The sequence below is a fragment of the Dermochelys coriacea genome, chromosome 13, assembly GCF_009764565.3.
Source record: "Dermochelys coriacea isolate rDerCor1 chromosome 13, rDerCor1.pri.v4, whole genome shotgun sequence".
NCBI lineage: Eukaryota > Metazoa > Chordata > Testudines > Dermochelyidae > Dermochelys > Dermochelys coriacea.
In genome coordinates this window covers 1451837-1595427 of record NC_050080.1, presented here as the reverse complement: position 1 = coordinate 1595427, position 143591 = coordinate 1451837, and the positions used below count along the sequence as shown (strand labels likewise).

The following is a 143591-nucleotide window of genomic DNA, read 5'->3' as shown; positions in this document are numbered from 1 at the left end:
TGGGCCACATGTAACCCTCTTACATGTGTAGTTTGGGGTTTGCCACGCAGCTTGCAGGCATTTCAATCTTGTGACTCTTCCTTTTAATTCCATTTAACTAGTTTCCTCATTTTTGTGTAGTTCCCCTTTTGGAAGTGAAATGCTACTGTGATAGGTTTCTTTGGTATTTTCTTCCCTACAAGAATGCTAAATTTAATTACGGTATGGTCAGTATTACCAAACGGTTCAGCTATATTCACTTCTTGGACCAGATCCTGTGTGCTACTTAGGAGCCAGTCAAGAATTGCCTTTCCTCTTGTGGGTTCCAGGACTATCTGCTCCAAGAAGCAGCCATGAATGGTGTCTAGAAATTTTATGTCTACCTCCCACCCTGAGGTGACATGTTCCCCGTCAATATGCGTATAAGTGGCACCCCCCATTATTACTGAGTTTTCCGTAGCTGTCTAATCTCCCATGGCATTTCACAGTCACCGATTAGGATTCCTAGGTTCCTGAAGATGGAGCAGGCAGGGAATATATGTATCCGACCATTGCAGCCCCATGCCCAATGGATTCCATTACATTCATCCTTAAAACAGTGCCGTTATGGATGCAACCTCTGATTCATATGCCTATGGAAATGCTTTAGAACTGATAAAGAACAAATGTAAAAGTGCTTAAACCATGATAGGAATGGACCTGAGAGGGGACCTGACTGAGCAAAGACGCCGTCTATCAGGGAACCTCAGCTCTTCTCAGATTCCCCAGAGGCTGCAGATTCTTTCCTTCAGCCCTGCCAGGGCTTAGCACATTTTCATGAAAGCTAAAGTCAAACCCTTTCACTTGGGCTTTGCTCAGCATCTCCAGAACCCTCCCCCCGCCTCTTCCCATAGAAATCTGAATCAAGCTCAATGTCTCAGTCCTTATCTTCAAGACGCTCCATGGCCTGGGCCCAGGTATTTAAAACAGCCTAAAGCTTCGGGATAAAGACAGTGGTCAACAGCTCTGCTCCTCTGACACTGTGGAATGCTCCACAGTAAGTGTAAGGCTTGTCTGTGCAGGAGACAGTGCTTCCTCAGGGCCTAGCCCCAGACTGTGGAACAAACTCCCCCAGGAACTAAGGACCATCACAAACCTCATCATCTCCCACTCCAAGTGCAAGGGGCATTTCTTTGACCAGCCTTCTCGCAAATAAATACACAGCAATATGGATATGAAACAAACCAACCCTACCAAACCAGATACTGCACTTTATGCACTTCTCCCCCCAGGGAGAGAATGAGAGAACAAACACCTGACACAGGTGCAGTGATGTTGCTTAATGAAGATGCTCAGATACTAGGGTGATGAGCGCAGCATAAGACTGCAACTGCCACTTACTAAATCACCAACACCATCTCCTCCTGGCTTTCATTTGCCAGAAGCTGGGAGTGGACAACAGGGGATGGATCACGTGATGACTACCTGTTCTGTTCATTCCCTCTGGGGCACCTGGCATTGGCCACTGTCAGAAGACAGGACACTGAGCTAGATAGACCACTGATCTGACCAAGTATGACTATTCTTATGTTTTGAAGATTTCCAGGCCAAGTATTGACACTAACTGAAACCTGAGGAAACATGGCTGCCTTTAAAGCTGCCTTTCCCCTGTTACCCATTGGAACAGCTGTTTCTTTTTGCTGAACAGTGCTCAAGTTATTCAGTCGCTGTGGTTTTCCAGAGACACTCTACATGTTGATTTGCAAAGTGGGAGTTGACATTTTTCTGACCCTACTCACTCAACATATTTAATGGCACCTGCACGTAATATGAAATAATCTAAGGAAACAGAGTGACTTTTAACTGAGGGTGGATAACTTAGACAAATGACTAATGTACTACTGCCTCTTCTCATGGGCTTGCTATCCTGTCTGCATTGGAGGCTGAGTCAGGATCTACTGCTACAACGGAGTTAGTGTAGAGGGGAGCTGTTTGTCTAGTGTACACGCATCCAATATTTGACCTGACAGTACAGTGATTTGGAAGGGCCAGGAATGTGCATGCCTTGAAGAGGTGCCAGATTCAAAGACGGGTGTGAGAGGAAAACACAATTGTATGCTATCCACCTTGAGCAAATTCCTAGCACCCAGCAGCACAAATGCCTCCTAAAAGCCCTGGGCTTGCTAAGCAAAGTAAAAATAAGCAGGATGTGGTTTGCTTTCCATGCCTGTGGGCCTTTCCAGTGAATGGCAGACACCACTATAGCATGCAGCAAAAGCCTGGATGAAGAGGACACTAACATGAAGATTTTCTTCTTTCCTGAGATACTTTGATCACATTCACTTCCCCCAATATTCCTTACTTTCTTCCCACAGCCGAGGACTTTTCAGAGTCCCTTGGGAACTCTTCCCAAACTCAATTTTTTACCAGTGTTGGAACATAAGGCTGTCAAAACTTTCATTAGGTACTCAAAAAACTCAAGGAACATGGGCAAAGCCTCAGATGCCGCAAAACTGACATAGCTGGCTTTACACTCAATGCCTGGTGTCCTGTGGGTGAATTTAGTGCCCATAAATGTCCCTAAAAACTCAAGTTTATGCCAAAATTAAAAGGCTCCCCTACTAGGCATGAGAGAGTAGCTCAGAGTCCCACCCATGCAGTCCCTAGGTTGCCAATCCGCTTCATTTGTCTGAATCAGTGACAGCGGTTGATGGAGTGTGGACATGGACTGACGCTAGTAAACTCATTTCATAAAGGCCACCAGTTGGCATCCAAACAGGAAGGAGGGCCCAGTGGTTAAGGCACTAGCATAGGAATTGGGAGCTAGGGGCTCAAGTCCCAGCCCTGCCACAGCCTTCCTGTGCAACCGGGGACAAGTCACTTGATCTCTCTGGGGCTCAGTTCCCCCTCTGTACAATGGTGATAATAGCTCTGTCACGCCTCACACAGGTGTGCAAGGACAAATCTAGTCACGACTGTGAGGTGCTCAGATACGGCAATGATGATGGCCATAGACGGCCAGAGGGTAGAGACTGTTGGGCATTGCTGACTGAGGCGATGTTTGACCCAATAATCGAAATAAAGATGAAATTCACTGTAGTCAGTGAATCATCCTCACCACCATCCAGTCCTCCTAATTTGTTTTCCTTTAAGCAGATGCACAAATACACACACATTATGGGGTAATGAATAGTTTGGGTTTCTGAGCAACATGAAAGCAGAGTGAGAAAAATCCGTTTGATGTGTTTTAGATTTGCTTTGCTGAGATGCTCATTACTGGTCTATTTGCTGTACATTACAAAAAGCACATCCCGAGCACAGCATCTCAACACTATGAGCATGAGTAAAGTTCAGTGACAGGGAGCAGGATTGAAATGCCATGGCAGTAAGGATTGCCTGTCATGCTCTGCAGCAGACAGGGCCAACTCCTGCCTTATGACTCTGGTACAGGGGTAATCAATTATTTTTTATCAAGGTACACATTTCTTGGTCAAAGTATAGTCAAGGTCCAGACTCCAGAGAATAATACAGAAATTAAATAATAATAAAAAGATGTTGTAGTCTGTTCAAAAGCTCCTGGTGGTCCAGATTTGGCCTGTGGTCCACCTATTGACTACCCCGCTCTGATATTTCTTATATTCCCCTTGAGGCAAAACAGCAAAGTCAACAGGACTTTGCCTGAGAACAGACATGAAGTATGTGGGCTGCACTGATGCAACAACCATAGTGAGCTGCATTCTCAATCTGATTTGAAGAGACATTTTCAAAAATGTGCCTAAAAACCTGGGGGGTGCCCCACACCCTGGCAGGTGCAAAAGCCTGCATTGGTGTGTGCTCAAATCAGCATGTACAAGAGAAGCTGGCCGCTTTCAGACACAAATACTTTATGAACTGGTTCCACTTGCACATTTGGGGCATATTTTTGGAGAGGCTTTGAAAAGTTGGCCTGATGTTACAATATGTGCAAGATTGAAGATCACGCAGGTGTGGATTCTCTTACCTAGGAGGGTAACTAAAAAAAGCTCAGCAACCAAGGAAAGTACAGAGTGGAGACAAAATGCGAGCCCTAGCGAAAAGATAAAGTGCAATGTGAGACATTTCAAACCTCTAGTAAATCCCATCAACACTGTATAGGCACGTGCTCAAACTCTGAGGCAGTTGACCATCCAAAAATAGGATTTAATTATCAGTCTGGTCTCTAATCCCAACTGCATCCCAGAAAACAGCTCCCGCAATGGCCCTATGCTACCACCATGCCCTTGGAGACGCCTGCCATATTTGCTAATCTTTCTGCACTTCAGGATGGTTTGTTCCTGTGCCCTTAATAAGGCTTCTTTAAAATACCGCCAGCTCTCCTTGCTCCCTCAGGACATCCTGTATTGTCATTTCATGTGCACTAAACAAGCTCTGCAGCCTAAGGGCTCCTGTATCATTTTTATTTCATAGAATATCAGGGTTGGAAAGGACCTCAGGAGGTATCTAGTCCAACCCCCTTCTCAAAGCAGGACCAATCCCCAATTTTTCCCCAGACCCCTAAATGGCCCCCTCAAGGATTGAACTCACAACCCTGGGTTTAGCAGGCTCAAACCACTGAGCTATCCCTTCGTACATTGAGAGATGGGAAGATAAGGCAAATATTCTTGAGGCAGCTGATTTACATTACACAGGATGAAAAGTGCAGACCATATGCCATGTGTTCCTCCTCGGGTCCATCGGCAGTGCAGCTCAAGACATGGCTCCCCCACTTGATTCACCAGGATGCTGGAACTAACCACATCAGGTCCTAACCACAAGGCTTCCACTCAGCCAGGATTTATTGCACATTTAACTTTGTTCCCTGCCTCCCCTCCTCTGGGTTATGATGAATGGCCTGGCTCTTCCCAGCCACAGCTGGAACATTAAATCAATGCTAGGCTCTGCTTGCCTGCTTCATTTCATGCGCTGGGAGATATTTTGTTTCCAGAGACCCCAGCCGGCTCTCTGCCATACAAGACAGAGCAGGGGCCGTATCTCTAGGACAATCAACTGCAAAGAATTTGTGAATACGAAAAACTCAACTGGCTGAGCCCTAAATCCATCAGAGTCCATTTCCCAGTGGCTGCTCCTCCCTCCATTGCATGTGCCAGAACGTGGTCTTGACCACTAGAGCAAGGATTTCTTTCTGCAGAAAAAGAGAACAGGATAAAGTCATGGAGGTTAAGTCCATTAACGGCTATTAGCCAGGATGGGTAAGGAAAGGTGTCCCTAGCCTCTGTTTGTCAGAAGGTGGAGATGGATGGCAGGAGAGAGATCACTTGATCATTACCTGTTAGGTTCACGCCCTCTGGGACACCTGGCATTGGCCATTGTTGGTAGACAGGCTACTGGGCTGGATGGACCTTTGGTCTCACCCAGTATGGCCATTCTTATGTTTGCAGAATCGCACACACGGACATGAAAACAACCCAGTTCCTTGTGTGTTACCAAATCAGTCAGTCATTTTGTTCTCTCTCTGCTGGAGCGCTTTCCTCCTATCATCAATGGAGAGCATGCCCAGCCTCCGTCCACCTGGTGCCTAGCAGAGTAGCCATTTAGTGGGGAGAGACTGGATGCCAGTGCTGCAGCCAGATCAATTCATGGGCCACAGGGGCTGCAAAGTCATTTTTCAGTTTTGCAGTGACAATGCAATTAGCTGTCGGCACCAATGTAAAAAAGGCCAGGGCACTGACTCAGCACAACTTTTGTGAGAGGGGGGTTCTTCCACCACTGGAGAATGAGGAAAATAGTCCCTCTATTGCATAGCTTCTGCAGGAGGCCCATGGCTATCTGCCATTCTGCTTAGAAAGGGGCCTATCAGCCAAGCGCACAGAGGAGCTGGTGGAAGTTACAGCAGAACTAGATGGCATTTTGGTCGGTTTCCATTGCAGGGCAGTTCAGACATTATGGACGATAGCAAAAGTGTCAAATGTCAAAACCTCTCAACTAAAAACATGGGACACATTTTTCATGAACATCTTCCAGTTCCAGTGGCATGAAGCAGGCCCCTTCCCGCCGGGCTCCCATGAACCGCTTCCCAGTGCTGGGATTGCCCAAATGAGAGGGAGACAACAATACATAAAATATGGTTATCTGGTCCCAGGCGGCTTGTGAGCAAAATGCCCCAAAGCGCTGATTGGTTATGAATGGTCCTGGACCCATGTTCATGGAGGGCCAGATCTGGAGAGGATTCAGAAAGGGGTGTAAAATTCCCATCAGTGAGGGAGTCCAACCATCTCATTTCATGGACGGATTCTGGAGCTGCCACTTGTGATTGACATTCAGCACCAAAGCGCAGAAGCGGCAACGCCTCCCATCCTGGGGAATCACCGAATGTTTAACCTTCACCCCCTCCTGGCGAGGACTCAACTCTGCGGGGCGTTCCCTCCCTTCCCCAAGAGCTCAGCACCATACATTGGTCACAAGCTCCCCTCCCCCCCCACAGATTTGCCCACTACTTGCAAATGGTTTTCCTGAGGTACCAAAGGCTGCCAATTCCCACAGTCAAAGGCCACAGCAACTGGCCCAAAGGATTCTGGGTTGTGGCTTGGGGGGTGGGGGGGAGAATGTGGGGTCCAGTCTGAAAAGGGCACAGCCCCAGCACTTCATTCTGCTGACCCATTCTCCCAGTTAGCCTGTGGGGTGGTGGGTGGAGGAGGGTCTGACGTGAGGCATACAAGGTGTCCGCCATGGTCTTCCTGAGGAGAGCACATCTCCTCCCAGTGTGCTGACAGGAAGGGGGTTTCCAAGAACTCTGCCTTTCCCTTTAATGGCCTGTGAAGATAAGGGGTGACCCAATCTCCAGGCCAGCTAACTAAAAGAGTACGTCCCACCCACCCAGGTGTGTGACGATCCTCCTCAGGCACTGCACACAGAGCCCCCCTTTCAGAGGATGACATTAGAAATTCCCTTCCCTGAAACGGGGGAAGGAATTTCACAGTAGTGACCAGCTAGAGGCGTTATTTAACTGCAGTGTCCCTGCATTGGCCTTTTCTGTACGTGTCCCTTATTCGTATATTTTTAGCGTGTGTGGGGGGCAGTGAGCTATTCAAGACCTGCTTGTGCCACAGATCCATGCTCAAAGTTGGGAAAAAAAAAAGTCAATTTAGTTTTTCCTGGAAACAGTGGGGTTTTTCCAGTTCTTGCTAAGGTTGCTCCATCCACTCAGATGAGGGGGTGTGTGCTGTGTCTGCCTCTATAAAGGGAGAAAAAAAAAACTAGTGAGGGTGGGAGGAGATAAACCATCAGCTCTTTTTTCATAGCTGCAGGCACTCCAAGCAGAGTAAGAGGGATTCCAGGGCTGGACACCATGGCTGAAGGTAAAGCTGCAGAATGGCACATTGCTACAGGCTGCATTTCAGCAAAACTTGACAACTTTTTTATATTCTTCTAAATCAGGAAGGTTTTGCTTGGTTACAGGAAACTTTGCAGCATGTACATGGAAGCGGGGGGGGGGTCACGGTATGTCTCTGTGTGCGTGAGTTCTACTTTGAAAGTCGAGGAGCATTACAGTTGGTTCCTTTAGCTCAGGCTGGAACACTAAGTAAGCTTCTTTATCTCAGCTGCACTTGTTTGTATTTCTGGAACGTATTGAAACTGAATGGCAAACCCTTGACTCACGTGCAGAATAATCAGACACACAGAAGATTAAAATAGAAGATAGTTCTGATCAGGAGGAAACTATTTTGAGTTAATTTTTTTTCTTTACCATAGCTCCCAGTAATTTGCTATTGTTGTAACACCGATGCTGTAAAGAGTGAAATGTTAAAATACTGTTTTAAATTGCAAGCTCCCTTTCAGCAGGACTCGGCAGAAAGCTGCTCTAAAAATATTTGTTCTAAGTCTCACCCTATTTTTAAAGAGAGTTATCTAAATAAAGCCATAAACAAACCCTTTTAAGCCTTTAGAAATCCCTCTGACACATAGCTGGCTTTTCTGTGCAGTCTTTCACTCGGGAAAGAATACTTTCTTCTCTAGAAAAAAGAGCGAAGAGTCCTTGTGGCACTTTAGAGACTAACAAATTTATTTGGGCATAAGCTTTTGTGAGCTAGAACCCACTTCATCAGATGCATGGAGTGGAAAACACAGGAGCAGGTATAAAAGATGGAAGTGTGAGGTCAGTCTAATGAGAATTCAATTAAGAGTAGGATACCAAGGGAGGAAAAATAACTTTCGTAGTGGTAATAAGAGTGGCCCATTTCAAACAGTGGACAAGAAGGTGTGAGTAACAGTAGGGGGAAATTAGGTTTAGGTTTTGTAATGACCCAACCACTCCCACTCTTCATTCAGGCCTAATCTGATGGTGTCCACTTTGCAAATTAATTCCAGTTCTGCAGTTTCACTTTGGAGTCTGTTTTTGAAGGTTTTTTGTTGAAGAATTGCCACTTTTAGGTCTGTTATTGAGTGACCAGGGAGACTGAAGTGTTCTCCTACTGGTTTTTGAATGTTATAATTCCTGATGTCAGATCTGTGTCCATTTATTCTTTTGCGTAGAGACTATCCAGTTTGGCCAATGTACATGGCAGAGGGGCATTGCTGGCACATGTTGGCATATATCACATTGGTAAATGTGCAGGTGAACAAGCCCCTGATGGTGTGGGTCCTATGATGGTGTACCTTGAATAGATATGTCAACAGAGTTGGCACCGGGGTTTGTTGCAGGGTTTGGTTCTGGGGTTGGTGTTTTTGTTGTGTGGTATATAGTTGCTGGTGAGTATTTGCTTTAGGTTGGGGGGCTGTCTGTAAGCGAGGACTGGCCTGTCTCCCAAGGTGCGTGAGAGTGAGGGATGGTCCTTCAGGATAGGTTGTAGATCCTTGAAGATGCGCTCGAGAGGTTTTAGTTGGGGGCTGAAGGTGACGGCTAGTGGCGTTCTGTTACTTTCTTTGTTGGGCCTGTCTTGTAGGTGACTTCTGGGTACCTTTCTGGCTATGTCAATCTGTTTCTTCATTTCACCAGGTGGGTATTGTAGTTTTAAGAACGCTTGATAGAGATCCTGTAGGTGTTTGTCTCTGTCTGAGGGATCGGAGCAAATGTGGTTGTATCTTAGAGCTTGGCTGTAGACGATGGATTGTGTGATGTGGTCTGGATGAAAGCTGGAGGCATGTAGGTAAGTTTAGGGGTAGGTAGATTTCCGGTATAGGGTGTTGTTTACGTGGCCGTCGCTTATTAGCACTTCTCTAGATCTTTCACAGTGGAGAGAGGTAAATAGAGGCATCCCCCAAGGATCTGTACTGAGACCAGTGCTGTTTAACCTACCCAAAAATGATCTGGAAAAGGGGGTAAACAGTGAGGTGGCAAAGTTTGCAGATGATACAAATTTATTCAAGATAGTGAAGCCCAAAGCTGACTGTGAAGAGTTACAAAGGAATCTCACTAAACTGGGTGACTGGGCAACAAAATGGCAGATGAAATTCAATGTGGATAAGTGTAAAGCAATACACATCGGAAAACATAATCCCAACTATACATACAAAACAATGGAGTCTAAATTAGCTGTTACCACTCAAGAAAGATCTTGGAGTCATTGTACATAGTTCACTGATCAATGTGCAGTGGCAGACAAAAAAGCGAACAGAATGTTAGGAACCATTGAGAAAGGGACAGAAGAAAACATCATATTATAGTACACCCCACCTTGAATACTGAGTGCCATTCTGGCCACTCCATCTCAACAAAGATATAGTAGAATTGGAAAAAGTGCAGGGAAGGGCAACAAAAATGGTTAGGGGTACGGAACAGCTTCCATACACGGGGAGATTAAAACACTGGGACTGTTCAGTTTTGAAAAGAGATAACTGAGGGGGGATAGAGGTCGATAAAATCATGACTAGTGAGGAGAAAGTAGATAGGAAGTGTTATTTACCCCTTTGCGTAAGACAAGAACCAGGGGTCACCCAATGAAACTAATAAGCAGCAGGTTTAAAACTAATATAAGGAAGTACTTTTTTACGCAACAGACAGTCAACCTGTGGAACTCACTGCCAGGGGATGTTGCGAAGGCCAAAAGTATAACTGGGCTCAAGAAAGTTCATGGAGGATAGGTCCATCAATGGCTATTAATGAAGATGGCCAGGGATGTAGCCCCATGTTCTGGGTGTCCCTAAACCTCGACAGCCAGAAGCTGGGATTGGACAACAGGGGATGGATCACTTGATAATTGTTCTGTTCATTCCCTCTGAAGCACTTGGCATCAGCCACTGTTGGGAGACAGGATACTGGGCTAGATGGACCATTTGTCTGACCCAGTGTGGCCGTTCTGATGAAATAATATTTCCCATGTCAGATTCTGATCAGTGTGTAGCCCTCTTTGTTCAGTCTATGGTCAGTGAGCCAAGGCAATATAGTCTCAGCATTATATGGCCTCATAGCCCATCCTAAAGCAAGTGACTGTGTCCTATGGCTGAGTGTGGAGGTGCAGATAGGCAGCTGAGAGACATGCCAAATCCACAACAGTGACAAAAACAGACAGGGAAGTTAATTCAGTTCAGCCACCTGGGATCTCAGTGACAAGACCAGGTTTTATTAAATCAAGTTCCAAGACGAAATCAAAATGAATGAAAGAGGAGGTGCAAGCAATGGCATTGCAATGACTGCATCCTAGAGAAAACAGGGTCCCTCTGCTGGCTGCCAGAACTCACGGTGACGCTGAGTCTTCATAGCACCCCTCTGACTGCTCATCACTATAGGGCGGCAGTAGGACTTTGAGAGGAGTCGGAAGACCCTTATCCTTCATTTCCCGTCAGGGTGATAAAAAGCAGGATCCCTTACAACAGAGATTGAACCAAATTATATGCACACGTAAATGGGGAAAACTCCACTGAGGTCGATGCATGGTGCTCACTGCCATCGCCAGGGAATGTTGCTTCTGGCATTTCTCTTCCATGAGGTCCCTCACTTGGGCCTTTGGTTTGGGCTGTTCCTAGGAGAAGATGGAACTAAAGTTTTCCATGAGCTCCTCTTCCTCTGTCTTTGATCTCACAGGGCCCTCCCATGGTGTGTCCAACTTCCAAGCACTCCCACATCTTTCAAAATAGAAACAAACACTGACATCTCTCTCTGCGTCTCCTGCTGCTAGATGCCAGGAAGAGCTTAGTTTAGAGCTGGTTTGTGTATGTTTAAAGTGCAAGTATGTCTAGGGGAAGCAAGGGTGAAAAGGGGAGTTACATGTTTTGTTGTAAGAAGACAAGGAGTACTTGTGACACCTTAGAGACTAACAAATTTATTTGAGCATCTGATGAAGTGAGCTGTAGCTCATGAAAGCTTATGCTCAAATAAATTTGTTAGTCTCTAAGGTGCCACAAGCACTCCTTTTCTTTTTGCGAATACAGACTAACATGACTGCTACTCTGAAACATATTTTGTTGTGAATGCAGCAAGGCCTGTGGCCATTCTTATCTCTCGCAGGAGTGAGCACCAGAGTCTAGGTCTGACTCTCCAATGCACAAAGCAAAGACAACTCAAAAAACCAGAAGAGAAAAACCCTTCTAATCTCTTTCATGGCAGCTGTCCTAGGGGGTAGTTATAACAATAGGAAAGAGAAGTCTGGCAGACAGAAATGTGACAATTAAACTGGTGTCCCTGTTACATTAAACGATTTTAAAACACAGGAAAAATGGAAATGGAACGTTAAGATATTTCATTCCACTCGTGGCCTTGTGAACATTTTAATACCTGCAGTGACTAGCATGCAGACTTCCAGGAAGAGCTCTGCAAACATCCTACTATATGTTTTCATCAATTTAATAACTAAGGAATAAACTAGTTGTTACTGATCAAAGAGGCCAACAGAATACAAGAAGTTTGGAGTTACCAGCTCGGGCTGGTTTTTTGAGCCAAAAATCATTTTTTAGAATTCCTCTCTCAAACACACTTTTTCTGACTTGGCCCAAATTTTCTGGCAGAGTCTAGCTTGATATAAGATCATACACATGTAATTGGGTACAGTTTTTGCTAAATCAGGGGTGAGATGTGTAAAATGGAAGCCTCCCATCTCTCTTCAGTTTGTTATATGTTGGTCACACCCCTGCAGCTCGGCAGCCCAATGGAATCATTTTGATTATGGGTAAACTATGCTTTCTCCATAACTCCATCTATCTAGATCTCTTAGGTCTTACCGCAATAGACCCTCACCAGTGAAAGCAATTATTTCTCTCTCACACATCCTTCCCTTCTGGCAAGCAACAGGGCTGACTTTGTGGTGAGGTTTTGAGGGCATATCCATAAGCACAAACGTGAGGGCACTATTGCAAGAAAGCCCTTCGCTCTGGATGCGGCAAGGTCAGTGGTCTTCCTTTTTTCACCTAGCATCATTCCTATAGCAAAGGGTTTCTGCAACTCCCTCCCTTCCTCCTTCTGGCCAACATTCAGCCCCTTCCCTAGGGCAGTGGCTCTCAACCCTTCCAGACTACTGTACCCCTTTCAGGAGGCTGATTTGTCTTGCGCACCCCCAGGTTTCACCTCACTTAAATGACTTGCTAACAAAATCAGACACAAGAATACAAAGGGGTCACCACGCACTAGTAGTGAAAAATGGCTAACTTTCTCATTGTTACCACAGAATTATAAAATAAATCAATTGGAATATAAATACCGGTACTGTACTTACATTTCAGTGTATAGTGTAGAGAGCTTGTGACAAGATAGCCGATGTTAGTATGGTTTCAGAGTAGCAGCCGTGTTAGTCTGTATTCGCAAACAGAAAAGGAGTACTTGTGGCACCTTAGAGACTATCCTATCCTTGCAACAAAGCCCGTTGCCAACTCTGTCCACATATCTATTCAGGGGATACCATCATAGGGCCTAATCACATCAGCCACACTATCAGAGGCTCGTTCACCTGCGCATCTACCAATGTGATATATGCCATCATGTGCCAGCAATGCCCCTCTGCCATGTACATTGGCCAAACTGGACAGTCTCTACGTAAAAGAATGAATGGACACAAATCAGACGTCAAGAATTATAACATTCAAAAACCAGTTGGAGAACACTTCAATCTCTCTGGTCACTCGATCACAGACCTAAGAGTGGCTATACTTCAACAAAAAAGCTTCAAAAACAGACTCCAACGAGAGACTGCTGAATTGGAATTAATTTGCAAACTGGATACAATTAACTTAGGCTTGAATAGAGACTGGGAATGGATGAGTCATTACACAAAGTAAAACTATTTCCCCATGGTATTTCTCCCTCCCACCCCACCCCCCACTGTTCCTCTGATATTCTTGTTAACTGCTGGAATTAGCCTACCTGCTTGTCACCATGGAAGGTTTTCCTCCTTCCCCCCCCTGCTGTTGGTGATGGCTTATCTTAAGTGATCACTCTCCTTACAGTGTGTATGATAAACCCATTGTTTCATGTTCTCTGTGTGTGTGTATAAATCTCTCCTCTGTTTTTTCCACCAAATGCATCCGATGAAGTGAGCTGTAGCTCACGAAAGCTTATGCTCTAATAAATTTGTTAGTCTCTAAGGTGCCACAAGTACTCCTTTGATGTTAGTATGGTGAGTCCTGAGCTTTTTTTTGGCAGGGGGCTAAGACGCCACCATGCTCCTGCTCTTGGGCCACCAAGGTCCCCACTAATGGCCCGGGAAGGTGGTAGAGGAGGGAAGGAGTCAGGGTTTGCTCCTCACTGAGCCCCAGACCCTCTCAACCCCTGCGGGTTCTTATCCTCTTCCCCCTTGGGTGGGGAGCCTTCAGTCCTTAGACACTGGGGCAGAGTCTCCCTTACTTCGGTTCTCTGGTCTTTCAAATCTCACAGCATACCTCCAAGCTCCAATCCTCTCTCCTTCCTCCTCCTTCTCTGAATACCTGAAGCAGGGGGTTTTATTAGGTTCCTGTCAGGGCCTTAATTGACTACAGGTGCTTCAATTAACCTATAGCAGTGGTTCCCAAACTCGGGTTCGTGAACCCCTGGGGATTCGCAGAATGTTACAGGGAGTTTGCCAGAAAATTTTCATTAATGGCGACCAGAGGACCCCGGGCGTTGGCGGCAGCAGGTGGGACCCAGTTGCAGGGCAGACAGGCCGAGCCCCAGGGAGAGTGGGGCCAGGCAGTTGGGGCTGGCAGCCCGAGCCCTGCCCCCATCAGCGGGGGAGCCGGCAGCCCGAACCCCAGTGCTCTGCGTGCGGCTGGCAGCCCAAGCCCCAGGGACAGTGGGGCTGGGCAGTTGGGGCTGGCAGCCTGAGGCCCCGGCGGTCAGCGGGACCTGCAGCCCAAGCTCAGTGGAGCTCAGTTGACTGGGGCGGTCAACAGGGTCCAGCAGCAGGAGCCTCACGGAGTGCAGAGGAAATTTCATAGAATCATAGAAGATCAGGGTTGGAAGGGACCTCAGGAGGTCATCTAGTCCAACCCCCTGCTCAAAGCAGGACCAATCCCCAATTTTTGCCCCGGATCCCTAAATGGCCCCCTCAAGGATTGAACTCACAACCCTGAGATTAGCAGGCCAATGCTCAAACCACTGAGCTATCCCTCCCACCAACTAACTTAAATCCCTGGAAATATTCATTTTCAGGAGGGGGTTCACGAGATTTCACAACTTAGTGAAAGGGGTTGGCGGGCTGTTAAAGTCTGGGAACCATTGACCTATAGCAACCCTCCCTAGTCCACAGGGAACCATGCCTTAATTAGCCTAGGGATTATATATTTCCCCTCTCCCACTGCTCCCTGGCCCTCCTGTATCACAAGCTGTATAAACAAGTCATTGTCTGTATGAAATTTTAGTTTGTTCTGACTTCGCTAGTGCTGTATCTGTAGCCTGTTGTAAAACTAGGCAAATCTCTAGATGAGGGGATGTACCCTCTGGAGGAGCTCTGTGTGCGTCCCCCCTGGGGTAGGCATACCCCCGGTTGAGAACCACGGCTCTAGGTGACGGATGACTGAGAGAGGATGGGACCGAAGCAGCAGTGAGCTGAGCAGCCCCAGCCCTGTCAGCACTTGCTCCATAAATTAGGCCCTCGTTTTCCAGCTCAAGTACTCTGGCACTGAACTTGCTATGTGTTCTCCTACATTAAATACTTTCACCTATTCTGGCAACTAATCTGCCTGACTGCAATGCATTCACGGGTCGCTAGCCTTGAACAATGATGAATGATATCACATTGCCCCAGGAAACCATGCTGAAACAACGGGTAATGGTGCTGTCTGATTATCACCGGCTGCCTACACAGGCCCTGCTTACATCAGTGTCTCTCTGCCCTACTGCCACAAGAGCATGCCCTGCAGAATGCCTCAGGCCACCCCATCAGACATCCCTTTTCTCAGCACGTTTATGGTCAGTCTCTCCGATTTGTCAAGGCATGGGAAATAGGAAACTTCCTGTCAGCCTGACGGAGGGCACAGGGAACATTTAAAGCCAAGCATTCCCTGAGCTCAGAAATGCTTCTCTCTCTTGGAAGGGAACAACCAAAACAACTTGGCAGCAGAAGCCTGAAGCCAAACTCCTCCAGAGGTAGGAAGGATAAGCGCTGGCCTTCTCTGCTGCTGCCCCTCTGCAAGCCTCTCCTGCCCTTAAATCCTGATGGACCTAGCGCCGCTCTGAGACACACCTTAGGCCTGGCCTCAGGCCTCGCCGCCGTTGTATCATTAAGAACAGACGCCTAGTGCAAGGGGTCTGGCACAGAACTGAGCATGGGAAGCTCTACCGCTGACTAGCTGCGTGACATTAGGCACAATGTTTTCTCTCTGTGCGCCTCAGTTTCCTCCCTGGTGGAACGGGGAACTTAATGTGCATCAGCTCTGTAAAGCTCTTTGAGATCGACGCACAAAGAGTGCTGTATAAGTTCTATGGGTGCAATCAAACTGGGGCTGCCTTCAGCATTCAGAGCCACAGCGACTGTAAACAGTGTCACACTTGTCTGTATCTTGGGAGAAGGGAGAGTGGGGAGGAGATTAGCAAACACATCCCCTGGCCCCAGTGATGATCCAAGAGAGATTTTAGCCCAGAGACAGCCAGGATGCTGCTTCTCTCTCCCACACAAGCAGGTTGCTTAAATTATTAATTAGTTTCAGTTTGCTCCTGGGAGCTTTGGCCATGGTGAAAGAACAGTGGTGGAGGAACAGGTTAAGGACTGTCATAAATATAAAGGGAAGGGTAACCACCTTTCTGTATACAGAACTATAAAATCCCTCCAGGCCAGAAGCAAAACCCCTTCACCTGTAAAAAGTTAAGAAGCTAAGATAACCTCGCTGGCACCTGACCAAAATGACCAATGAGGAGACAAGATACTTTCAAAGCTGCAGGGGTGGGGGGGAACAAAGGGTCTGTCTGTCTGTGTGATGCTTTTGCCGGGACCATGTCAGGAATGCTCTCCAGAACTCCTGTAAATAGTTAGTAAGCAATCTAGCTAGAAATGCGTTAGATTTTCTTTTGTTTAATGGCTGGTAAAATAGCTGTGCTGAATGGAATGTATATTCCTGTTTTTGTGTCTTTTTGTAACTTAAGGTTTTGCCTAGAGGGATTCTCTATGTTTTGAATCTGATTACCCTGTAAGGTATTTACCATCCTGATTTTATAGAGATGATTCTTTTACTTTTTCTTTAATTAAAATTCTTCTTTTAAGAACCTGATTATTTTCATTGTTCTTAAGATCCAAGGGTTTGGGTCTTGGTTCACCTATGCAAATTGGTAGGATTTTTATCAAGCCTTCCCCAAGAAAGGGGGTGTAGGGCTTGGGGGGATATTTTGGGGGAAGACGTCTCCAAGTGGGCTCTTTCCCTGTTCTTTGTTTAACATGCTTGGTGGTGGCAGCATAGGGTTCAAGGACAAGGCAAAGTTTGTACCTCGAGGAAGTTTTTAACCTAAGCTGGTAAGAATAAGCTAGGAGGTCTTTCATGCATGTCCCCACATCTGTACCCTAGAGTTCAGAGTGGGGAAGGAACCTTGACAAGGACTATTTAGAAAAGCTGGACATGCATAAGTCCATGGGGCTGTATCTAATGCATCCAAGGGTGCTGAGGGAGTTGGCGGATGTGATTGCAGAGCCATTGGCCACTATCTTTCAAAATTCGTAGCGATCGGGAGAGGTCCCGGACGATTGGAAAAAGGCAAATATAGCGTCCAGATTTTAAAAAGGGAAGAAAGAGAACCCGGGGAACTACAGACCAGTCAGCCTCACTTCAGTTCCCGGCAAAATCATGGAGCAGGTCCTCAAGGAATCCATTTTGAAGCACTTGGAGGAGAGGAAGGTGATTGGAACAGTCAACATGGATTCACCAGGGGCAAGTCATGCCTGACCAAACTGATTGCCTACTATGATGAGATAACTGGCTCTGTGGATATGAGGAAAGCGGTGGATGTGATATATCTTGACTTTAGCAAAGTTTTTGCTACAGTCTCCCACGGTATTCTTGCCACAAGTTAAAGAAGTATGGACTGGATGAATGGACTATAAGATGGATAGAAAGCTGGTTAGATTGTCAGGCTCAACAGGTAATGATCAACGGCTCGATGTCTAGTTGGCAGCCAGTATCAAGCGGAGTGCCCCAGGGGTCAGTCCTGGGGCCGGTTTTGTTCAACATCTTTATTAATGATCTGGATGATGGGATTAATTGAACCCTCAGCAAGTTTGACACTAAACTGCGGGGGGAGGTAGATATGCTGGAGGGTAAGGATAGGGTCCAAAGTGACTTAGACAAATCGGAGGATTGGGACAAAAGAAATCTGATGAGGTTCAACAAGGACAAGTGCAGAGTCCTGCACTTAGGACGGAAGAATCCCATGCACTGCTACAGGCTGGGGACTGACTGGCTAAGCAGCAGTTCTGCAGAAAAGGACCTGGGGATTACAGTGGACGAGAAGCTGGATATGAGTCAGCAGTGTGCCCTTGTTGCCAAGAAGGCCAATGGCATTTTGGGATGTATTAGTGGGAACATTGCCAGCAGATTGAGGGAAGTGATTATTCCCCTCTATTTGGCATTGGTGAGGCCACACCTGGAGTATTGAGTCCAGTTTTGGTCCCCCCACTACAGAAGGGATATGGACAAATTGGAGAGAGTCCAGCAGAGGGCAATGGAAATTATCAGGGGGCTGGGACACATGACTTATGAGGAGAAGCGGAGGGAACCGAAGTTATTTAGTCTGCAGAAGAGAAGAGTGGGGGCGGGGAGAATTTGATAGCAGACTTCAGCTACCTGAAGGGGGGTTCCAAAGAGGATGGAGCGAGGCTGTTCTCAATGGTGGCAGATGACAGAACAAGAAGCAATGGTCTCAAGTTGCAGTGGGGGAGGTTTAGGTTGGACATTAGGGAACACTATTTCACTAGAGGGTGGTGAAGCACTGGAATGGGTTCTCTAGGGAGGTGGTGGAATCTTCATTCTTAGAGGTGTTTAAGGCCCGGCTTGACAAAGCCCTGGCTGGGATGATTTAGTTGGTGTTGATCCTGCTTTGAGCAGGGGGTTGGACTAGATACCTCCTGAGGTCCCTTCCAACCCTGATAATTCTATGATTCATGGTGGGAAGCTATTTTCCTAACCACTGAGGCAATCGACCCTGGTTAGGCAGGCACCCTAAAAGGACAGAGAACCCAGGACTTCAGACAGGTTTTACTGAAGCCATTTCCATGCTAGAATGCAGAGGAGAGGTGTGCATGCTGTGTGTGCATGTATGTACGTTGTGTGTGTGCACAGATTCACAGATTCCAAGGCCAGAACAGATCATTGTGATCACCTAGTCTCACTTCCCGCACAGAACAGGCCATAGAACTTCCCCAAAATAATTCTTAGAGCAGGTCTTTTAGAAAAATGTCCAAAATGGTCAGTGATAGAGAATCCACCGTGACTTGGTAAGTTGTTCCAATGGTAAATTACCCTCACTGTCAAACACGTACACCTTATTTCCAGTCTGAATGTATCTAGCTTCAACTTTGTTCCCCATGTAGGTACTTACAGAAAATAATCAAGCCACCCCTTAACTTTCTCTATGGTAACCTAAATAGGTTGAGCTCCTTGAGTCTATCATTATACAGCTTGTTTTCTATTCATTCTCGTGGCTCTTCTCTGAATCCTCTCCAATTTATCAGCCTCCTTCTTGAATTATGGGCACCAGAACTGGACACAGGATTCCAGCAGCAGTCACACATGTGCCAAATACAGAGGAAAAATAACCTCTCTGCTCCTACTCGAGATTTCCCTGTTCATGCATCCCAGGATTGCATTGGCTCTTTTGGCCACAGCTTCCCACTGGGAGCACATGTTCATCTGATTATCCACCACGATCCCCAAATCTTTTTCAGAGTAACTGCTTCCCAGGATAGAGTCCTCCCATCCTGCATTCTTTGTTCCCAGATGTGTCTATTCACATTTAGCCATATTAAAACATATATAGTTTGCTTTCACCCAGTTTACCAAACAATTTAGATCGCTCTGAATCTGTGATCTGTCCTCTTCATTATTTACCACTCCTCCATTTTTTGTGTCATCTGCAAACTTTAGCAAGGATGATTTTATGGTTTTTTCCAGGTCATTGATAAAAAGATTAAAAATAGTGTATGGCCAAGAACTGATCCCTGTGAGACCCCACTGGAAACACTCCTTGATGAAGTTTCCCCATTTACAAGCTACTTTTTGAGACCTATCAGTTAGCCAGTTTTTAATCCATTTCATTGTGTGCCATGTTAATTTTATATCATTCTAGTTTTTTAATCAAAATATCATGTGGTACCAAATAAAATGCCTTACATAAGTCTATGTGTATTACATCAACCTTTATCAACTAAACTTGTACTGACTATTAGTAGATGACTATTCATGAGTATGGGGTGTGGTGAGGGGAGAAGGGGGCTAGATCCAGCCCTGTGTTACACCGACATACACCAAGATAAAGATTCCCATCTAGTGAATCCCCTGGGGCTCAGTGTTCCCTGCTCATGCATGGAGATGCAACCTGCATTCCCTAAATGCAGCAGAACAATAACCTGGCCGTGTGTGCATGCACATGAGAAACACATGGTAGTGAAGCCAAATGCATGAGCTCTGTAGGAGTAAAACTGATCTCTTCTCAGTTGGAGCATCAGAGTTTGGTGCCCAGCCTCTGATCACTAAATGGTCATCACACATATTGAATCTATTTCCCTAAATTAAGTATCCTCACACCTTCTTGTCAAGTGTCTAAATGGGCCATCTTGATTGTCACTACAAAAGTTTTTCTCCTGCTGATAATAGCACATCTTAACTAATTAGCCTCTTACAGTTTGTATGGCAACTTCCACCTTCTCTGTTTGTGTATATATATCATATATATATCTTCGTACTATATGTTCCATTCTATGCATCCGATGAAGTAGGTTGTAGCCCACGAAAGCTTATGCTCTAATAAATTTGTTAGTCTCTAAGGTGCCACAAGTACTCCTGTTCTTTTTAAATGGATTCAAAGGAAGAGAGGGTGGAGTCTGGGTCAGTTTGTGCTGTGTCTTTGCTGCCTTCCTGAAAGAGAGCTTTAGATGCTGTTGGTTTTGCAGATCTGGTGCTTGAATCATGCAACCTGGAGTGTGAGAGCAACAATCAGAACCACATGACGGCTGACATGGGCAACCAGCAGCTTGTTGTGAGGAGGGGACAGTCTTTCACCATCACGCTGCTCTTCACTGGAAGGGGTTATGAGGAAGGAGTGGATAAACTTGCTCTCAACGTAGAGACAGGTAAGTCCAGAGCTTTTCACTAAACTCAGCTGTGGTCAGCTTGGAGAGGAGCCACCTCCATCCCCTCATTCAGAGACACACACAATATCCACCCGTATCACATCACCTCGGAGATGAGCCGTCCTACCCTTCATGTCAGAGACAGACCTATTCACCCACCCTCCCATCAGAGAGAGGCCATGCCCAGCTAAGCCACCTCAGCACTGTCACATCCAGGAGGGGCACTTTCTACCCCAGTCATCACGGAGAGAGCCATCCCTGCCCCAGCCCATTCAAAAAAGCACTTTCCAAACTTGTCACTCGTATACAGATTCCCCCTCTCCCTCCATCATTTTATAGGCAAGTAGTCCTCAATTTCCACCCCCCATCACCCCACCTCCCCACCCCTCACCACAGTAAAAGGCTAACCCCGCCCCATTCACCAGCAAACAGTCCCTCCAGGGTCTGTCACCATCCAGATAAGTTTCAGAGTAGCAGCCGTGTTAGTCTGTATTCTCAAAAAGAAAAGGAGTACTTGTGGCACCTTAGAGACTAACAAATTTATTAGAGCATAAGCTTTCGTGAGCTACAGCTCACTTCATCGGATGCATTTGGTGGAAAAAACCCATCCGATGAAGTGAGCTGTAGCTCACGAAAGCTTATGCTCTAATAAATTTGTTAGTCTCTAAGGTGCCACAAGTACTCCTTTTCTTTTTTCATCCAGATAAGCAAGCACTACCACATGAATGGCCCTCACATTTTTGTTCAAGAAAACTAAGTGCTTTCCCCATGGCTTATCTTTGCTTGTTTTTACAACTCACAAAATGAATCTAAAAGCCCTTGGTCCAAACTTTTTTTTATTTGTTATACATTGTGGGATCTGAGAGGACGGCTTCCTCTTCCTGTCAGGAGCCTGTTATCTCAGTCATGTTATTTCCAACATTAAAGTAAAATTTCCCTGGCACTGATCCTGATGTCATAGGTGGTTTTTCCTCACAGTCCCGGACAGAAAGATATAAAAACAAAGGCTCCACAATATAATAATAATTGAAAGAAAGCCCCAGCACTTGTGAATGTTATTTGCTTGAGTGTAACACTAACTCCCCATAGCCAACAATGTTCATTATTGCCACATTCCACACGTCTTAAGTGTTTGGGCATGAAGACAAGTCAATCAGTCCGTGCGAAGGATTATTTCAGACGAGCTGACAGGGTTGCGCTTTGCCCAGCTATTACCTTGGAAAGTCTGAGTTGGAATCCATAACATCGGTAGGCTCCTAATGCAGCATTCCAAAAATCCAAGCAGTCACTTTCACACCTGGGATTTGCATTACCATAACTAGAAAAACAAACTACTATTAGGAATAATAAGAGGTACTTTAGGCAGAAGGTTTCAGAAGCCAAATAAGAGTTTCATCCACAAGCTATTTTTATGGTACTCTAAGGTTTCAGCTCAAGGAATTCAGAATAAAATAATAAGGATAGCAAGTATAAAATAAAGTCATATTCCTTAGTGGCATGGACCCTCTGTACATGCACATAGTACCTTCCACTTGAGAATCTTAAGTACCTACTAAATATTAATTAACTGAGCATCATGTCACCACCATGACAAAAGGTAGTAAAATTATCCCCATTTTACAGATAGGAAACTGAGGCACAGAAGGGAGCTTAAGTGAGAGTCCACAGTCACACAGAGAGTCTGTGGTAGAATCAGGAATGTAGCACAAAACTCCCAATTCCTGCTTCCACCCTCCATAGACTAACGGCTTGTTTGCACTCGGAAGCTGTAACTGTTTAATATAAATCAGTTTAGTTAATTCCTACAACTTGTACGTGTGGACTCTCATAAAATGATTTAAAACTGATTCTATGCCTTTAGCTTGCACCTGTACATTTACCAGTGCAAGCTAAACTGATATAAGCCAGGTTCAAATTGATACAAGTGTGTCCGCACACAAAACTGTACCATTTTAACCAAATCCGTATAAAAATCACACTTTTAATTAAACTGGTCTAACTTTGTGTGTGGGTCAAGGCTGATTCTGTGCAAAGATCCCAATTCCCTTCTAGTGAATGGGTAAGGAGATACCCTCTGCTCAGGGTCAAGGTACAGCTATTCTCCATCTTGGGAGAAATCAGACATGCAGGAACAATAGTAGTGGACCCAGCCCAGAAAGATGTGGGTTTGGTTCTGAGGCTTTGGCTATGAACCGTCCCAAAGTCTGGGCACGTTTTTTCTCTTGGGGTTGGGCCAATGTCTGGGGAATTTCCATCTTTCAATTGCTAAGTAAAATTAGACCTCCAAAGAGAGGGATGTCACCAAGAGAGGCCAGGTGTGCTGGTGCAGTAGTGTTGGGTGGGTCAAGGTTAGCCAGACCAAACTCCTTTCCCAGCACAGTAGAGCATGAGCCCCAGGTCTGTCCAGGGACAGAACACCGTATGGAAGCCCAGCAAAGGAACCGCCTGGCAGAAGTTTTATTTATCTCGGTCCTGCCCAGGTGACCATATAACCCAGTAAGAAAGACCCAGCCCCACTGTCAGTGCTTGGGATGGGCCAACTCCACTACTCATCCCGCTACCCACACTAGATCATACTTCCACCAGCTGTGTACGCCACTAATCCAGTCCTGCAGGGGCTATCGGGGGAGAACGCAGCTAAGATGCTGCTGTGACGGGTTAGATCAGAGAAACCCCCCTGGGACTGCCACCTGATGTGCTGGGACTACCTCTGAGTGCATTTTCCCTGCCATCTTGGGACTTCAGTGCCCTGCCTGGTTGTGTGCTATGACATGCTAGCCTGCTACAAACACAGACCCAGGTCTGAACCACGTCCCCCAAAAGCTGCAGGTTTAACTGAAAACAGCTTAAGAAATGCTCCTGTCTCCAGCACCCAGATGCCCAGTTTCCAATGGGATCCAAACTCCAAATAAATCCATTTTACTCTGTATAAAGCTTATACAGGGTAAACTCATAGATCGTTCGCCCTCTATAACACTGATAGAGAGGTTTCAGAGTAGCAGCCGTGTTAGTCTGTATTCGCAAAAAGAAAAGGAGGACTTGTGGCACCTTAGAGACTAACAAATTTCTTTGAGCATAAGCTTTCGTGAACTACAGCTCAACTTCATATGCATCCTATGAAGTGAGCTTTAGCTCACGAAAGCTTATGCTCAAATAAATTTGTTAGTCTCTAAGGTGCCACAAGTACTCCTTTTCTTTTTACTGATAGAGAGGTATGCACAGCTGTTTGCCCCCCCCCAGGTATTAATACTTACTCTGGGTTAATTAATAAGTAAAAAGCAATTTTATTAAATACAAAAAGTAGGATTTAAGGGGTTCCAAGTAATAACAGACAGAACAAAGTGAACTACCAAGCAAAATAAAATAAAACACGCAAGTCTAAGCCTAATACAGTAAGAAAACTGAATACAGATAAAATCTCACCCTCAGAGATGTTTCAATAAGCTTTTTTCCCAGACTGGACACCTTCCTAGTCTGGGCCCAATCCTTTCCCCTGGTACAGCTCTTGTTCCAGCTCAGGTGGTAGCTAGGGGATTTCTCATGAATGCAACCCCCTCTGTTTTGTTCCACCTGCTTATATAGCTTTTGCACAAGGCAGGAATCCTTTATCCCTCTCTGGGTTCCCACCCCTCCTTCTAAATGGAAAAGCACCAGGTTAAAGATGGATTCCAGTTCAGGTGACATGATCACATGTCACTGTAAGACTTCATTACCCACTTGCCAGCCCACAGGTGTACAGGAAGACTTACAAGTAAACAGAGCCATTCACAACAATTGTCCTGGTTAACGGGAGCCATCAAGATTCCAAGCCACCATTTATGGCCCACACTTTGCATAATTACAATAGGCCCTCAGAGTTATATTTCATATTTCTAGTTTCAGATACAAGAATACAAATAGGATGACCACACTCAATAGATTATAAGCTTTGTAATGATACCTTACAAGAGACCTTTTGCATGAAGCATATTCTAGTTACATTATATTCACATGCTCGCAGAACAAAGTTAGGATGGAACGGAACTTCCCACCACACAAGAACGGAACTTCCCGCCACCCCCACAGCATTTCAGGGGCTGGAGGACTCCTTTAGCTGTCCGTGGTTATAGCAGCCTGCATGGATTTGGGGGCTTTAATTCCTGCCTGAATATTCCCACCCAGGTTTATCTCAAACACTGCCCCACCTTCAGTGTCACACTAGGGTTATTTATTCAAGATCTGGGCTGCTCCAGGCCTGGGTGGGTGAGGGAGAGAAAGATACTTAGATCTTGGCTCCCCGTGTTATCTCTGAAAATCAGGCAGCTGTTTCCCGCCAAGGACAACCAAAGAGGGCTGGGGAGGGGAACAAAACAAGGAAGCTTGCAGGCGGGCCAACACCCACCTTCCTTAGCAATACAGTATCAAGGAAGAAAAGGTCCCAATCTCCCCAAGTATGTACATGGAATTTCTCAGGGAGTTAGTCACAATGGGTACATCCATACAGCACAAAAAGTCTCAGAGCCCGGGTTAAATGACTTGGACTCGCAAGACTTGTGCTGCAGGGCTATAAATAGCCATGTAGACGTTCAGACTCAGGCTGGATCCTGGGCTCTGAGACCCACCCCCCTTGCCGAGTTTCAGAGCCCAGGCTCCAGTCTGTGCCTGAAATGCTACGCTGCCATTTTTAGCCCAGCAGGACGAGCCCAAGCCAGGTGACCTAGTCCCTAGACTCACGAGACTCACAGGGTATTTCTGACTTGCGGATGCAACCTGTGTGCCTTCCCTGACTCCCAGTCCCTCCCACCTCCAAGCAGAGAGCCATCCTCCTGCAGCCCAGAAGAGCTGCCAAGGGCAGGGGGGATGAGACAGCTCCCTGCAATGCAGCACAGATTCTATTAATAGTTTCAGCCACTTTATGTCTTTCCAATCCTTTGTACTGACAAACTTTTACCCGGAGGGACACCAGTTGGCCCATGGGATTGGGAATGAGCTCTGGGGCCTTCTGCTCCAGCTTCATATCTGCCCCAGAGGAGGAGGCATTACCACGTGCTGGCCTGGCTGGTTTGGTGAGACTCCATCCAGTCACTTGTGTCCACATCACAACGCCGTTGCGCTGTCTAGCATACGAGATTTGACTTGTCGGCAGCTTCCGAAGAGAGGCTGAACTCTCCAGGCACATAAGCTACCCTCTCCTGCACAGCAGGTCCCACCAGGACAGTGCAGAGGGACTTTGGTTGGAGGAATTGGGAAAATCTGCCCTACAACTGGCTAAAGTGTGACACTTCTGAGAATAAATCATGCCTTTGCTCCAGCCTGGTCTTGTCTCAAGCAGTTTTACCAGCCTCCTGCAGGTCCTCTTCCATGGTGGAGGGTTCTAAACAGGATGTCCTGTGCCAGGGCCTAGGACAGGAGAGCTCATGACTGACACTCAAAATCATGAATCATAGAGTTGGCCGGGAATTTATTTTTCCCAATGAGAAGTTGCAACAAAAACATTAAAACTTGGTTTTGTTTAAAATTCTCATAGACGTTTTTCAGATTTGCAACAAAAAAACTAAAACTAGAGATGTGGGGAGAGGAGGGAAAGGGAAAAGGGGTTGGCAACAAAAGCCAGAATGTTTTCAGTGAAAATGGAAATCTTTTCATGAACATTTCCATTCTGTCAACAACAACAAAAAAACCTTTTGGTCAGAAAAAAAAAGCTTCAACAAAAAATGTCAATCATCTTGAATGAAAATGTAATGAATAAAAATGACCAGACTTTTTGTGTTACCCCATCTTGGAATACAAGAACCAGGCATTCCCATGGGTGGATGCCTAGAGGACACATGACCCATTTTATGTGTCTGACGAGTTAGATCCCAGAGCTCAGATGCAAAACTAGGGCGAGATCTACACCTGTAAGTAATGGCATTTCCCTAGGGGGGGAAACCCTAAATGCTCCAGAGAAGTCATTGAATCTAGAGCCTCCAAAAGGAAGGGCTCGCTAGCAAGCCAATATTAGCCCTGGAGTTAGGCACAGATGGTGGAATCCTGGCTCCTCTGAGGTCATTGGGAGTTCTGCCCTTGGCTTGGAGAGAAGGAAGAATCCCCAGGGAGTTTGTCTTCCTGCTGCATTTGGGAACAGATCCTTGGGGGAGGGTTTTTGTTTTTTGAGACACATCCTGAAACTCCAGGTGAGGAAGGTTAGTGTCCCTGCATTTGCTGGATTTCATTTAAGGGAGAGCAGCCCTGGACAGAACGTTTCTGAGCAGCGCTGGAGGAGGGGAGTTTGTGGTCTGTGACTTTCAGAGCAGTGTCCTAGCTACACCCACTGGGCCTCATCAAAATCAAACAGCCGATCAGTGTAGAACAAATAAGAAACCCTACCCCAGTCAGCTTGTGCAATCCAAGGATACAGAAGGCCACTGAGTCAGGTTCAGGGGCTAGACGCAATCGTGATGGTGACTATGGGTTATGGGTGGATGGGCCGCACCTCTGTGTCCCATCAAACCAGGGCTGTGACTAACATAGCTTTTAAGGGTGCCCCCACGGAGCAGGGGAAAGAGTGCAGGTTTGTTTCAGCCCTGGATAGAAAAAGGCACCAGCTGCAAAGTTTGGATCCTGATGTACAGTTCCAGGGTGTTTGGAGCTGGGGCTTTGGTGCAGGCCTGTCTCAGAGTTCCAGATAATCAACCATCAGGCTTCAGGGCACAAACTGACATTCTGCAGGGGCCAGGAGGGAATTTCCCCCTCCCCCCCAAATTGCCCATCTGGTCTCTACTCGCTCCCTGCAGCCACACAGGCAATACACACCTGCTGTGTGCCGTCAGTAAATGTATGCGGAAAGACATGTTTCCTGTCAGAGTGACCCAGGCCATTCTGGACACAGATGCAGCAACCACTGACGTGCTGCTCGCTGCCTTCACCCCAAGTGATCCCAAAGGGTGTTCCAAGCGACAGTGTGTCCATAGAGCACAACTGAATGCAGTTACCTCTGGGGTGGAGGGTGGCAGGCAACTGAAATTTTGGCCACAGAGACGAACATGTCTACTCTTGCAGAAAAGTGCTAGAGGTTCTTTAAAATCTGCACAGAGCAGGTAAGGGCTCAGCGGTTGGGGGCCTAAACTGCACGGACCTCAATTTACCTGCCTGGCTAGCAGGACAGAGCTGTCTCTACCTTGCCAGCTTCAAACCTAGGGTTCCAGGCAGTCCATGTAGTCCAAACCTGAGCCTTTGCCACCAAGTCATCCCCACACTGAGTTCTTGCTAATAGCCCTGTCCTGCAAAGAAGGGGTGTTATTTCAGTGCAAACAGACAGTGTCTATTTTTAAGCAGAGATGTTTGGACAGTTCCAGGTGGGTACCTTGTGTGGACAGATCCAGTAACAGCCCTATGTCCCCACCCCACTGCTCTTCACAACACTGAATGAGCATCTCTGTGCAGAGGAAGCAGAGCTTTCCCCTGGCTCTTTTCCGGAATGGTTTGGGGGCAGAGGAGAGCAAGGGAAGGAAGCAGTTTCCCGCCGCCTGTCTGGGGAGGGGGATTCCTTGGGAACATGAGTAAGGAGCAGGGCTGAAAAGGGAAACTGCTCAGCCAACTGCATCTGAAGAAGCCAGGTCAGCTCTCCCCGGGCCTCGCAGATGGAGCGAGGAGGAGAAAGTGTGTCACTCTCATTAGTTCATGTGTATTTCTGGTCATGAAGTTCTACTCCCCAACAAGGGCAGGGCGCTGGAGCGGTGGAGTGTGGGCCCAGGACCAGCATAACACAGAGTTCCCAGTGTGGGAGGGAAGCCTGCACACAGAACATCACTTGAAATGAAATCTGCCAGTCACTGCAGCTGCCTGGACACAGGGCGCAGTCACAGGGGAGGGCCAGGTCCGAGCTGTTCTCTCTGTTTCTGGGAGGAGCAGTGTTTGGCTCCAGGACGGCTCCTTGTACTAGGAGTAACACTCCGAGCAGCATGAAAGGACAGCTGTGTGCACACTGCTGCGTGCTGTTCCGAGGGAGCACTGATGTCACTGCTAGACGCTGGAAGTGAAGAGTGCTAGGTGGGGCCCAGGCTCCGTGAAAGGGACACGGGCTCTCATCTCACGGGGGTGTATTGTACGCCCAGGAACCCGCCTGCGGTTCCAGAGTGGCTGGCTTTGGAATGAGAGATTGGATGGGCTTGGCCGCGAGTGGAAACACAGTGTAACAGGGGCTTAGTGATACTCAGCTGTGGTGTGTTGCTATAGGATGTTTGGCTGTAGCTGGCAGAGATGCTTTCACACAGTCCTGGATCTGGATGCTGCACCTGGCACTTACTGCAGACCCAGAAGTGGTTATTTGGGGAGCTGTTAGTTTGAGCTTACAAGGCCCCCAACTACATGGACAGACTGGGGTGCCCCAGTCTGAACACTGGGCTCCCCAGGCTGTGTCCCTTAGAGTCTCCATTGGTGTGTCCACAGAAGGGTGGGGTGGGGGGCATGAACCAACCGGTCCCCCATACACCACGCAGGAGCAGAAGCAGGCTGAATCACAGCCAAAGGGGTGTACAGACCAGGGCAAGGCTGATGGGGAGCGACTGGAAAGGCCCCTAGGCCCCCAGCTGCAGGCACCATTAGCGTGCAGTTACTACTTCACATGCAGCCAGTGTAAAGCACACAGGGCACCAAATAGCTTGGAAACTCCAGTCCCATGCATCTCCTGGGGCCTGAATGTTAACCATGGCTACGGGCCCCTGCCTGCCAGTGTCTCATAAGACATCCCCCCATTATAGCAGGCAGGCAATCAGGACATCACATACCAATCCAGCCAGCAGAGCAATGGGGTCCCCATTGTCTGCCTGCCACACTGGCAAGTCCCTCACGTGCATCAGCCACCGATGAAAGAATCAGGAGAATTCAGTCCCCCCGTGAATCGCCCATCGAGTGGCTCCTCTGTCCTGGGGGCAGAGAATCATCTGCAGGAGGTGCAGCCCCCTGCACACAGCACGCCAGCCACTTAGCTGCCCTCCGCATGCTGGTCTGCTCAGGACACCACAGCCCCCAGCCTCTGCCCTGCTGTGGGGCCAGTGAAGGCAGACGCGGTGCCAACACTGGGCCTGACCCTCAGCTGGTTCAATAAGGGGAGCTACCTACAGCCAATGCAGGGAGAACGGGGCCAGCGGGACATGTCTGCAAAGGGTGAGGGGTGCTGTGCCGTGGGAGGCTGAAATAGCCCCTGCTGCATCCTAGGTCTAGTGTCTCTCGAGCAGTGCTCACACGGGGTGAAGCTACAAGAGCATTGTCCTTCCCCTGGCCCCAGAGGCACTGTCCCCAGGACTATCCGAGCGAGAGGCCAGAGGCAGGATGTGCTAACGAGGTCGTTCGCTCTGGCAGGGCCGTGCCCCATCGAGTCGTCGGGAACCAAGTCCCATTTCCCCGTCTCTGATGCCCTCCAGGCGTCAGAATGGAGCGCAGTCGTGGACCATCAGGATGGAACCTCTCTCTCCTTGTTGATTTACTCCCCTCCTGACGCCCGGATCGGCCGCTATACCCTGACTCTGGAGGCCTCTATGGGATACCAAGGCACCAGCTTCAGGCTTGGAGAGTTCATCTTGCTCTTTAACCCTTGGTGTCCAGGTGAGATTTTCATTCATCCATTTAAGTTGCAGGGATCTCTCTAAAATGGAGATGGGACAGATTCGGAACAACAGCCTCTGGCTGGGACTGCACAAGTCTGGAGCTGAACGGCCCACGCCAGCCTCTCTTGGATGGGCTGAACCAACACCAGCTCCAAAAGCCAGTACTTTGGGGAGGTCTGACTCTGAGCTTCAGCAGCTGGCCCAGCTGTGCTTCAAGCCAGGAACCCCCTAGCTTCACCCTAGAGCCAGAAGCCCTAAAGACCGCTGGTTCCCCTTCCCAGGCCATAGGAACGCACATATTATTGGATGCCTGCGTCCCTCTCCAAAGGCTGAGCAGATCTGCTCCCTCCCTGGAAAATCTCTGACAGTGGTTGCAATCCGGTGCATGGGGAAGAGCGCGGACGGGGGGTAGGAGCCAGCCTTGCCGTTGAATCCAGAGGCGTGATGAACTCTGCCAGACGCAAGGGGACATCTCAATTCCCACCCCTTGCCCACTCACTGCCCTGCTCCCAGCTACCATGGCCATCAGGACACAGGTTATGGGGCAGAACACACAGCTCTGAATGCCACTATGTTAACGGCCAGCCAGGGTGCAAATAAAGCCACCACTATCCCTGCTGAGATCAGACAGCAGCATGTGGAGGGAGGGACCAATGTCTGGCCATGGTTGGGCAAGCGATCAACCAGGTTGCTTGCCCACCCCTTGTTCTTGTCTCCCACGGCTCTCCCCATCAGTACGAGGAATCTGCCCCCACCAACTCCCCCATCCAAGTGCAGCCTGATGTCACCCACGTGAAATACAAGGCCTAAAGTTACAAACTTCCTGAATTCCAAAGCATTTTGTGCTGACTCTTCAGAGATAAGGAGTTTAGAAAGTTTCACTTGGCCACTGTCCCATGGGAACACCAGGGCTGGCAGGAAGTTTTTGCAATGAACAAACGACACAAAACATTTGGCCACGTTGTTCAATGTTTTTCACTGAAACAAGAAAAACTAAAAATCTCATTGACAGGAATATTTTTCAGTTTTCATTTTCTTGCGTTTCCCTCCCTCCTTCTCTCTTCTTTTTTCTTCCTCCCCCCTTTTCCAGTGGGGAAAAAGATGGGGGTGGGGGCAGAGAAGAGCACACAAGCAAAGCCAACCCCCCACCCAATGTTATATTTTAATTCAAATCTAATTGCATTGACATTTTACAGCAAATTCCATGAAAAATGTTGTCTGCAACATGCACGATTTCATTTCCTTCAGCATTGCTCATGGAAAATCGTGGCCATTTTTCACAATGGCCCAGATACTCAGCAGCTGTAGAACTGTAGCTCTATGAGCAGCTGTGGGGTGATGCCAGTTCATGCCAGCTGAGGAGCTGACCCAATGGGGTCAGAGCATCACCACACAGGCCCTCTCCTGCATCCTTGGGTTCTGAGTCCTAGGCTTGGTGCTGCTCCGGCAATGGCCCAACCTCTGCAGGCTGCAATAGAGTTATTTCTCGTGTTTGGGGCCGCCCACCACTGCAGTGCTTTTCCCAGAAGTCTGGGCTAGTTCGTGGGTGCTGGAATGAGAGGATCAAGGGGGGAGAGTGTTTCACCCTGTTCTCTCCCTCCCTTCTCCCCACAGACGACTCTGTCTTTCTCGAGTTTGAAGACCAGCGGTGTGAGTTCGTGCTGACACAGCAGGGCCTCATCTACCAGGGATCTCTGAAGTTCATCATCCCTATTCCCTGGAATTTCGGACAGGTGAATCTCCAGCCCTGATCTCCTGCCCTGTATTGGCAACACAGTTACAGGGACTTGGGGTCCAGGCTGTAATCTCTGCCCAGGAACCTGCACATGGAGTTCCTCCAGGTGTAGCATCACAGTGCAGCTAGTCAGAGTCTATTATGCAGGATATCACCTCAAAGGGACCCGCAGGATCCCTCTGGAAACACAGCAGAACCCACCCGCTACTGGCAGATGGCATCATGAATGGCAAGATACATCCCTCCCCCTGCTCCAAGTCACCAATCCCCCTTCAGGCTCACTTAACGGCCTGGAAGAATGGAGACAGCAATCCCGACCCAGTGACTGGGCAGTTCTGCCACACGGGGCCAAGCGGGACGTTGCATTTCTGGCTTCAGCCCTGGTCCCTCACTGCTGGGGGCTGTGCTGTGCAGGAGTAGCATTCTCCACCCCAGCCTTCTGCCGTCCGCTCCTGCCTGCACTGAGAGTCCAAGGGGGGTGGTGCCCAGCACCCCTCCCTCCCCCGAAGGGTGATGATCCGAGATGCTGGAGGGGGAGGTCAGAGGGGGAGAGATGAGAAGATTCTGGGAAGAGTCGCTAGTGGGGAAACACATAGAACCCCCATGACCACACCAGGCTGGCTTCCTCACCGGGCCCAAGCTCTGCTCAGGCACAGTGGAGAGGGGAGAGTGCCGGGGGCTTATCACAGCTGACTGGGTCCTGCATAAACGAAAGCTTAACTTACACCACTGGGCCCTTCTGCCAACAGATAATCAGGCCCATCGGAGCCTCTTCTTAACACGTGCCCTCTGCTGGTGTCTCCGCTGGCACCGGGAGAGGGGTCCTATAGCAGGAGGAGATGCGGCTAGGTGATGGAGGTGGAGCAGCTTCATGCCAGTGGGGAGTCCCCCTACACAGGGGGAGGACTCCAATGCAAAGCTGCAGCCTGTCTAACGTCCCTTTATCTCACGTGTGTGGCAGTAGGTGAACCTGGCGGTTCAGAGCTCCAGCCCCAACACACAGAACAGGGTTCACTGCTCCCCCAATGCGTCCCATCCCATGTGCCTGGCAGCAGGTGTCAATTTCTGTGTCCTCTGATAACACCTCAGTGGAAATCTCACTCCACCTGCCGCTGGAGGCAAATTAAAATCTCATTTCCGGAGGCGAAAATGCTGAGTTCAGATCCCAGGAGCAGCCCATAAATCCTTAACCAACGAGGCCTGGGAGAGAGGCCAGGACAGAACACTCAATAATAATGACAAAAACACCCTCTGTCTGGGAAACATATGGAGGGGCCTTTGTAAGATAACCAGCTCCCCTCCCAAGTTACAGTGCTGATAAGGGGATTGCCAGCGCCATGAGCTCTGCCCTGGTGTATTTTGGTCATAAGCATGTCATGTCTGCATTTCAAATGCCTTTGGTCATATTGGGGCTGGGGCTGCAAGTGGCTCCCAGCAACCCATGAGCTCGAGAGGGGTCCTCTCTCTTTGGGGCTGATTCTGAGTAGGGTGAGTGACCTGCAGTTCCCAAGGCAGACAACAGAGCTGCAGATTTCTGAGCACCTCCCAAGAGAGGGTCCTGTCTGGGGTGGAGCTGAATCAGTGACTTTCCAACCTCCTAGCATTCACTGCCACTGCACCCCTGACTGCAGCAAATTCCTCCTCCACCATTACAAAAATCACCCCGGGTCACCAAAGTTCCCTGGCTCCTGGTCGGCTGTGCAGAACAGCAGCTGTCACTCAAGCCCAGCTCCTCCAAGGCACTTCCGCAGCGCAGGGCTCAGCATTACGGCGCCAGCTGCTTAGTGCAACCCTCAGCCCCAGGCTCCCTACACAACGCAGGGGGAGAGTTAGACGCTAGCTGAAGGGTTTGTCCACACAACGTGTTAGTGCGCGGCAAGCTGGGGTGCAAGACGTTCATAGCCTGCCTTGCCAGGCACTGCCTTACCGTGCAGCCAAACCCTAAGTAAGGACTCTTCAGAAATCAGCGGGGTGGGGAGCTGCCTAAGCTAGCCAGGAGTGAAAGGCAGGGAACGTGGTGGGAATAGGCACCTAAGCAGCTGGTTGGCCAGAGACAGACACCTCCCTCCACTGGGGATCCTGAGCCAAGAGCCCTAAGCTCCATCTGCAGACAGAAAGAGACACCCCGCCCGCATATCCAGTGTTCTAGTGGGTAGGGTGTTCCCCTGGGAAGTGGGACACTGACACTCAAGTTCCCGCTGCAGACCAGGGACTTGAACCTGGTCTTCCCACCTCCCAGGTGAGTGCTGTCGCACTCGGCTGTGCTGGGGCGGGGGAGACAAGCACTCATCCTGGGGGCTCAGGTGTGCTCTGGGCATACCTAAGGACGGGGCCTTGCTGGCGAGATGGGTGGGGACCCCAGAGCTCGGACTTTGAGCGGCAGGGGCGGGCAGCACCAAGGGCGCTGTGTGCACACCCAACGGAACAGTCTGGTGCCGAGAGCAGAACAGTGGGTGCCGAGGGAATTTGGACAGCTGCTGCGGATGTCAGTAGGGCCCAAGTGGTGGATTCAGGCTCCTAAAGTGGCAAGAGGCAGCCAGTCCCGTGGGAGGATCCGAGCCTCTGCAGGGAAGTCTTATGACTCCTGTGAGGATGATGGGGCTAAGCAGCTGGGTTCCCACAGATGCGTGGGGCCCAGCGATGACCCAGCTTTCCAAGAGGCATCCCAGCTGCACGACAGCAGTCTGCTCAGCGCTGAGGGGGGAGGCTCAGTGACTTCATTTTCCATTCTTAGCCTTGAACTTTGCACATATCAGCTCCTTATCTGCACAAATGGACTAAAGCATCCAGACTCCCTGTCCCCCTCCCCCCTTTGTACAAGCCGCAGGCTGTCAGATAAAATTGCTCTGAAATGTCAATGCCTCCCCATCGCAGAACTGCTCTCACTGGTGCCTTGAGGACAGGGCACCGGTCCCATTGAGCCCATCGGGCTCTCGCTTTCTCCTTCCAAGTCCCCCAAGTGGCCTCCCTAAGTAAACATGCCAAGCGTTTCTCAGGAGCCTTGGTACGGAGCTGGGTGCGAACACAGCAGAGCAACAGCCAGGAATGCACATTCTCACTGATGTTTGAACCAGTAAGACAGTCAGTGCCTGATCCCCCTGGGCTGGTCCAAGCTCTTGTGGGTCCTGGACATGGCCCGCACACTAAGGGGCAAATTCCTGGGTAGCCCCCAGCTACCAAGACAGCTGCAGAGCCTCTGCCACCTAAAGGGGTGGGTCTGGGGGCAGTCAGCTGTAGAGGATGCCCCCCCCGGGTTCTCTCACACCCTCACCATGTGTCCTCCTTGTTACAATGGAATAGTGAGACAGACCTAAGGCGGGGAGGGGCTGGGTCCCCCTGCCACGTCTCACTCCCTGGGATGTAGCTATTTTCTATCTCTCCCAAACCTAGTCCCACTGCTGGGCAAGCTCGCCTGCCCCGGAGGGACAAGTAGCCTGCTGTGCCAGTGCCAACTCCTGGGCTTCACTGCGCTCTCTCCCTTTTCTCCTCTCTCTCTCTCTCTCTCTCCACCACACCAGTTTGAAGATGACATTGTGAACATCTGTCTTCAGCTGCTGGATACAAACCCCAAATTCCTTCGAGACCAAAACCGAGACTGCTCCCGCCGCAATGACCCCGTTTACATTGGTCGAGTCGTGAGCGCCATGGTGAGTCTGGGACACTTTCGGAGTCAGCCAACAGGCAGCTTTGTATCTGCTGGCTGGTCCACCCGTCCAGTGGCCATTCCACTCACTCACCCCCAGATCCCATATGTGTTTCCATGTATTCCTTGAGCTGCCCCAGTTTAGCCAGCCAGCGGCAGCCCCTGCGTATTATGGGCACCATCAGACAGCGGCGACACTGACCGCTCACCCCAGCTGACCTGACTGTGGTCTGCCTCGTTCTGTATATAGGGGCTACTAGACACCTCAGCAATTTTTCACATGGTCTGCATGATTGAACCACACTCACCCCACAGCAGTGGCTCTGCTCCACTCCGGGAGTTGTGGGGGGTCACAGAGACGCTCAGGTTTGGGGGCCCTGTTGGGGGCAAACTTTTGCTCCCCCCCGCCCAGTGGCCCTGCCCCCAACTGGCGTTCCTGCCAATGGTACACAGCTTGCATAATGTGAATACGGCTGGGGGCAACCCCATTGCAATGGTAACAGTGAATGCCAAGGGCTGCAAACAGCCAATGTTAGAGGCAAGTTTCCCTGGGCGTTGGGAAATGGGCTAGTAGGGAGAGAGCAGGCAAGGGGAATAAAGGTGAGTGACCACATGGTTCTCTCTTCCTCTCACATATAAAAACTCCACCCATCTGTCGATGCATCCACTCACTCTTCTACCTGTCTCTATCCCTAAACCCATCCATCCGCCCTTCATTGGTCTGTTCTGTGATTCTATCCACCACTCCTCCAGTTATGAATCCGTTTCTCCATTGATCTCTGCATCCAGTCCAAACTCACACCCACAGCTTCCCTTCTGACTGCTTTTTCCATCAGCCTCGTTTGCTGATAGGTCATCAATTGTCTTTTAACGAAGCCACTTTGGGAATGGGGCTCCTGTAGCTTGGAACCTGTGCCCTGTTCACCAGCTCCAGGTGGGTACATGAGGGAGATACTGTGCTGTTGAATTGGAGCTCCTAGAACTTCATACAGATGCTCTTCTTTCCTCTTCAGTCCAGTCCTTCCCCCTCCGGGGCCCAGAGGGCTCTGTCCCTGCACGGGCAGTCAACACTCTGTGCTCACCAGGAATCTCATCTATTGTGTTGCAGGTGAATTGCAATGATGATCAGGGGGTGCTCGCAGGGCGCTGGGACAATAAGTATGAGGATGGGATGAGCCCCATGTCCTGGATAGGGAGCGTGGACATTCTCAGGAGGTGGAGGAAGTATGGATGCCAGCCAGTCCGATATGGCCAGTGCTGGGTCTTTGCGGCAGTGGCATGTACAGGTGAGGAAACCAGCTGACAATTGCAGACGATTCCCCCTTCCTCACAGGACTGGATCATTCAGATTCCCATGCGCTCCCCACATTCCAGGGCTCACAGTGACCCAGCTGACACTGGTGTGAGGCAGGAGTAACTCTGCTGAGGCCCATGGTGTTAGACAAGGGAAACCAGACTTGCCCATCACAGGTCAGCAGGGGAGAGTCAGCTCCGTGCTGATTTCCTACCAATTACACTTTCTGTTAGTCTAATTAGTCAGGAAACTGCAAACACAATAAAAAATGCCTTGGTTTCTCAGTGACTTCTCTCTCTCGTTCCCCCCAGCAGGCAGAACATCCCCTGCCACATGGCGTAGCGTCATGTATTACATGAATGACAAAGAATAGTTTAAAGGAATGTAATTAATCCACACAGACTGTTGAGAAATACTATGTGAATGACTGACAGAAAATTCATTGGCATTCCCCCATGTGCACACACAGCGGGACAAAGTCTCATGTCACAGTGGTCTAAATCAAAGGTAACCTTACCAATGTGAGGGGAGTCAAACTGGTGCAAATCAGAACAGAATCAGGCCTTAAATTTTTCAAGACGCACATATACGTGCACGCACTTATTTTTCTTGGGGACAAAGTGCATGAGGGTTTGGCCTCGTTCTCCTGGGTACATAAACAGGAGGCAGAAAATAGCTAAAACATATGTGGATTTCTGAGGCTGGCCCACCCCTACCGGTGGCCTTCAAAACTTTAGAACTACTGGTATATTCTGAAGGGTGCCCCATTTATTGTAAGCAGCAGCTAGGAGATTAAATAAAATTGTTGAATGCTAAATTCTACCTGGTCATGGAATCCCGGGACAGCATTTCCCCAGTCTCTTTTGTGCCCTGTTTCTAGTGAAGTATCAGTGCTTGACAGACTGTCAGTGTCACTGAACATCCTTCCACCGGCTGGAGCTCTGACACCACCTCAGAGTGTGGAACAGACCTGTTACATTCAAGCACAAAGCCCCAAATCCTCTTCACGAAGACAAAGAGGGTGATTCTCTGTCAAAGCTGAAGGCAGAGCTGGTGTTGTTTATTGATCTAAGGGGAAAACTCTTCCCTGGTGTTTTAGCTCCTGTAAATCAGGAGACCCATGTTTTCTATCCTTGGCTCTGTCACTGACTCACTGGTATGGCAGAAAAGAAAAGGAGTACTTTTGGCACCTTAGAGACTAACAAATTTATTTGAGCATAAGCTTTCCAATGAAGTGAGCTGTAGCTCACGAAAGCTTATGCTCAAATAAATTTGTGAGTCTCTAAGGTGCCACAAGTCCTCCTTTTCTTTTTGCGAATACAGACTAACACGGTTGCTACTCTGAAACCTGGTATGGCAGAAAATGTTAGTGACGATTCCTCCCCATTCCAGCCCCACCAGCACAGTGCTGGGAGCACTTGTGTTCTGAGCGTCACGTCCGGCAAGACCTGCTCTGTGTATGGCCAGATGACATGGTGCTTAAGAAGCTGTTGGCCACCTGGCACCATCATTGCTGCCTCCCCTGGAGCATGTATGACATTTTGGCAAAAAAATAAAATCGGGTTGTTGTGGCCACAACCACTGTCTGTGACATGGTCTCTCTGGGCTTCCACACAGCAGCCTGGACACCTGCTAGGACAACGCTTCCCTGCCTTGCAGATGGGTTGTGAGGCTCAGGGACTGGACAGCACTCTGAGAGCCTGGGATGGAAAGTGCAGTTCAAGGGATTCCAATAGCCAGCCACAAAACGCACCGGCTTCACCTCTCCCTTCTCACTCCCTCCCCAGTCCTGAGATGTTTGGGAATTCCCACCCGCGTGGTGACCAATTATAACTCCGCCCACGATACCAACAGCAACTTGGTCATTGACTGTTACCTAGACGAAATGGGAAACCTGCAGAAGACATCCAAAGACACGATATGGTGAGTAGCATCCACGACAAGGGACACTGTGCTTCAGGGTGAAATGCTCATCATAATATCCCAGGCTACATGAATATTGCTCAGTACGGCATGCCAGGAGCTGGCCTATTCAGAAATGCAGGCCACCTTCTCCCCTCAGTTACAGGCACATCTCATGCAGGACTGAGGCCCCCTGTAAGATCAGTAATGGTACCTGGCAATGTCCACCTCAGCAAGCATTGAGCAAGGGGCAGAGGACAGCCCCTGAGTGTCCCTAGTAGACAGCGCTGGAAAGCTGGGACCCTCTGGGACAGACTGCTGGACACCTCTTGTGTCAGGGATCCAGAAGACATGACCTTTCTACTCTCTCTCTCCTCTCTTTGCTTTCGTTACAGGAATTTCCATTGCTGGGTGGAGTCCTGGATGACCCGGCCTGACTTGCCCCCTGGCTGTGATGGATGGCAGGCTTTGGATCCAACTCCTCAGGAGAAGAGCGAAGGTAAGGAGATGCTGTAGGCAGTGGGCCTGATCACAGCCTACGAAAGCAATCAGCCAAGCCTGGTTCTGTTCGTAGCCCTCACCTCAGGACCCTTTTTATTCTCTAAAACAGAAAAATAGCACACTAGCCCTGCTCCCAACCTAGGTTGTGGGGCCCCCTAGTCTCCAGCAGCGTAATGGTGAGGACTTTCCCCAGGCTTGGCAGGGGTTCACAGGGCTTGCTTGCCCTCTCATTGTCTTCTGGTGCAGCACTGGGAGAGCATCCTCCTGCCCTCTCCTGACCCTTCAGCCCCTTGTGGAGCTAGGCTTTGTTTATATTCCCCCAGCTGGGAACCATTAGAGCCACTCACTAGATACTGTGCAGCTGGGTTGGATGATTCCCAGCACTTGCCTGCCAGGCTCTTCTCCAGAACAGAGCTGGCCACTCCCAGCCCTCCCGGCTTTTAAAGGGCCGGCTGCCCTGTTACAGAGGCCACGTACTTCAGTGCAGTCCAGATGGTGTATGGAACACACCCACCATATCCAAGATCCTGACTGGCATGGTTCACCCAGCCCGCATTCCCATGTGCACTGACCGTGCTTGCTAAACACAGAAGACTAATGCAGATTCCTTTCTCCCCAGGGGCATACTGCTGCGGGCCAGCTCCAGTCAAAGCCATCAAGGAAGGTGAACTGAGGCTGAATTATGACATCCCATTTGTCTTTGCGGAGGTCAATGCGGATGTGGTTTATTGGATGCTGCAGAAGGATGGCTCCAGAAAGAAGACCATCCACTCTTCTATTGTAGGAAAGAACATGAGCACGAAAAGCGTGGGCAAAGATACCAGAGAAGACATTACCCACAACTACAAGTATCCTGAGGGTATGTGCTGCTTATCGGAGAATATGCTGAAGGATGGGTGCCAGCTGGTGTTCACTTCTTCTGCCGATTTGTGGGCAGAAATCATGCTAGTTCCCACTGAGCGCATAGAATCAAAGAAATATAGGACTGGAAGGGACCTCAATAGGTCATGATGAAATAGAGGCAGAAAGGAAGGGCAAAGCACGATGCAGCTTGGGAAGGTCTGGTCACTGCCCAGTGAAAGAAAAGCCAAGTGCTGGGCGACAAAATGGGGGGGACCCCAGGATTGGACAAGAATAATCTAATTAATAAAGCATCTGATTGGTCAAGCTGCAGAGGTCACATTCAGGATGGTTGTGGGTAGAAGGGCAAAGGCAGCTGTGGATCCAGGGCCAGCATCTTGTTGACCTAGCTGGTAACAATGATCTTTTCATGCACTGCAGGATCCGACCAAGAAAGGGAAGTGTTTGCAAAAGCAGAACTCCAGAAAAGTTACCTGAGTGAGGAGGAGAAGGGGGTGAGCATCAAGATCAAGGTGTCCGAGGGCATGAACAATGGCTGCGATTTTGACGTCTACGCGGTCATCAGCAACAACACCGAGACTGAACAGCTCTGCAGGCTCATGTTCTGTGCCCGGAGCACCAGTTACAGTGGAGTCATGGGCCCTGAGTGTGGGATGAAGGATCTTCTTAATGTCATTCTCCTACCCCATGCAGGTAAGAGACTGGCTCCAGGAACGATACTGGAAATAAAGAAGGGAGAATGGAACAGAGAAAATACTCTCTACTTCCTAGACCAGCCGAGCTCTTTTAAACCCAGCAGCACCGTAGTGATTTATACCAGCTGACAATGCGGCCCTCCGTAGCTGCCCGTCTCTGGCTGTATCTATTGCGAAGCGCGGCACAGCTCAGCAATCTGTGTGTATCCTACAGCCGGATCTGAGACAATAGGGGAGATCAAACGTTGTAGAGAGTTTTCTCCATTGTGGCATTTTGTTGAGCTGATTCTCAGACAGCATTTTGTACTGTGGAGAGGGCAGTGTCTATATGGTACAGAGGGACTGACTTTGAAGTCAGGGCACAGAATGGGGCATGTCTACCTAGGAGTTTAGTGCTCAGCACCAGGGCATCTAAGAACCGTGGAAGACTTAACGTTTGTTTTTTCAATGAAGATCTAATTTTTTTAATCCTTGTTACTCCCCCTGCCCAGCTGCTCAAGTTTTCCATTGATCAATATTCTGGGAAAACCAAGTCAAATGAGTGCATTTTGCACTTTGACTGGAAGGCAGCGAAACTGTGGTCATTCCCATGTGTCCTGGGAAGGCCAGGACTGTCCGGTGGTGGGCCAGCTGCCAAGGCAGCTTTGCCCTCATGCTCACCCATCTCCTTCTTGTGGCTGGCAGTGCCATTGTTCCAGTACAGCTTAGCGCTGATGGGTAGTCTAGGGCAGAAATGCTATCTAAGAATACACTTCCAGGAAGAAGCTCGCCAATAGCGTGACAGCTGTATCATCCCTTTTCTAGGCCATCATAGGCCAGAAGAACCTCACAGCCAGATCTAACCTGGATGTCATCCCAGCCGCTAAGTTTATATGCAAACTTTTGCATCCAATTTGCACCCACAAATGGGATTTGTGGGTGCAAATCAAGCAGGCATCATGTTGCATGAACAAAATCCAATAATCCAGATGGCACACACAAATCCCATCTGTTTATGCAAATTCTGGTTTTAGCTTGTTCAAAGTTGGAGCCTGTTTTTGACAATTGGCCCAACATATTATCATTATTGACTGCTGAGACTCAAATCAACACAGATTAACACAACCCTCATTCCAGACTGGCACTTTGCATTGAATTGCTAAACGAGCTGTGAGCTGAGGACAGATTTTCATTCTGAACTTCAGTTTCTTGGCTTTTTCAGTGTGTGCCACAGCCGTGTGTGAGTCTAGATGTAATTTTACTTAATTCAATTACATAACAAGCCACCTGGGTCCTCAGTTCAAACAAACTATGGGCTGGCGCAGCACAAGAATTCAGTATTTGTGTTTAATCCCATGTAATAATAAAGGCACCAAACATACCGGGGGGAGGGATAGCTCAGTGGTTTGAGCGTTGGCCTGCTACACCCAGGGTTGTGAGTTCAATCCTTGAGGGGGCCATTTAGGGATCTGGGGCAAAAATCTGTGGGATGATTTAGTTGGGGATTGGTCCTGCTTTGAGCAGGAGGTTGGACTAGAACCTCCTGAGGTCCCTTCCAACCCTGATATTCTACAATTCTACCCTGGAGGCAAACTACCAAGATAAACAGCATCTCGAGTATGTTATTTCCTCTGGGTCGGCTCCCAGCTGAGACGCGTAGGTGGTGTTTATCCTGGCAGGTAGCCGCCAAGCTGCATTAGCCACTTTCACTATTGCCCAGACAGGATTTTGAAATGGTTGTGCTGGACTAAACCGCAGCCTGCCTCTACGTGCAAGCCCCCACGCCGGCGGATTGCTATTTTATAGGCTCTGGCTCTCTGGGCTTCTGCGTTATGGCCAAGGCAGCTTTCAGTGGTTTCCCGCTTATTTATTACTGTTGTGGATTTGTAAATCTTTGATGAAAGGATAAAGAACATTATTCAGGTAGGGGCCAGAAATGGATTTGGAGATGGGCCAAAGCAGCGCCTGTATGACTCTCTCCTTATTAAGCAAATGAGTTGGGCTTATCCACATTGATCTCTCTTTCTGGGTCTTTATATCGCACTCATCTGTCCCCTTTCAGAAGAGGTTTCTCTCTCACTATTGCTGCATTCTATGTTCTCTCTCATGAGTACATTTTTATTTTGAAAATTATGACTCAAGCCACTCCACTCATTGGTACAACCAGGCAACAGGTGTTCCCAAACCCATTTACAAATGCATGAAGTGTTAAAGCCGGGTTTTACAGCTCCCAGAAACCATGCTCGGCTGCGTGGTCCAGACCTGGGCTTTACGGCTCCCAGACCCACTTGGCTGCCTGATCCGGACCTGGGTTTTACAGCCCTAGACCCATGCTCGGCTGCTAGATCTGAGATTTCTGATCCAGATCCTTGAAAATTGGATCAAGTGGCCGGAGAGCCTCTGGAGGCCATAGCTAGGTCTCCTAGGTCAGCCTGGACAGGCCTAGGGATCTGGATGGTGACCAGCCTGAGGTTGTGCAGGAGTGTGAAGCAGCCTTCCTGCTCCGGCAGGTCCAGACAAAGCCCGTGCCAGATGGGTGCATCCTGCCTGACAAACTAACGATGAACAAGATTTGCCTCAAGAGGAAAGCACTGAGTCTGTGCGTGATTAGAGTTCGCTGCAGTTAGAGTGGGGCTGAGAGCGCTGCCCATCATGCTGACCAGCTGCCTTGGATTCCTGCATTCATCTGTAGCCATCTGGCTCCTCTTGCCTTACACTGAGATGGTTGGCTCTCTGGGGCAGGGTCCCTCCTTTTGTCCTGTGTCCGAACAGCCCCTGGCACCATGGCGTCCTGGCCCATGACGGGGGCTCCTCGGTGCTACGATAACACAAATAAATAATAACAACATCCCTGTACAGCATCACTGCGGAGGTGTCGAGACCTGTTAGCGCTCCTCGGGAGAGTCGCTTATGGCCTCATTTTTCGGGGGGGCTGAGTCTGGTTTTCGAGTCTGGTTTTCGACCAAAATGCCCAGTTGAAAAGAGACCCTGGCGGCTCCGGGCAGCATTCCTGACTAGGTATTGCCACCTGACTTTGCCACTGTCGTGCTAGCTTGATTCTGGGGACAATCCCAGCCCTGGAAAACCAGACATTGCACCATGCTCAGAGCCAGGGTGGGGGCAGCTCCTCCCACTGACGTCAGTGTCTGTGGCACCTGCTTGTGCCAGACCTGAAATCACCCCCTTTTCTCTGTCATTTCCATTCCTGCCTGCTGACTGCAACAGCTGCAGGGGGACAACTGGCCCCAGACTAGGTGATGGCCCAGCCCCCGGCTCAGTGATCCTTGGGCACCAGGAAGCCAGAGGGAGCTGAGCTTTCAGGGGACAGCTAACCCGGATCTCTTTCACCTTTCTCTCCAGAAAAGACCGTGCCCCTGCGTATCCTATATGAGAAGTATGGCAGCTGCCTGACGCAAGACAACATGATCAAGCTGATGGCCCTCCTGATTGAATACCAGACCGGAGATATCATCCTTGGGGTCCGAGACATCTACATAAAGAACCCGGATATTAAGATTAGGGTAAGGGCTTCAGCACATCCCCATCCTGTCACTGCTGAGCACATGTACGGTCCCTGCTCAGCTCCGCAGATGCAGAGGGGATTGGGTTACATTCTCAGCCCAGTATCCTTGGTGTTAGCCAGGCAGCAATCATGGAAGTGGTGCAGCTTGCAGCATTCCCTCCTCCCCCAATGCATGGTATTGAACTGACATCCCTGTAATCAGACACGGAAACCAGCCTTGCTCTGCTACTGCACTGGAAGAGCGCATGCCTCTGGCAGTCTGCCTTGCCACCTGTGTCCCAGGGCACACGGGAGTTTCGAGTGTAGTGCCATGTCAGAACTGAAAAGCATCATCACCGCACTGGGCCCCAACCCTGAGACCAAACTGCCAGCCACTTCCCACATCTCCCCGCGCCCAGTGCCTCCCGTTTCACCTCACTCAGCACTAGAAAGAAGGGGGAAACCTGGCAGCCTCCAGCTCTCCCACAGGATCCTCTGAGGGGCTATAGGCTGAGCATCTCACAAACAATGCAAGGGGCCACTGCAGGGCTTGAGCCCGCAGAGGGGATGCTGCAGCATTGCTGAGCAATTCAGGGTACAGCCCAGGGGTGAGGTCAGATGCCAGCTGTGAGGGCAGAGAGGAGAGACCGTAGCTGAGGGCGGAAGGCAGGAGGGTTTCCGTTCATAAAGGGGAGCAGGTTGGCATGGGCAGTGCTGTGAGGGGTTTGCAGCAGGTAGTTTATAGCTGCTGTCAGACAGGCAAGGTGCATTGTCACACCTCTTGGTGACTCCCACACAGCCAGAGACTAAGCGCAGAGCCAAGCCAAGCCATGTGGCCAGGACGGGGGCCAGGAACGGGGTTTGTTTCACTAGAATCAATGGAGTGACTAATGCAGACACCTGCCTGACGTGTCCAACGCAATATAACAGCTTCACGCCGGGCGGGGGACAGGGAGGGGTCTGGAACGTTACACACTCAGTCAATAGGTCAACAGTAACCAGAGCAATGGAAGGGAGTGTATGTGTACACACACACACACACACACACACACACACACACTCTCTATCTCTCTAATGGCAAAAGGGACTTCACTGAGAATCCAACTGATTTCTTTTAAAAACAGATTTTAGGGGAACCAATGCAGAAGCGGAAGCTGGTGGCAGATCTCACCCTGACTAACCCCCTCTCAATCCCTCTGAGCGGCTGTGTGTTCACCCTGGAGGGGGCTGGCCTGACCGAAGGACAGAAGACCCAGGAGCTGTAGGTGTTTTCTACTCCCACTGCGGGGTTGGGCTGCTGTGGGGGGGCAGGGGCCAAGTTTGACTTTTGAGACTCGGCGAGAACTTTGCACAGGGAAGGCGCTTGCCACTACCCCAGTACCACCTCAGGCAGGGGGATGCCGTGGGGAATGAAGTGGGGATGCGAACTCTGAGAGAGATTGCAGCTACTCCCGCCCCAGTGAAAGCCGCTGAAGGGACTGGTGGGGAAGCTCAGAGCACCCCCAGACCAGCTGCCCCCAGCAGGAGTTGCTGCGGGGGGATAGCGGAGGAGGACAGGCCCAGCAGAAGTAGCCGTACGGAACGGTCCGGGGGCATCTGGCCGTAAGCGTCCTGAGAGTCGATTTGCTGCAGTTCACTGTGGACACTCAGTTTCATCTCAGTTATTAAAGGGAAAGCTCTCTCCCGCCCCCCAAACAGTTTGTTTTGCTGATCCCCAAGAATCTCCCCCTCAGGCTGGTGCTGCCTATGAGGACCAAAGGGACAAGCCTGTCCAGCATCCCCGGGGCTCCCGACAGAGCCATGCATGCTTCTGGCGAGGGTACTTGGTAGTGACCCCCTGCAGGACGTTGGGACCGAGTTACGCTGGCAGGAGGTACTGGGGTTTGCTGATTTTACCTCTCTCCCGCAGCGCCAGCCCCATTGAGCCGGGGCAGGAGGCTAAGGTCAGGGTGGACTTGGCCCCCCAGCAGTCCGGCCTGCACAAGCTTGTGGTGAATTTCGAGAGTGACAAGCTGAAGGGAGTGAAGGGCTATCGCAACGTGATCGTCGCCCCGCTGCCCAAGTGAAGCTGCCGGACCCATGCTCACCTGGCCCTGCCGACTCCAAGATAAGCCTCTTCTCAAGAACTAACGACAATTCCTACAGAGACCCCGCCTTGCCCTGCGCAGCCAGTCCCGGACGCCGGGCACCTCCACCATTCACTGGGTTCAAACGGATTTCACTGACCTGAGCTGCCAGCCATTGACCAGAACAGCTCCTCGAGCTGGCTGCAAAAGCAGAGCCCTGGCTGCCCCTGCCAGAGGCTTCTGGTGCAGCCACCACACCCCATGCATCAGACACTTTACCAGCCAGACAGGGACGAGAAAATCAGTCCAAGCTGACTCAGAAAGCGGTGGGGGGGAAGGGGCCAAGGGACAGAAGGGTTCTGGGGAGTGGGAACCCCAGTCCCCGGCCTCCTCACACGCATTTGATGGAGCTCTCAGCAGCATTACCAATGGCCCCCTCAGCTGAACAGGATGAGTCCAGACTGAATCATAGAATCATAGAATATCAGGGTTGGAAGGGACCTCAGGAGGTATCTAGTCCAACCCCCTGCTCAAAGCAGGACCAACCCCAACTAAATCATCCCAGCCAGGGCTTTGTCAAGCTTGACCTTAAAACTTCTAAGGAAGGAGATTCCACCACCTCCCTAGGGAACACATTCCAGTGCTTCACCACCCTCCTAGTGAAAAGGTTTTTCCTAATATCCAACCTAAACCTCCCCCACTGCAACTTGAGACCATTTCTCCTTGTTCTGTCATCTGCTCCCACTGAGAACAGTCTAGATCCATCCTCTTTGGAACCCCCCTTCAGGTAGTTGAAAGCAGCGATCAAATCCCCCCTCATTCTTCTCTTCCGCAGACTAAACAATCCCAGTTCCCTCAGCCTCTCCTCGTAAGTCATGTGCTCCAGCCCCCTGATCATTTTCATTGCCTGCCCTGCCCTGGAGAGGATATGATCTATCTACACCAACACAGGACTCCACTCCCTGTCCTCTGCCACACCCAGCTGCAGGATCTGCCTCTCCTTGGAGGCTGCATTTACCCGTAGGCTGGGATCCTCCCGGGCTCGTCTAGGGGGCAGAAGCCATGCTGCAGAGAACACAAGACTCCTCCTTCTTGCAGGTTACCCCCCATGTCCCACAGACAGGCGTCACGTCCTTAGTGACTCATGTATTTTTAGGGCTGGGTGTTAGGCTGGCCTAGAAGTTTCCTCTGAACCTACACCTCCATGTGTTGTTTGTGTTTATGCAACATACACGGGGGATGTGGCGTGTCCACCTGCCAGATGTGCTCATAGGTTTTGTTCACACAGCCAATGTGTGTCCTAGACTCCCGAGTGCAGCTTCAGCAACTTGCTTTGAAATGTGGTCCTGAGGGCCTTTGTGACCCCAAGTCACCTTCCACCTCTGTTCAGTCCCTGGCTGTTTTAGCAAAGCCTTGACCACCTGCCCCTGCCCCAGTCTCCCGGCGGCCCCGGCAGGGCCAAAGGAAATGGCTGTAGACAACCGGCCATCCCCCTAGACTCTCTCTGTGCATGTCCCAGCTGTCTAGCGAATGCTGTATCCTGATCGGTGCAGGGGCACTTAGAGAACAGAGTGGAAAACCTCTGGTGAAAAGAGCAAGGAATTGAACAGAGCAGCAGGGCAATTTTGGCTTGGCAGGGCAGTCAGACTCCTCTGAACTTCCGTTGTTGTAAAGCACGAGGGGGGCAGATGGGTGACTTAACCCAACTGGTCACGGCACATTCCAGAGGCCTGGTCTGGAGTTCCCACTGAGGCTCACGGAGGGGTTCAGTAGCATGCAGCATCAGGCCCTGTATATGTTAACCTTGCCACTCCACCCAGCCATACATGCTAAACCCTCAGTTCCCTCCCCACAACCCCCAATAAATCCCTTCCCCCAAACCCCTAAGGAATCCCTCCATCATCAGCAGAAGAAAAGGCACTTTGGGGGGCAGGGGGTTATTGCAAAAGGAGCATCTCATTGTTGTGGGACAAGCTCACTGCTGGGGCTGTGGCAGGAGGCCTGTGTCTTGGCAGCAGTCCCCTTGGGAATGGCTGGGTGCACCTGGCACATCTCACCGTCCTGGCGGCACACCGCCATGGCACATGTCCCCGACATCACTCAGCAGTGAAGCGGTTACTAAAAATTGCCTCGTCTCGTGATGTGGGGAACATCATCTGATGATTCTCGCTGTGGCCACTTACATTTGTAATGGGGTGTGGGAAGAGTTAACCCCTCCCAGTCCCGGGGCATGGCTAGCAGCCCTACCTCACATTTATGCAAATCAGGAGGCATTTTAACAGGTCTGAAAAGTTTGCAGTTCCAAAACCACCACTTCTAGAACTAGACACCAGCGAGAACCCTCTCCTTTCCCCCAGCTTTACATACGCCGCTGGGAAGCTGAGCAGAATTTATAAACTAACCCGCAGGAAGACAGACACTTTTCTAACAGGATTGCACAGGGTCAGCATTATTTTGTACTAGTTATCAATGCCGGGAAAGTGCTTTTGAAACCAACGAGGTGGAAAAAAGATTGTATAATGTGAGCAACACTGTGTTTGTTTTCTATGCATATTATATATACCCTCTTGTGTACAGAGAGGGGAGTGTATGCGCTTTTCTAACCCATTCCACTAATGTCCTAGCAAACACTGCGTGCTGAAGACCGGACGTAACACTGACATGAATTCACTCTGTAAGCACAGAATAAAGAGTTTATTTTTCACTTTCAAAATCAGACTGGCTGCGTTTTCAGCCTGATGCGTCTCGGGGGACTCCTAGTAATCTCTCTGTCCGTCTTACAGCCGGCTGGGAGTAGGGGTGTTTTTCTACTAAATCAATATGAAATTGCGTTTTCTGTCCTCCCTAGGTGAACTAATGCCCCCAGTAAAATGCTGGGTCAGTGGATTTTTTTTCTACATCAATTCATGCAGGAGTCCAAACAAGCCACTCTCTGATTCCCCTCTAAATAGCTCTCTCCCTGTTTCTATAGCTGCAAAACCAAAACATTCAATGGCAAAAAACTACACCAAGAGTCACAGTTGCTTGGTGGTCAGTCATCCCCTTGCAGAATGCTGAATTGAGCAAATCTCAAACTTTGGAAAACCAGGAAGTGCAGAGTTAAGGTTGCCCACACAACCTTAACTCTGCCCCGCTTCAGCTATGCCCCAACACGTCCCAGTAATACACATGCCTTTATTCTGCCCACCCCACAGGTGCTAAAATAAACAAGCGCCTCCCCTCCTACACCACATTCAGCCCCCCCCCCCAAGGATTCCATGAAACATTATTGAAGGACAAAAGGGGAGGGGGATGGGAAGGTTGCTCACACCAGTTTCCTCTCTTCGTCGGGAGCTGGCAGCAGACAATGAGGATTGCTGGCGTACACGCCAGGTGCAGTCAGGGGGTTAGGTGTGCTGACACTAAACAGCGGAGGCACGAGCTGGGCCTGCTTGGTAGAGGTGTCTGAGAGGAGGAGATGTGGGGGTTACTTTGAGGCGTGTGACAGTGATTGTGATAGGAGGAAATCCACATTTTGCAATAGGTGAGAGCAAAGGACAGAGCAGCAGATGCATCTTCCAGGCCAGGGCTGGCTCTACAGCTTTCGCCACCCCAAGCAATGAAAAAAATTGCCTTCGCGGACGGCAAAAGGAAGAAGTTGCCATCGAATTGTCACCACTGTGGAAAATCTGCCGCCCCTTTCTAACCGCCTCCCCAAGCACCTGCTTGGAACACTGGTGCCTGGAGCCGTCCCTATTCCGGACCCGGCATGCATCATGTCAGTGCCAAAGTGCGCATGTTCGACATGGAGCAGGGCCCAAGGGTTGTCAGTTGCGAGCTGAGTGAGGAGAGCAAGCGGAGCATTTATTATCTGCACGCACTCTCGGTAAAGAGAGTGTGGGCAGTCTCAAGGGTAGCGGAACTGGATGGTGACGGCAGTAGCTGGCTCTGCATGGTAGAGGAGTGTCTGCAGATCTGTGGCTCCCTTTGTGGGTGTGACAGAGCTGTGGGGAAATCTTTGCTTTGCAGCCTGTTGTTTGTGAGGAAAGGGAAGAGATGGCCGTGTCCCTTCGGGGCAGCATTTCTGTGCAGAATTGCCCTGGGAAGGGCAGTAGCAGGGCACAGGGCTTTTATGACAAAGGCTCTTGGCATCAGTGAGCTGGAAGGGAAGAGGATCCTAAGGCTTTAATGATGGTGAAAGGAAAATGGAGGTTGAGAAGGCAGCCTGGGGTAACAGTCCATCTGCGTTTGAGTTGGGAGGTGCCAGCCCCATGCTAAAAACATGCCATGCAACCGGCTAGCCACACACCTGCCCGGGCCCCTGGGTGTGTAACCTGGAGGCTAGGCCAAGCCACTGCCCATACAGGGAAACAGCCTCCACTCACGAATAGCTGCGTGGAACCTGCCCCACGAGCCAAGCGTGAGCATCTCTGAGCGTCAGCCCCGTGGTGACACCCAAAGTCCGTCAGCCACAAACAATCTCCTTCCCCACCGCAAGCCCACTCAGCCCTGCCCCTTGCAAACACTTGCACAGCAATCAGGCTAGATAGAAAACACCTGGTCCCTTACCTGGTGTTGTTTTCTGTGGGGACAGGACCAGCCCACTCGACACTGGTGGTGGGAACCAGGCCCTCTTCCTTCCTCTGGACCCTGTCTCCTCCGAGCCCTGCCGGAAGAAGTTACCCAAAATGGCTTCCTCTGCTGAGCCCAGGATGGGGGTGGCTCAGCCAGTCAGGGGTCTGGTGCAACCCCCCCGGTGCTAGAACCCAGGTAGCCCAGCTCTAGCTCAGGAAAGCACCTCACAATGCTGGGCCCACATCACTGCTGCCACCCACAAAGTGGCCAAAGGCAGCAGCTGCTGAGCGGCAGGATAGCCAGCAGCATAAGGTGCTCACCTTGCGCTGGGGAGCCCTGGGTTCAAGGCCCTGTTCTGCCAGCTGCCAGGTGTGTCCCTGGACAAGTTGTTTGGTCTCTCCATTCAATGGGGATAACTGTGCTGCCCTGCCCCAGGGCCTGTTGGGAGGCTAAATACTCTAATTGTGAGGTGCTCAGGCATTACATGAGAGTGCCTCAGAGATCGTCTGCTGCAGTCTCAGGGGAAATGTATTTTCATGGCAGCTCTAAAGAAATAAGTTAACGTTTCTGTATTTCAGCACCACTTCTACACCTTGTCGCTACACTAAGAAATCGGCAACCTGTAATTCTCACCAGTGCTGCCGTTCTGAACGCCAGAGGAGCAATAACTGAGGGACTTTGATCGCCTGACAAAGGGGGCTGGAGCTTGTAAAAGAGGGTCTCTCACCAGCCATTTGAGAGAGTCCATGTCCTGGAGGAGCATCCTGAGCCTTATCCTGGCATCCTTGGGGGACTCTGCCTTAGCCCACAGAACGCCCCAAAAGGGTGAGGAGACTGATGCAGAGACATACGTGTAGGGTTTTATCATTTCCCTAAATCTGTGTATTTCTCACACTGTCTTAGTAAAGGGCAGTTATGTTTAGAAACCCCTCCAATGCCCATGTCTTTGCCTTTCACTCGCCCGGGTCCCTGGAGAGAATTGTAAACCTAGCGCGCCCGCCCCTCGGGAGCTCTGGGTTAGGATGCGCTTGGACTCCGAGGGAGGCTGGGGGGCCAGCACTGGTGCAGGGGCATAGGGCAGCTGGGCCACGGGGGCTCTTTCGGACAGAACTCATACCCAGGCAGCTTGCCATGGAGGCCAAGGGGAGAAATAGGGCTGCAGCCTATGGGGGCCCAGGGAAGCTCCAGAATGTATGGGCCCAGCAGGCTGGGACTTGGACCCAGCAGCCTGGGGGGTGGCCAGCAGTGGTCTGAATGAGGGCATTCATTTAGGCTTTGAGAGGAAGCGTTGTGTAGTGGGGAAAGCATAGGCCCTGAGGGGAACATTCCCAGATGCTCGGGAGAAGAAAACAGCAGCTAAGCCCCAAGGAAACACAATTAATGAACTTTGCACTATTAGGCCACAACATAACAACAGTGGATCTCTGGCATCCAGGGGAAGAGTGAAACTCTCCAGCAGCTGTACGATCTGGGACCTATACAGGGGTGTTCTCCTCTCACCGTACTCCAGGGCTGGGTCTAGTCTCCTCTCAAGCAATAGGACTTTTGTGTGGTCTAGAATGGGGAAGGGGCAAAGACCACAGGGAATTTCTTTTCTCTCATTTAGGCCAAACATGCACATTATGTTAAAAAAAAAATAAATTTGCTTATAAGTGGAATCAAGCTGGTGCTGATAAGCCAGGCACATGACAGCTCCGTAGCTGACGCTCCCAGTTACAATTCAAAGACGATCTCCATGCGGAAGGACAATGGCATGATGCAACTGAGAACAGGCAAGACACAGACCCCTAAAATGGAGTCAAGCTCCCAAGTGGGGAATTTCAGGTCAGTAGTTCATGCCCATGTGTCTGGAGCCCATGTACAGCCTCCTCCCCCTTCACAAACTTCCACACCAGACCTCCAAGACTCTCCTGCTCCTAAATCTTCCAGCCTGGCCTCTGGAACCCAAGCGCCCCTGAATTCCATCATGTGAGCTCCTGTCTGTCAGGGATGTTTGGGCCATGAGAAAACACATTCCTCTGGCTGCTGAGAAAAATCTGAGACTAAGTGGGGGAGGGAATATCTTTTATTGGACCAGCTTCTGTTGGTGAGAGAGAGAGAAACTTGCACAGGTCCAGGCCAGGAGCCAGAGAGAAACCCACACTCTGGCTCTAGGCTCCAGCTTTTTTCAGATTCTCCCCCTGCTACTCTAGCACCAGGACAGCTCTACTGATGCCAGCAATGATGGGAGAGGACTGGTCTATACAATCTGCTACCATTTTCAGCTGTGCTATCCAGCGCTGCTCTGAGCACAGCCAGACACACAGTGGTAACATGCTAGCACCTTGGGGGGCCTGTAGCTTTCTTCCCATTGCAAGCCTAAGGGCTGAACTGATGCTAGAGTAAGGCTGGTTTGTCTACACTGAGGATGTAGAGATCAGGGCTTCTGTCCCAGAATGAGGCAATGCCTTCACATTCCCTGGCAACTGATCCTGCCTCCTCTTTACAGAGATCTCCTCTAGCGATTGTTTTGGGGCAGGTCTCTGGCCTGGGTTTTGCAGGAAGTCAGACTAGGGGATCACAGTGGTCCCTTCTGGCCTCAGAATCCATGAATTTGTCAAGACGGGTCCATAACAATGGCCAGACTGGGTCAGACCAAAGGTCCATCTAGCCCAGTGTCCTCTCTTCCAACAGTGGCCAGGGCCAGGTGCCCCAGAGGGAAGAAACAGAACAGGGAATCACCAAGTGATCCATCCCCCATCGCCCATTCCCAGCTTCTGGCAGAGGCTAGGGACACTTCAGAGCATGGAGTCCCAGACCATGCTGTAAAATGATGGCAGATGTTTAGTCTGAGCTGCATGGTGGTCACTGCTGCTCTAGGGCTATCTGTCCCTGGTCTGGGGTAAAACCAACACACTCTTCGAGTTCACCCTACCTGACAGGCTCCGTCGAGCTCTGTTTCAACATTGGCGGTTCTAAGAATGACAATAGGTACATATGCCAACGGCTCCAATAGACACATCTAGTCCCCGGAAGAACAATAATTAAATTTTCTCCAAGTTATATACTGTACTGAGAGCTGGCGGAACTGTTCTGTTAGAAAATGCTGTTTGGATTAAACTGAAGTTTATCATGAGGATGTAGAGACTAAATTTCTCGTATTTATTGAAACAATTTCTGGTTTGGAAAAAAACTTTGAAATTTAGTTTCAAAATAAAATGTGTCAATTTATTTTATTTTCATTTATGTTTTTGTTTTTTACATTATTTCATGACATGGCAGCAGTACTACATTATGACCTGGCATGCCAAGTCATGTCATATTATGACAACTAAATAATAATTGAAATATCTACTTATTTTATTTTTAACATCCTTAAAGGCAGCTGCTGCTCAGTTCAGATTGAAACACTTCATTTTCTTGCTGAAAATGTCTCCATGTGTGTTGTAATGAAACAGTTTGACACTGAAACTTTCAACAAGAAAATAAGATAAGTGCCGGGAGTACTAATTAAGGAGCAGCTGTTTCAAATCTCCTTCTGTGATCCTGGAATGATTTTGCTAGAATATTAAATTCAGCTGCTCTTCTAATTAACATACTGAAAGATTATCATATTTTCATGTTGAATGTGTCAGTGTCAGACTATTTCATTACAACACAAACAGGAGTACCCATCATCTAAAAACAGCACTGATTGAAACATCTCAAACAACAGCTGCCCTTAATGTTTTTGTTAAAAATATTAGAATAAAACAATCACTGAAATAGTTTACAGAGTAGCAGCCGTGTTAGTCTGTATCCGCAAAAAGAAAAGGAAGACTTTTGGCACCTTAGAGACTAACAAATTTATTTGAGCATAAGCTTTCGTTAGCTACAGCTCACTTCTTATGCTCAAATAAATTTGTTAGTCTCTAAGATGCCACAAGTCCTCCTTTTCTTTTTGAAATAGTTTAGTGTGTCATGACAACACAACTATGCACTACTACTACTGACATGTTATGCAGTAACATAAAATACAAACATGAAAACAAACACATTTGACAACCAAAACTTCATTTTGAAACAAAACTTCAACAAAAATTTCTGCAACAAATCATTCTATATGAATTGTTTTCCAGAATTTTAAAACAAGTGTTTTCATTCTGATTTGGAATTAATTTTTTTTTTTGAAAATGTCAAAATTTCCTGTGAAATGGGAATTCTGAGTTTTGAGACGCTCTCCCCATAACCCAGAAGGAAGCATTTCTAAACCACTCCCCATGCAACTAATAGCAGAGGAGCTTCTGAAAAGCACGACCAACGACAGCACATATATCCCAAAAATAGTTTCCCCTGACTGTATTTTAGAGAAGATGACACTGCAAAGAACAGAGCAAAGGCCTTTGGCTCATGAGGAGTTCTCCACTCCAGCACAGATGGATTTGTGCAAAAACTTGCCAACTTTGTTGGCTTGGCACAAGACGTTAAGGTTGTCAGGGAACAGGGCAAATCCTAATTGCCACCAGCCTCCTCTCTGGCCCAACTGCACAACCCAGCAGGGGCCTTGGGCATTCTCCACAGTGATCTTACTCCAGCCTGGATCATTCGAAGGCAGATGCAGTGTTCGTGCAAAAGGGCAGCTCGATAGCCCTGTGCCAGGACTTCTCTGTTCACACACAAGAGGACAGCAAGGGCAGATGCAGGGCAAGCTTCCCTTCCCCCACCTTGCACTGGAGGGCTTGAGCAGAGAGAGCAGAGCTCAACCTCCGTGACCTGTTCACATTTGGTCTTTCAAGAGTCACCAAAGGGGAGAATTAAGATAGTGGGTATGATGGTGCCCCCCATAAGACTTTAGGGAAATATGTTTATGAATGTATATATGACATAACTGGAATATGTTTTATGCTACATATGCAATGTAACATATCTCTGCAAAGGTTATGATCTACTGAATCTATTAATCCTATTTGTATGCATGTATCATTTTTGTATTCAAAGTTATGAATATTGGCTGTGTACTGGCTTGATTTTTAAGTAACCTTTGTAAAGCGTTTGGTCAGTTTCTTGAGAGAGGAATGTGCAAATTAGGTGCCCAGTCAAGAAGGACTTAGCGAACAATGGATCTTGGAATGCTCCAATCCACATAAGAAGTCTACTTGAGGATGTTCAAGGAAGCATGAATCATGGCTGCCACCTATAAATTCTGAGTCATGCATGCACAGGTGACTTGCCCCTGTGACTCCAAAACTCCATCTTGGAGCTGGACTTTGCATAGGAGAGAGGAGGGGGTTTCCACCCAGAAGGAAAAGTCTATTTAAACCCCTGGGAGACCCCTCCATTTTGTCTTCAGCTTGCTCAAGAGATAGCCTCTCCACCCCCAAGGAAACCTGAAAGAAACTAAGGAGTACTTGTGGCACCTTAGAGACTAACAAATTTATTAGAGCATAAGCTTTCGTGAGCTACAGCTCACTTCATCGGATGCATTTGGTGGAAAAAACAGAGGAGAGATTTATATACACACACACAGAGAACATGAAACAATGGATTTATCATACACACTGTAAGGAGGCTTATCTTAAGTGATCACTCTCCTTACAGTGTGTATGATAAACCCATTGTTTCATGTTCTCTGTGTGTGTGTATATAAATCTCTCCTCTGTTTTTTCCACCAAATGCATCCGATGAAGTGAGCTGTAGCTCACGAAAGCTTATGCTCTAATAAATTTGTTAGTCTCTAAGGTGCCACAAGTCCTCCTTTTCTTTTTGCGAATACAGACTAACACGGCTGCTACTCTCAAACCTGAAAGAAACTGGAACAAACGATAGTAACTACGGGGGGGGGGGGGGAGGGGGGAGCGCTTGCTGGACCCAGACTAGAAGGAGGCTAGTCTGTAAAACATCTCTGAGGGTGAGATTTTACCTGTATTCAGCTTCTTACTGTATTAGCATAGATTTGCAGGTTTTATTTTGTTTTGCTTGGTAATTCACGTTGTTCTGTCTTACTACTTGGAACCACTTAAATCCTACTTTCTGTACTTAATAAAATCAATCACTTTTTACTTATTAATTAGCCCAGAGTATGTATTAATACGGGGGGGAGGGGTGGAAGAACAGCTGTGCATATCTCTCTATCAGTGTTATAGAGGGCGAACTATTTATGAGTTTACCTGTATAAGCTTCATACAGGGTAAAACAGATTTATTTGGGGTTTGGACCCCATTGGGAGTCAGGCATCTGAGTGTTAAAGACAGGCTAAATACTTCTTAAATTGCTTTCAGTTAAGTCTGCAGCTTTGGGGCCCATGGTTCAGACCCTGGGTCTGTGTTGGAGCAGACCGGCGTGTCTGGCTCAGCAAGACAGGGTACTGGACTCCCAAACTGGCAGGGAAAGCAGCGGTAGAAGCAGTCTTGGCACATCTGTTGGCAGGCCCAGGGGGTTTCTGTGATCCTACCCATCACAGTAGGTTTTTCTAGCACTCAGGAATTAGAATGGCTCATTATGCTGGCCAATAACACAGTCACATTTGCAGTTACTCCAACCGGAGCCAGGTTTGAACTAGCAGCCTAAAGGTGAAAGACCATGTCCCTTCAGCAGTCCCTGGAACACTCAGTCCTTGTGTAGCTTCCCTTCTACTTCTAACGTTTCCATCTGGCACTGACAGCCGCCAAGCCTCTTTGCCCATTAGGTTCCTAAAGAGCCATGCCCATGGCAGTTGTTGAACTGTCTGCTGAGAGACAAGCTCTCAACCGGATCCGTAATAATCCCCCTGAGTGATTAGGGACTGAGCCTCTTTAGCGCAGCAGACACTAGAGGAAACCTGTAAAGGTGTTTGAGCTCTTTGGACGAGAGGTGCTCCAGAGACGCCGAGGATTCTCTCTGGGGCTAGCTGGTACAGCGACAAGAGTGCTAAGCCTAGAAAATAAATAGAAATACAAAGCGCTATGTGAAGATTAGCATTTCATGCAGAGCGGTGGGTCTTTTATTCTGGTCCCAGGAAAACATCTTTTTAAAAAAAAGGGAGGCGTGAGAGATGGAATTAAAGACCCAAATGTAACCAGGAAGAGCAAGAGCATGGTGCAACCCCTATTAACGGCTCCAGTAAATCAGTCACATGAAGGCCTTTGAAACAGCTCTGAGAGCTTCCCCCGCCAGCCAATTCAACAGAAAGGTCTGTATCAGTCATGACTGTGTCCTGCTCTTCACAAGCATTTGCACAGCAATTGCCAGTGACCTAGGCCCTCATCAAACCTTCAGCCAAGGAACCAAGAGCGTTTCTATTGACTCATGACACTGGCTCCAAGGCCCTTAGCTAGAGTTGAAGTAGCCCCCTACAGGGATCATTATTGATCCTCGGGAGACATCCAGCCCCAGGGAATGGAGCAATTACTAAGGACACAGCCTGAGATCAGGAAGCTCTGACTATTTGACAATCCAGAGGGCTGGTCAACAGTGACACTTAGCACCAGCTACCGAGACCCAAAACAAGCCCAAAGAGAAAATGGCCTAGTTCACAAATTGAAGAGAAACATTAAAGAAACCGGAGGGTCTGTTCTCCCTTCCAGTCTTCTCTGTTTGATGGATTTGGGGCAGAGCCATTTACTGAACCAACCAAAAATGTGACCGAGTGCTCAATTAGCCAGTCTGCCCCCACTCCACGGAGCTCTGTCAGGCACCGCAGGGTAGCTGTGACAAGCCACAGTTTGCAGGACATGCCACGTATATGCACAGTGCACCCAAAACCAGGACAGGGAGTGTAGGCATATGGGATCTTCCATCCTCCACTGGCACCACTGAACCCAGGCAAGCTACACTAGTGCAATTCCCAATGCAGCTCTGGCTAACCAGGGCAGGTGATGTCCAGCCAGCAGCACAGAGCCCTGATTGCATATTCCTCGCTCCAGGCAGAAAAGCGCTGGCTGATCTGTCCAAGAGACAGGACAGGCTGAGCATATCTCACCTGTCAGTATGAAACCCCCGAGTCCAGTTTCTCACTCCCCCTTGCAGGAGGCACCTGAACAGATTTGCCTCCTTCAGTCCCACAAGCCTTTGGCTAGCAGCTGCGGCAGAAATTGGCTCCAAAGCTCAGCCAGTGTTATTTGCGTCAGGCTGCAGCTGTGTCTCTTCCAGCCCTCAAACACCAGGACCGGACTCGGGGGGGAGCAGAGAAGAAATACCATGGAGTGACGACAAACTCATTCCCAGAACGATAAATCAGAGTCTAACATCACCTTCAATCACAGAGGGAAACCATCCAGGACTTAAAACATGAAGCTTTTTGCAAAACCAGGAGGTTTGGCAGGCTAAGATGAAGTAGAGAAGGTGAGTGGGAGGGGGAGTTCTGAGTATGCATTTCTCACCTAAGCCCTGCGACAAAGTATCTGTCAGGCCTTTGAGGTCACTGACCAACAGGGTTGGTCCATGAAGGCCTCATTTATCACAGCTCTGCACGCTGCAGTTGAGCTCATTCAAGGACACAGGGAGAGAGCAGCAAAGTGCCAGCACCTGGAGCCTGAGCCCAGTTCGGTGCTGGAATTAGGAGCCAGGAGCATGAGGGGAAAAGGCACTAAATATTGAAAACATTTTTATTTTATTAAAATAGCAGCCCCCCTACTGCCTGATTGGGAGTCCAGGCTCTGCTGGGCATTCGGCATCCAGTTCTGCCCTTGTTTAATGTGAAGAAGACTCCTCTCTGATGTGAGAATGGCACCTTCTTGCTCAGAAGATTCACTTTCCAGGCACATTCCAAGACTCATGTTTGACACTGAAGTCAGCAGATAAGAGTTCACTACTCTTGTGAGAATTATGAAGGTCCAATTCTAGGGCCAGTTATATACATTCAAATCCACTGAAGGCAACTGAATTGCATGGGTATTGTTAAAGGTATAAATCACAACAGTGTGTTTGTCCAGAAACCATAATGAAACTTTTGTAAGTAGCAATGATGTACAAGAAGGAAAGAGCCCAGCTTGACTCTCAGATCCCAGGCTGGATGGCAGTTCAGAAGATATACTTGTATTTCAAGGAAAAAAGGTATCTGATTTAAAAAAACAAAACAAAAACAAAAAAAAAACACTGACAGGAAAACAGCATGGACCTTCACCTTTGTGCAGTCATGTTTCAAAAAGCAGAGCAGAAACGGACATTTTTTGAGGATTAACCCCATCCCTCTCTTTGATGGCCAAGGCTCATCTTAGGCACACACTCTCAATCTGGGAGTTTTAATTCTCAAAAATTACATCTCCTCTTCCCGGGCAGATCCTGTTCTTACAGTCCAAGGAGTTACCTGCCTCCACCCTCTCCTCTCCTCCACTCCACTCCTGGAAACCGTTGAGGTTCAGCGTGGCTTAACTGATGAGTGCATTATATAGGGGGGAGGGATAGCTCCGTGGTTTGAGCATTGTTCTACTAAACCCAGGGTTGTGAGTTCAATCCTTGAGGGGGCCATTTAGGGGTCGGGGCAAAAATTGGGGATTGGTCCTGCTTTGAGCAGGGGGTTGGACTAGATGATCTCCTGAGGTCCCTTCCAACCCTGATATTCTATGATTCTATGATAGCAGGTGGGGAGCAACGTAGGCTTTCACCATCTTCTGAAATATCATGCGTGGGCCAATGACAGATAGCCGAAGGACAGCTGGTCACAGTGCAGTGACACGTTACGTCCCTAGTTACAGCTGACTTCCCAGGCAGCTTCACAGCACGTGTATCACGTACCACAAGGACAATGTTGGGCATGCCTATCATGCCTTTCCCTGCAGCACGTAGCCATGTTCCTAACTAGTGCTACCTGTCAGAACACTGTGTCTCATAGAGAAGCCCAGCTGTTTAGGAGACATCACTTCAGCTGCACAAAATGACAGTGGGGCTGAGCTGTCAAATACAGTAACTCTCTTCTTGCAGTGCTGACACTGTATTTGAACAGTCGTGAGGCCCGGCGGGGGAAGCATGGTTCCTATGTCTTTAAACTTCAGGAAAGACAAATGAGAGAACTGGTTCAGCACACAAAATATGATTAGAAGGCCCTGCTGGGTCAGGAGGGGTTTCCAGCTGGTATGGTGTTATGAAGCGAGACACAAATTCTGGTTTCACCCATCTTTGTGCACTTCCATTGTGAGTTCATGTGGAGGGAGGATAATGAACTCTCCAGAGTATAATTCAGATTTGCTTTGTGCAGTGAATGCGCCATACCAAGACAGATTAGATCTTCTGAAATACTCTCAACATGACACAGCAGCTTTCATTGTTCCCCTAAGTGACCCTTTGATCCCCTCCTGAAAACTGCCAGGCTCACGTCTTCTACAATTGGTCACGTAAGCACGGACTGGCTGCAGGGCAGGAAAGTTTGGGTTTTGGCAGATTTAATAGAAGCTGTAGGATGTGGTGGAAATAGGAAGATTGGATTTATTTTTTTCCAAAACAAATTACAGTCCTTCAGAGTTCTGAAGACTCCCTCCTTGCGTTACCCAGGAGCTCAGCCTGAAAGCCTCCAAGAGCAGAAATGGACACTAGAAACTGACAGAAATTCATTTTAATTCAGTCTTTTAAAGAGTAAAGAACTCCTGGCAAGAGCCAGTGGGGAATTCTCCAGCAGCAGGTTGGTTTCGTAGTGCATATCAGCAGCATGGGATATTATGACTTGGGATGTTTTATTTAAATTTCTCCCTCCTTGTAGTATTAATTGCTAGTCTGAGTTATTTAAATGCTGACAAAGAAGGAAACAGTGAGCGTAATGACAAAAGGAGAACTAGAAGTCCAAGATTAACAGACAAATTGAGTGCTACTTGGAAATCTTCTTAGTTCTATTTGCATATGGGAATCTGACTACAGAAAAAAAACTCCATAAAGCGTTTAGATTTCCCCACACTCACCCAGCCCTAAATCTGTTATTTTCATAAAAGCCTACAAGCCAGTGATGGAAAAGACCTCTTCCTATGAGGATCTTATGCCACCCCTCAGGGACCAATGGCAGTGTGAGCCTAGGCTGTAAGGGGCAGGCTTTCAGCATTCAGTTTATATTTGCTGAAGTGACATATCAAATCTTCCAGCATACCGTATCCGCAAGGACACGTTCTCTAATAGACCTAGGAATGCCCCAGCATCACCAAGTCTATCTGCTCCATCCAGGGCCTGGCCTAAAGAACCTCGGAGAACACAGTATGGCTGTTTGTTTAAAAAAGCAGGAGGCACTTGTGTTCCTGGAAAAAGGGAAGGTACCGTCAATCATTTACACAGGAATGGTTTAGTTAGTTTCGTCCCTGACCTATCTCACTCCTGTGATCTGGTCCCTTAAGGAGGTGCAAGGGCTGGGTAGCCAGAGGATGTCCGTGCCTCTCTCTCACTAACAATGATGTTGAGGAATAAATCCCAGGGTGGGTCATGCTCTGTGCTTCCTAGCAAAGGCAATCTGTTCTGTGGAACATTCTGGAGTTCCTTGCTGTATCAAAGGGGTTTAGTTCTCTGTATAATTCAGCAGAAGCGCCCCTGAACCTAACTGGATTTTAATGCTTCCCTCAGCCATGGGTTTCTCATCCACACTGCCACTGAAGGCTCTGAAATCTTGTCCTGCCCCAGCTCAGTGCACGTACCCGGTCACTCAGAGATCTTTGGCTGCTCCATAGGCAGCTGGTTTATGTCTCCGAAGGCAGGAAAACAGCTATTCCTTGCCCAAGTCAGTCTTCCTGTTTGTTCTTGTTTATTAAGGGATAAATTAAAAGTCTCCATGGGCAGCCAGCTAAAGCCAAACAAATGAGCTTATGGGGGAGGGGAGAGGCTCATCCAACACACGTTAAGACACTTGCACATTGCGTCAGAACAGTTTCACTTGGCTTGGGCTAACCCTGGGAGTGTTGGGGGCAGGCAGGTGGGATGGAGTTACCACACCCTGAGTGGAGAGCAGCGCTCAGCGCATCCACAGGCAGCAGGTGGAGCTCACTTATATCTGAGCGCCGCGTCGTCCTCTCTTCTACTCTACTGTAAGAGGTGGAACGTGCCCAGTTCCAGCTGCCCATGTACCCATAGCACCCAAACCATTGGCACTGCTGGGAGCGTGGGCAGCTGGCTCTGGAGAGCGTCCAAATGAACTGAATGGGTCAGGCCTGCACAAGGCAAGCTTCGCCTGCTGGTGCCCATATTGCTCATGCTCTGTGGCTAGGCTAGGGAGGACTCAAATGCAGCAGAGGGGTCAAGCTAGCCACCAGCACTGCATTCTCTCCATTTGTTTAAAGACACGTTTTAAATGAATCCTCAGCTACTTCAACAAAGATGCTTTGCCCAGTGAGAAACGTGGGCCATGTCAGACAGGCAGCACTGCCGGTGCTAGCCAGAAAGAGAGGAGCATGAGTGACACTTCCCAGTATCTGTACCCCAACTTCTCAGCATCCCATTGTCATGCTACAGAGAAAAACAGAGGTTTCCATGGGGGTAGGAGATGGTCAAGTCTTGGGGAGAACTGATGGTAACATCTGAAACTTGATAGCTTCTGATGAGTTCAGCTTTGAGGGTTTCAGGGTTTTTTGTTGTTGTTAAGTTACATTAAAAGGGAGAGTTCCCTGCCCCCCTGCAAGTGATCTAACACACCACTAGAGATTTGACTAAGATTGTTAACCTAGGCTTTACCCTCTTCCCACTGGAGAGGACAAAACCTGGCACCAGCCCTAGGAGCACAACTCAGGCTCTCGCAGGGGGAGATGCAGCACTTAAAGGGGGGGGGAGCCTGCTGGATAGTCCTGGTGAGGAATCTACATCAGACTGGAATTACTGCCTAACCTTGGGCATTGGGGAGTGTTAAACTGGAGCCGGAGACCCATTGGAGCTGAAACCCTGGTTCAGCAGGACAGTTTAAGGCAAGAGCTTGGCCCCACTCTGCTTTGCTGCCCAGATTTCTCAGTCTCACTCAAACAATGTCCATATTTAATCTTTCAGTCCCGTTCATTAGCAACAGGGAAAGGGCTTAGATGTCCTAGAAGAGAAAAAAAAATGCAGATCCTATTTGAGCCTGCGTTCGATACAACTGCATCCTCCCCCCACCCAGTCCTCTGGCTACAATACTGTACTTATAAACTCTCTTTAAAATAGATAGAGGGGCATTAATATCAGTACAGGTCTGGTAATACAGATCTGCTTCCTGGAATGCGTTGCCCCAAAAATTAGCCACATAAACAGCCCTTCTTCAAATCTCCTCTCAGCATATGTAACCTTACTGCTCAAGCCTGTTAATGGACAGGACCACCAAAAGCTACAGGCTGGCAAGGGGAGCAGTTTTCTTCCTTGCTGAACAGTTCCCCAGCAGGAAAGTTAATGATGACAAATCCCCATTTGTGTTGTCGTCTCATTAGCCCCGCTCAGGGGACTAGCTGGCTTCTCTGTTTCCAGCACTGCACAGGACAGAGTAAATAATGATGGGCCTAAGCCACAAAGTTCCCCAAGTCATAAGACAATCCAACCCAGGGCTTTAGTTCTGTCCATCATAGATGCAGGGACCAGCTGGGAAGTTCTGAACCAGATACTAAATTTCTGGGGCTTTGGTTTGGGCTCAGACCCGAACATAAGCAGACAGTTCACATTTACCCAAAGAGATTTTTGTTCTACAGGCCGGTTCAGGGTGCTCCAAACCTCAGTCTCTAAAGAAACATGCAAGTGGCCACCCTGATTCTCTCCCCCTCAGTCTGTGAGCTCCTGGCAGCTGTCCTTTCAAACTGCTGTGCTTTGCTGAATGTGGATTGTTCTCACATGTGCTAATACCACCCTCAAAACAGCAGGATTAAAACACACAATGAAATGCAACATACACTTGGCTGGAGGGGTGGACAGGGGGCAGCCATTACCCTGGGCCTGTTTGCTGGAACACCTGCTGCTACATGGGTATGATGAAAGGCGTAGTTTCAGTCCTGGCATTTTAGCTGCAGTGCAGCAGACATTTAACTTTTAGCCTCTTCACTGCTTCTCAGGCTGGCTGGGGTTCTCCAGGTTCTCTCAGCAAACCATGGCTGGGGTGGACAACTAACCACCTGACGGGTGTTGCTGCAGATCTGAAGGGCTGGCCTTGGGAATCCAAGGGACAGAGTTTAGTATCAGGCTACCAAACAGCTCTTTAGAGGGGTGGACATGCTCCTTTCCCCCAAAAGGTGTAGTCCCTTGTGCCTGCTCCTTTTGAAGTGTTCTGGCACCCCTGCAGCAGCTAGCCTAGGAAAGCTATGCCTGGGGTCTGCAGTGGCTCTCCAAGGCGTAGGACAGAGGGTCTTGAAACCATGGAATAAGGAACTAATTATAGCTCTTCAAAAGGAGCAGAAAGAGGAGGGAGGTGCTAGTGACCATGACATGAACCCAGCTCCCAGGCTGGGCAAAGAGGAGACAGGCTTCCTCCACCAGAGCTTGGAAGGTCACAAAAAGACACTCTTTTTGAAGGAATGAAGAAGAGTGGGAACCATCAAGATTTCCTCCAGGACTGCCTGACGAGGCCAGACCCTGCACTGTGCAAACACGAATACAGACATTACACAAGAGCCATTGAGGGAGAGGTCCCGGAGGGGTTAACTACTCAAGACTCTCCCCCTTTGTCTGAAGCATTCTTCAGAGCAGGAAACAATGCACAAGCACCTTTAAAGAGCATGTGTCACACACAGCTCTGCTGAGGCAGGCTTCAAGCTGCTCAATGCCTGGTTTAAAAATAACCTGCAGCTCCTCTGGTTCAAAGTGGGGTCCTGATAAAATAAACCTTAGCCCAGCTGTTTCTGAAGGTCAGTCATATCTGTCTGAACCACACTTGGCTGCAGTGCTGCTTTGGCAAAAACTGCACTTAGGAAACCGGTTGTTGAATTCCTGGCTCAAAGCTGGGTTTTAGGTCTCATTAGGTCAGGATTCTCCCATCCTGACCCCTACCATTTCCAGGAGTTGATGTTAAACAATGCAGAGCACTTCACTCAACGCCCAGGGCCTTTCTGCCCCATCTCTTTAGTGCTCTCCCAAAGGCTGCTGGTTTGAGGAGATGGCAGGGAGAGGAGTCTGTCATAGGCTAGCAGAGATGTTCACTCAGAGGCTGGAGTGGGGTGGCCAAAGTCTGACTACATCTCTAAGTCACAGAACGCTCTGGTCCAGCTGTTGGGCTGCGATGACAGGGGAAGTCAGTAATTTGACACTGACTGGTGTGCCAAGGTAATGCAACATCTGTGTGTGTGGAAAACGCAGATAAATACATCTTAGCCAACTGAGGTGTCGGACACTGGTACCCAGGAAATGACTGTCAGCTCATTCTAGTTTTAAAGACCTTGATTTGCCTTCTTCAAGGGAATGGAAACCAGCAGTAGTACAAATAATGCTTTGCATGTCTGTAGGAGTTTCCCTTGCACCCTGGCCACGACCCTGACAAACATCAGCCTCCCACCATCTGTCCAAGGCAGGAAAGTATTTTATACTGATCAAACAAAGGAGGAAACCAAGGCATAGACATGTAGCATAAGCAGCAGCAGAGCAAGGAACAGAACCCAGGAGTCCCGATAAGTCATTGCTTTCCCAACCCCCACCCCACCTTTATGAAAACAGTATTCCACTGGAAACAGGGTCAGCTTACAGCCTGGCCATTAGAGTCACGTTGGGAGAACAGGATTTCCATGCCCACCAGAAAAGATCTTGTCATACAGTGCCAGGAAGGAGAAAACAGTGAACAGGATTTTGGTGCCGGCTTTAATTTGATAGTGAGTGCTGCATGTAACAGACCAACATTGTTTCTGGGCCTAGCACCATATTTGCCATGGCTGGACTCGTGTACATAAAACAATTAGGACATATATAAAAATCCACCAGATCCATGAAAGCAGGTGCCTTGCTTATCATCATGAGCCTTCTCCTTTTCAAACTGTATCACGCATCTGTCTGCTAGATCCCTACAAACGAAAAAGGTCTGTTCCCAAGTAGCTTCCACATGGGCTCTTCTTTCTGATGCCAGCACTAAGTAGAAACCTGTAAAATGGAATTGACCATAAACCACTTAATTTTCTAGATACCCATTAAATCCCTGGAGTAGGGGAGAATGCTGGGAAGAGACATGTACTTACAACCAGATTTTCAAGGCTCATGGTATAATTGTACCCACAAAACGTGTGTCCAAATCTGACATTTACTTGTGCAGTGGGTATGCGTGTGCATGAGTCAGCCATTTACCCCCCGAACAAACCACTTTATGCATGCACATGCAGAATATAAACAGCATAAGCACAAATCCTGAAGGCATGTTTTAATGCTAGTCTTTTTCTTGGTGTTGTAAGAATGTGTACACACACACACACACACACACACACACAGTTTGCTCCTCTCTCTTCCTTTCACCTTATCTGTTTTGTCTACAAAAGGGAACTGGGAGATGCAATGGTGATGGTATCTGGGCACCAAAAGCGGCCAGCCCCTGGTGCAGTATAGAGAAGAGAATGGAGGTGACGGAGGGTAAGTACTCAAGGGGCCACGAGAAAGACAGGCAAGCAGAACAAGGCGTAGCAGTCACCCCCACAGTTTCTACAACCTTGGATACAAAGTGTCCATAGGCCTTGGAAAATCTTTGTACCCTGGAAGTTACTATTTTAGCACTTCTTTGTAGTGGCCAGGTTGGTCCCAGGATATTAGAGACAAAGTGAGTAAGGCTATAGCTCTTAGTGCTTGGTGGAGCTCAAAAAAGGGTCTCTTTCACTAACAGAAGTTGGCCCAATAAAAGATACTCTCCCCAGCCCTTGTCTATTTTAAGCACTGGTGAACTGATATGTTCATTGCTTTGAAGTTGGACTTTCTAAGCCCCAACCAAAGTGTTCATCCCTTACGAGGCTTGTTATTTTATTGCAGTGTTGATGGACCATTGTGGTAGGTGCTGTAGAAACAAAACAAAAAAAGATGGTCCCTCAGCTGCTTACAGTCAAAGTATAACCCAAGAGACAACAGATAGATGGGGAAGCACAAGGAAACAATAAGAATCAGCATCACAGCTCAGGACACTTTGAAGTGGTGATCTCCAGGATGATCATGAGGTGACTTTGTGGCCTATTCTCCAAGAAGGGAGAACAAATCAGGCGATTTATTTATTAGCAAGAGAAACAGGTCAAATGCTGGTGTGCCAGGAATGTGTGTGTAGTGTGTTGTCAGGTACAAGGTTAGAGCAGCAGAGGGAAAGGACGCTGATGTGGCTCCAGCAATGTAGTATTAAGATAAGAGTTCTCAAAGTTAAAGTAGATCAACCTATAGTCAACTAACTCTGCTCGCACTTCACATGCAATTGGACAATTCATTTACTGAATTTCAAGGAGTGCCCCAATTATCACAAACCATTCTGATTGGAAAGGCTGTGTTTCCTTAAAGTCCTTCCTTCTGCCCCCACTCCTTGACTAGCATTGTTCAAACGTGCGAGCTGCCAAACCATTTCCATATCCAGAATCTGAACTACTTCTTCTCCAACTCAACCAATGGCCAAGCATGGAGGGCATAGGAAAGAGAAGAATGACAATGGTAGGAATGGACTCTGGAGCTGGTGATTAGCCCTCAAAAGCTCATTTGTTATTAAGTGGATATGCTTCCATAATCTCTGCTTCAAAGTAACACCTGGTCTTGAACAGTTAATGCCAGCAAAAGGATCATTGCACTTACCAGAGGATGATAGGACATGAACTAGAATATAACAAGGTGGCCCAACTGGTGAGAGGCATAAGAGGAGCCAGAAAAAGTACATAGAGGGTCTGGCCAATAAAGCATCCACCTGTGTAGAATTAATGGGGTCTTTAGAAGGGAGTCTCTTGGACATGGCTGTTTGAGTCTTTCACTATCCAAAATTTGTTCAACCTGGCTGTTTTGTTTGATTTTAAAGTTGGTGTGTGGCCCCAAAGCAATGAGGGAGGAAAATCTCCTGCCAGAAACCAGAGAGACCTAGGGCACAAAGGTCAGTATCAGTGAAACCTGCTTTTCCTATGGTCTCACTCCAAGCTTCGCTGATTTGACTTTGTCTCTCTGCTGTCTCAAAAATGAAAGAAATGTACTTAACTGCAGGTGGCACAGCTGGCCAGCGTTGTTTGCAACTCCTTAATCCCAGGTACCTCCATAAAAATCCTGAGTAGTCACAACAATGCAAACAGATGGAAGCCAACCAGGAGTTTGGTTTTTTAACAACTGCTGCTACTAGTATAGATAATCAAGAGGAAACAGAAGACCCATCTGAAGCTATTCATCCTTCTGAGGTAGTCACCCCTCCAGCACCACTGGCAACAGGGATGCACCAAATGGCTGTTTATGCAGGTTCCACTGAAGCAAGACCCTCTGCAGTTGAACTCCGCTAGAAATGAGATGCAAGGAGAATGCAGTAGAAAGTTCTACATCAATGCACACTGTACCCCAAAATCCATGGACAAAAACCCCAAATCACCTTTAACTTTATTCCAGCAGTCTAGATAATCATCATCCACCAGTTAATAGCCGGTGTCCCATAGTTTTATTGGAACAGCTGCTTCACAGAAGCATCTGATAGAGTTGTGTGGGTCAGCTGTTAAGACAAAGGGAACACAAACAATGAGACCCAGGTCATATTCCCAGCTCTGCCCTGTACTTGTTGAGAAAGCTTGGCCTGTCTCTCAGCTTCCCATCTGTAAAATGAAAGTATTTAATTGCATAATTATGCATGGTATTTTACAAATAATAAAGTACTCTCTCATGAGAAGCACTATACACATTTTGCACTTACATAACTACACCTGAAAGAACTGAAACCTGTTGTAAGGAGAGGCTTCTTATGGTATTCTAACAACATTTATTATATTAGCTTCTTAAATGCTGTGGTGTTAAAACCAGTACTGAAAATGTGGGTAAAGATAAGCCCCTCATGATTTCATTAAAAGGCAGAGTTTGCTCGTAAAGGTTAGTAGAAGCAATTGACATGAATGGCAGGGAAAACTGCAAGGAAAGTTGGATCAATAACCAACAGCAGTATTGGGTCTTGTGCCACTTCCCTTTACAGAATCATCGGAGAGATGGAGGAAATCTATTTAGGTCATCCACAAGAGAGTCAGTTTTGATTGTAAACATTGGAACAGGACCTTCTCTCTCCTAAAGAAAAAAGAAATTGAATGATGAATCTCCGATTAAGTGAAATTTGCAGTCTTGAAGACCACAGCACCCCCCCAAAAAAGTTGGTTTATCAAATCATAAATCCTCCTACTATTGAACTATTTTGAAGGAAACACTTACGGAGCTTGTGGGGCAAAGTTTGCCTTATTTAATATTTAGTTTGTCATACAAGAAGGGAAAATGTGTTCTCTGAAAACTGACTTGGTAAAGTTAGATCCACCACTATCTCTGGAGGTACCCAAACATGCAGTTCTACTTCACAAATGTGGCTAGAGATGTCACTGTGGGGCTCCATGCTTATTGCATCTCTAGGATTTCCACATAAAATCTGCTCCATTTAAAAAAATAGAAAGGTTTTTCTAAGCATCATCTAATTTCTGAAAGTCTAGATGTATTTTTTGTGTTTCCCAACATCACAAGTAGAGAGATCAGGCAGACAAAATTCTGCCTTCCAAGCTAGATGAATAATGAAAACAAGTTGTTAAAGTTACTTGAAAAATATCACAAAGCGCATTGGATCAATAAGATGAATAGTATTCAGGCAACTCCAGCTCTCAGTTACAGTTGCACTAGGAATAACTGGTGGGGTTCAAAAGGTACACAAATTGGCCTTGAATTTAGTAAACTGTTCTGTTAATACCCAGACCAGACCTTCTCACCCATGTTGCTATAGGGCTGGCAGAGAAAGTACTAATAACTTATTTTTGTCACTAAAATAAGCAAATGTGACTGAATATACAGATGGATTGAAGATAACAGTTTTACAAAGTCATTTTTCAGAGAATTGTACTTTTATTAAACCTCCCTGTTTATCCTTCCATGGCAGGGGCAATAGGCTACACAGTTACTTGTGGAGGTGCAGTGATACTGGCACACAAATTAGGGAAAATACATTTCAGCTCCCATACAGAAGATGTCACATATTTGTCAAAACTGATAACATATTTAGGCTTTTAAGGTGGATTAACTACACAAAAGTCTTAACTATATCCTTTCAAAATCACTTGAGAGGTCTGGCATTCTGGGACTATGTTTTTAAAAAGGTTACAACATGCATTTTTTTTCCCCAGCTTGAAAGGAGATTTGCTCCTAAGATCTGAAGTCTTATTTGTGACTTCAAAACCAGAGGGAGGCTCCTACTCTACAATGCTGCACTTCCAAGGTTTGCTATTGGCAGGAATAGTGATGACAGTGGTTGCTGTTAATTTTAACATGCTAAATAGCTAGGCTTTCATTCAATTGTAAAACATAGAAGCGGTGTGATCCTCAAAATAATATCAAGATTTCAGTGTGTGTGGCAGCAGCCTAGTGCACTTATAAATGTATCTGGTTCTTGCAGAAAAGTCAGATTTAATGGAGCACCTTAAGCAGATGATTGCAAGATGCAAGCTGAACTGTATATACCATGCTACAATGAAGGAGTAGAGAATAGAAGCGTGGAGAACCTGCTCATGGGGCACAAGGACACCATATATGAACTCCTGGATGGTAAACTGGGTAAAGTACTTAGGTTATTCATTTCTCCTAGCATTAGAATACTTTTTAAACATATTAATGCTCTCATGTAGCACAAGGGGCAAACACAAAGCTTCCAGTGTCTACTTCATCTCTAAACTCCTGTGTGGAAGCGAAAAGTTGTTTTAATTTTATTGACATCATGATCACGTGTTATCTAAGCACTTCACAAAATTACATAAATCCTTGAGCCGTCAACACCCAAGTTTTTTTTTCCTCCTCCACCATTCCAGAGAAGGTGTGAAATATTGGTATTAGCCTGTTAACTAACATTATCTGATGGTTATGTTTTGGGTGAAGAGCACAGTGTGTGGTGAAGTAGAGAACAGCATGAAAGTTGTGAACAAGACAAATTTTTTTTTTTTGAGAACTGTAAGAGGAAAATCTCCAGATGTGTGTCTGGCAGGTGGCACCTACCTGCAATCTATACCTTTGAAAAAAATCTTCTAGTTCCTAAGATCATCAGAAGATTATGAATTTTCAAGTGGGTAGGGAAATGAAATAGGTCTCCTCTTATTCATAGGAAGGATGTCCACCTTGAATGCCTTTCATGGTAATGACAGGTTTCAGAGTAGCAGCCGTGTTAGTCTGTATTCGCAAAAAGAAAAGGAGTACTTGTGGCACCTTAAAGACTAACCAATTTATTAGAGCATAAGCTTTCGTGAGCTACAGCTCACTTCCGATGCATCACATGCATCCGATGAAGTGAGCTGTAGCTCACGAAAGCTTATGCTCTAATAAATTTGTTAGTCTCTCAGTGCCATAAGTACTCCTTTTCTTTTCATGGTAATGAAAGTCACATTGAATTTTAAATATGCCACAGGACTTCTCAAAGCTGGTATACAATCTGAGAGGCAGGAGAATATTTATGGCTACTTTCCAACCTCTAAGCCTTAACTTGATCCAATATAGATGCACCCCTTGCTAATTAAATGTGTCTGAAGGCATCCTTAAACTCAAAAGTCAACTAGGCTGAAGAACCTTGCCATAAGCATCTCTCACACACTCTGGTCAACATTATGCAAAAACTAATCTCACTACTTCTGTGTTTTCTCTTTCATACCACTTTCTCTAAACTCAAGTGCCTCAACTACCCAGTATCACAAACTCTTATAACCACAGTTCTTGACATAGTAGTCTAGTTACAGTGTAGTTAGTTAGTTACACGTTTCCTGGTGCAACCAGGATTACTTGTTGATTGAATTTGTCTCCCAAACCTTCTGCCCCTCTAAGCAGAAGTTAGTCCATTGGAGTAGAGGGTCTTCGGTGTGGTGATGATCTAAGACAATCATATACAAGTGTGGCCTGTAAGCAGTTAAAGAGCAACTGTCAATTTGCCAAGTTCAAATGATACTTCACAGCTGCAGAACGCCTCAAAATGGGAATTCTCTAGTAGCCACTGCACATGGATCTCACTGCTTTAAACAAAGCAAAACCTGGGGTGTGCAAGTGCAAAATGGAAGCTCTGAATAAAATAAACCCAGTACCATTCAACAACACCCTCTTTATTCAAAAATAGATATCTATGAGACATTTCAGAATATACTGCTGCCAAAATGGCAGCCTATACGTCTAAATTAATTCCTAGATCAGTTCATATACAGATTTAAGCTTTTTTTTTTTTTTTTTTTTTTTTTTTTTTTTTTTAAGAGACACTTTGGGGAAACTGTTGAAGGAAGTTGTACCCAGTTCACCAGGCATCCTTTGCCCTCCCCCACTCAATAAAAACCACAAGACTATTTAAATTAAGCAAAATAAAGTAAAACTCACACTTTTTTTGAAAAATCAAAGCATTTCAATTTAAAAAAACATACAACTTTCTCACAGAAAATCCGCCCAAAATAGCAATTTGAGATGCCAACACTCATTTGTCTACCTAATTTCTATGATAAGTTTTGCTTCATTTCTGTCCTGTAATGGTTATGCAGTCAATCACTGGTCAAGAACAATTACTGTTTAAATAAAATACAGCCTGGGGTTAACTCCACTGAGCTGGGACAGGATAGAAATGCATCTTTTGGTTTGTGTTTAAGAGTTTGGGGTTCTCTTTTGTTTTTTGGCAAAAGCAGAGAGAGTGTACAACACTTTATGGTCCAAACAAACACTCAGATAAAGGGCTCTCCAATCATGTCAAGTCATGGAAGAGTGCAGTTCTGCCCCCCAGGAATTCTCCTCTACAACAAGGGGAAAAACAGACTCCACAGCTGGGCAGTAAGGAAGCAAGAATAAAGGGCCAAAATGAAGTGCATGAACTTTTCACAAACTAAATGACCAGAAATGCTAGTTTATTCAGTTTCACTGAATGCTGAATTAGCCATTAAATTCTCTGTAAAATAAGTTAATGAGCACACAGAACAAGCTTCATATTTCTGGGGGTTTCCTCTCAGGTCTTTGAAAAGAGCAGCTTAAGACCACAGTGAGGCACAAACAAAGCACATCACTCTGCCTTACGGGGTTTCAACCTCTGTATTACAGAACCTATATCATCATCCAATTAAGTGTTTCCAGCAGCTTGTGAAGTCTTAGGTCTGGTCTACACTGCCATGTTACAGCGCTGCAACTTTCTTGCTCAGGGATGTGAAAAAAAAAAAAAAGCCACACCCCAGAGCGCTGCAAGTTTCAGCACTGTAACGTGGCAGTGTAGACAGTGCACTGGCGCTGGGAGCTATTCCCCTTGCGGAAGTGGGTTTTTTATAGCACCGGGTAAGCTCTCTCCCAGCACTGGTGCCGCAACTACACAGCCACGTTAAAGCACTGCTGCAGCATCCCTTTAACGTCGCTAGTGATGACATGCCCTTGGCAAGAAGTGTTTAAATTAAAACAAAATGGCCAGATTGGAATGGTCTGCAATGAGCAGGAAGGCCTGCTTGCTAAAACTAATACACAAATTTAAACCTAACTATATCCATGGTAGTTATACCATTAGCTAGCATGATAATGGAATTAGACTTAGTATTTTTTAAATTTGTTTTTTGATTTTTACTGGAAAAAATCGACTCATATTAATGTGTGATATGAAATTACATACATCCTCCCAATATATACATGCACATGTATATTGATGTATGGCATACAGGAAGTGTGTATACATACACATACAGGTCTGTATAGCGTATCAACATATATAAATAAAATATTTATACCACATTTAACTTCAGTCCATCAAATAAATTCACTTATTTAACCTAAGGAGACAAAATTCATAGAATAAGATTTTCAATATAGCCATTCTCAAGTTCACAAAGAAAGTTACACAGCACCTATCTGAGATATCACTAGTTTTATTCCACCAATCCAACCTCTTGGCTAGTTAAACTTCTGTAGATTTACGTTTATATAATATAGAGGGAAAATGTGGTATAAATATAATACAAGGGAGTTGGAATAAAATTCACTTCTCATGTCTAATAACCAGTTCTGCATTGCTCAGCAGAGTGTAAGTTATGAAGTTATCCCTAAGTCACAAAAACAAGCTGTTAATTTCTATTGCCCATAGTGCCAGTCTCAATGTATATACATATGCACCATACCAAATAGGAACCACCTTGAGGTCATTCCTACAACAATTACAGCAACTACAGATTTAACAAAAGGTTAACTGTACGGTTGCTCTTTGGACATGTCCCCCTGATCCCAGTATGGTACAGTACACACATGCATACGCCCCCAGAAAGCACACTAGCCACTCTACTGCTTATAGATTTGAACGTCAGAAACCCAACTAACACAGACAAAACAGATTCAGAAATAATCAGACACTTTTAGAGAGGAAAAAAACACAACAACATTTCTTTGAAAACTTTCAAGGTATATGTACATGATTCTTATGACTTCTGTGGGAGTAACAAGTGCTAAGAGCAAACGGAAACTAATCTGAGTACAGAAAAGGTGAGAAAGTTTATTTTCAAAATATATGGACTCTATACCCACTCCCTTCAGAACATGGACATACACACTCTCCATCTTCCCCTCAACGTGAGACACTGTACACAGAGAGCGCGCATGTGCAGCTGGTAGGCTGAAAGTAGGGTCTGTTTGTTCATTCCTATGGTAGATCATTGGAAGACTGTATTTCCAGTCAACACAAGAATTTTCTTACTTCTGCTGGTACTAAGGGGAATTAGTAAATACGGGCACCATTAGTCCTAGTCAGTTGAAAACAGATCACCAGCAGATGGTAAAGGTGCCAAGCCTCCTGTAACGTTGGGCAGCAGGGACAGATCTGGAAGGCTCTGGATGTGAGATTTCAACTCCTTGCGGACCTGGGTTACCCGAGCAAGCTTCTGTTTATACTCCTGAGGGGAAGACACAAGGGAATAAGATTAGAAACAGATTTTTTACATGTGATCAGTGTGTATTATGAGAGTTTTCTAGGACAGGTTTCTTGGAGAAGATTGATTACTAACTCTAATAATAATTACAGTGTTGTTGTAACCATGGTCAGACCCAGGATATTAGAGAGACAAGGTTGGTGAGGTAATCACTAGATTTATGGGTTACCAGGGGCAGCTCTACCAATTTTGCTGCCCCAAGCAGTTGCTGCCGAATTGCCGCTGCCACCGAATTGCCGCTGCGCCCGCAAGAGCGACGGAGCTGCCGTTGAATTGCCGCCGCGGGACACGGACTGCCGCCCTGTTCTGAATGCCACCCCAACCACCAGCTTGGAAAGCTGGTGCCTGGAGCCAGCCCTGTGGGTTACTACAAAAATCTGTAACTGATTAACCCCCTTTTTGTCCTATGACTACAGAGGTGTTAACAGGCCACTCTACCTTGAATGGTCCCTTAGAATACAGTGCTAGCTACTACAGACAGACAGTTCCCACTTGTATTTAGCTGTGATGCTCAGAGGACCTTTGCCAGATCCAAAGAGCTCTGTGTGGCTCAAAAGCTGGTCTCTCTCACCAACAGAAGTTGGTCCAATAATGGATATTATCTCACCCACCTTATCTCAACAATAATTACACAATCTAGTAGTTCCCCATCACCTGGGTCCATGTTCCTAGCATGTGATGACAGGAATGCCGCAAACTTTAGCATTCCAGAGCCATTAATTCTCCTCCTCCTGTTGAGGTGGGGTAGAGTCCCCTAGTGCCTCTGTCAATTATGTCAGAGTTAGAGTTTAAGGCCAGAAAACACCATTATATCTTCTAATCTGACCTCCTGCATATCAGAGGCCACCAAGACCACCCTAAACCCAACCACCGAAATGAGACCCACAGGAGACTAGACTATTGTGTGTCACAGGCGGAGAACAGGAGGAACTGAGGTGCACCAGTGCTCGAGGTCCCTGCAATGGCAGGGAAATTATTTCTCACTGACAACTAACAGGGTTCTCATCAGCTGCTACAGATGTCACCACAGAAGACACTTTCTTCAAACTTCATCTAAAAATTCTAACTGAGAATCTGGATTTCTCTTCAGATTTTTATCCTTTCCCCTGTTCAGTCAAACAAACAGACAGACCGACCTATGTTGATTTTATGGCTTCCACAAGGTTCAAGACCTTATGAAAATTTCCTACATTTGCCTCCTATACTGACACAGGAGTTCCTGCTCCATCTAGCCTTGTGTGCATGTTTGCCATCTTTCTGGAAGACAGAGGCAGTACAGGGGTTCAGCCACACTGGAGTGCAGTCATGAAGTAACAGACCCCCTCGGACTGTGACTGCTATTACTGGTAAGGGGGGGTAATAAGCTCCCAAATAGAAATTATGGCTCTGAAATTTTACCATCTGCTGCATGATTTTTATGTGCAAGTCTGGTCCAGTTACCTTTTTAACATGCTGTAGTATGATGGTAGGTTTACAGAAAGCATGTCCCTCCTCAGGTACAACTGAAGGGATTAAAATTATTAACTAGTTATTTGTTGAAGGTCAATAGTGTCTCCTCCTAGAGGAAAATGAAATCAATCCCTACAAAGCATATTATACACACGTATAAACACACACACACACACGCGTGCGCGCACGCACGAGGCAAGCCCATCACTTCCCAGCGCTCAGTACTACAATAGTCTTTACTCCACATACATTTAAAGAATGACATTATGAACAATCTTTGTAGATACTCCCTTGTGAACTATAAAAGTAGCCAAGGATAAAGAGAAATCACTACTACTAGCCAGACTTATTAGTTGGCTAATGTGTTATGGATAAGTGCTTATTATTAACCATAACAGCTGTAGCATTATATTGGGTACATTAGCAGCGACTCAGAATTATGCACATAATCACAAAATGTGTGAGTGAAAAATCAGAGGGTCAGAGACAAACCACCAACATAGTCTCTGCTAACTTCAGAAATGTGCAAAAGCAACAGAAGAAAGGCAGTATGTAGAAGGAACAGATACTGAAGAGAGAATCTAAAAAGATTCCTTCCAAGAGCTAGGAAGCCAGGACTGTTAACTCAGAAGCCCAGTAAGTGAATATTTTAGAGCTCCAAGGGAAGTCATCCCTGAATTCCACAGCCTGAAGATGACCTGAAATAAGGCCGACTCTTCATTGTGGGAAGTCGGGGGGTGGTGGGGAGAAGAAAGGGTTGGTCAGAAGCCCAAAAGCCCAGGAAACCACCTCTCATCATGCATCACATTATCCTGTCTAGTAATGACTTTTAGAGACTGTCAAAAGCAGACTAACACGATCACACCCAAATATAAAGTAAACTATCCAATTCAAAAGCTCAGTTAAGATTGAACATATTAACTTTGTAACATGATTTCCATCAGAGCACTTTGTCTACATACAATAGGTTAATAGCATTAAGATATCTAGTAGTCCAACATGATAAATACTAAATTGTTACATTGAGATCCATCCCCATAGAATGTCATACTTTTAAACTGTATTCAAGTGTCTCTCTACCCAACTGCTTATCCTGTATTTTTCAAGTCATCTCTGAAATGTGGTATAAATCTATGAGAAACAATGTGACTGAGTTAAAAAACCTCAGAATGCCAAAAAGGTTTCCATACAGTCAATTGCAATACTAATTTACTTCTGATTTCTTGTTTAATTAGTAGTAAGAGTAGAACTGTTTACTATAGAATCCTCTCTTTGAAGAGCAAGACAAACTGGGCATTTAATGGTGAATCAGCCTTCTGAAGAGTTTACAACTTTATAAGGACTAAATGGGGAACTGGATTCAGTTTAATGATGGAACACTCTCCCCACCTTCCCCAAATATCAAAGTAAAGCAAAATATTTCCACCATGACCACGAATGATGGGCTTACATTCTTATCGGTTTATTGCTTTGTACTGGAATAGTGAGAACAGAACCGATTGCAATAATGCAAGATATTCCTACACTTGGAGTGAGTGTATAAATGTATACTGTAAATTTCCAGTAGACACACAAATGGATTTCCTTTAACACCCTATTTCAAATCTATGCAGATTCACCAGGCTAAGGCAATAACAGATCATCATATCAAACATCTACATGTACACCCACAGGATAATAGATTGGAAGGATGGAATTCAAATGAGGCTCTGGTGGCTCAAACTCTTTGTGTGCTGCTTAAGAAGCTAAGGAACCACAGAGACCAGGAGGAAATGCACTTTTCAATTTACGGGGGGAGGGGGGGTAGAGGGGTTGGTGGGAGGCAAAGGACAGAAATAAGAATGCGTCCAACATCCCCAACTGTCAGTTTTTGAGAAATGCTTCTGCAATCCCAGGACTCATTATGCCATCCAGATGTACTGGTGAATACCAAGGACCTTTCAGTTACCTCCTGAGCTACTTCTTGCTCTCAAAGCCCTGGTCTACACTGGGGGGGAGGGAGGGAAATCCATTTAAGTTACACGACTTCAGCTAAGTGAATAACGTAGCTGAAGTCGATGTACTTAGATCAACTTAATGTGGGGTATCCACGGCGGTGAGTCGACTGCTGCCGCACCCCCCATCAACTCTGCCTGCATCTCTCGCGGTGCTGGGGTACAGGAGTTGATGGGAGAGCACTCGGGGGGGGGTCAATTTATCGCATCTAGACTTCGATCCGGCGGGCAGCGAAGACATACCCTAAGGGTATGTCTAAACAACCCACAGAAATGAGCCTTCCAGCCCAGGTCAACAGATTTGGGCTAGTGGGCCTCATACTAGCACTCTAAAAAATAGCTGTGTAGACAGCGCTTTGGAGTTGTGGCTCGGGCTCTGAAGCCCACCCTTCTCCCTAGGCTTCAGAGCCCAAGCTGCAACTTCGAAGTCCTGTCTACACAGACATCTTTGGTTAGCGGGGCTCGCATTCTAAAGGCTATCAATTCAGGCTGGGAGGCTCACTGTCGCTGGCTGTGCGCATAGTCTATGTGAAAACAAGAGCAGTTAACAGGGAAAACAAGAGACCCTGCAAGAGTGCCAAGTGGGAAGGGTGCTGAAGGACTTTAGAACCATGACCTAGGAGTCCACATGGGATCATAAGCAGCCAAGGAAGCTGAGAAATTGATCCACTGAAGACCCTGTACTGAATTAGTGCCCTGAACTAGGCCAGCATGTGAGCAGCTACAATTGGTGGCCACGCTGTTAGAAAGAGCAGAGAGACTGGGAGAGAAGGAGGTGGAAAAAGTGGACAATGTGGGGAAGAGACTTCATATGGGGAAAGTGAGGCAAAAGAGTGTGTGGGGGGGAAGCACACACTGAATGCATAACAACAGAGGAAGAGAAAAATGAGAACATGGTATGAAGAGAACAAGAGATGGGAACAAAAAGTGAAAGAAGCAACAAAGCTCTCTAAAGATAGATTTATCAATATATTCATGGTTCTAAATATTACATTTCTCCGGTATAATACGAAAACCAACACAGAAGAAAGGGAGTTGTAGCGCAACCAAAGGAGTGCTCCTCCTGTCTCCCCCTTAAGTCTCAAACACAATCCCAAAAGACATTCCAAGGTTTACTGTATGTTTACTTCTGGGGGAATTCTGAGCCAAAAAATTGTAAGTTCTGCACACAATATTTTAAAATTCTGCAAATTTTATCAAACAGTATATAATCATGCCAGTTTCAATTATTTTCGTAATTTATTTCAAAATACTTGTCAGCAAGTATGTCTGTATTACAGACACACAAACACACTCCCCAGGAGCAGAGTGTATGACAACCCAGTTCTCGTCTCTATGCTCCCTCCCCCACAAAGCCCAACTGGGGGTCCAGACACTCCCACCCGCTATCCCCCAGAGGCCACCCTCCAGTCCCAGACACTCACACCCCCTTCCCCCTAGAGTCCAGCCATGGCTCCACATAGCCCAGACACTCAAATGCCCTACCCCCCGAGGCCAGGGATCAGAGGGAGACATTGCCTGATGCTGGGTGCCAGGCTTGCACAGAGTTTCTTGCACACCACCACCTCTTTCTTTCAGGGCATGCTGGGAACTGCAGCTGCTGGGAACCCTCCAATTCCCTCCCTCTCTTCCCCCCCCCCCCACCTCCCAGCCTTGTCTTCTATTTGTGAGCTGGGCTCTACTGGGTCCAGTGGCCACTTGTGTCAGCCAACATCTCTTCAGCCCATTTCTGTAGGGGGAGGGGGGGAAAAAGGAAATTCTGTGTGCACAACATTAATTTCTGCAAAATTCTGCATTGCGCAGTGGCACAGAATTCCCCCAGGAGTATGTTGTACCATCCACCCAGAGTTATGGCAACCTAAGTGCTGTGCTCTGCTTAAGCATGACAAGTTAATTGTTAACATACAGTAAGAAGAGGACCGAGCACAAGTTCTCATGTACCTAGAATACAGACAGCAAAGGGGCTTATTGAACTGTATCTGCTCACAGACAGGAGGTGGATAAGGCTACATCTACAGACAGCTTTCTGGAAAGAAGCTGCAGTCTTAAACTTGTAGTACATGAATCAGCCAGTCAATGATGGATGCCAAGCTAGAAAAGAGGGAGGAAAAGGCTGCGCTCTCAAGAATGCTGAGATTCACCAACACAGACAGGGGAGGGCAACAAGAAAGCTTGCCACACTCCCAACAGGCAGGAAAGAAATAAAAATGGGCAAGAGGCTAGCAAAACCAAACGGTATGATTATACAAAGGGGTTGCAAATTCCATGTGAGGACCAAGGGATGAAGTTAACTACTCTTAAGAAATGGAGGTATGCATGCAAGATAGAACTAAATCCAAGCTTGCAAACTACTTCTGCCCAGTTGGGAAGAGCAGAGCCCCTCCCCAGTCTTTCAGATGCGGACTAAGCAAGAGGGAACAGGAAGAGCATGCCTTAATATTAATGAGAGAGATAAAAATGTCTTATTCCAATTAACTGAAAACCAAAACAATCTCATTCCTCCCTTCCCAGAAAGATTCTCAGGCCTGTAAATCTTTGGAATGCCTCAAGTCTTATGAGAGCATACTTCCACATTAATAGAACATTTTGCAAACATTTTTGTGGGTATGTGCATCTGTCCTGTATGTTGGTGCTGCAGACAAGTGTGCACATTGAGCTAAAAAGTTTCTTCTAAGGGCTGAATGGCTATTTGTTCCCAAATATATGGTGCACAGCTTCAAACTACATGATGGGGAACATTATTCTTAAGTTTATCCTTATTTGTAGGTGTGCACTATTTTGAGATATCCCTCCAACACCAAGCCACATGGGGCAAGTGTTCCTATCTGAAAAGTAACTGGATTTTGAACACATATCAATGGCAAAATAATTCAGGTCATCCCAACCACCACATCTGTACAATCCTTAGAACATTTTTTATCTTGAGGCTATAGGGAGTGTGATCTACTCCAAACCAATATTACTGCACCTCAGAGCCTTAGCCATGGAGCAGAACCCCACTGTGTTGGGCACTGGACAGACATAAAACGGTTCCTACCCTAAAGAGCTTACAAAGAGGGCTCAGAAACAGATCACAGCCATGAGAAAGACACTGAGCCAGAGTAGGTTGAGAAAGAGACCCAGGTATCCAAAATCTTTGCTAGATTGAAAGCAAAAGAAGGTGCCTCAGGATGCCGGCAAAACATTGTGCTGTGTATCAAATCCCTCCAGTTAAAGAACTGCCACCCAATTTGGTTGCTGACTGCACTACAGAGACTGTATTACCTACTTTCTACTTAACAGCCACGGTCTGTTCTGGTGCCAAGGAGAAAGTGTGCTGAGGCAGAAAATGGCAACAAGGGAGAAGAAAGATTAGAAACCACTGTTGGAGCAGGAACAGCTAGCAGAGTTGAAGCAACTGACAGGTACAACAAAAGACCAGACCACACCAGCCTTGAAGTCTCTTATGGGTCTCAAGAGAGTATGTAAATACTTCACTGATTAATCCTTAAAGGTGAGGATGGTGCTCAGTCAGGGCAGAGTGATCCCTTTAACCCTAGTTAAAAGACCCCTTAGTGTAGGTCTACATTACAGGTGGGAACATGCACCTGAGTACAGACAGACGCTAGTTCTGCTTGAGCTAGCACACCTCAAATAGTAGTGTGAACATTGCAGCAAGGGCAGCCACCCAAGTTCAGACAGAGGGAGTCGCACAGGCTTACACTGCAACACCCACACTGCTATTTTTAGTACACTGCCTTGAGAAGAGCTAGCATGAGTCAGTTTACCCAGGATAGGAGGCATGCTCCCAGCTGCAGTGTAAACATACCCTCGATTTTCGCCTTCCTCTGTAGCATGGGACATGGTTGACTTGAGGGAGGCTTCTCTGCTCCTTGAAGTCTTTAAACCATGATTTGAGGACTTCAATAGCTCAGACATGGGTGAGGTTTTTCATAGGAGTGGGTGGGTGAGATTCTGTGGCCTGCACTGTGCAGGAGGTCAGACTAGATGATCAGAATGGTCCCTTTTGACCTTAGTATCTACGAATCTATGATTCTATGTCTACCCCAAGCGCAATATTAAAGTTAAGGCTCTCTGTAGCCAGCTTCAGGACCCTACACTGCCTGCTCCAGTCAGTGGCTGGAGTGCTCAGTCCCACTTCAACAGGATGTCACATAGGAAAATGTCACCCCAAGTCACATTAGCCTGGACTGCAGGGCACACTGTGTATACTGACAGACTTCCGAACCCAGTCCTTGGCAATACTGGGTCATTAACAAGCCTTAAAAATAAAATCTATTAAAAACAATGACTAACTTCAAATAAAATCTTCAAACTGTGCTTGAAAAAAAGTTAGATAAACAAAAAGGAGAATGTTCCATTTGGAGTGACACCAGAGATTCAGAGACCTCAGCATGCAGAAGAGAAAGAGGAGTCGAAGAGGGACTGTTTTCTCCATTCAGAAATGAGCATAAGCAATGGCACACAAACCCTCCTAAGGATAGCAGTGTTAGCTATTCTGAATTCAACCGCACAGGCAACTTGCTGTGGAGAACTCTGGAGAAAGCTTTTAAGAAGAATATGATGGTCTTAAATTAGCCCCCGTGCTGAGGCATGGTTTGAAAATACAGCCTGTGGGTTACTGCCTAAAGTCCTTTTATCCCAAAAACCCCACAACTCTTGAAATGTGCTTAAAAGAAGCTGCTGCTTTCTGGGGTCCCGATCTACACTCTTTGCACACAGCTGACTGCCACTGCTGCATAGGATGGGTTCATTAAGACTGACAGCATTTGGATGGTATTTCCCTTTTATGGTCACAGTAGTGAGAACTGACTCAATATTTGCTGTAGCTAAGCTTTGAGGATGATGTTGGAAAAAAAACTGGCAGTGTGCATTGTGAGTGCCCTTCCTAAATCAATGTTCACTTTCAGAATAAAAAAGTGAAAATTCTAACTCAGTGGCAAAACAAGTCCAGAATCAAAATTTACCACCATTAAAACAGCATGATCCGACAGGAAAATTAAGAGAAAATGTTTGACCATTAAACTGACAAGACAGGAAAGTCAGTGAAGGCTATTCCTGAGCGTAACTCACTCTACTGTGCTATAGCACAGGGAACTGCAAACTTTTTTATAGCTGGAACTTTATTTTAGTATAGAGATTACACTGGCAACTTCTGACACAATTTATAGTTGTACAAGATCCCTGTATGCAATTACAACAATTGCTTAATGGTTATCACTCAAGAAAGATCTTGGAGTCATTGAGTAAATGTTTTCAGAGAACTATCCACAATGTGCTGCGTCAGTCAAAAAAGCAAACAGGATGTTGGGAATCATTAAGAAAGGGAGAGATAATAAGACAGAAAATATATTACCGCTATATACATGATACGCCCAGATTTTAAATACTGCATGCAGATATGGTCGTCCCATCTAAAAAAAGAGATATCAGAATTGGAAAAGGTTCAGAAAAGGGCAACAAAAATGATTAGTGGTATGGAATAGCTGCCATATGAGGAGAGATTAATAAGACTGGACTTTTCAGCTTGGAAAAGAGACAACTAAGGGGGGTATAGAGGTCTATAAAATCATGACTGGTGTGGAGAAAGTAAATAAGGAAATGTTATTTACTCCTTCTCATAACAAGAATTAGGGGCTACCAAAAGAAATTAATAGGCAGATTTAAAAACACAAAAGGAAGTATATCTTCACACAACACACAGTCAACCTGTGGAACTCCTTGCCAGAGAATGTTGTGAAGGCCAAGATGATAACAGGGTTCAAATGAGAATTAGATAAATTCATGGAGGATAGGTCCATCAATGGCTATTAGCCAGGATGGGCAGGAACAGTGTTCTTAGCCTCTGTTTGCCAGAAGCTGGGAATGAGCGACAGGGGATGGATCATTTGTTCTGTTCATTGCCACTGGAGCACCTGGCATTGGCCACTGTCAGAAGACAAGATACTGGGCTAGACCGACCTTTGGTCTGAGCCAGTATGGCTGTTCTTATGCTTACACTACAAAACATGTGTTTATTTTAGCTTTAACATAAATTTAGTAGATGAATTGGAGAAGGAGCTAAATCTCTTCAGATGCTCATTTCAAGCACCTCTGTTGTAGCATGTAATATGTACAAACACCCTCTGCTTGACACTGCTGATTAAAGGACATATATTACACACAGTGATGGAAGATAAAGTGGAAAGTTTCAGCATTAAAAAGGGATCTGCACGTTTAAATGGCACTGATCCTTCAGTTTGTGTTGAATGCCTGAAATAAGAGGGATAATTAAATAAAAGAAAAAAAAGAGTTCCAAGATTCCCCCCTCCCATTACCAGTTTGTTTAGCTCCTCCGAAGTCATACCAGATGGCCCAGAATTCAATGTTCTGTATCATCACAGCTCCCACTAACCCACAACAGGGTTAATTCTCTCTCTTTTAAAATAAGCCTTTGAAAGACCCTTTTTAAGTTGCCGTGTTATGTGTAACTTAACTAGGCTTTCATGTACAGGAAATCAGAACAGTGGGTAATTTTTATCTACATTATTGTGTGCTACAGTGCAAGAATGAACTGAGGACAGTAATTGTCTGAGCTGTGAATATCATCAGTTTTGTTAGTTAACAAATCAGATCCTTGGAAATTTACATTAAAAATTACATTTTTATTACTCTATAAAGGGAAGTCGAAGGCCTCACTCAGAATTTTTAAAACATGCACCATTGGTTCAAGAGTAATTATTTTAAAACCATGACACTTGTATAAATAGCTTAATATTTAGAGTTTAAATAGTTTGGCATAAACTTGTTATGTTTACATTTTAACAGGCTGATTAAAATCATGTAAATATGCATCAGGGATACTCAAAATGTGCAGTATTTATAAAGCAGTCCAGTCAATCATTCCTTGGCTATTCTAGCTTGCCGCTCAAGCTTGTGTTTAACAAGCTGTTAGAAAGTGGACTCATTAAAATGTAAGTCACAATGTGACAGTTGGAGACATTGTTCCTGTAGAAAAAAGCCAATGAAGTTTTGTTGAAAAAGTTACTGCAACTGATCAATGGCTATTTAAACAGCATATGCTTATTAGCTAAACCCTCCCTTAATGTTTCTACAGCTTTTCAAAAAGTCAAAACATACCGAAGTATATGACCATAAGATTTTCCATAAGCAGCCTTTCAGAGTAGCAGCCATGTTAGTCTGTATTCGCAAAAACAAAAGGAGTACTTGTGGCACCTTAGAGACTAACAAATTTATTTGAGCATGAGCTTTCATGAGCTACAGCTCACTTCATCGGATGCATAAGCAGCCTGTTATTCATTAGTGTGGATTAATAGGTACAGCCGCTAGATGGGTAACTAGCTGGACTCAACATTTTTAGTATATACCCTTTTATTACTATTTGTACGACAAAGAACACCTCCTCGAGCTTAATCCTGGCTATTCTGTGCTCAACATCAACCTCTGTCAGGATAACTTCACTGCCACTTAACCAGCCGAGGATCATCCCTTTGAATACAGCATTCATTCCCCCTTTGAAATCCAGCCACTTAACTGTTTCCTGCTTTTAAAACAGCTGAAGATTTTTCAATTTTGAGGCGTTTGGTATTACCACTGTCTTCCCTTTCCTCTGCCCACAATCCCACTTACCCCCACATCCTCTCAGTTGTCCTGTCTGTAGTTTTTAAAAATTGTATTTATTCCCATTTCCCCCACACTTTTGGGCCGGTCATTGTTCAAGAGTAAGCATATCAGCATGCCAAATAAAATTACTAACAGTCAAACAAGGGTGGGGGAAGAGTTCCCCACATCAGCTGTAACACCCGACTTACTACAAAGATGACTGTCAGAGAGCCTGGCTGCATGCAAAAGAAACAAGTTAGCCTAACAAGGAAACATCTCAACCCCAGTAACGAAAAAAAAGTTACTTGGTCCCAGTAAAGGAGGCCCACACGCATATATACAAATCAAGCCGGAAAAGAACAAGAAACTAAATATTTAGTGTGCATAATTTATATTTAATTTTCATCCAAACTCAGCTGAGCAGCAGGTGAGAAGTTAGATACACGTAGGGCCTGATCCAGAGACCAGAGTAATTTGAAAGACATCCATTAACTTCAGGGGGCTTTGAATCAAGCCCTAAAAGTTTTCTCCCTTGAAAAGAAGCTCCTCTGGAGTTACTACAAACAAAGTTTAGAGGTGACCTTTCCCACCTTGGGGTCCTACTTCTGATCTCAAGGCTCCAAAGATCACATGGAGCAGAGGGGGCATGCAGACTCAGTGTAAAGAAGCAAGGAACAGAGTACTCTCAGATACATTGTGGGTGAGGTCTGACACCAAGTTAACATTTGAATAGATTATAGGTTATTTTGAGGATTTCTTTAAAAAGGCCATGCAATTTCCCCCTATGCAGAAAGGTAAATAATATACCAGAGAGGGAACCAGCCTCCATCGGTCAGATTCTGTGCTCTTCAGTGCAACAAAAGAATTCATCTTAATAAAACAAAAACACCACACACATACACAAACCAAAAATACTAGAGTCACACAGCAAAGCTGTGTCTCAAGTGGGCTCTCTCATGTCCCACAGGTTTCTGAACAGAACAAGCATTTCTGAATAGATACAGTCTAATCTGGGGAGAGTAGACAGAACCAAGGAACCAGTTTCTCTCTCTCGTTTCACAGCCAAAAGAGAGCAACAAACTTGACTTTGCAGACAAGTTTCTCTGAAAGAAAACGCACTACTCAGAACCTGAAGAGTAATGATAGCTCCTTTCAGAGCTAAAGCTTATATTTGGTAGATCAGGTCTGCTGGCAAGTTGGCTTCTTCCTCTCCCACTCTTTAAATAAGGAGATACAGTTTCTTCTTTCCCTCACAGCATCATTCACTTTCAATTTACTAAGCATGTTGTTTCTGCTTTGGCAGCATTTCATGCTCCACAAACTACTCCTCTTGCTCACCTTTTACTACGATGCCAGGTTAAGAAGCTGTCCAGTGTAGCACATAGCACCATTTACAGCCCTGAATGTATCATTCCTACACCCTGTGGCGTTCCCTGCTCCATATAGAGAGAGATATCAATGCCATATGGAGTCTAGAAGTCCACACAGTACTATTGGCCCAGAATGTTATTCAATTTGACTTATAGCAGTGGGGCACTGAGTTACGTGCAGAGTTCTTCCCCATGCTAACTACACCTCCTCCAGTGCATAAAGTTCACAACACAAGCACACTTCCAGTCATACATTCACCTTTGTTCAAATATTTTATTGATTTTCATTGCTAGGTGGAAGTGTAGCAATGCATGCATCTCTCTGAAAAATACAGCAACATTACATGGAAATATTATTTTTATTACTATTTCACTTAACATTTATATTGCGGGAGTGCCTAGAAGCGTCAATCAGGCCAGGGTCCCATTGTGCTGAACCCTGTATAAGCAGCACATAGTCATGGCTCATGTGTGCTCTATGGCACAACAGGACCAAACTCTGCTGCAAACATTACTTTATTTCCAACTGTGAGCTATTGGAGGTGGCGGGGAATAAAATACTCACTGATGTACAGTTAGTCAATGATTGATTTCTTCACTGCATTCTCCAGACAGCCCAGTTCTATGGCAGCAATTACTACATTATCTCGGCGGTCCAGCTCAGAGACGTCTTACTCCACTCAGCGTGTGCCAGAGACAGAGAGAACTTGTAGTCTGCTTCAGTGGTTCACCTAGTACTCTAGTCACTAGGCGCCTAGCTATCTGTGCCTACACACTTCTTGGATCTGACCAGGACTCCAGTTCTTGCTCTATAGAACGGTGGAGAGAGCATGCACCGTAACCCAAATAATTCCCCATTGTGGCGAAAGTGGCAGCTACAGGCAAGTTCATGCAGGGCCTGGGTAGCTTGGGAAAATGGCAAATTCCATGGCCACACAATCACAGAGTCAATGGAACATTAAGTGAGATGACAGGGGCAGTTCACACCTCTGAACTATTCTTGAGGCTCTTGGCAGACTCCGACAGCTACTGGTTTATACTCAGGTCACATCGTCAAAAGTTATCTTCACAACTGCAAGGTCACAAAACTTAATTGAAAACGGAGATAATGGATCTCAATGTTCAGCAACATTGGTGAATTCTGCAGAAAAATTTGATTGTAGAATCATGGAATATATAGGGACCTGGATATAAGCAGCAACATACCCTGTCCCAAAGAGCATACCAAAAAAAAAAACAAAAAAAAAAAAAACCAAAAGCATATGGAGATGACAAATGGTGAGAAAAGAAGGAACAGTCCATAGTATTGACTTTATAAACTAAAGTTACAGCCGTGAACACAATTTCCCCCTCCCCCAGGTTAGACTGACTCTTCTTGCAGAAGAGTCATTCTGCCGTTTTGTTCCACCTTGTCCTGATCTACTGCAGATATCACATATACTTTAGGTATCCATTCTTCCATAGGATCAGAGATATTCTGGTAGTACTTTCACTTATGTGGCTCCATCTATTCCGCTACTTTCATTTTGCAATCATCTGGCAACTTGAACATGGAGGCTGTCTCCTCCATTGAACCTCTTCCCTATGGTCCTCAGTGTCCAAGTTTTATACAGTATAACTGATTTGCTGTTTTCTTCTTAGATAGCTATTGTCATTTATTTCAACAGGCACAGTGTGCACTTGGCTTCACAGTAGCTAGCCTGTTACATTTAACTTTGCAGGTTCTGGCACAGTTTTTATTCTCAATATGGTTTTATTTGATCAGCATTACAGTGGGATCTTAGGTGGTCAAAAAAATGTCAGTACCAAAGATAAGAAACTTAGATTTGAGTCACCTATTCATCAGCAATAGGAAGCCACCTTCTCCAAGAAGAATGTTTATGCATGCTAAGGTATTGAAATATCGATTCTTGCATCCATTACTTAATTTAATAGATTTTTATTGCCTGAAGGGACCATTACAATACTGTAACCTGACCTCCTGCATAAAACAGACCATAGAATTTCACCCCATAATTCCTGCATCAAGCCCATAAGTTCTGGTTGAGCTAGAGCATATCTTTTCAGAAAGGAATCCACAACTCCAGATGATGGAAAACCCACCTCATCCCTTGGTAAATTGTTCCAATGGTACCCTCAAATATTTGAGCTTAAATTTCCAGTTCGCATTTGTATAGCTTCAGCTTCTCACCAATGGATCTTGTTAAACCTTTCTTAAATTAAAGAGTCTTCTACTATCAGAAATCTTCTCCCCATGTACATACAGACTGATCAAGTCACCTCTTATTCTTTGGTAAACTACTCAGATTTAAGAAACAGTCACTCACTGTACAGTGAAGTGGGTGAGGTAACAGCTTTTATTGGATCAATTTCTGTTGGAAGGTTTTTCAGACCATGAATCTTTTTTGTAGCTCCATGAAGCATTTCCAGTTTTTCCAGTTTTTTCAGCATTTCCAGTTTTTTGGAAGCACTGACAAGAGAACTGGATACAGTGTTCTATTAATAGTCTCACCAATGCTGAAGAAAAGTAATACCACCTCCCTACTCCTATTTGATATTCCCATTTACACCTCCAAGAACCTCACTAACTCTCTTCACTGAAGCACTGCACTCAGGAGCTACTATTCAGCTGGTTATCCAACCATGACCCCCAATTCCTTTTCACAGATATTGTTTAAGAGACAGTCCCACAGCATGTGGGGCCTACATTCTCTTCCCCTAGATGTCTGACCCTGATGTCTTCTCTCTCTCAGACTCAACATCCAGTACCACCTTTCCCCACAAACCATCAGTTTGTGGGTTTCTTAGTACTATAGCGGCCTTTGAATTCACTCATGCAAATCTTTGCCACAGCTCACTCATGAATTGTAGTTCACTTGTCCAACCTCATCTTTTCTAATATATCATGTCTTGATGAAAGGATTGCGTGTGACTGAGGACACTAGGAGCTTGGCACCCTGGACTTATTTCAAAATCTCTTGAGTAATAGCCTACTATGAGTAAATACTCCCATTCAGCGTAAAATGTTTGTTTGTAGAATTTGCCATGGTTGATGAAAGGCAGTAGTATTGGACTATTTAAATTAAATAAGAACTCCAGTGTTTAGACAGAAAAGTTCCCTTCCCAGACACGGGGCTTAGCTATTTTTATTACTATCTCAGAGGAAAAAAAAAAAAAAAAAAAGTTACTTGTGTGTGCAACCCCAGTACCTTGAAGGTCCATGATTTACAATTTTTGATCAGACAGACACTGGCACTTCATGGACTCGACAGAATGAAATCCTGGTTCATACTACCAACAAAGAGCCTACTTTCTCTCCTCTCAGTCACTTTGACCAGAAAAGTGAATGAAGTAAACAGTCCAAAACAAAAAAAACTTTGCTTCTAAATGCATCTCAGCTGAAAGCAAGGTTCATTTTTGTAAACACATACAGCTAGCAATTTGAAATATTTGGAAAAAGATCACGATGGAGCACAACATGTCATGGAGAAGTACTAGGAACAGGATGGATAAAAAAGAATCATGATTTTTTAATTTAAATCAGAGTATTTACATGTTGCTAGTTCTTTAGAATTTAAGTTTATAAAATAAGAAGTAGAGTGGATGTTTTGTCCTTGTTTCTTTAGTATCCTGTTAGAATTTCAACTTTTTCCGTTAAGGGATTACACACTTAAAGCCCATCTATGATGAACGAGAGAAACCCAGGGTCTCATTAACATTGTTACTGTGAGAACACCAGAAACTCAAACACAAAACTGATAAGCATATAGCCTGGGTTACATTTGCAACCAACAAAATCCTCCAATATATTAAACTTCCACAAGTCAGGAAAGCTGAAATACTTGTCGACTATACCTCAAAGGGTTTGCAGTACAACGTCAACGTGACTCGTGCTTCTATGTCACTTAACTGCTTTTGAAAATTCCACACTTAGGTGCTTAATTTAAGACTCCTGGGGTTTAAGTTTTGGCCTGGCGGTATACTGTGAGAGTATGCTAGAAGTCTAATTTTTCCATTGTTAACGAGGCGACTGTGTTCTGAACTGACAAAGATTTCATGCCATTAAGAGACATTTTTAATAAAATACAGGTTTAGTCCTTAATGCATCAAGCACTTTTGCACACGCTGAAGTCAAGCATATGACTAGTCCCACTGAAGTCAATAGGACTATTTATGTGAATTAAATTACATACCTGCTTAACTGTTTGAAGGATCAGTGCTTGAACTTTCATTATTTTGGCCTATAGCAGTTTGCTAACTTTCACATAAGAGACCTTACCAGAAGTGTCATTTCAAAACCAAACAAAACCCACAGTATTATAAACTTTAGACTAAAGTTGCTATAGCACAAGTTTCCAAATTAGTTTTATGACAACTCAAGCGGATTCAAATCTAGGATTTTTAAAATGCATGCAGAAGCATTCTGCTTTTTATCGTAGGTGCCATTAAAGCAGTTGAGATGTGAGGGGTTCACAATCCCCTTCCTGCAAAACTGAACTGGAGTTTTATCACCGACTTCAGTGAAAGATGAATCTGACTCAAGGTTTCTATTGTTATTTTCTGTAAATAAGGTAGCGGATGCCAGAAAGCCGTTTTTATGGCTTCTTTTGTACTCATGATATCTAAAGTGCTTTATAATGAACTAACTATGGGAAAACCATCATAAACTCAACTCTCAAATCAGCTTCCGGAGATTAAATAAATTTGCTAGCTATATAGTTAAAGCCTAACAATCTTTAGATTGTTGAATGCAACAGTCCTAAATCTTCTGGCTGATTTTTAAACTCTGGATGGATAACGTACAGTATGTACTCAAGTTATTATGTATAGACATAGGATGAAAACCCATGGCCAGAACAGAGTACAAGTTAAAGAGTACTGCCTAACACTCCAGGAGAGAAGACAAGTTGTGATGGAAAGAGGGCACAAAGGGTTGAACTGCTCTACAATCCAGTCTCCTTCTAGAAGACTACGTCCTCTGTAACTCATGTCCCACCCAACAGCAGCTGCTCATAATAATCAGCATCTGACAGCGTAGAGGAAGCCCATAATGTGTCGCCAAGGGGCGGTTCAACAGATGCAAAGTGACATACAACCAGAATCATTAATTAAACTGCCATATTAGTCCTACGACACCGTGCTGAAAACACTTCCTCAGTGAAAAGAACATTTCAGATAAATGACAGTGTGCTGTTCCCCCATGTACTCACTTTAGGGTTTCCAATCACTGCTGAGTTCCAGTCAGACAGTCTTATTTTTACAGCAGTTTCTTGCCCTTCAAGTTGAAGCTGGCTACGGCATGGAGTTGTCATCTTTCTACATCACCACTACCTGTTCCTTCATGTAAGTACTGCACGTAAATCCAATTAAAAGCACCACCAATTTTTTGGTTAAGCAGGGTTGGCAGTACTAACACACACACACACACACACACACACACACACACACACACACACACACACACACTTGACAAGTCATCTCAGCAAATAGGACCTTCAAGCCAGACAAGCAGCAACCCACTATACACAAAATATACAAAAAAAGCATCAGTTCCTTGCAGGAAGGAACAACATGGACACTCGATTTCTTTTTGGGGATAGGGATTTCATTCAAGAACAAACCCTGAAATGAACCTGGATTGAACATCAAAAATGTTTGATAAAACAGTCTCTCAAAAAACAGATTTAAAGTTCTAGCGCTTCCTTCTCCGTCTACTTCTGTGCTGGACATCTGAGTTCAGCAGTTCATGGTTTTTAATTTATTTATTTACAGAAAATTTTTTTTCTTCAGGCCTGTTTTCTTTCAACAGCAGAGTGCTCCAGGGAGAACTAAATTGCTACATTACCTTACATCATTCTCATTTAAAAGAAATAAAATGTTTAAATTTTGAAGGGAGGTATGTGTGTTTGGTAGGAGGATAAGGTTTCAGCATTGTTCTGAGCAGTACTCACTTCTAACTTTTTCTCTTTCTCTGTCAATACATCCTTCTGGTTCTGGGTGTACTCAATCAGCATGCGTGCCAGCTGGCGTCTGTCTTCCAACTCTGCTGCCAGCCGCCCATTATACTCCGCTAGTAACAAACATGCTTCATCCACCGTTTTCGAAAGACGTTCTGCTGCCTCTTTGTCTACATGCAAAGGTGGTAAAAATGTACATGACTCAGTTAAAACCCTTTTATGCTTTGAAAAAAGGCTCTAATCCAATAACCACATGCACAATATTTTATTCACAAGAGTTATCCAGGGGTTAAAAGAAGATAGTTGTAATCAAGAGATTTAAGTAGCACCCAAATATTGCTAAGACTAACAACCTGAAAACTGAACCAGATGGTCACATTTTTACCTCCAACAGTGAGGTCTGATCTACACTTAAAAACTAGCTCAACCTAGCTATGTCACTCAGGAATGCAAAATAATCCATATCCTGAGTGCCAGTTAGGTTGACCTAACCCAGTGTAGATGCAGTTAGGTTGAGAGATTTTTTCTGTCAACTCACTACTGCCTCCTGGAGGGGAGGATTAGCTATACTGATGGGAAAAACCCCTTCTGTTGCTGAAGGAAGAATCTACACTACAGAGCCATGCTGGTACAGCTGCAGCGCCATAACTGTGCCACTGTTGCAATTGTGCTAACACTCCCTTAGAAGTTGTTTTTGTGGATCTTTTATGAGCTATTATATTAGCTTACATTAACAGAATGTGTTCTGTCACATCATGGGGCCCTAGCATTTATGCAAGATGTACACTGTATGATGAATCTTATGCCTGTGAATATTTATCACCACAGAGAACACGAGCTTGCACATAAATACACACTTGTCCTTCTCACAACTGGACATGAGCACACACTGCAAAGAGTTGAATAAGTGGTAGTCCTCTTAGAATTCTAAAGTTAAAAAAGTTAGGAATACTTTCAAAAACAAGAGTCAAAATCAATTCTGTTTGCATGTGCTCCCAGGTTCTTAAGCAAATATTGTTCTAACATGGGTGCATATATTTATATGCACCCAAATATACATGGTCAGCACATCTGAGCACCCACTTCCTATTGCAGTCAAAGGGAGTTGCAGGTACTCAGCTTGGAGGTGGGGGGAGAGAGAAGAGAGAAATCAGGCCACTTAATATATATTTAAATGCTTAACTTTCAACACCCGAGTTTGAATATTCTGGCTCTAGTTTCTTTTTAGAACTACAAAATGAAGCAGTCAAAAGTTGGTTGAGGAAAGGACAATGAATACAGGCTCTCCAAGTATAAAAATCCTTGTAAACACATTTTGGTTTGGGCCCAAGGAATGGAAGGAGAGATGTAAATTTTACCTCCAACCACATGCCAGAAGATTTTTACCTGCTAACTATTAGGGAGCTATAAAGCTAGCAGGCATAAAGGGCATGAGGTGCATCCATCCTACTCATTATAGTCTTGAAAGTCAAATCCCTCTATGCTCATTTTCATTCATCTTCTAGCTTCTTACCTGTAATTTTCTCCAGCAGTGACACATCTTGAACTTCCTGTGGCAGTGAGGCAATTTTCTGCCGCACTGTGGCATCTCCTGATGCTGCATTTTCCAGATCCTGCAGGGCTTTGATCAAGTCCTCAGTCTGCAGGATGGAAAGACAAAAAACAGACAGTTTTCAAATGGAGTAGCAGGTAACTGAAGCACTGCCAAGTTCGAAACAGGACTACTGCTAAGCCATTTTCTCTAGCTATTGTCATTGCACTACAGGCTGAATCACTTACCTTTTAAAGTGCTCTTTAGTGTCCTACTTTCTCCTTACACTCAGTACTGCAGCAAGTAGCTGTACACAGTATCCACAAAACTCTAAAATAACCAAAACTATGGACTTTTGCATAAGTCCAATACAATTATCTTAACTGGTACATTGCAGTGGACATTCATCCCAATTAAGAGAAGAGGACATTTAAAAACAAGTCTGAAAAGATGAAGACAACACTATGCAGATTAGAGGAATAAAAATATTCTTTACATTTCTTTTTATCTCAATATTTTGCCTTAGAGGATTGTTTTTATTTTGCCTTGACCAAGAGGCAGATTTACCTGCAAATTTATTCAGTGTACATGCACCTTGGGATAACATGGAGAGGGCACATTTTATAAATCCAAAAGATTAAATAAACCAGACTTTCTGAACACCACCTAGTTAAGCACCACATACTCACTTGGCCCCTTTTAAAGCAGACTTTAAAGCCATTGCCATTCCTTCACTAGCTCAACTGATTCTTTGGGAATATAATTGCAATATAATTGACTGATGATTGTACTCCATGAATCCCATTCTGCCAGTTTTATTTAGTTCTTTGCAATAAAAGTGGGTGACTGGGCAACAGAATGGCAGATGAAATTCAGTGTTGATAAATGCAAAGTAATGCACATTGGAAAACATCATCCCAACTACACATATCAAATGATGGGGTCTAAATTAGCTCTTACGACTCAAGAAAGATCTTACATCACTGTGGATAGTTCTCTGAAAAACATCCACTCAATGTGCAGCAGCAGTCAGAACAAATGTTGGGAATCATGAAGAAAGGGATAGATAAGACAGAAAATATTATATTACCCCTATATAAATCTATGGTATACCCACATCTTGAATACTGCGTGCAGATGGGGTCGCCCCATCTCAAAAAAGATATATTGGACTTGGAAAAGGTTCAGAAATTATCCTAAAATGATTAGGAGTATGGAACAGCTTCTGTATGAGGAGAGTTGAATAAGCCTAGGACTTTTCAGCTTGGTAAAGAGATGACTCAGGAAGGATATGATAGAGGTCTACAAAATCATGACTGGGGCGGAGAAAGTAAATAAAGAGTTATTTACTCCTTCTCATACACAAGAACTAGGGGACACCAAATGAAATTAATAGGCAGCAGGTTTAAAACAAACAAGTATTTCTTCACACAACAGTCAGCCTGTGGAACTCCTTGCCAGAGGACGTTGTGAAGGCCAAGAGGGTTCAAAACAGAATTAGATAAATTCCTGGAGGATAGGTCCATCAATGGCTATTAGCCAGAATGACAGGGATGGTGTCCCTAGCCTCTGTTTATCAGAAGCTAGGAATGGGCAACAGGGGATGGATCACTCGATGATTCCCTGTTCTGTTCATTCCCTCTGGGGCACTTGGCATTGGCCGCAGTCGGCAGACAGGACACTGGGTTTGATTGACCTTTGGTCTGACCCAATATGGCCATTCTGATGCTAACAATCAGCAAGTGGAATGGCCACTGAGAAAGATCCACCAGTGCAACTGACCATACCCACATTGCTTTTACTAACCTAGTCAAAAGGAGAATCTGGGTGATAGCATTAATAGGAGTGAGACATTAAAGCAGGAAAACCTCAAATGTTCAGTTTTATTTTGTTTTAAAACATTCAAGGATTTGATGATTTTGCTGGCATTAGCTAGGCTAATTTTGTAGTGCTGATTTTTATCCTCCAGTTTTAGTAATTAATTTTTTAGATATACAAATTTCTTAACACACACCCTTTCAATGTTTATGCTGGTCTGAAGAACCAAAAGATGTCTGCTTGACATACATGCTTCCTTGTAAGCTACATAATGATTTCCAATAAGTGACAAATTAAATGTGTGTTAAAACAAACCAAAAGCTGTAAGCGATCTGCAGTAAAAGCTCTCATTTCCTTGGCTCATGTAATTTGGTAGTATTTACACCACCCATTTGGCAGACTGTTTAACTCTTCACCTTCCTTCAAATAACCACAGATTTAACATGAGGCCAATTGTAGCCTTAAAGAGAAGAGTTTTGATTATACTGTCTATTTCATTTCTGTTATCTCTGTGTCATTAACACTACACTCCAGCCAGACTCAAACTAAGGTTCACATCTTCTCAATTGACTTTAGTTTCCAACTCCATATAAATCTATTTAATACTGATCTTTTGCAGCTACAGGGTATACAAAACTTGCTGTTGGTTTCTTTGTCAGGCTGTATTCTAGCTGTAACCCAAATGAAATTTCTTGAGTCAATATTCGTGCACTGGATTTGAGCGTTCATGAGTCAATATATAAAAAGCTTTTTATATATATCTGTTTTTTCCTTAAAAAAATAAATAAAAACAAAAACAAGACACACTGACAGTAGTGCAGGGGCCTTGGCTCAGTCTAGATTAAATCACACCTACCCAGGTTTTTATTGTTAAGGATAACTTTTGGAATGGCATTTACACCAGAATGCATCTATGATCCCTTCCTCTTGCCCACCACAAAACAGATAACTTAATGGTTTAATAAAACTGTTCTGTTACACATTGGCTTCCCGAGCGTAAATTGTATTTCTCCATTAATTACATTTTACTTGTTAATGGCTCCACCTTGTGGCTGTATCTTTATAAGAGGTCACCTTTCACAATTTCTCAGATCTTTAGCCCTCCAAACATACCAGTAATGGCCCAGTGCTGGGGTCCTGGGGCGAGTAGCTCCCAGGGTAATCCTCATCTTCTTCCTCTTGTATCTGCTGAAACGTCCGCTTCAAGGACTTTTTCTCCTCTGTAACTGTAGACACACACAGTCTCAATATAAGCCATTCAAGCCTCATGCCATTTGTGCATACACAGAATCGTAACTATCTACATTTTCAAAAGTTATACAAGACGCTTTCATGATCTCTACAGAGGGTCAATCTACAATTTAATGTTCTTTACAGAGGGCTAATCTATGTATCATTTTCAGAATGATCAGCAGCATAAGGGCAAAAGAATGATCACTTACAGTAACTGGAGTTCTTTGAGATTGTAGTGAGATCTATGAACAAAAGCAGATGTATGCACAAGCCTGGAATATTCTGGACAGCAGCGTCCCTTGGGGCTGTGCATTCACTTGTGTGCTCTTATGCACCCTATAAAGGACAAAGCACCCCAACCACCACTTAATTTCTTCACTAATACAAAATATCCAGGCAAGAGAGGCAGGTCACAAGATGCGTGGACAAAAACATCTCAGAGAATTCCACTTACTGAATGTTAAGGAACCTCTTTCTTCGAACATTTGTCTATGCAGATCCCACTGTAGATGAGTGACTAGCAGTTAGCACTTCTACTGCCCACCTTGAGGGGTATCTAAATAATGACAGTAGGAGAGCCCTTCTAAGCCGTGAATCTGATCTGGAAGCTGTCACAATGGAGTAGTAATAGATAAACATATGTACTGAACTCCATATAGTTGCCCTACAAGTCTCAAATAGGGGGATCACCTAACGCAACTATTGAGATTGACTGAGCCTAGCAGAGCGTGCCCTAACTCAAGAAGGAAGAAGTAGTTTATTTAATGGAGTAGAAAAATTTTACTGCAGTCTGTAACCCATTTAGAGACCTTTAAGAGAAACAGCCTGCCCTTGAGACTTATCACAAAAGCACGAAGAGTCTGGATGCTTTATGAAATGGCTTTGTACTGGAAAGATAAAGAGAATAGCCCTAAGAATGTCTAGTTTGTGAAGTTTAGCCTCAGCAGAAGCATCATGTGGTTTATGGAAAATGTGTAAATTGGTTTATATGAAAATCCAAAACCACTTTCCATAAAAATGTTGCATATGGGTCTAACTGTCTTTATGAAAAGGAACTAATGGAGGACTTGACATCATAGTCTGAAATTTCACTCACCCTCTGAGCCAAGCTGGTGTCATTTTAACAGAGAGGGGATATAGTAAATATTACAACTTGGGTTCAAAGGGTGGGTACATCTACGACTGAGGTTTGAATGTGGTGCTCCTGACAGGTAACTATGCCTCACTGATGGAAATGTATGAATTGGGACCTTTAAAATAAAATAAATAAATATAAATCTCCAGATACCATTAGGTGAGGGGAGGAAATTGAATAACTTAACAGTTGAGTGATAGAGGAATATATTAGCCAGATGAACTCTATTAAAGCTAAGCAATCGTGTATTTGAAACATTAGTTCAAGATAAATGGAATAGAAGATTCCACAGGCTGAAGAGATCTCTGAATGGGACCGCAGTGAGAAATGTTTCCACTTAAATTTGGCATGTCCTTCTAAGAGAGGCCCTTCTGCTATGAATCAAAACCTCCCATACAGCTGTTAAGCAGCTTCTGTCCACTGAAATTTGGCCAGGTAGACTCCATGCTGTCAAATGCACGGGTGCAGCACCAGGCCTTGGTTCTGATAAACATGGAGGAGTTTGGGGAAGTTGAAGAGATGGCCTGATTGACAGATGCATCAGGTCAGAATACTCGAACTGGCATGTCCTTCTGAGGACTGAGAATTAGCAGAATGGGAAGAAGACATAAGCAAGTTATTTTCCCACTGAACCAGAAATACATCTGCCATAGACCATGATCTTGTGTCTCCTCATCAGCAGAACACTGGACATTTCACATTCATGTTGGTAGCAAACAGGTCTATTGAGCAACTCCCCACTTTAGGAATATTTTGTCTAGAACAGTCTTTTAATTCCCATTTATGAGTGAAGGAATTCTTCTGCTTAGCTGATCTTCCACAGGGCTATTAGGTTAATCTGATGCAGAATGCACCAATCCCATGGATGTGTTGCTTCCTGACGTAAGGGGGATAATCTTTCTCCCCCCTGTCTGTTTATATAGTTCATAGCCAGGATATAATCCATCTGGATTGGAGCACCAGTACCTTGAAAGAGAAGCAGGAACACCTTGCAAGCCAGCTGAAAGGCCATGAGCTCCAATACATTTATGTATAATTGAGACTCTGTCCAGGACTGCGAGCCCTGTATCTGGAGAGAGTCCAAATGTGCACTCCAGCCTTGATTGGATGCATTTTTCAGAGTCTTTGAAGGAAATAGTGAATGAAACAGAGTACCCAGACAGATGCTTTGAGGGTCTGTCCACCAAAGTAGGTATGACAGTATTACAGAGGAACTTCTAGAGGGATGTTCATACCATGTTTGGCTGGTGGATGAACATCCTTAACCAACCCCAAAGGAGGCCAAAGATAATCATGAGAGAGTCGCCCAAGTATAAACTACCATATAACCCAGAAAATTGAGTCAGACGTCAGCGTGGTTCCTGTATGAGACTAAATACATGAACTGATGCGATTCATTATGGAAAAAAAAATCGTTGAAGGTATGCTCCTGCTAAGTGGAAGTGGAGAACAACCCCTATAAATTCTATGCATGAATAGGGGTGAGAGGAGACTTGTCTCAATTGACCCTGAGGCCCAGTCTGGAAAATGACTGTAGAACTGAGAGAACATTCTTGCTGATCTGCTGCAATGAGGGGCCTCAAATCAGCCAATTGTCAAGATGGAGAAGTCCTCCATATATATTTCTATCTGGCTGAGCTGCTCCCAGAGCCAAGTATTTGGTAAACACCCTCAGAGCTGTTGAAGGGCTAAATAGTAGGACTCTGAACTGGTAGTGGAGTCCACTGACCATGAAACATACTTTTGGTGAGCAGGATAGATTCATGCACAGAAGTAGATATCCTGCCAGTAGAGTTGCAAACCAATTCATGGGCCGTAAGGGGCGGGGGGAAAAACGTTATAAGAAAGGGTGATCTGAAACTTGACATGAGAGATGAATTTGCTGAGACACCTGTGATCTAAAACTGGACACCATCCATCCTTCTCTTTTCTTTGGGGCGAGGAAGTAGTGGGAATAGAACTCCCTGCTGCAGAGCTCTGGAGGCACCTGCTCTATAGCTCCCAGCTAACGGAGAGTATCTATGCCAACAATAGCAAGAAAGCAGTCAGTCACTGAAGACAGAGGATGTGGTATAGCAGCTGAAAAATGGGATCTCACAGTCTTTGAAAACTCAAAGTACAGCTGCAACTTCAAAGGAGCATGCTTGGGTAAGTTGGAGGCATGATGAAATTGAGCCTTCCTCTGGGCCAGGACTAGGGACAGCCACTGATGCCAAGGCCCATCCAGAGATTTTTTTTTTGTCCCTTCTACCTTGGGCAGTAGCAGTCACTGACTGAGCTGAAGAGGACCGATGAAAAGGCTCAGAGTGTTTCAAGGAAGCATGACATCCTTTAGAGCTCTTAGCACCCCAAGTAGCGTCTCTTGTAGCCAGACCGTTAGCTGAACCCATCTTTGAGGCAGAAGCAGACTGCTTCTGAGGAGGATCCTCAGAGTCAGAGACACTTCTCATTTTCTTTTCCATCAGAAACAGCTTCAAGTAGACATCATGAGCCTTCTGAATGCACTTCAAAAAAAGTTACAAAGAGCGCTTGTTTAAGGTAGAAAATGCCCAAAAAACAAGAAGCATTTCATAGGCATAACTGTCTCTCAGGCAGGGAAATTTTAAAAGCCAGGAAACCTATTTTCAGCCACCACACCTACCCCTTGATACCAAGGTGAGACTCGGAAGAAACAAGAAAAAGTATTTTTTTAAAAAGCCAAAGTACTTTAAACTTAACAAGATCAATCAACTATAAAATCCTAATCCTATCCAAAAGTAAGAGGACACATAGGCTCTGACTAGCTCCCATGGGTGGGAGGAAATGGTTGGGGCTGATTCACCCTTTATACCCTTATTCTGGGGTGCCAGGGCACATGCACGGGCCCAATGGACACTGCTGGCTAAAAGACTCTGGGTTTGCATGCATGGGAACACATCCTACAATGGGATCTGTGTGGACAAATGCTCAAAGACCCACCTGGTGTTTTAAACCTTGCTCATTTATAGAAGAGCCAGAGAACAAGAAAATAAAAATATTAAATACACAGCTTGCCACCTGTGTAGGACAAGTGAAAGTTCAGTAGGCTTTATCTTATTAATTACAGCAATTTAGCAGCTTGAGCCATGTCCAAGGAACCTCAGTTTGAGAAATTCATTTCTGGAAAAAGATTGAAGTCTGTTTGTTTTACCATCAAATTACAAATCTCAACTAAAAGACATCTTTTGGGACTGGACAGAAGGAGAACATCAGAAAAATCAGAGGCTGGAGACATGACTAAATCTGAGAGCCCCCCAAAAAAATATTATAGATTATGGCCATAAGCTCCAGTGCATCTTCTGATACTTAACCCCTTTCTTTGGTTTCTGGGATGGGGGAAGATCATCCATTTCCATTTACACGGACATCAGCTGGTAGCCTATTCAGGATGGACATGAGCAATGCCGCTCTACTCCAAACTGCCTCCTTCTCCTCTACTGTCACCTGGCTGCCTCATTAGCTACTGCTGGAGCCATCCCTCCCTGCTTCTCTCTTTGCTGGTGCTCTTCTTCTCTGCTCCCTCAGCTTCAGCACTGGTCTTGCCCCTCACATTCCAATCCTACACTAGATCTATCCTCTGCTACTGAGCTCAACAGGTCAGTTCCTTGTTAAATTATACCCCCATGCAGTTGGTGGGTTAACAGATTTTTCAGTTTGTTGGCAATTAAAATAAATTGTTTGGGGGTCAAACCAAAAATGATAGTTCTTGACATTTTTCAACAAAAATCAAAAAGTTGAACAAATTTCAAGTCAAAACATTTTGATCAGAAAGATTTTGCTTAGATCTTCAATAGGGCTGTCAGTTAATCTCAGTTAACTCATGCGATTAACTCAAAAAAATTAATCGCGATTAATCATAGTTTTAATCACACTGTTAAACAATACCAATTGAAATTCATTAAATATTTTGGATATTTTTATACATTTTCATATATATATATATATATATATATATATATATATATATATATATATATATATATAGTAGTGTGTGTTGTGATTGAAATCAAAGTGCATATTATTTTTATTACAAATATTTGAACTAAAATATTGTATTTTTCAATTCACCTCATTCAAGTATTGTAGTGCAATCTCTGCCGTGAAAGTGCAACTTACAAATGTATTTTTTGTTGTTGTTGTTGTTACATAACTGCACTCAAAAAACAATAAAATTTTAGAGCCTACAAATCCACTCAGTCCTATTTCTTGTTTAGCCAATCACTAAGAGAAACAAGTTTGTTTACATTTACAAGCAATAATGCTGCCCTCTTCTTGTTTACAATGTCACCAGAAAGTGAGAACAGGCATTTGCATGGCACTTTTGTAGCTGGCATTGCAAGGTATTTATGTGCCAGATGGGGCATACAAATGTTTAGCATATCTGGCTCATAAATACCTTGCAATGCCAGCTACAAAAGTGCCATGCAAATGCCTGTTCTCACTTTCTGGTAACATTGTAAACAAGAAGAGGGCAGCATTACCACCTGTAAATGTAAACAAACTTGTCTGTCTGAGCGATTGGCTGAACAAGAAGTAGGACTGAATGGACTTGTAGGTTCTACAATTTTACATTGTTTTATTTTTGAATGCAGTTTTTTGTACATAATTCTACATTTGTAAATTCGACTTTCATGATAAAGAGATTGCACTACAGTACTTGTATTAGGTAAAAATGTAAAATACTATTTAGTTTTTTTTACAGTGCAAATACTTGTAATTAAAAATATAAAGTGAGCACTGTACACTTTGCATTCTGTGTTGTAATTGAAATCATATTTGAAAATGTAAACATCCAAAAATATTTAAATAAATGGTATTTATTCATTTTTTTAAATGGTGCGACAGCCCTAATCTTCTAGTATTTTCACAAATGGAAAGGGAAGGATTTACAAAGTGGCTAGAGGAGGAGAAGCTTCCCTTAATCCTAACCCAGTGGAGTTATGGTTCTCATCCCAGATGTGGGAGACCAAGGTTCAATTCCTCTCTCTCTCTCTCTGATATGCAGAAAGGATTGGTCTCCCACATGGAAGGAGAGTGCCCTAGACACTGGGCTATTCTGGAATGGGGCTCTCTCAATCTCTCCTCTTGAAGTGGTTCCACTTTTACAAACAGCCATTGAAGCAGGGGCTGAACTTGGGTTGCCTGCATTCTAGGTGAAGGCTCTAACTACCAGACTGTAGAATCACTCACTCTTTCCTTAGCCCAGGGGGTCTCAAAGTCCCAGCCCGCAGGCCATCTGTGGCCCAAGAACCTCTCCACTGCGGCCTGCGGAGGAGAGAGGCATGCAGCCACGGGGCCGGCAATGTCCGCTGCAGGCGCCACCCCCTCCCCCCCGCAACTCCTATTGGCTGGGAGAGAGGGAAAGAGATACTATCATTAGTTGCCTGGCAGAGTCAGCCATGGAGATAGCATCACTTTTTTCCCCCACAAAGTCAAAATACTGACCACAACTGTCTGATGCACACCTTACTACAAGGTTTCAACTGCTCAGTCACTGAGGCCAAACATCAACAAACGGACAGAACTGAAGCGTTGCCAGGTGTCTGGCAAACATTATAAACTCTCTGGCAGGCGAAGAATTGTGTAAAGTTATATGACTATTATTTCTAAGAAATTCGAAATAAAATACAATATAAACATTTTCTTTTCTGAACACCATCTTCAGTGACATCATCCATCTGCTGGGAGGATTTGAGGACTGGCCCTAGCGCTTTGGTAAATTGAGTTTGAGACCCCTGCCTTAGCCCAATGACTATCCACTGCGATCACGACTAGGAGTTGTAACAGTAACAATGACTGACCTGAAACTGCATTTTCCCCACAAATAAACTTGTCCAAAAATGTTTTGCTCAGCCTCTAATTGTGACAGAGCTTGCTCAAGCACTTCTCCCCTAGTTCACTTGCAAACCAGTTACGTGGAAATAATCTATAACGCTGGTATGTTTAATAGTTAGCAAAGAATTTTACAACTAAAGTCCGCCCGGACCTAGTATTTTTGTTTGTTTGGTTTTTTTTTTTGTTTTTGTTTTTTTACTTTTTATGTACTTAAAAAGTAAGTTAGCTGAAACTAGATAGGATATATAAAATTCATTTCTTGCTAAAGGAATGGGCTATTCAAAGTCTACTACTAACAAATAGGAGATTAATTAGAAGCTAGCTACAAGAATATCTTATTAGATACATTTAGGTTTGAAAGACATGGAAACAAAATATAGATATCCACATATGTTTGCATGTATGTGTGAGAGAAATAAGCCACATATTTTCTTGAGGAAACTGAAAGGCTTCCAGTGTGGAAATAGCTTATAACTCATAAGAAGTGAAAGCTAAACAACAAATCTGCTGCAAAATTTCTCTTCCTCCCCTCATGGGATTGTCTCCTTATAAATTCCAAGGCCAGAAAGTACCATTGTGATCATCTAGTCTGACCTCCTGTGTAACACCAGCCAGAGAACTTCCCCAAAATAATTCCGAGAGCAGATCTTAAATATAAAAAAAGAATCTAATCTTGATTTTAAAATTGCCAGTGATGGAGAATCAACCATGGCACTTAGTAAACTGTTCTAATGGTTAATTATCCTCACTGTTAAAAATGTACACCTTGTTTCAAGTCTGAATTTGGCGAGAGTCAACTACTTTCGGCATTAGATTGCTATACCTTTTTCTGCTAGACTGAAAAGCCCATTAAATATTTGTTCCCTATGTAGATACATTACAGACCATGATCAAGTCACCACTTAACCTTCCCTTTATCAAACCAAGTAGACCGATCCCTGAAGTTAACACCATAAGGCAGGTTTTCTAATCTTTTAATCATTCTCATGGCTCTTCTCCGAGCCCTTTCCAAGTTAAATTGCGGACACCATATTACAGCATCAGGGCCAAATACAGAGGTGATATAACCTCTCTACTCCTACTCGAACTTCCCCTGTTTATGCCTCCAAGGATTGCATTAGCCCTTGAGCTCCCAATGTGATGCTGTGGCCACATGTTCAGCTGATTATCCACCATGACCACCAAATCTTTCTCAGAGTCACTGCTTCCCAGGATAAAAGTCCCCCCACTCTGTAAGTGTGGCATACATTCTTTGTTCCTAGATGTATATATTTAACCATATCAGTGTGCATGTGTTCTTGCACCCAACCTGTCAAGTGATCCAGATAACTCTACGCAGGACTTGTCCTCTTCATTATTTACCACTCCCCAACGTGTGTGTTATCATCTGCAAACTTTCAGTGATGATTTTATGTTTTCTTCCTTAACTTATGCAATCCATTTTGTATCACAAGGATATGTACTCATAGAATATGTAGCCAGTATTTGTTTCAAATTGATTAGAAATTAATTGCAATGATTTCAGTGAAAAGAGGAGGAGGAGAGGGGCTACATCAAGCAAGCTGCACTGAACAATCAATATTAATATTTCTGCAATACAAAGTGTTCAGCTTTGATACTTTCCCTACTCAGTCTTTTATGATGTCACCACATTTGGGCAAGTATAACAGGTTCCTAAGCATACTGAATGTGCTGGAATTTATTCAGAGCCATCCTCTTCAACAAATCGCATCTATTCAACCATCTTATCAATCACTGTGGCTTTGCACAAAGGTGTACATTGACATAACCCCGCAGAATTTTCTGCTTTGAGTTACCACAAAGTCTTAGACTAAAAAGTAAAGTATATTCATTATCAGAGTATCAAATATCCTCAGGAGTGCCAAGAATTTTGTTTTTAACAGAACCACCTTTTGCCAATCTAAAGATATTTATACTAGATTTCCAACCTACTGTTTCCATGGTAGTTTGCAAATTCAGAAGTTACTGAAGTCAGTTACTGCAATCATACTTGTGTTTGAAAAGCCACAAGGAAAACAAGCAAGAAGCTCAGTGTTTTACTTTACTCAATCTTTGACCCGACTACCAGGTATAATGGTGGCTTTTGTGATATAGATGCCCACCAGGAATTGGACTGAAATCAATTTATGTCAGGAAGCCACTGAAAATCCATCACACAAACGCCAGTTTCAGTTGCTACCAACTCCAGTTAAAAAGAAATCAGACAAACCAACTGCAATGTTATTTTCTAGCCTTTCACTTGCCAAAAAGTAACTGTTGATCACTCGATTACAGACCTAAAAGTGGCAATTCAACAAAAAAAACTTCAAAAACAAACTCCAATGAGAGACTGCTGAATTGGAATTAATTTGCAAACTGGATACGCTTAATTTAGGCTTGAATAGAGACTGGAAGTGGATGGGTCATTACACAAAGTAAAACCATTTCCCCATCCCCCACTGTTCCTCAGAAGTTCTTGTCAACTGCTGGAAATGGCCCACCTTGATTATCACTTCAAAAGGTCCCTGTCCCCCCCATTCTCCTGCTGGTAATAGCTCACCTTAAGCGATCACTCTCGTTACAGTGTATGATAATACCCATTGTTTCATGTTTTCTATGTATATAAATCTCCCACTGTATATTCCATTGAATGCATCCGATGAAGTGAGCTGTAGCTCACGAAAGCTTATGCTCAAATAAATTTGTTAGTTTCTAAGGTGCCACAAGTACTCCTTTTCTTTTTTTTAAAATCACAGTGATCTGTACGGATGATGCAGAATGAGGAAGGGCATCCAAGGGCCAAAGTGTGGAAAACAGACCATTGTAATGACCCACCTAACCCCCATCCAGACTCATGTCTAGAGGCAGGACAATTTTAGAGTACTCTGGAAACCAAACAAGTTACACTGTCTCCTTAGTTGGAGGATCAATGCAGTTGCCTATTTCTACAGGAGAGCGGAAGAGTCCTAATCTCATCCTGAGGTGGTAACCATGGTCACCATAGGGATATTGTTCCCTAATCCCCAAAATCTACTCTCATGTCTATAAAGATAGATCCAGAGTGTATCCACTTGCGTGTGTGGAGTCAAATGATGTGGTGCAGGCCCACGAGGTCTCAGGTTAACAAACCAGATCCGTCATCTCTACAAATGCACAATCTCTTCAGGACAACTAGTCTAGGGGTATGCCTAAATGGCCAGCAGAAACCCAAAGGAGCAAATCTCAGAGCATGGCTCTACACACTCTGGCTTGAAAGCCTATGGAGCGAGGTGGGCTTCAGATGCCAAGCTCAGACATCTATACAGCTGTTTTAGCACCAGAGTGTCAGCCCAAGTCTTTAGACTCCTGTGTTTTAAAATGCAGTGGACTTACCCAGTGACTCCAATGTCAGCTCTGACAGCAATTCTCCTAACCTTCGACGTGCATGATGCCAGGAACTGGCCTGTTTACCACCATAGTTCTAATGTCAGTTAGTGACAATTAACTTTTCAATGGGGTATGCGTTACTGCCTTTTTTTTTTTTTAAGCTATGCTTTTACCTTTTGGTGGAGGGCTACTGGTGTCCTCCATAGAAAGTTTCAGCTGTTGTATGAACTCGCTGCCATACACACTCCTTTCTTGCCAAATGTTAAGCAATCGCTCCAAGGGCTTTTTGCAGCCCTCATCTGCCTCTCTGTTCAAATATTAAAAAAATAGTTAAAAAACTTTGGTTAAACATGAGTATGCTTTTTAAAAAGTGTCGTACAAATTAGAAGCTGTAACCATCAAAGGAAGATGCAAACTTGGGGACAGGCTTTCTTGTACATTTTTCCCTTAAGCTGGAACCCAACAGTGTCTAGAAGTACCACCAGTTTTTTCTGCCCACCCACTTCCTGGATACCAACAGGACAGAAGAACTTTTACAGGGAGGGAAAAAAATTGTATCTTTCTGCTGTTGTAGAAAGAACTATGAAAATCCTACAAAGTTACCAGGTTTATAGTTTAAAATGTTCACTTCTAATGATTGTTTCAGTCAATGACATCCTAATTAAAAAGGAAACTGTTTGAGTCATTAGGCATTCAAATGAGAATTTACTTATTAAACATCGACCAAATGAGCAAGACTTCTAAGGAATAGGATAAGAAACAGTGCCAAACGTTATGTAGTTATCCAGAACACACTGTCATTAGATGCTCTTTAATTCGCCTATGCATAATAACTGTTTGGTTCAGAGACTAAGCTCATCTTTAAATAGTAAAACCATCCTTAACTAGCTATAGACCATCCTATGACAGGAATAATATGCAGCTGCTCCCCTTCACACCTCCTGTCTCCTCCTCTGGATTATATAAGTCACCCTTTCTGCCCAGTGAGGAGGCCAATCATTTGATAACAGTTGATAGGAGCCAGTAAAACTCACAATTTGGAACTACCGGATATATAGATTCTGAGACATAATTTAACTCTATAATCAGATCTCACCTAGTAGCATATTAAAATGACGTTTACACAAAAGCAAGACATACAAAAACTGTACCCTAAGCCCACTGAAGAGATGGTATAGAAGAAGGAAGTTTAAATTAAGTTTTCTATTGGGAATATTCCAGCTAGTAACACGTTTCAGACCTATCTATAACTTTTTAGGTAATAGAGTGAGATCAAGAAATAGATGTATTAGCTTAAATATGAAGATAATTTTCAAACTGCACATCTTTTAGAAAAAGATATATAGCAGCTGATTAGCAGCACAGCTGCAGAAAATAAAAAGCAGGGATGGTGTGTGTGTTCATATTAATAGAGCACTTTTTGAAACAGAACTCGGGTTTCCTGACTACTAGCTATCTGGTCAGTCCACTAGACCAGTTTTTCTTATAATGAGCTTTGAGATTACACAATTTCAAAGCTCATTATAAGAAAAACTGGTCTAGTGGACTGACCAGATAGCTAGTAGTCAGGAAACCCGAGTTCTGTTTCAAACTCTCCCACTAAGGGGAAGAAAAGGAGTACTTGTGGCACCTTAGAGACTAACAAATTTATTAGAGCATAAGCTTTCGTGAGCTACAGCTCACTTCATCGGATGCTGTAGCTCACAAAAGCTTATGCTCTAATAAATTTGTTAGTCTCTAGGGTGCCACAAGTACTCCTTTTCTTTTTGCGAATACAGACTAACACGGCTGCTACTCTGAAAACTAAGGGGAAGAGTCACTCATTATGTGACACACTCTTCTAGTGACAAATTATGTGACTTTGGACAAATCTTTAGACCAGAGATAATTTCCAACTTTGTACAGAGCTTTGAGATTTATGGATAAGTGTAAAATATTTAACCTGTATAGGAGTTACGCACAAAAAACCCACAAACCAATTGTCACCGCACAGAACCAAAGCTAGAACCAGCCTCCCACAACTTTACTTCTGTTTCTCAAGAGCAAGGCATAACTGACAATTTCTTAAAGGAAAGGAATTGAGTTCAGCTTCTAGTAAAGACAAGTTAACCTTCCTGAGCATACATATTCCTAGAACTGAAAAGCACTTGAATTTCAACTTGTGGAATATTTAACACAAAAGCTGTGGAGAGAAAAATTGGTGAAGGAAAGCAGAATGGATTAATGTGCAAACTTACCTGGCAACATGAGAAAAAGCATCCACAAGAACAGATTCAAACTCCCTTGTGAATTCAGGACCCTTCCTTTTACTGTTCTGGATGACATCATTCGCCAAATATAGAAATGTAAGTTTCCTACTTGATTTTGCTGGGAAAGAGGAGAAGAAAACTTAACTTGCATTCTTGATTTCTCATTTCATGTTTTATTCTGAGGCTACTTGTTATATATTCCAAAAGTGCTCACAGTTTCTCAGCTTAAAATATGGCCGAGTTTCCTGCATTTCAATTTTACCAAAGTAGCAAAAGCAGCTAGAAGCTTTCAAGTCAAGCAGTTCTTGATCCTCTTTACTTTAGCTAGAATTTGGTTTGTAATTAATTTATAAAACAAGAAGGAAAATAATCCTAATATTATTGTGCATCTTTCATCTGATGATCTCAGTGCTGCATAAAACATTAAACCTCACCACAAGTGCAGGTTAAAATGAAAAGAACTGTTACAACTTAACACCAAATCAGTGTGACAATAGACTTATTTTTCATTAATCAAATATATTGAAACTGTGTTATTTTAGCCCTCTACTTAAGCTGTTTAATTACTGAACATCCCTGGATGGAAGAGCTTGAACCTAGGACCTTTTATTTTTCAGAATCAATTTTTCTAATTCATGCTATGTGGAAATAGCTATTAGTGTGTTTCTTCTCAATCCCACAAAAGTTAACTATTTCCATTCGTCACCCACCATTAGTAAATGCCAATAGACCCTACACTCCGAAGAGCAGAATCAACAGGAGATGAACACAGAGACTATAGAATCTAGAGAGTTTTAGAGCCTAGAACATATGAAAAAGCTATATTATACAACATGACAACTGAGAATTTACAGACACATGAGTCAAGAAATTCAGCTACGGTTCCAACAGCAAGCCTACCTCAGCTCTTTCAAATACATAGTTTTTTCTATTACCATATATGGTGACACCTAATACCTTATATAAGTGCAGGACTAACAAAATCTTGCCAAGTAAAGGGCATGCAGCCAGACTATCAATTTCTGCAGTTTCTAAGCTTTCGTTTTTAAAAGCTTCCAAATGTGACTTCATACAGCCCCATCTACCTCAATTGGCCAAAAAAAAAAAACCCCTATCCTATCTGCAACAAGCAGCAAAATGAAATTAACAAAACTCTGGTCAGTTTCACACCTATTCACAGGGTTGTGAACCCCAAAAATGAAACTGAGTCTTGTTAACTTCACTCTGGTTCTCTTTGAGGAAACTGTAAAGTATATGGGATATGTCTACACAGCATTTTGGAGCAGGCAGAATCAAGCCTCCCAGATTGGGATGACCAACTGGCTAGCAGGGCTTGTATTAGTGCTCTAAAAATTGCTGTATAGACAGCACTTTGAAGTTGCATCTGGGGCTGGAGCTCTGAGTCTGAAGCCTAGGGAGTAGAATGGGCATCAGAACCTGAGCTTGAGCCCCAGATGCAACTTCAAAGTAATTTTTAGAGCATTTGCACAAGCCCCACCAGCCCAAGTCAGTAGATCCAGGCAGGGAGGCTCACTGCAAAGTGCTGTGTAGACATTAGAAAGGTAGACACTGGATGTATTCCCAGGAAAAGAAGCCCAAAAAACGTATGCGAGGCCACAACACACTTCTACCATGTAACAGTCCCCAAAGAATAAGTATACTGGAAAAATATCATGACTTCAAAGACAAAACAGCTGATAGAAATAACTGTCAAAGTAGTCTATGATTTTAAAGAAAATGTATTCATAAATGTTATGATCTGGGTCTCTGATTCTGCAAAATGCTGAGGACTTTAACAGATTAAGAGAGCCAACTACTACAATTCTCCCCCCCCCCCCCAGCAAATAAACCAGTTGTTATATCTTAACAACATTTCTGGGCTCCACACATCAAGGAACCTGTATTAATAGTATGTATCTATATCTACACACACACAAAATGTAATATAGTATACTCCAGGAACATATTTTACAATTAAACACATTTTTTTTCAATCATTTATCTGTAATCCCTTTTCCATTTGGCATTCCATTCAAATTTAATTGAAATGCCTTTTGCAAGTAACAATGAGATCTTTAAAAGAATGAATAAAAGGATCTAAGAGCTCACAAACTAACAGTCACAAGCTCACTAAAACCTAGAAAAAAAAAAAAACTATTCCTATCCAACACACTGAAGGCAATCGGGTTCCACAGGTATCACTATGGGTACCATTTTAAGACAACAGGACCACACAAGTGTAACTAAGCCTGATACTCAAAATGGAAATACAGTAAATCCTGCCTTAGAGACTATCTCTGAAGAGAGACCACCTGTCAGGAGCGATACTTGTAGAAATCATGAGAGAGAGACCACCTCTTACAAAAAGAAAAGGAGTAATTGTGGCACCTTAGGGACTAAAATTTATTTGAGCATAAGCTTTCGTGAGCTACAGCTCACTTCATCGGATGTAGCTCACGAAAGCTTATGCTCAAATAAATGTGTTAGTCTCTAAGGTGCCACAAGTCCTCCTTTCCTTTTTGCGAATACAAACTAACAGGGCTGCTACTCTGACACCTCTTACAAGCGACCACTTTTGCTAACTCCCATGAGTGGTCGCTCTTGGCAGGTTTTACTGTACCACAGCTGACTCCCAGGGCTTGCCTACATAAAGTTTTTGCACCAAGTCAGTGCAGCCCTCTAGCATGGGTGTAGTTACCCTGCTCTTAAAGTGTTCGCATCAGCGATATATACACAAACTTTTAAAATCTAGGTATACCTCATCCCGCGTCAGCCCAGGACTTCCTACAAACCCACATTAAGGCTACAGCCACACCAGGGACTTGCACCAATTTAGTAAACGAGGTTTTCCAAAGCCCCTTCCAAACGGGAAGCGCGCTTGGAAGGAAAGAAGGGAGCCGGCAGCAGGAATGAGACGAGGGCCGAGCCCAGGGCCCGCACGCAGGAAAGAGGGGAACCCTCCAGCCCCGCCACCGGCGAGCGCGATGGGGCGGGAGGAGCCGGGCGGCTCCGGAGCAGGGCAGCGCCCGAGCGAGCGGGACGCAGGGCAGCGACTCGGGCTGGCCTGGGCCAGTGGCTGGGGAGCGCTGGGTCCGGAGCTCCGGTCCCGGCTGATTTCCGGCGGAGGGGCGGGTGCTGGTCAATGTGCCCGGGTGCCCCCTCCCGGTAGGGCCCCCCCGCTACCTTTGCGGAGCTCCCGGTGCCACACGGAGACGATGGGCCCCGCGTGCTTGCGGTGGTGGATGAGCCACAGCGACAGGGTCTGGACGCTCTGCTGAGAGTTGCTCAGCTCCGAGAGCTTCTTCTCCAGGGCCGACTCCGAGAAGGAGGACATGGCGCCGCCCGGCCCGGCCCGGCCCCGGGGCCTGCTCAGCCCGGGGGGAGGGGGCGCGGCGCGGCCTCACCAACAACAAACCGCCACCGCTGCCACAAGATGGCCACCCGACCTCTCACCCCGCCGCGGCGGGTCAAAGGGCCACATGCTACGGGTCGCCGGCGGGGAAGAGCCCACCCGTGTGTCCAGTTATAGCTCGCACATCACAGGGTGCCCGAGGCGGGCGCGGGCGCGGGAAAGCGGCGCATGCGCAGCGACTCCAGCTGAGACTTCTCTAACCTTCACCCGGCGCCAGCCGAGGACGCATGCGCTGTATGCCTAACTGAACCCTATTTCAAACCCCCGGCACCGGCCAGCTCCGCATGCGCAATGCGCTCACCTGAGACTTTTCTTGTTTCCCCTTCCTGCCTAGACAAGCTGGGGAGTTTTTTCGCTTTACTCCTGCATTAGATGGTTGGGGCTTGTTCACGTTACTTCCGGCATGTGCCGCGCACCCCTGTGGTGTGAGTGTGACTGGAGCAGGTAGGAGGCGGGGTCCTGGAGGGTCCCCTGCGGCTCTGGGATTTACGGGGGGGGGGGACAGGGGCTCTGGGCCCCCCATCTCTGTGCAGGGGGCAGGGACTCGTGTGGGGGGGGACAGGGGCTCCGGGGCCCCCAGCTCTATGCAGGGGACAGGGACTTACATGGCGGGGGAATAGGGGCTCCTACCCACCCCTAGCTCTGTGCAGGGGCAGGGATTCATGGGGGGGAGACAGGGGCTCTGGGCCCCCCAGCTCTGTGCAGGGGACAGGGACTTACATGGCGGGGGAATAGGGGCTCCTCCCCGCCCCCAGCTCTGTGCAGGGGTCAGGGATTCATGGGGGGGGAGACAAGGGCTCCTCCCCCCCAGCTCTATGCAGGGGGCAGGGACTCGTGTGGGGGGGAGGCAGGGGCTCCTCCCCCCCAGCTCTATGCAGGGGGCAGGGACTCATGTGGGGGGGGAGACGGGCTCCTCCCCCCCAGCTCTGTACAGGGACTCGTGGGGGGGAGACAGGGGCTCCTCCCCCCCAGCTCTGTGCAGGGGGCAGGGATTCACTCAGGGGGGAGGACAGGGGCTCCCCAAGGCAGGAAAGGCCTGGAGCTCTTGAATTGCTGGGCGAGGCAGGCTTCAGGGCTGCTGCAAGTGCCACAGGGGTAGGGGGGATAGCGGAGGGGGTGGGGGGAGTCTTGTTGTTTATTATTCTGCATCCTAGACCCGCCTGGCGGGGTGCCCCCCACCCACGCCTCCAAGCTTACAGATAGATGGTGTAAGCCGAGAGATTCAGCCCGTGGCCGTAGTTACCAGGTCGGGCCACTTCTGTAGAGACAGTCTGAAGCATGGCCTTCACCTCCTGGACCATGCACCTGTGAATTTAATGGGCTCCTCGGGAGCATCTGTCAGTGCCACTGAGTGATCCCACCCACTCAGGGCTTTTTGGAGTGGTCAGGGTCAGAGGTTTACCTGTCAACTTCGCATTAGGGAGACAAGGTAGGAGCGGTAATATATTGCACCAACTTCTGTTAGTGAAAGAGACAAGCTGTTAAGCTTACACAGAGCTCTTTTTCAGGTCTGGGGAAGTTACACAGGGCGTCACAGCTAAATACAAGGTGGAACAGATTGTTTAGTATAAGTAGTTAGCACATAGTTTAAGGGTTCCTTCAAGGTGAACTGGCTGATTGACACCCCTTCAGTCATAGGGGGATGGGGAGAAGCTGGAGAGGGGTTAGTGGGTTATAAAATGATGTAATAAGCCATAAATCCTCAAAGAAAAGGAATACTTGTGGCACCTTAGAGACTAACAAATTTATTTGAGCATAAGCTTTCGTGAGCTACAGCTCACTAGCTTATAGTCAAATAAATTTGTTAGTCTCTAAGGTGCTACAAGTACTCCTTTTCTTTTTGCAAATACAGACTAACACGGCTGCTACTCTGAAACCTGCCATAAATCCTATGTCTCTATTCAATCCATGATTTTTAGAGTCTAACAGAGTTGTAAATTTAAGCTCCCAGGCTCATTGTTTGAAGGTGTTGCGCAGATTTCCAATGGGGATGAGGAGTAAGAGGTCATATACAGAGTGATCGCTTTACAAAAGAGAGGATGATGTGGTGGTGTTGTCTTTTACCATTTTCCTGTGTGACTTCATTTGAATGCATAGTGATTGTCTGGTTTCACCCACATAGTTGTTGTTGGGGCATTTAGTACACTGCATGAAGTACACCACATGTTGTGACAGATATGTGTAAGAACCATGAATCTTGAAAGGGGGGTGCATGAGGGGTATTGATCATCAGAGCAGTGGAGATGTGTATAGGTTTTGCATCAGTTGTTTTGGCAAGGTCTGGTTCTGGTTTTAGATACTGGGTCCTGGTTAAGTGGGAGCTTGGTTCTGTTGATGAGCTTGGAGAGGTTGGGGGTTGTTTGAAGGCTAGAAGAGAAGGTTCAGAAAAGATTTCTTTCAGGCTGTGGTCCCCATGACGTATGGGTTGTAAATGTTTGATACCCTGTATGAGTTCCAGTGTGGAATAACCTACATCCTAATGCTCATTAGACACCAGAGCACACTAATCAAATCAGCAGAGTCTTACCACTACCCTATCATGTGCACATCCAATATATCAACCCACCTTTGTTCTGCACTTTAGCTCAGAAGACTCAAGCTGGGGCCTATAAGCATATGCTCTGCCATAACCCTACCTATGCTAGAATATGGCTTTTGTTTTAAGAGTTTGCCCTCAGGCTCCCTGCCCAAAGACCAGATTTTTAAAGATACTTAGGCACCTCCACCTGCAGATAAATACCTAATAGGATTTTTAGGAAGGCCTAGGTCCTGTTGATGCTTTTGAAAATCCCACTAGGCCCCTGTCTGCATTTGGAAATGTCTAGGTACCTTTAAAAATCTGTCCTCACAATTAAAATCCTATTTGGTTACACTCATACTTAAAGTGTTTTTAAAAACCAAAGTAAAACACTGCTGTAAATCTGGTTGAGATAGAGCCAAACACTAGAGAAACAGGGCTCAACTCATTCTGCCAGAAACTAAAGAGAAATGTTGAACAAAACAAACATTCACTGTACATGAGCTAAGAAACTGCCCTCTTCCTCTGGGTCTATAGCTGCTGTGTTGTACCTTCATTGGTTAAAAAACAATCAGTAATTTATTTTTCTTAGTCAGACGTGACTAACAGAGTAGAACATTTTCATGTAAACACATTAAATTATAGATTTCTATAGGTAAGGGTGGATGGGAGGGGAGTATATACTTTTAATTCTAATAATAATAATAATAAAATAATAATAAGATAATTAACTCCAAGCTCTTATATAATGTTTTTCATCTGTAGGACTCAAAGCACTTCTAGAGTGGAAGCCTAAAGAGCTTCTGTATAATAATCAGAATGCTTTTTATACCACTTAGAGAGAAATGAATTGAATTACCTTTTGCTTTGCAATAGACACTGTGACACTTTTCTGAGCACAGTAGGTCTGGCTAATCAGTAAGGAACAGATTGCAATTGTTTTAATGCTGCTTTCGCTGAAGCAAGTATTGCTTTTCTTTCCTGCAGGATGATACCTACAGACACATAAGAGGATTGCTGGACAATGGCAGTGTTTGATACCCCACAAGAAGCGTTTGGGATCTTGCGCCCAGTCTGTGTACAGCTAACAAAGGTGCAGACTACAGAAAATGTGGAACGCTTGCAGGCTCAGCTGCAGATGGTTGGTGACTCTGCCCTGCAGGAATTGCAGGAGTATGTCCTTTTCCCATTGAGGTTCACCTTGAAGACCCCAGGGCCCAAACGGGAGAGTCTTGTCCAGAGTGTGGTGCAGTGCATCACATTCATCCTTTCAACAACATGTGTGAAGAAGCAGGACCTCGTCCAGGAGCTTTTTTCTGAGCTCTGCTTGTGTCTATCTTCTCCATCTGGTTTGCAGCCACCAGCCCCACTATCAGAGGAATTAAAACTGACTGTAATCCAAGCACTCCATGTCCTGATGCATTCAGCTTATGGTGACATTATCCTGACTTTGTATCAGCCTTCTACCCTTCCTCACTTAGGATTTGCTGTATCTTTGCTTTTAGCCTTGGCAGAAAAAGAGCAAGCAAAGCAAATTAAGCTGGCTGCCTTAAAGTGTTTACAGGTACTAATTCTACAGTGTGACTGCCTGGAGCATCATAGACTCCTAGACACGGTTGAAACAAGACAATGTGGGAATTTGTTTGCTTCTTTTCTACCTGGGATCTCTATTGCCTTGTCCCGGGTTATTACTGGAGACATCAAACAAGGTCATATGGTCACTGTTTCTGCCATCAAGCTCTTTTATCACACTGTCAGCTTGGTAATGGCAGATGAACAACTAGCCACAATCACAAAGGACGAAGAGAAACCTTCAGTGGAAAAAAGCAGACTATCTGAGCTTGTGGTCCATAGAGGACCGGACTGGGTAAAAAGCACTGCAGATAAATTGTCTCTCCTTATCCACAAGATAGTTGAATTTGCTTCTCTTCACCCTCACTGGAAGGTCAGGATGGAATTGGTGAAACTGGTCCATCACCTTATGTTGAAGTGCAGTCAGTCACTGGTGGAATCAGTTGGTCACCTGTTAAAAGCCTTGGTTGGGCTTGTTAATGATGAAAGCAATGAGGTCCAAAGCAAGTGTCATGAGATTCTCAGGAGCACTGCAGAGCTGAGAACAGTAGCTGAGAATAGGGCTCTTGCTGATATTCTGTCAGAGAATCTGCATTCCCTTGCCACAGCTCTTCCACGTCTGATGAACTCTCAGGATGATCAAGGCAAGTTCTCTACCCTGAGCTTATTACTTGGCTCCCTGAAGTTGCTGGGCCCCAAGGTTAACATTGTCCTCAACTCTGCAGCCCACCTCCAGCGTCTCTCCAAAGCCCTGATGCAAGTTCTGGAGCTGGATGTGGCGGATGTGAAGATTGTTGAAGAAAGATGTTGGGGCCCTGAAAGCTCTCTAGGTGAGCCCTCTGATTCCTTGCAGCATGGTTTGCAGGAGGGCAAATGTCAGAAGAAACACTTCCGGTTCTTCATCGATGAGCGGATTTTCTTGCTTATTCAGCAGGTTTGCCGGGTACTTGGCTACTACGGGAACCTCTACTTGCTAGTGGATCATTTCATGGGGCTATACAGAGAATCTGTTGTGTACCGGAAACAGGCTGCCATGGTCCTCAATGAGTTGATCACAGGAGCTGCTGGACTGGGGGTAGATGTTCTTCATGAACGGGAAACTACAGTGAGCACGGAAGACCTTAAAGGGACCATAATGTCCATCCTCGAAGATTATACTGACCAGGCAAACTGGTATCTGACCACCAGCGTTGGCACTGAGGGAACCAGCAATGAGTTGACTGTGAAACATTCAAGAGCACATGCTATCCCAGGAGGTGCACAGAGCAGTTCTCTGATTTCATCCTTCTCTCCTTCTTCAGACCCACGCCCAACCATTCGCTCCATGAACAGCAATATCTGGCAGATCTGCATCCAGCTGGAGGGGGTTGGCAGCTTTGCATATGTGCTGAGGAAAGAGTTCCGCTTGCTTCTAACATCAGTCCTCTACCCTGTGCTTGAAAAGGCTGGGGACAGCACTCTGCTCATTAGTCAGACGGCGATTGGCACCATGGTGGATGTCTGCCATGCCTGTGACTATGACTCTGTGCAAAATCTGATTAATGCTAACTCGGACTATCTGGTGAATGGGATTTCCCTAAACCTGCGTCGGGTGGCACATCAGCCTCATGCCTCGCGGGTCTTGGAAGCCATGCTCAGGCATTCGGATGCCAGCTTGCTCCCACTGGTGGAGGATGTGATCAGAGATGTCCTGTCTGCCCTTGATCAGTTTTATGACGACCGAGCTTCCTCCTTCCTTGGGGTCCTGTCCACATTAGTGGCAGCTTTAGGTATCCAAATAACCTGCCTTTAATAATTTTGTCTGTCACTTAAAGAATTTCCCTTTTTAACCCCTTGAGCACTGATGAAATGTTCCTGTAGCCCAGCAGCAGCTTCCAGAAAGCACAACCATTGCCATGCATTGAGTGTTGGTCTGGTGAGCCAGCAGTGCTGGAACTGTGCTTGGCCCAAAGACATTCTTGACAGATTCAGCACACAGAGACACAGGATCCTGTCCCACATGCCAGTGGGTTTAGTATTGAAGGCTGTAAGAGTAAGAGTATAAGGCTATATATATATATATATATATATAAGTATTGAAGGCTATAAGAGTAGCTGACACACGGAGGGATAGCTGTGGGAAATAAGATTATCCAGGAGCCAGGCATGAGAAAGTCCAGTCACCAGTGGCAGGTAGGAAGCCTTTCCTGGCAAGTGTGAGGGAGGGGAAGAAGAGGGGAACTAAACCCTCAGTTTCTGCAGTTTGTTTTTGTTAAAAAAAAAATTCCTGCAAGGAAAATGGGAGTTGTGGAGGCCCCAAGTAAAACAGTGTCTGGGGCCTTCCATTCTGGTAGTCAGAGGAAGGTCTAGAATCTCAAACATGGATAACAAGCATATCCAGAGTTACAACATGTAATGCCAAAAAACCTATATTGGAGAGAGAAAACCTCCCATGTCACGTTTAGGCCAGTCTCTAATTATGGGAGATCATTGAGACCTTCCCGGGGAGGGGAAGGGGAGACAGTTATCCCCCAGGGTTCTTGCCCCTTCCTCTGAAGCACCATCAGAGACAGGACACTAAGCTAGACAGACCTTGGCTCTGAACCAGTCTGGCAGTTCCTGTGTACCATTTTTTTGCCTTCTTGCCTGATCAAAGAAGTGTATTTTCAGATGACTCCTCTGAGTTTTAGTATTTAATCCTCCATTTGCAAGGAGCCTAGGTAATAAAATGGAGGAACTAGAGCTACCGGTGCAGGAAGTGAAACCAGATATTATAGGGATAACAGAAACATGGTGGAATAGGAGTCATGACTGGAGTACAGGTATTGAAGGGTATGTGCTGTTTAGGAAAGACAGAAATAAAGGCAAAGGTGGTGGAGTAGCATTGTATATTAATGACTGAGGTTGACTGTAAAGAAATAAGAAGTGATGGAATGGATAAGACAGTCTGTCTGGGCAAAAATCACATTGGGGAAGAAAACTATTAGAGCCTCCTCTGGGATAGTGTTTGGGGTGTGCTATAGACCACCAGGATCCAATCTGGATATGGATAGAGCCCTCTTTAATGTTTTTAAAGAAGTAAATACTAATGGGAATTGTGTGATCATGGGAGACTAACTTCCCAGATATAGACTGGAGGACAAGTGCTAGTAATAATAATAGGGCTCAGATTATCCTGCATGCGATAGCTGATGGAATCCTTCACAAGCAGTTGCTGAACCAACAAGAGAGGATGCCATTTTAGATTTGGTTTTGGTGAGCAATGAGGACCTCATAGAAGAAATTATTGTAGGGGACAATTTTGGTTCGAGCAATCATGAGCTAATTCAGTTCAAACTAAATGGAAGGATAAACAAAAATAGATCTGTGACTAGGGTTTATTATTTCAAAAAGGCTAACTTTAAAAAGTTAAGGAAATTAATTAGGGAAGTGGATTGGACTGAAGAATTTATGGATCTAAAGGCGGAAGAGGCCTGGGATTACTTCAAGTCAAAGTTGCAGAAACAGAAGCCTGCATGCCAAGAAAGGGGAAAAAATTCATAGGCAAGAGTTGTAGACCAAGCTGGATGAGCAAGCATCGCAGAGAGGTGATGAAGAAAAAGAATACAGGGAGTGGAAGATGGGAGGGATTAGCAAGGAAAAAACTACCTTACTGAGGTCAGAACATGTAGAGATAAAGTGAGGAAAGGCCAAAAGCCATGTAGAGTTGGACCTTGCAAAGGGAATCAAAAGCAATAGTAAATTTTTTTTTACCATATAAATAAGAAAACAAAGAAAGAAGTGGGACTGCTTAGCAATGAGGATGGAGTGGAGGTGAAGGATAATCTAGGCATGGCCCAATATCTAAACAAATACTTTGCCTCGGTCTTTAACGAGGCTAATGAGGAGCTTAAGGATAATGGTAGGATGACAAATGGGAATGAGGATATGGAGGTAGATATTACCACATCCGAGGTAGAAGCCAAACTAACAGCTTAATGGGACTAAATTGGGGGGCCCAAGATAATCTTCATCCAAGAATATTAAAGGAACTGGCACATGAAATTGCAAGCCTCTTAGCAAGAATTTTTAATGAATCTGTAAATTCAGGGGTTGTACCGTATGACTGGAGAATTGCTAACATAGTTCCTCTTTTTAAGAAAGGTTAAAAAAAGCAATCTGGGTAACTACAGGCCTGTTAGTTTGACATCTGTAGTATGCAAGGTCTTGGAAAAATTTTTGGAGAAAGTAGTTAAGGACATTGAGGTCAATGGTAATTGGGAGAAAATACAACATGGCTTTACAAAAGGTAGATCGTGTCAAACTAACCGGATCTCCTTCTTTGAGAAGGTAACAGATTTTTTAGACAAAGGGAACGCAGTAGATCTAATTTACCTCTATTTCAGTAAGGCATTTGATACGGTTCCACATGGAGAATTATTAGCTAAATTGGAAAAAGATGAGGATCAATATGAAAATTGAAAAGTGGATAGGGAACTGGTTAAAGGGGAGACCACAGCGGGTCACACTGGAAGGTGACTGTCAGGCTGGAAGGAGGTTACTAGTGGAGTTCCTCAGGGATTGTTTTTGGGACCAATCTTAATCAGTCTTTTTTATTACTGACCTTGGCACAAAAAGCGGGAATGGGCTAATAAAGTTTGTGGATGACACAAAGCTGGGAGGTATTGCCAATACAGAGAACGACCAGGATATCATACAGGAAGGTCTGGATGACCTTGTAAACTGGAGTAATAGTAATAGGATGAAATTTAATAGTGAAAAGTGCAAGGTAATGCATTTAGGGATTAACAACAAGAATTTCTGTTAAACTGGGAATGCATTACTTGGAAATAACAGAGGAGAAGAAGGACCTCGGAGTACTGGTTGATCACAGATTGACTATGAGCCGCCAATGTGATGTGGCCATCAAAAAAGCTAATGCAGTCTTGGGATGCATCAGGTGAGGTATTTCCAGTAGAGATAAGGAGGTGTTAGAACCATTATACAAGGCACTGGTGAGACCTCATCTGGAACATTGTGTGCAGTTCTGGACTCCCATGTTTGGGAAGGATGAATTCAAACTGGAACAGGTACAGAGAAGGGCTACTAGGATGATCCGAGGAATGAAAAACCTGTCTTATGAAAGGAGACTCAATGAGCATGGCTTGTTTAGCCTAACTAAAAGAAGGTTGAGAGGAGATATGATTGCTCTCTATAAATATATCAGGGGTATATACCATGGAGGGAGAATAATCATTTAAGCTCAGTACCAATGTGGACACAAGAACAAATGGATATAAACTGGCCATCAGGAAGTTTAGACTTGAAATTAGATGAAGGTTTCTAACCATCAGAGGAGTGAAGTTCTGGAACAGCCTTCCAAGGGAAGCAGTGGGGAGCAAACATAACTGGCTTCAAGACAAAGCTTGATAAGTTTATGGAGGAGATGATATGATGGGATAGCCTCATTTTGGCAATTAATTGATCTTCGACTACTAGCAGTAGATATGCCCAATGGCCTGTGATGGGATGTTGATGTTAGATGGGGTGGGATCTGAGTTACTACAGAGAATTCTTTCCTGAATTCTGTGTCTGTCTGGTGAGTCTTGCCCACGTGCTCAGGGTTTAGCTGATCTCCATATTTGGGTTCGGGAAGGAATTTTCCCCAGGGCAGATTGGAAGAGGCCCTAGGGGGTTTTCGCCTTCCTCTGCAGCATGGGACACAGGTCACTTGCTGGAGGATTCTCTACACCTTTGAAGTCTTTAAACCACAATTTGAGGACTTCAGTAGCTCAGAAATAAGTTAGGGGTTTGTTACAGGAGTTGGTGGGTGAGATTCCGGGGCCACACCATTCTTGGCACCCATTGCAGCAAGACCGTGGAACAGACGGTCCCAAACTCGCTGTCTGTAATGGGTGTTGAAAAAGGCTTGGACTTCTCTACATAAGCCACAAAACTGTTTTCAGCCCCACTTGAGGGATTGAAAGGACCCAACTGTTACCATCAAGAGGACATTTTCCTAGTGTAGATGGACTCTTTGGGGCTGCAGCAGCAGAACCTGACATCCTTTTTGGAAGAGGCAGGATAGAGGGGCAGATTTACTTCTTGCATTAGCATTCTGTTGAAGCTAATGGGGATTGCCCTCTATTATGCCAGGCCTGGATTTGAGCCAGTTCCTCTGTAGTCCGGCTGTCTGATTGCAAGGGCCTAGTTCCAAGACTTACCTCTTTCAGGTAGCTTTTGCATCTCTGCCTCATGCTTTGTAGACGGTCTCTGTCTGTTCCCAATGTCCAGGCTGCTGTGGTACAAAGCTGATGTGGGTAGGGTTCCTGGGTTCTCAGTGACACTTCGTGCCTCTCTTCTGCAGTCCAGTGGTTCGTGGTGGTGAAGGGTAAGGAGCACCCACAGAAGCAGAATCTAGAGCAGCAGAGCAGCACTTCATGCCAGAAGCAGGGGAAAGGGTCTGTAATTACCCCCATGGTGCAAGAAGTGGAACAGTTCTTCCTGGACTACATCAAACAGAAGCAGATTGCAGAAGGCAACCTTCCAGCCATGGAGGAGGAGGAAGAGGGTCAGTACTGGTTGTGTAACTGGGGGGGGGCATGAGGGGGGCATTGCCAGCTTGGTAAAGCCACTGATCTCTGGAGGGATGTGGGGGCTCAAAGCCAGGCTGGGACTCAGAATCATGAGTTCTGTGGTCTCAGCTCCATTTTGAGTGGGATTAAATCCACAGAGGACGCTGCTGGGAACATATAGTGCATTGTCCGATCTGTGTTCAGTGAGGCCCAGGAAAACCAGCCACGAAGTTGTAGACCAAATGTTGATCTAGTAGCAGATAACCAGGGGCCAGATCCCAGTGATCACAGCCACAAGCCAGTCATACACAAAGTCCACAAGTCTAACTAGAGCAGGACACTAATTTGGTAGCAGGACACATGGTGCACTCAGCATCCAAAATAACAATTTTTCCAGGATTTTGCTGCTTTTTCCTCCCACCCTTACTGGCAATCTGTGCTGTCTCTTCCCTGGCTCAGGCCCTCAGCACCTCTTCTCTTCTCCTCTCCTCTCCCCCTGCCCCCAACACCAGCATTGGCTCCAGCCAAGGCCCTTTAAAAACTTGCCAGGAGGGAGCATTTGCCTTCTTGTTACTCTACCATGCTGCAATTCTGACCTTTAAACACCCAGGTCTTTCATTTTTAATCAAAGCCATTGGAAATAAAGGGGTTTGTGGGGGAGGACAGACGGCAAATGTCAGTTCAATAAAGGAGACAATCTTCCTTTCTCCCATCTCACACACACACACACACTTCTCTTGCTGCTGAATTTCACAAGCAGGCATTTAGCCCCTGAGAGCACAGACTTTGCAGTCAAATGCCCCAGCTCTCCTTTGGGATGCTGGAAAAGAGCCTTGAAGTGGGGGTCAGCCAGTTGCCACGAGGCACGTGCCTGTGGCTCCCAGCTCATTCCCACCACTGTGAACTGTGCCCTGTTTTCCAGAGGTGCAGGACCTCCCTCCTGAGCCTGAGATGAACGACACCGGTGCGGAGGGCGAGACTCCATTGCCAGCCCATGCCCAGATAGCAAAGGATGTGATGGAGAGATGTATCCATTTACTGTCTGACAAGAGTCTGCGGGTGCGGCTGAAGGTTAGCCCAGCGCGTGCACTGCACCGGCACGTCAGGGAACACCAAGGGCCCAACCTTGTAGAGGCTGAGGGTGCCCATTATGGCGATTGTTACCTTGTGCGTGTGGTGGGGGGCGATCACAGGATGTGCCAGACGTGCCGCTAGGATGAGGCTAGTCCCACCTTGATGTCTCACCTCTGCCAGGGCAGAGCCTTCAAGTGCTGGCAAGCCTTAGCCTAGATAAAAAGAGGCTGTTTCTGAGAGAGAGGGATAGAGGAGGCTGCCTTGTGCCAAGGAGACTGAATTCAGCCTCACAAACAGCTTAGTGTCAGGCATCAGAACTTGATAGCTTGTCCCGTGACAGCTAGAGCCCACCCATTCCCGCCCCTGCAGCTTTCTTCCCCAGCTCCCCATTTCAGGGAGAGGCAGAGGTGGATCCCATTGCTTTAGACTCTTCCATCCTCCGCTTTCCGGAGAGGCAGGGGGACTGTAGCAGCCTGTCAGAGCTGTGCCTTCTCCTTGTGCAGGTCCTGGATGTGCTGGAGTTCTGCGTCACTGCGCTGCATCTTCATGAAAACCATCTGCTTCCCATGGCTCATCGCGCCTGGCCGGTGCTTGTCACCCGGCTGATTAACGACGACCCACTGGCAGTGCTCAGAGCCTTCAAGGTACGACAGTGAATCCTGGCCAACGGCCTTCAAGCCTTGCACAGAGAGCAAGCCACAGAGCTGGCGCCCTGCCATGTGCAGGGCTTGGGGGATGTAGAAAAGCTCACTGTCCAGAATGAATTTTAAACACACGGTGCAGAGCAACGGGGCTCCAAAAAACCAACAGAGCCAGCACCCTAGAATTTCAGAGCTGCCCTGTGATAAACTCCCAGGGTGTGCCTGAGGTAAAGGAAATCACTGATTTCCCTTACAGATATTCAAAGGATGATTATGGGGGGGAGGGGGGGAGTGTTTTTTTTTTTTTAAAAGGGTGAAAAACCCTTTGAAAGGACAGAAGAAGATGGAAAATGCTGCTGTGTGGCATAACTAGACCATGCCAAATGCAGGACCCCCGTTCTACAAGCTGACCCCATGCTGAGGATTCCAGCACGGATAAGTTTTCCACTCCACTCCACTCTCCAGGGATGAGTTACGTCATCTTCCTGTTCTCACTGCCTGTATGCAGCTGGCCTTCGCTCCCCTTTGCTTACTTGCAGTGTGGACTGTTTTCATGATGATGGTAGTTTGCGTTACTGTGGCAGCCGTTACCTGATCTCCCAATTCCTTACCATTTTGAATTAAGCCTCGTGACCCACTTTGTGCGCTAAGGCAGCGATCGCCCAAATGCAGATGAGGACAGGCTTGGAGCGGTTACGTGACTTACCCAAAGTAACAGGGACTCCAGGGGTAGAACCCAGCTCTCCCAGTCCCACGTTTGAAGCACAAATTTCTCCTTTCTCCCCTCTCTGTTCTGCACTGGAATACAGCCAACGACAGGCCACAATCCAGGGAGGAACTCCCCTTTTCCCTGCTCGCAGAGGATGTTGCTGAGTTGTGCATTCTCACTCTGTCCCCTAAGAGCCACTGAGCTCACCTCCCAGTAACCACGGGCTTGGTGGGGTTTCTTTGCTAGGTGCTATGTACCCTGGCTGAGAAGTGTGGAGATTTCCTGAGGCAACGATTCTCCAAAGACGTCCTGCCCAAGCTGACTGGTTCCCTTGTCACCCAGGCGCCAGTCAGTGCCAGAGCTGGACCTGTGTACAGCCATACTCTTGCCTTCAAGTTACAGCTGGCCGTGCTGCAGGGGCTGGGCTCGCTGTGTGAGAAGCTGGACTTGGGTGAGTACCAGGGAAGGACGAGGTCAGCTGTCTGAGATCTCTGCCCAGCCTTGTCCTCCTGTCTCTGATCTTTGTCCCTCTGCTCAGCAGACCTCCTCCCTCCCTCTTCACAGTGGCTAGGACGTGGGATTAACTTTCTGCCCCACCCCCAGCCTTACTCTAGCTCTGCCCATTCCAGTCGTGTCTCAGCATCCACCTCTCCCCATCAGAGCCCAACATGGAGTGCCCTGAACTCCCTGGGAGACAAAGGGGTGAGGAGGGCTCCTAAGACCCGGCTCAGGATCTGACTGCTGACCCTCCTCCCCCCTTGTCAGCCAGTCTGTCTCTGACCCAGCGAGAAGGTGTCACAAGGGGACAGAACCCCTGAGCCCTGCAGCCAGGCCTGGGGCCAAGCCATGCTGCTCTGTGAACTAACCAAAATGAAGAGCTGGAATCCAGACATCCTTCCCAAACTCAACAAGCTGCTCTCGTTTTGGAACGACTCCATGGCTAACCCTTCTATTCTCCAATTTCTGGAGCAAGCTGCAGTACACTGGGCATCCCCTGGCCTCGTGGGGGAGGAGAGGCGAGTTTGCAGGGCTGAGAGCTCCTTTCCTGTCTTGATGCCCTTGATGTTTTCCTCGCTATACAGCAGGCCTCGCTAGGGGATGGGTAGGAAGAGCTCTGGGTTAGACGGTGAGAGGTGCAGAAGCCCTGAATCCCATTAGCTAGTGTCAGTTATCTCCTGCCATTCCTTTCTGTCCCATTTCTGCAGGCGAGAGTGACCTGAATAAAGTAGCAGATGCCTGTGTGATTTACCTCAGTGCCAAACAACCGGTGAAACTGCAAGAGGCTGCCCGGAGGTAACGCTACACACACAGGGTGTATTCTGAATGAGGGGAGGGAGTTAGGTGTCCCCTTCTCTTTTCCCCTGCCCAGCATATTCACACTGAAGCCGGCAGAGGAGGGTGTCCAGGAGAGGTACCTTCTACCACTGATGAAATAAGAGTCCCCACCCAACGGTGGAAGAGGAAGAGGCCAGGCCCATTTGCAGTGCGGAGTTTATTTTCTACGTTTCTCTCCACTTGCAGGGAGGAGAATGTGCCTCACTTGCTTTCCCCAGCCCCCTTTTAAACTAGAATGCATGGGGCTCTTGGCATGCTGGGTATCTGGGTTTACACATTAGAATGTACTTCATGGAGCTGCTGGTTGTTTACCTGACTTCTCTTACTGGAGGGCTGCACTTTTCCTTGCTTTTGTCAGCCAAGCTAATTGCACATGCCAGGGGCTCCTGCATCCCTCCATTCCCCCCCCACACCCCCCTCTTCAGGGGCTCCTGGCAACTCCACCGCCGTGAGCTGCCTAGTGGCTCAGGTGCACATATACTAATGTCTAGAAAGTGTTCACAAAAGTTATACTTTGGGATAGACCAGATCCTGGCCTCCGGTGATTCGCAAGCTTGTTGCTGCAATGAAAAAAAAAAAAAAATCACTGATGCTCTATTGTGCCACCTGGAGAGCAGACAAGAGATCTCAGTCAATGAGATCTGCCCAGCTACAGAATACACAGGGTGAGTAAGAACTGGGGTTCATTTTTCTGCCAGAGGAAAGGGGCAGAGGCTTCCCCCTCCCTTTGGAACTAGCCCCTTCCTCCCTCCCTCGTGTTAGCCTGTGTCTCTCACAACAGGCAGAAAGCAGCCAGCATTGTGAGTTTGTAGGGTCGAACATTCCTAAAAGGGAAAAAACTAGCAGGCACTTTTGCCCTGAGCATAGGGCTCCTGGAGAGCCGGCACAGCACGAAAAGCTTTTGTGCAGTTGGCCAGCATCTCTGCCAGAAAGGGAAGCTGTGCAGATTTAAGCTCTCTTAGAAACTGTAGCCTTCCCCTCTTAATCTATACTAGTGGGCTGGGGAATGGAGGTTTAATTTTACCTTGATGGCTCTTGTCCTTTTCATCAGGCTCCACTCCCTGTCTCCAGTGGGTTTCTCATCTGTGGGCCAGATCCCATGAGTTAGCATGAGCCCCTTTCCTCTCTGTAAGCTGTGCTGGGGCAGAAAGTTTAGCTTCAGGTCTTACCAGTATGTTTGGCGCTTTAAGCCCTTTAATCATTCCTGGAGCACCTTAAAACCCTGTGGAATAAAACAGGGATATGTTGAATTAGTGACCTAAGTTGTGATCAGGTCATTAGCACCTGCTGTACAGCATGCACAGAGGTGAGCGGAATTAAGGGCACATGTAGCCTTTAACTCCAACAGTGCCTGACTTGACGGTTGGCTATGTAGCCTTTGCGTTCCCCTAGTACTGCCATTTTAGTTTTCTTTTTAAGATAAAGGTGCCCAGGAGCGGGCACCATCTGGAATGGCCTGTCCCCCCAAGAAGCTACAGCTCAGCAGTCATTCAGTATACACCTGTATTGAAGAAGGCCAGGCTTGTAGCGGGAGGCTAGCTCCCTGAGCGTACACCTAGTTCTGGTGGCCAGACGGAGGTTAGCATCATGGAAAACGTCATGCCCGGGCATGTGACTATTTTAACTGTGCACATCTCAGCCCTTGAAGGTTTCATGAGTCTCGTTCAATGCACAAATCTTGGCAGGCTTTTTCTAAGAAACGTTTTAGTTCAGTTCTGTATAGTGCTGCCTCCCGTGCTTTGGGGGAGAGGGGGTTCGCAGTTAACTAGACCACTAGCCTTAGAAACCATTAGCCATGCATGACGTACTGTTTTCAAAGGGACATAACCTGGGTAAGTCAAAACCAGTTTCCCCCAGAACAATGGGAGGCACTGTTCCCTCAGTAAAAAGGCTCAGACAAACTTCAGCTTCCTGTCACCACCTGCTTCAGCACTAGAGCTCTTTTAAAATTAAAAATAGACATTTTTTTTAAAGTAACGAGGAAAGTATTTTCCCTTATTCCCTAGTGCTTGAAAATAGCCCCAGCAGCCATCCGACTCAGCCTTTCACACCAGCTCCCTTCACATTTAGGCAGGGAGAAAGTCTGAAAATTACCAGCTGACTGGATCAAAAATTCAAAATGGTATGGTGCAGTTGAAAAGCAGGGTTATAACTAGTACATCCAGGCAGCCTTAACCCTGGGTGCTGACTAGAACCAGATGGGGCAGTGGCATGTCACAGCTCCAAGTGGTCACTACTGGTTGGGTTATTGGATTTGTACTCCTATCACATGATTTATGACCTGCCAAGACCGGAGGGTCAGATTTATAGTATCACAGGGTTACAAGGACTGCAGAGTCATGGTGCAATCAGGTACAACTCCTCTGACATCCTGCATACCAGTTGGGAGTGCTTACACCCCCCCCCCGCCCCAAGAGAAGCACAGGAGTCGGTGGGGTGGGAGAGGGAAGGGTTAAGCGAAGCTCTGGCCAAGCTGCTGCAGCTGCACAAAGCGAGTGAAGGACTATCCATCAGGAACATCACCTTCCCACTGTTTGAGCCTATGGTGGGAGCCAGTAGTTGAACTAGTGGGATAAAGGGAGTTTGGTGACTGCATTTTAGCACAGTGCCCAGCAGGCAGAAATAGCATCTGGCAAAAAGTGAGTGGAGGGGATCCAGGGCAGCCAACAGTATGACAAGGTGGCTGTCAGCTAGTGGCCATGCCCAGGCAGGGGTTATTGTCCCTGTAATACCCATGGGAACAGAGGAGGGGAAGGGTGGGGGAAGTTGCATGGCTCTGGATCCACCTTGGCCTGCTACAACTGTGGGTAAAGCATCTGGAGACTCCTGGAAGGCCTCCTTTCCCTGTTCCTTCTCAGGTAGGGCCCTTGCTGCAGGGCAGGGCTCTTTTTAATTGGACATTCAACAGAGGCAAGCAAGGAACCACAGAGGAGTCCAAGCCTTGATCACATTTTCCCTAGTCCTTGGCAGGGCTAAGCTCAGCACGTGGGGAAAGGCAAACCAGCAGAGTAGCCTAGCTCTGCTCTGCACCCATATGAGAAATTGTTCAGTGCTACTGCAACAAGCTATTTTTGGACCTTTTCTGTCCTCAAGTGGATGACTGAGCAGTGAAGCCCCCACCTCGCCTTGGCTTGATGGCTGTAGTTTATGGGATATGTATTGACAGCTGTCAGTCACAGGCTGGGCTGACGTGCACTAAAACAGCTACCTGCACCAAGCACAATTCAATAAAATCACATTTCAGTTTATAAAAAACCCAGCCCCCTGGATTAACCCCAGGATTTTTTGCCATAGAAACAGAGGCAGTTTCTAAGCAACCTAAGAGTAAGTTTTAAAATGTAAAAGTCAAGTTGTTGTTTAAACTGCACAGAACTGCAGGTTATCAAGAGATAATCACTGGCCTTGGGCCATTGCACCGGGAGCTGAGTGCCTCTAGTCCGCTGGGAACCAGAGAACAGTCTTGCTAGTTGCTCTCTCTGGAGCTGCTGATTGGGAAGTGGGGAGGAGAGTAGGACATCTTTGTTGTGAACATAAGAGGTAAGACGTGTGTGTGTGTGCGCGCTTTGGAAAAGCTGACACTGGCTGGGTAATATTCCAGACAGCAGCTTCTGTGCTTTTCCCTGTTACCCGCTGTATTGATCCATCCTGTCAGCACAGGCTGTGTATAATGGGGATGTTTTGTATACAGCTTCAGCCCATCGTTAAACTAAGGGCAAGGCCCAGTGGACTCTGCGGTGCACCCCAGGATTTGTGGACTCTAGTCATTGCTGGGCCTGGCTAAGAGAGCCCATAGACAGGAGTGATGGCACTGAATCCCATCAGAGAACAGAGACTGCTCAAGTGTCTGCCCTAGCAAGCCTGCCACATCCTTACAATCTAACTTCTGGTTGTGTGATTCGTCCAGAAGGCTAGTGCCAGATTCTGCTCTTGCCCTAGTGTAAATAAGGAGCAATTTAGTTTAAGCCAGTGGGGTTACACCAATCTAAAGCTGGGGTGACTGAGATCAGCACCAGATGGCCAGTATCTGGCTGTCCCCAATGCGTGTTCACAGAGCACCATGCACTGGTGCTGATGCAGTGGGTCCCAGACCAGTCCACGGTTTGGAAGTCAAGGTCACGGTGCATTCTGGAAGTACCATGCTGAGGGTGAGGGAGCAGTGTGGGTGTTCAGTGTAGGTAATACTGACGTTACACCTTTTGGAGCCTCAGATGGGTTATAAGTTAATGATACAGATTGATTCTTTGGCAGTTTGTAGGGTAATGGGGGTTACACAGCAACAGAAGGATTACTTTGAAGTCTTCCTAGCATCTCCAGCTTATTCCTACACTTGTTTTAAATTACCCAGGAAACGGCTACCCCTTCAGAGCACAAGGGGGTCAGCAAATGGAGCTTTTCCAAAGCACTTCTGTCTGATTTAATTGCATAGGAAGTGCACGGACTTCAGGCATAAAAGCCCAAGCAGGGGACATTTCTGATAGAAGTGGGGCTCGTGTTTGTGTGAATCACTTAGCACAGAATCTTGGGTTTGCATTTCAGATAACAGGAACAGTGTCTTTTGCTTCACAGTGAAACAGAAACCTACTTACCTCTCTCTGTGCTTTCTCACAATTTCATTCTCCATTCCAATTATCACAGATACTGCTCTCCTCCCACACAACCCAGCTTCTTTCTGCACCTTCCCATGGCAAGGTGGAAATGATGAATTTGGGCATGCCAGTCTTTTCCTTGGCTATATCATAAATACATGATGCTCCCCCTGCAAAACTACTATGTTAAATCCAGATCAGGCTAGGAAGGCTTTAAGCTGTGTTTATTTTTTATTTAATATTTATCTAGTGTGTGCACAGGGTGCTTCACAGAAAGCAAAGATGAGTCCCTAAAGAGCTTATGATCAAAGGCCCTGATCCTGCCGTCAGATCCTCACGGGAGGAAGGGTCCGTGTCTGCAGCTCTCATTAGAGGATCAGGCCAAAGAGCTGAGGGCCAGATTTTTAAGGTATTGGAGGGGCCTAAAGAAGCATGTAGTCACCTAGTGTGATTTTTCAGAAGCGTCTAACTCCCTTTGGTTCCAATGGGAATTGGGCACAGAGGCGCTTTGGAAAATCCCCATTAGGTGTCTCTCTGCATCTTTAGGCACTAAAACCTTGGCCTTGACCCTGCCAGATGATGGGCACCCTCAGCTGCCATGGATTCTCCTAGGAATAGATCATGCTTAGCCCCTCACAGGAAGGGGGCCTTAAACATGCTGCCAATGTGGCATGTACATTCCCATTTCCTTTAGCCTAGCCTGTGGCCCAGGTATGGAGATTCATGCCAATTAAACCAAACCTGCCTCCCATACATCAAAATCCTGACACAAACCACGTCAAACCCAAGCTGATTGACAGCAGGAGAATTAACAGAATAAAAACAAGGACTCATGCAAATGAACACTTACCCGCTTCATGCCCCAGCAGCTCCTGCTCTCCAACAAGATCACGCTCAGCCTCTCCTTCCCATGTCAGAGGCTCTGACAGTGACCCCAAAAGAAATTCTCATGCAAGGTTCCCACACCAAACTTAACTCCCCTGCCTCACCTTTCATATTAAAATTCAAGAGGGAAGCCAGGCATAAAGATGCAAAAGCAATACAGAAAATTGCTACTTTTCTGTAAAATGAAGTTTGTTACAGTTTTCTGCCCCATGAAACGTGGGAGGCAACTGGAGAAATTCAGAGGCAGCCAGCAATGTCTCTGCCTTGGGGAGAATGTAACAAAAATGTTCACCTCTTCGCAGCGCAGCATTCAGACCTGACCTCTAAGGGAGGCTCTGCAGCACTCCCTTCCCGAGCAACCCTCTTGTCACCTTGCTCCTAAGCACCTGTGCAAGGGGAGGGGGTAGCTGAGCTGGGGTTAACCCCTTGCTCTCCAGGGACCAGCTAGTACCTTTGCACCTGATCTCACATGTTTCAGAGTAGCAGCCGTGTTAGTCTGTATTCGCAAAAAGAAAAGGAGTACTTGTGGCACCTTAGAGACTAACAAATTTATTAGAGCATAAGCTTTCGTGAGCTACAGCTCACTTCATCGGATGCATTTGGTGGAAAAAACAGAGGAGAGATTTATATACACACACAGAGAACATGAAACAATGGGTTTATCATACACACTGTAAGGAGAGTGATCACTTAAGATAAGCCATCACCAACAGCAGGGGGGGAAGGAGGAAAACCTTTCATGGTGACAAGCAGGTAGGCTAATTCCAGCAGTTAACAAGAATATCAGAGGAACAGTGGGGGGTGGGTGGGAGGGAGAAATAGTTTTACTTTGTGTAATGACTCATCCATTCCCAGTCTCTATTCAAACCTAAGTTAATTGTATCCAGTTTGCAAATTAATTCCAATTCAGCAGTCTCTCGTTGGAGTCTGTTTTTGAAGCTTTTTTGTTGAAGTATAGCCACTCTTAGGTCTGTGATCGAGTGACCAGAGAGATTGAAGTGTTCTCCAACTGGTTTTTGAATGTTATAATTCTTGACGTCTGATTTGTGTCCATTCATTCTTTTACGTAGAGACTGTCCAGTTTGGCCAATGTACATGGCAGAGGGGCATTGCTGGCACATGATGGCATATATCACATTGGTAGATGCGCAGGTGAACGAGCCTCTGATAGTGTGGCTGATGTGATTAGGCCCTATGATGGTATCCCCTGAATAGATATGTGGACAGAGTTGACAACGGGCTTTGTTGCAAGGATAGGTTCCTGGGTTAGTGGTTCTGTGTGTGGTGTGTGGTTGCTGGTGAGTATTTGCTTCAGATTGGGGGGCTGTCTGTAAGCAAGGACTGGTCTGTCTCCCAAGATCTGAGAGAGCGATGGCTCGTCCTTCAGGATAGGTTGTAGATCCTTGATGATGCGTTGGAGGGGTTTTAGTTGGGGGCTGAAGGTGATGGCTAGTGGCGTTCTGTTGTTTTCTTTGTTGGGCCTGTCCTGTAGTAGGTGACTTCTGGGTACTCTTCTGGCTCTGTCAATCTGTTTCTTCACTTCAGCAGGAGGGTATTGTAGTTGTAGGAATGCATGATAGAGATCTTGTAGGTGTTTGTCTCTGTCTGAGGGGTTGGAGCAAATGCGGTTATATCGTAGCGCTTGGCTGTAGACAATGGATCGAGTGGTATGATCTGGATGAAAGCTAGAGGCATGTAGGTAGGAATAGCGGTCAGTAGGTTTCCGATATAGGGTGGTGTTTATGTGACCATCGCTTATTAGCACCGTAGTGTCCAGGAAGTGGATCTCTTGTGTGGACTGGTCCAGGCTGAGGTTGATGGTGGGATGGAAATTGTTGAAATCATGGTGGAATTCCTCAAGAGCTTCTTTTCCATGGGTCCAGATGATGAAGATGTCATCAATGTAGCGCAAGTAGAGTAGGGGCATTAGGGAACGAGAGCTGAGGAAGCGTTGTTCTAAGTCAGCCATAAAAATGTTGGCATACTGTGGGCCATGCGGGTACCCATCGCAGTGCCGCTGATTTGAAGGTATACATTGTCACCAAATGTGAAATAGTTATGGGTCAGGACAAAGTCACAAAGTTCTGCCACCAGGTTAGCCGTGACAGTATCGGGGATACTGTTCCTGACGGCTTGTAGTCCATCTTTGTGTGGAATGTTGGTGTAGAGGCTTCTACATCCATAGTGGCTAGGATGGTGTTTTTAGGAAGATCACCAATGGACTGTAGTTTCCTCAGGAAATCGGTGGTGTCTCGAAGATAGCTGGGAGTGCTGGTAACGAAGGGCCTGAGGAGGGAGTCTACATAGCCAGACAATCCTGCTGTCAGGGTGCCAATGCCTGAGATGATGGGGCGTCCAGGATTTCCAGGTTTATGGATCTTGGGTAGCAGATAGAATACCCCAGGTCCTGGCTCCAGGGGTGTGTCTGTGCGGATTTGTTCTTGTGCTTTTTCAGGGAGTTTCTTGAGCAAATGCTGTAGTTTCTTTGGTAACTCTCAGTGGGATCAGAGGGTAATGGCTTGTAGAAAGTGGTGTTGGAGACTGCCTAGTAGCCTCTTGTTCATACTCCGACCTATTCATGATGACGACAGCACCTCCTTTGTCAGCCTTTTTGATTATGATGTCAGAGTTGTTTCTGAGGCTGTGGATGGCACTGTGTTCTGCATGGCTGAGGTTATGGGGTAAGCGATGCTGCTTTTCCACAATTTCAGCTCGTGCACGTCGGCGGAAGCAGTCTATGTAGAAATCCAGGCTGCTGTTTCGACCTTCAGGAGGAGTCCACCTAGAATCCTTCTTTTTGTAGTGTTGGCAGGAAGGTCTCTGTGGGTTAATATGTTGGTCAGAGGTGTGTTGGAAATATTCCTTGAGTCTGAGACGTCGAAAATAGGATTCTAGGTCACCACAGAACTGTATCATGTTCGTGGGGGTGGAGGGGCAAAAGGAGAGGCCCCGAGATAGGACAGATTCTTCCGCTGGGCTAAGAGTATAGTTGGATAGATTAACAATATTGCTGGGTGGGTTACGGGAACCATTGTTGTGGCCCCTTGTGGCATATAGTAGTTTAGATAGCCGTCAGGAACAGTATCCCCGATACTGTCACGGCTAACCTGGTGGCAGAACTTTGTGACTTTGTCCTGACCCATAACTATTTCACATTTGGTGACAATGTATACCTTCAAATCAGCGGCACTGCGATGGGTACCCGCATGGCCCCACAGTATGCCAACATTTTTATGGCTGACTTAGAACAACGCTTCCTCAGCTCTCGTTCCCTAATGCCCCTACTCTACTTGCGCTACATTGATGACATCTTCATCATCTGGACCCATGGAAAAGAAGCTCTTGAGGAATTCCACCATGATTTCAACAATTTCCATCCCACCATCAACCTCAGCCTGGACCAGTCCACACAAGAGATCCACTTCCTGGACACTACGGTGCTAATAAGCGATGGTCACATAAACACCACCCTATATCGGAAACCTACTGACCGCTATTCCTACCTACATGCCTCTAGCTTTCATCCAGATCATACCACTCGATCCATTGTCTACAGCCAAGCGCTACGATATAACCGCATTTGCTCCAACCCCTCAGACAGAGACAAACACCTACAAGATCTCTATCATGCATTCCTACAACTACAGTACCCACCTGCTGAAGTGAAGAAACAGATTGACAGAGCCAGAAGAGTACCCAGAAGTCACCTACTACAGGACAGGCCCAACAAAGAAAACAACAGAACGCCACTAGCCATCACCTTCAGCCCCCAACTAAAACCTCTCCAACGCATCATCAAGGATCTACAACCTATCCTGAAGGACGAGCCATCGCTCTCTCAGATCTTGGGAGACAGACCAGTCCTTGCTTACAGACAGCCCCCCAATCTGAAGCAAATACTCACCAGCAACCACACACCACACAACAGAACCACTAACCCAGGAACCTATCCTTGCAACAAAGCCTGTTGTCAACTCTGTCCACATATCTATTCAGGGATACCATCATAGGGCCTAATCACATCAGCCACACTATCAGAGGCTCGTTCACCTGCGCATCTACCAATGTGATATATGCCATCATGTGCCAGCAATGCCCCTCTGCCATGTACATTGGCCAAACTGGACAGTCTCTACGTAAAAGAATGAATGGACACAAATCAGACGTCAAGAATTATAACATTCAAAACCAGTTGGAGAACACTTCAATCTCTCCGGTCACTCAATTACAGACCTGAGGGTGGCTATACTTCAACAAAAAAAGCTTCAAAAACAGACTCCAACTAGAGACTGCTGAATTGGAATTAATTTGCAAACTGGATACAATTAACTTAGGCTTGAATAGAGACTGGGAATGGATGAGTCATTACACAAAGTAAAACTATTTCCCCATGGTATTTCTCCCCCCCACCCCACCCCCCACTGTTCCTCTGATATTCTTGTTAACTGCTGGAATTAGCCTACCTTGCTTGTCACCATGGAAGGTTTTCCTCCTTTCCCCCCCCTGCTGTTGGTGATGGCTTATCTTAAGTGATCACTCTCCTTACAGTGTGTATGATAAACCCATTGTTTTCATGTTCTCTGTGTGTGTGTTATAAATTTCTCCTCTGTTTTTCCACCAAAGCATCCGATGAAGTGAGCTGTAGCTCACGAAAGCTTATGCTCTAATAAATTTGTTAGTCTCTAAGGTGCCACAGTACTCCTTTTCTTTTCATCTCACATGCTTTCTTTAAACTGACAAGAGACCAGGCCCAGGACATACCAAACACATAAGCCGCATCCAGGACTCTAGGCTAAATTCAGCAGTGTTTGTGCCCCATCTGAATGGGCTTATTTATAAAGTCTCTCCAGCAGCAGCAAGACATCAGCACATTTCCTCTTGGAAACTCAACGTGCTGTTTGGCTTAATCCACGGCGTCCTCTGTGGTACCATGTGCTAGTTGTATCAGCTCAGCAACTTCCCTCCACTTGTGCCTGCTGACACCGGGGCTGGGATTGGCCTTCCCATGGGGCCAGATGCTCAGCTGGTGTAAATTGCCATAGCTCCATTGACTTCAATTGAACTGCAGCAATTCACATCAGCTGAGGAGCTGGTGCTGTGTGGTTAGCACCTCCCCTTGTAATGCTGTGAGCTCTCCGGCCCTGAGACCAATTATTCACCGACCTCTTGTCGTTCTATCATTTTGCTTAGAATAGGGACATGATTTCTTGCGAATAACCGTGAAACTGTTGAACTATGTTTCTGTCGTGCTTAGCAGCCATCTTGTGGCCCTGCTTATTGCTGAGCTTGGGAGGGCTGGTTCTGCTGCCCGCAGAGCTTTTCAGAACTACCGGTTACCTGCCCTGGTGGGGGAAGATCAGACAGCCCCTCCTCTGACGCTGCTTTTCTTTCTTCCCACTCCCTCCCTGAAGTGTTTTCCTCCATTTGATGTGTGTGGACCCGATGCTACCTGGCTCTTTCTGAATGAGATCTGCCCTCTCCAGTATGAGCCCCCCACCCCAGCCTCCACCCCGTGAAGCTAGACAGGATGGGAGGCAACGGACTGAGTTCACTGACAACGTGCTGGGCCTGCTGAGTGAGCTGCAGCGACGGGAGACAGCAGCCTTTCAAACCGGGCTCCAAGAGGCATCTGAGCCCCAACCCCCCTCCCTGACCGAGGCACTGGGATAGCAGCTGGGGGAAGCGAGAAACCGCTGGTGTAAATACAGTGCTGTCTTGGAACATCCCATCGCCTCAGACGGAATCGCTGTGGAGGAAGATGAGAGCTGCTCCTGGACTGAGATACGGCTCCCTGAAGCAGAGTTTCCAAAGGCATTTGAGGGCAAGTTAGGTGTAGCACACGGCCGGCCTGCACTCCTCTGCACACACATGGGGCCGAAGGGGCACGTGCATCTCAGGCTCTTTTGTGGCTAAAGAAGATTGTTAAGACGCTCCTGTCCCTATTATCAAAACACTTGGCTGCTGCCAGAATGCCGCTGCCAGGGCTGCCCCAGGCCAGAGAATGCAACTGCATCCCTCCCCTGCTTACAAGGCAGCAGCAGAGAAGTGGGTTCCTCCCCTCCCCTCCCCACCCAATACACTCACCTCCCCGTCTTCACTGGTTATAAATGATCGCCTGAAAACTTCAATTTAAATTTCCTCCCCTCACTGACCTTAAACTTTTTCAATATGGCAGAAACTCTGTCTCTAGCAGTGCTTCATATTAAAGAAACAATGTAAAAAAAAATCGTGTTTCAAAGGAAATCCCTCACCTGCGCTTCTGATAAGAGCTGAGATGATCAAACCAGCAGGGCTCTTCCTAAAGCCCCTTTTAGCAGCATTGGGGTCGTTTATATTTTGCAGTTCACTCACTTAGGGCAATAAAACGAGACTGGCAGGTTTTACTTCCCAGGTCTCTTCCTAGATTTTTCAGGGCAGAAGGGACCATTCTGATCATCCAGTCCTGTGGTTTTCAACCTGTGGTCTGTGGAACCCTGGGGCTATGTCTAAGATTTCCAAAGGGGTCCACATTTCCAGTCAAAATTTTTTATGGGTCCACAAATGAAAAAGGTTGAAACCACTGGTCTAATCTGACCTCCTGCATCAAAGGCCAGAGAACATCACCCAGCAATTTCTGCATCAAACCCAAACTTGTTGAGCTAGAGCAGATGTGTTAGAAGAATATCCAGTCTCGACTTAAAGACTGCAAGGATCCCCCACAGGCCAAGGTGAGTTGTTCCGAGGGTTAATCACCCTGCCCCTTAAAACATTGTGGGATATTTCTAGTCTGAATTTGTCTAACTTCAGCTTCCAGCCCTTGAATGTTATTAGGCCTTTTTCCGCTAAATAGCCATTGCTTAGTAGCAGTCTCTTCCCCAAGTAGGCTATGTGTAGAATGTGGTCAAGTCACTGTTTAGCCTTCCCTTGGATAAACTAGCGTGTGCGTCTTAAGGCGCTCACCATAAGGCCTGTTTTCAGGCCTCAAATCATTCTTGTAGTTCTTTTGTGCACCCCTTTAAATAGTTCAGCATTCTAAGCCAATAGGTCCTAGGTAAGCTCTTAGTAGTTCAAGTATAGCAAAGTGGTGCACACTATTTTATAGCACTCGGAAGTGCTGTTTGTGCCACGAGGGTTGTACTATTTCTGCGCTGCTGTTTGCGTGCTTGCACGGGTGCCTGGAGGCAGCAGCTAGACTGCAGAAATTATTCTTAATCAGAAAGACTGAGGCCTTTCAAGGGAAAAAATTGAACATTACTAATACAAACTGCATCACAGCTGTCACTGAGCATTGAGAAACAGCATGCAGATTCCCTGCAAGCATTGTACTACATCCCACATTCTGTTACTATGAAAGGAGGAGGAGGAGGAGAACTAAGATTCAGAGAAGCAAAACAGATGTAGTTTAAGCAGGAAAGGAACCTGGCTAAGGCCTTGTTATGTTTACCTTAGGGCCTACACTACTGCACTAGCCCAGTGATGCAGTGTTTAGGTTCACAGCATTGCAGGCAGATGTTAAAATAAGAGGAAAGACCTGTTGCATTAATGAAACTGAACAAAACCTTTGGATTCATGTTGGGTTTTGTACACTATTTTTTCTTAAACCTAAATTTGGCAGCTAGACTAGCGAGTGGCAGTTAACCCAGTAACATGGCCTAATATCACTCGCAGCCTAGTTTGAACCTCATTTTTACTGTTGTCTGCACAAATCAGAGACTGATTTTTTTTGCTAATGATGTTGCCTGGAGTAAGGCTCCAAACATAAAATTACACCCAGCATTAGCTAGTTTTTCTGCACCATTAATTTGTTAGGAAATAAAATGCTATAAAATACTTGTGCCTTTTATTTCTTTTCTTTTTTAATCCATATCCCAGCCCTTGGTTTTGTTCAATTTCTCAAGGACAGTCTACTGCATTTTTTACATCCAGCTGTTTAGATTCCTACCAGCTGTTTCTATTCTAAATAGGTCACATTCTGAGCTATGCAACTTGGCCATGTTGTAGGTTACATTCAGGTAGTGACATCTCAGAGCTTACTTCAAATCCCATATTGAGGTGTTGGGCGCTGTTGGCCCTACCCTTTTGCATGTGTTAGACTGTGGCCATGAGGACTGATTCTCCACTGCTTTGCAGCTTGTGCAGTAAATTACCACCTGTGCAAAGTGGCTGGAAATACTCGTGAATTCAACACACACGCACGCGCGCACACACACACACTAGAGGTAGCAGCAGCATTGGTGGTGTCTACATGACGTAAACACAAGGTGCAAGGAATCGTTTCCTCCGGCAAGTCTCATGACCAAGTTGTGCACACATCTAAAACAGAAAATACAAGTTTAAGCCCAGAAGTGACAGATTGACTGTACATACAGCACAGATAAAGTGCAGTCAGATCCTACCGCCTGAGAGCTATGTAGCCTTGCAAATGATTAGTATGGCTCCTGCTGAGACCTGTCTGCACTCCAAACAATACATGGCATGCTTTCCAATTCTGTACCTTTCTAAAGCCCTCTGGGCCATTTGATTGGACTGGAAGCGGAGTGTCAGCACCACCATTCCCAAGGATGCACAAAAGAGGCTGCATTGCAGGTGATAATGCAGAGAGGTGTTGGGAGTCCAGCGGCTGGACTCCCAACGGCAGGCTGGTCATTTACTTTATAAATGACACTTTTTTCCCTTCCTTGTTGGGTGAGAAGGTTCTGAAAGGTTCTTAGGGGAGAGTTCATGGGCTCCCAGGTCCTGCCAGGGGCACTTTACAAGAACAAAGGCCGGGCGTTGCATTTGTAGCGATCATTTCCCTTTCTTTGGCCAGTTCTCTTGATTAGCAACTTATTTCCTGACACACACACACACACACACCCCAATTTTCTGCACCCGCCACAAAGCACCCTTAGCATGTCTTTGAATCGTCCCAGGGCCACTCAGCTGTCACGTGCCAGGCTGCCTGGGCTGAGAGAGCGTTCGCCGGGGCAGAGAGTAGGAGGTGTCAAGCACTCCCTGTG

At 46.1% G+C, this 143591-nt stretch overlaps 3 protein-coding genes and 2 long non-coding RNA genes across 7 annotated transcripts; 2 read left to right on the top strand and 3 right to left on the bottom strand.

Annotated features, from left to right (window-relative positions):
* The first annotated feature begins 7142 nt into the window (after positions 1 to 7142).
* On the top strand, positions 7143 to 49063 carry TGM2 (transglutaminase 2). The gene is made up of 14 exons (XM_043495784.1): positions 7143 to 7292; positions 20427 to 20606; positions 29928 to 30170; positions 31787 to 31905; positions 35426 to 35554; positions 36659 to 36836; positions 38632 to 38767; positions 39142 to 39245; positions 39867 to 40106; positions 40529 to 40801; positions 44143 to 44303; positions 45409 to 45545; positions 46194 to 46414; positions 48066 to 49063. Exons 1-13 carry the CDS (start codon positions 7283 to 7285, stop codon positions 46348 to 46350), a joined length of 2067 nt encoding a protein of 688 aa, XP_043351719.1. The 5' UTR covers positions 7143 to 7282; the 3' UTR covers positions 46351 to 46414; positions 48066 to 49063.
* A 20173-nt stretch (positions 49064 to 69236) lies between these two features.
* Positions 69237 to 72017, bottom strand: LOC122456389. Its single transcript, XR_006275307.1, has 2 exons — positions 71878 to 72017; positions 69237 to 69924 (listed from the first exon to the last, which is right to left on the bottom strand). It is a non-coding gene; the product is annotated as an uncharacterized LOC122456389 (long non-coding RNA).
* Positions 72018 to 72944: 927 nt separating this feature from the next.
* Positions 72945 to 114896, bottom strand: RPRD1B (regulation of nuclear pre-mRNA domain containing 1B). Of its 2 annotated transcripts, XM_038369348.2 has the most exons (8): positions 114532 to 114896; positions 111337 to 111466; positions 109273 to 109406; positions 98626 to 98738; positions 95677 to 95803; positions 94158 to 94333; positions 77232 to 77293; positions 72945 to 75755 (listed from the first exon to the last, which is right to left on the bottom strand). In XM_038369348.2, exons 1-8 carry the CDS (start codon positions 114680 to 114682, stop codon positions 75728 to 75730), a joined length of 921 nt encoding a protein of 306 aa, XP_038225276.1. In that variant the 5' UTR covers positions 114683 to 114896; the 3' UTR covers positions 72945 to 75727. The 2 variants fall into 2 exon arrangements, with proteins under 2 accessions (XP_038225276.1, XP_038225274.1); XM_038369346.2 differs by lacking the exon at positions 77232 to 77293 and having other exon boundaries at positions 114532 to 114682.
* Positions 114897 to 114905: 9 nt separating this feature from the next.
* TTI1 (TELO2 interacting protein 1) lies at positions 114906 to 142424 on the top strand. 2 transcript variants are annotated; one of them, XM_038369344.2, is made up of 8 exons: positions 114906 to 115204; positions 118266 to 120619; positions 125176 to 125379; positions 126306 to 126454; positions 126961 to 127101; positions 128054 to 128258; positions 129013 to 129100; positions 140025 to 142424. In XM_038369344.2, exons 2-8 carry the CDS (start codon positions 118303 to 118305, stop codon positions 140074 to 140076), a joined length of 3156 nt encoding a protein of 1051 aa, XP_038225272.1. In that variant the 5' UTR covers positions 114906 to 115204; positions 118266 to 118302; the 3' UTR covers positions 140077 to 142424. The 2 variants fall into 2 exon arrangements, with proteins under 2 accessions (XP_038225272.1, XP_038225273.1); XM_038369345.2 differs by having other exon boundaries at positions 114976 to 115204; positions 128150 to 128258.
* On the bottom strand, positions 129554 to 135167 carry LOC119841764. The gene is made up of 3 exons (XR_005288609.2): positions 134579 to 135167; positions 130167 to 130364; positions 129554 to 129702 (listed from the first exon to the last, which is right to left on the bottom strand). It is a non-coding gene; the product is annotated as an uncharacterized LOC119841764 (long non-coding RNA).
* Positions 142425 to 143591: the final 1167 nt, after the last annotated feature.

What these genes read in the sequence shown, in the direction of transcription:
- TGM2 (XM_043495784.1), top strand. An exon ending in TTCCCTGGAATTTCGGACAG is followed by an intron (nt 31,906 to 35,425) that starts GTGAATCTCCAG and finishes CCACCACACCAG; the next exon opens with TTTGAAGATGACATTGTGAA. An exon ending in GGACAGAAGACCCAGGAGCT is followed by an intron (nt 45,546 to 46,193) that starts GTAGGTGTTTTC and finishes TCTCTCCCGCAG; the next exon opens with CGCCAGCCCCATTGAGCCGG.
- RPRD1B (XM_038369346.2), bottom strand. Translation starts at nt 114,682, where the DNA reads ATGTCCTCCTTCTCGGAGTCGGCCCTGGAGAAGAAGCTCTCGGAGCTG. An exon ending in CCAGCACTGGGCCATTACTG is followed by an intron (nt 95,804 to 98,625) that starts GTATGTTTGGAG and finishes TCCATCCTGCAG; the next exon opens with ACTGAGGACTTGATCAAAGC. An exon ending in ACTGCTGGAGAAAATTACAG is followed by an intron (nt 94,334 to 95,676) that starts GTAAGAAGCTAG and finishes CTTTGCATGTAG; the next exon opens with ACAAAGAGGCAGCAGAACGT.
- TTI1 (XM_038369344.2), top strand. Translation starts at nt 118,303, where the DNA reads ATGGCAGTGTTTGATACCCCACAAGAAGCGTTTGGGATCTTGCGCCCA. An exon ending in CATGGAGGAGGAGGAAGAGG is followed by an intron (nt 125,380 to 126,305) that starts GTCAGTACTGGT and finishes CCTGTTTTCCAG; the next exon opens with AGGTGCAGGACCTCCCTCCT. An exon ending in CAGTGCTCAGAGCCTTCAAG is followed by an intron (nt 127,102 to 128,053) that starts GTACGACAGTGA and finishes TTTCTTTGCTAG; the next exon opens with GTGCTATGTACCCTGGCTGA.